We start from the raw sequence: 130,840 nt of genomic DNA, 5'->3' as shown, positions 1-130,840 counted from the left end.
TTGAATACTAAAGTGGCCCTCCAATGAGAATACAGTGCCAGCAGTGGGCCACAGCTCTATTAAGTTTGAGACCCCTGTTTTAGAGCCACAAGTTTGTATGACATCTTACTACTTCACTCATTGTCCTAAAATGAAACAGTCTTTAACTGATGGAGGTTGCTTTTTCCATTGAATTTGTAAGCATAAATCTTCCATAACTTTAAAGCAGTTGTAATACCCGCAGGTGTAGGTGGGTGGCAGGCGGAGTTGTGGACCCAGAAACACAAGATCAAAATGAAACAGGAAGTACAAATGCTGAGACTAAGACACATGGGCTTGACACAAGGACCGGAGAGAAAAACAGACAAACATGGGTACATGACTGGAAAGGCTAAAAGACTAGCTTGGCAAAAATTAAATTTAGAGACGTGTATAGACACATAGTGAGTAAAAAAGGTGACTGAAGAAGAAATACTCAGTGCATCATGGGAATCCTCGAGCAGCCTAGACCTAATGCAGCATAACTAAGGGGGGGATTTAGGGTTATCCGATCCAGCCCTAACTATATGCTTTATCAAAAAGGAAAGTTTTAAGACTAATCTTAAAAGTAGAGATGGTGTCTGTCTTCTAAACTCAAACTCTGAGCTGTTTCCAGAAGGCCCTATAAGCTGAAGGTTTGTTACTCCCACTCTACTTTTAAATACTCTAGGATCCATAAGTAAGCCAGCAGTCTGTGGGTGAAGTGCTCCAATTGGGTTTATGTGCTCTTTAAGATAAAATGAGGCCTAATTATTCAAGACCTTGTATGTGAGGAGAAGGATTTTGAATTTGATCCTGGATTTAACAGGGAGCCAACAAAGATAAGCCAGTATGGGAGAAATATGCTCTCTCTTTCTAGTGACTGTCAGTATTCTCACTGCAGCATTTTGGATCAACTGAAGACTTTTCAGGCAGTTTTTAAGACATCCTGATAACAATGAATTACAGTAGTCCAAGACAGAAGTAAATGCATGAACTAGTTTTTCAGCATCACTGAGATATTGTGCAATTGGAAGAAAGCAGTCCTACATATTTGTTTAATATGTACATTGAAGGCCATATCCTGGTCAAAAATTATTCTTCACAGTGTTACTGTGCATCAGTAATGCCATCCAGTAAGTATCCAGTTAGACACCATGTTTCTCTGATTTTTATTGGTGAGTACAATAACCACAGTTTTATTTGAATTTAGAAGCAGGAGATTAGAGGCCATCCAGGTCTTTATGTCTCTTATCTAGCTTCATGGACAGATAAAGGTGGGTATCATGTGCATAGCAATAAAAACCAAATAGGTATAATTCAAACCACTGCAGCACAGTACCTTTAATCCCTACAGCATGCTCTAATCGCTCAATCAACAGTATTGAACGCAGCCCTGATGTCTAGCAGGACAAGCACAGAGATAAGTCCATTGTTAGAGGCCAAAGAACATTGTTTTCAACCTTCATTAATTCTGTTTCTGTGCTGTGATGAGCTCTGAAACCTGATTGAAACTCTTTAAATAAACCACTGGAACTGCAGATGATCTGTTAGCTGTTTTACAGCTACTCTTTCAAGAAATTTTTGAGATTAGAGGAAGGTTGGAGACCTGTCAGTCAGTAGTATTAGTATATAGTATATAGTAAAGAAACAGCTTGTGCTTTGCTTCTCTGCCGTGTTGTTCTCAGGACTATGGTAGTAATTGTCTCTCTCATGTTCAGAACTAGTTTTTGCTTTGTGCCCTGTTTAACCTTGCTCTCTTATCTGTCTTCAATGATTCATTCAGTGAAACAATGCTTGACACTTCTTTTTTGTCATTGTTGGATTGCTGTGGACAGGTCTGAGTACAAACCCACTTCAACCTATTATCACAAGACAGCAACCAATTACCTAAGGAATACTCACCTGCAATATGCCTGCCCACTGTTCACCACTCTCTCAGTCCATTCAAACATGTAGGAACAAGCAGTTAATGCAGATGAGGAGTATGGAGCTAGTTCGGGAGCAGCAGGCAACAATAGTAAAAAAGACCGAGTTCACAATATCAGACAATATTCTTCAGGCCTAGGACAATGGAAGGCTTAAGGCTCCACTGGAGAAAAAGAAATTGCATGGAAAGACCAAAGATTAAAGGCCTTTCAACACCAGTTTGACCTACTTTAACCAGAGGCCCAGCTCCAACCCTTTGCAGGCTTGAGACATTTATTATAATAGAGGCTTCAAGAGTACATTGATTAAGATGGATCTTTACAAGAAACTACAACCAAATGATTTGGGGGGTTTTTGTTTGTTGTTTGGGGTTTTTTTTTTTTTTTGGCAAAACTCAAGTGAAGATTTAGATTTGTAGTGGCGGTAGCTGAGGAGTTAGAGCTCATCTACTAATCAGAAGGTTTGTGGTAAAATCCCTGGCTGCATGCCTAAGGATCCTTTGACAAGGTACTGAACCATAAGCTGGTCTCCGATGCATTCACTGGAGTGTGAATGTTGGATACAAAGTATGTAGAAAAATGTGCTTGTGTGAATGGGTGAATTAGGCATGTTGTATAAAGCGTTTTGAGTACTCAAGTAGAGTAGTAGTAGTATTTCTTTTTCTCTTTTATTTACAGTAAGCTTTAAGTGTGATATACCTTCTATACTAGGGGAGTGTTTTTTATACAACCAACTTAAGCCATAAGTTGTACCTTACTAAAACCACTGAATGAAGCTCAACATTAAAGTTTCAGCAACACGAGCTGTATGGGATTGCTATGGGAAATAATTAAAAATGACATGATATTTAAAAATAAAAGCCTTGCCCTGCCTCAGCTATGAGCAGCAGATGGTGCTGATATACAGCTGAAGTTCAGACACTCCAGGCCAGTGCAGAGTCTTTCAGGTCAAAGCCCAACCTGGTGTCAGATAGCTTTGTTACCACATCTCTAATCTCTCTAACGTATCTCTCTTACCTTATCTTCTTAAATTTGAGAGATTGTCTTTTAGTCTCAAGATGCTCACCACATGTCAAACCACTTATGTTGATAGAATTGTCATGTAAATGTAAAACATAAAACATTAGTCAGCTGGTTATGAAATCAGTATGTGCTGTGAGAGGACTGCTGATCAGTTTCCATGGTAACCATTAGACTCACTGCCCTCATTTGGATAGAAAAGAAAACGCCAACGCTGCATCGTTTTGCACGTCCTCTAACGTGAAAATAACAAATAACAAAGTTTTACAGATTACAGTTTAGAGTAAAATGTCTATCATATATATTTAATCTCTGTAATATTCTGAATATTTATATTTTATATTTATATTGAGCTTTTTGTATATATTAGAGCTATTTCTTATATTTTGTAACTTTGTAATATATTGTAATATTTAATGTTGTTGATTCTGTAACTGTTCTTATTGTCTTGGAGCAACTGTAACCACATAATTTCCTTAGGGATTAATAAAGTCTTAAAGTCTGGACTGATGTGGTGAGCTGGAATAGATGAGGGAATATGGTGGCATGTTGGGTCCAGTAATTTAGAGGGTCATCTCCTCTTAGTAGATATGAGGCTGAGAGATAGTGCTGAACCTTAACTGTAGCACCATCAGTGACACTCTGCCCTTGGTTGGTTTCACCTACCCTGCTGTCAAAAACATCCCTCTTCATCATGTTCACTGGCGTCTTGCACTGTGGTGGCTGATGTTGATGGTGCACAAGGTTGTGAGTCTTACAGTCAGGTCCACTAGTGCCTAATCGAGTTCTTTTTTGCCTTCCTGTCCGGGAACAAAAGTAACAAATACTGAGTAAAGAAGAATGTCACCTGCAACTTTTGCAGGTGACATTCTCTTGATACAGACCTCGAATTAAATGTTCCATGTAGATTCGTGGTAGGGACCATACCTTGTGCACCAGTGTGCAATCATGTTGGAACAGGAAGGAGCCATCGTGTTCCCACAAACTGTTCCCACAAACTGTTCCCACAAACTGTTCCCACAAAGTTGGAAGCATGAAATAGTCTAATATGTCTTGATATGTAGAAACATTAAGAGTTTCTCTCACTGGAACTAAGGGGCCAAGACAACTCCTGACTGTACTGTACTACCACCATCATCAAGTACCCCCATGGTCACACGGCGAGTGGTTTTATGTACACAATGAGGTGGTGCAGTCAGACCAGGGAGGAGCCACACAGATATATCACCTCAAACTCCTCAAAACATGGAGAAAAAATGATACTGCTTCTCTGGTGAGTATGGTGAAGGACAGGTGGGGCAGGTGATGCCAAATTCCACCATTGCCACCTCCCTTGTGATGATCATCTCACGAAGGCCCAGAGAGTGGATGTTGCTGGACTGCATTTGCATTTTCCAGATATGTTCTCCCCCTTGCCCGGTTGTACCACTCTAACAGAGCCTTGGGTGACGTTGCATTCATGCCCCTATAAATTGCTTGAACATAAAAGACAAATTGTGTGGAAGGAACTGGCTGGGATGCTGAAAATGTGAGTAATATAAGAGTCACACAGTGCGTGGTGCAGCCCCATAGTTCTCGTGGTAAAGATAGATGTGGTCTATACAGTTATATGTTGACTAACACAAGGTGAATGAGGGTCACAGTTTGACACTTATCCCATGCCCCAGGTCAATGAGCTCCTGGACCTGTTAGGCACGACTTGTTTTTTCATGACACTGGATTTAACCAAGGGCTACTAGCAGATTCCCTTGTCCCTAGAGTCTACAGAGAAAGCGACTTTCTCCACTCCATACGGTTTGTACCAATTCGTCACACTTCCATTTGGCTTGTTTGGAGCCCAAACCTACATTTGCTGCCACCTGCTTGGATGATGTTATCATCCATAGTGACACCTGGGTGGAGTATATGTGGTGGCTGGCTATTACCGGCGGTATATGCCAAACTTTGCGGAGCTGACCAGCCCCTTGACCAACCTCACCTGTAAGGGTGCCCTAAATCTGGCCTGGTGGACGGAGCCGTACCAGACAGCCTTCCTGCTGGTTTAGAACGCTCTCTGTGGGGAGCCTCCTAATTTTTCCCTGGCTGGGGCCATTTTGTCCAACCAGGTAAAGGGGAAGGGACAGTGTGCCAAGGTGCTGGGAAAAAAAAGAGTTCATCTGTTAGTCAAACCTCAGATAGAGGCCGAACAATGCAGTTTTTGTCCTGGTTGTTGAACACTGAACCCGCTCTTTGGTGGCCTTAGTATCTCATCTGTTTTTTGCAGGTGATGGGATCCTGGATCATCAACAAAGCATATACGAGATTAAAGCCGTGGGAATAAGAATCATCACCTCCAAGTGTGATGGCATAGTCCTTAGCCAGTCCTCAACCATGCCTACCTTGGATATGAGCGATAGAGAGATAACTGAAGCCTAGATTAACAAGGTCCATGTCAGGTGTTGAGGAACCAGGACACACTGATGAGAAGTGGGCTAGTGGAGCAAGGAGGCAAAAGTGGGCAAGAGATGGGAACAGGGCACTGTTGGAATTCTACTACGCAAGTAACCCCAGCAGAAAGGGTTACATGAAGAGGATAGACAGGTGGCTCCAGCAGATCTCAGGAACAACATCAGAGATTTCTGTCCAGAAGAGCACAGTCCTAGAAACAGCAAAGATAATGCGCAGGACCCTCAAGCTCCCAGACCTCTAGTAGAGGAACCAAGGTTAGAGGATATGGAAAAAAGATTTATGGCCTGCATCTCTTATGTAGTCCTTTCTATGCAGATGGAGACCTGTTCAAATAAAGCCTTGGCCGTTTAGAGTAGAACGGATTATTTCATTCCAAATGCATTTGGAATACAAAACTGAAAAATAACATACATTTATCTGTCCAGATGACTGTGGCATCTGTGCAGGCACACTCATGGAGTGTGTGACTGTAGTTTATGCACATTCAGCTGAAACATTTTAGGGACTCTGTTGATTAATGTGTTTCTCTTCACTCCATCTGGTGTTTTTCATATTGTGTGTCCTGATGGGCCTCCAAGACCTCTCACCTCCAAGTGATGTTGTGTAATAAGCGAGGACAAGAGTTCTGCTGTGTCTTGTCATTTTAATCTCCTGTTCCGTTGGTATTTCCTGTCAGAGCAAAATGAAAATGGGGCTCCTTTGTATTCCTGACCTGGAGCATCTTAAGCAGTATTTTTAAACAATTTTTTTAGTTGTTCAGTTTCAGTATATATCATTTCCAACCCCTGAACTCTGGGCTATTATTCACCCTCAGAGTTCTATTTCAGCTCACAAGTGTGTTAAATGAATACACGGATCAGTGGACACATCAGTGAGCTTATTAAGATAATTTTTTTAAAAACAATCTATGAAAGATATTTCAGTTACAGTACAGTACAATTACAGTACTTTCTCCAGGCTGCTGACTTGAAAAATACATTTATTAAGACACAAATGTTAATATTTCAATTTGAATTGTATAGTTTGAAATAACAAACCTACTTTCAGAAACAAATTATGATTATGCCATGGCCCCCTGTCCTCGCTGGTTGACTCACCGTTCTTTCGCTTCTCTGACATGTGTGTGGGTGTGTGTGGGGGGTGGGGGGGGGATTTCTTGTAAACTTTCCATTTCACTCTTACTGCTATCCTTCTGTTACAAATCTCAGTTTGTACATGATTTAATTATTGATAAACATATTGATTTATTCTGTCTTGCAGCAGGATGATTATGTTATGTTATGCTAACTGTCCGAATGCCAGTACACATAACCAATGTCATAATTTTTTGGCAGTGGTGGTGAAGATATTTGCTATTAAGTGAAAATAGTATTTTAGATAGTATTTTGAATAAATATATTTTTAATTTTTATAGTATCCTATTTATTTTGTATGTGTGGTGTACCTTTACTGAGCAAAGTGCACTTCTGCTGCCCTCCATGTTAGCTGTAGCTGTTCTCTGTTGTTTTCTCATTTCTTAAGCTTCAGTTTTCACCACACCGGCTTGTTTCTGCAGTTGCATATTAGTCCGTGTTGTTAATTCACCTCTGTTTGCTTAAGAGCAACATGTTGAAAGCTAAAGAGATGGCATTATCATCTTCCCAGAGAGTCTGCATACAGATCAGTATTTAAGGTCTGACTCTCATCATCCACAGGAGTGGGTTTTTTTCATGCCTTCAATCTCTTCTTAAAGCCTTCACATGGAAACTGTAATATGTCAGCCTTCCAAATTTCCATTTATCATAGAGATCTATGCAATGATGTTGACAGCGCCTTAAAATAGTAAATAGAACTAGAGAAGCACAGACTGTTATAGAGCCTGACTCGAAACTGGTCCAAATACTTGGACTCCCCTCTTCACACCTCACTTCTGAAACCTTCCTGTTTCTATGACAACGACGCATAGAGGACCCAGTTAGCTTCACACTGAAAACAAAAGCCAACAGAACTCTTTTAATTTATCCTTCCAGTTTGTTGGACTCTTCCATGATTAGGCACATCCTGCTGCTTCCTGATAAAAACTGCTTTTAATGTGGTTTTGTGGTTTTCTTGGTTTAGACCTTTCAACAACACTATGTAGATTTTCACTGGGCACTAAGTCTCTAAGGCTTAGTCATTAAACCTTTAGGTTTAAATGACCTCTTGGCCTCCTTGCTCTCCCAGAAATCAGGATAAACATTTATACTTTCTCTGAATCTGAAGGGAACTTTATTGATAGGAAACTTTACAGTGTCCTCTTGCTCATCTGACACATGACTTGAGTCCAAAGGTGGATTATGACAAACAAGGCTAAGGTTGCATATAGGAGAAATACTCAAAGACTAGAAGAATGTATTATAAAGCTTTTTTTTTTGTATATTTATGCAGTGTTTAATTTTGGCAGTAGTTTTCTGTGCGTCTTCGGGTCAGTTTGCCTTTTTGGTCGTTTTCTTTGTTGTTGTTGTGGTTTTATATCTGTCTTTAGTTGCTTTGTAGTTTGTGTGTGCAGGAGTTTGGTGAGAATTTCTTTCTTGGCCAGATCTTTCTTGTGAATGAGCAGTAAGGAAAGAGAAAAACAGAGTGTTTTATTTAATTTTGGGTTTAAAGGCTGGTGAGCTGAAATGACTGAAATGGAGCTTAGCCGTCACCATGGTGATAGCTGAGTCAATGCCAAGGATTCCAGTAAACACCGAATGTAACAGAAATAAAAGCGAAAGGTCGCCACTTACAGGGAATTCCCGGGAAAATCCTGCACAATGAAATTTCAAAAAGCCCGTGGTAAGAAATAAAGACATAAATATCTTTATTGAAAGCAAGCAAAAAGAAACTGTACACATATTTACATATCATCTCTTATAACTCAGCAGATAATTCCACATCACACCAAGCGTGCAGCAGTACCACGGCGAGAGTTCGGAGGAAAGTGAAGACTTTCTGGAAGAGTTCAGCCATATGGTGTCAGTCAGAAAGTCTCTGTTAACAAGTTGAGCAACATCTTTGCTTTCCACAAATCTTTAAGCTGAGTAGTTCTCACTGAAGGAATGTTCACAGTCACTGAAAAGTCACTATCATAGCTGACCGTGGTAAGAATATAAAATGCTGCTGAAAGCTGACAGTGAACATTATTGCATTTAAGATTATTGAGCCATAGGTAGTGTTTATTTTTCAATAATCACATGTTGATTAGTGCTATGGATGTTAGTAACTTGCTGGAAGAACAGCCACATTTTAAAATTTGGCAGCCATGAACTTGGGAGTGTTAGCTGGATTTCTGGGTAGTTTTGTCACATGTTGGACAAAATTAGCTTTATGTGTGAACAGTTAGCAAGCCACATGTTGAAATATTTAAACTGTATATCAGGAGGTAGAATTCCCATATCCAAGGATAAGATATGATAGGATATGACAGGATAGGATAGGGTTTGATATTATCACATGCCGTGATACATGCCTGCTTTTGGCAAGTGGAAGATAGCTGTATGGCAATTCCTGTTGGGATATGAGGGTGTATTGGGAGGCTTAGACCATGTTGGGATTGTGAGAAGTGGTAGTAAAACATTAAGAGGTAGTAGTCACATTTTAGGAAATGCTAGCTATAGGTCAAGATGCGGTAACCACATAATTGGAGATGGTTAGCACACAACGCCTTATTAGAAGTGGTGGCCACATATCAGCATGTCTAATTCACATGGTATACATAACCACATGTGATAAAGCAGTAGCCATACACTGGGATGTGATTGGGCCATGAACTGTAAAACGCATCTGCAGAGGTGGCAGTTACATGTGACATGTAGCCATGTGATGGAACGTGTTAACCACACAGAAGCCACATGTTCCTGGATACTGAAAATCATTATGTCATTTGTTAGCCGCTTATTGCTGGGACAACATGGTCACACCTATGAATATCAAAGCCATGTGTTTAAAAGCACAAAGCACATGTTGAAATAAAAGCTATCGGTCATATTGAGATATTGTCCTGCAGCAGCCACATGGCACATGGTAGTCACATTTAAAAGAATCTGACAGCCATAGATTCAGATGTGTTGACGCTACACACTTGGTAGCTGCATGAACCAGGGGCCTTTTAGGCCGGGGTTGGCCTCAGGCTGAAGGTGGAGCAGACTGGGGTAGTTGATAAAAGCCTTTCTTCCTGGATCTCCTCACGTAGTCGAGGAACAGAGCAGAAGCTGCTAGCACAGTGGCGATGCAGACGGCTGGGATGATGATGACGCTGAAACTGGGTGGAAGCTTGGTACTTCTCTCTGCACAAGAAAATAGGCCAGTTTTGTGAAACTGTTTACAGAGCTGCTGTGGGTAACATATGTTCAAGTCAAACTTAAAAATCCAAACTAATTTACAGACCTCTGACACTGATGCTGAAGATTTTGACTTGGTACCCAAGGTCATTGGTCACGTTGACCTGGTATAACCCAGAGTCTTTGGCTGTGAGATTGACCAGTAGGAAAGTTCCATTGGTAGAATATAGCTCGGTGCCATTGGTCATTTTCTTAAGAATCACAGCTGACGGTGGGAAACTGATGGTTTGGCAGCAGACAGTGACATTTTGCCCCTCCTGGACCACTGTTGACGGCAGGATGTGGACTGTGGTGTTCCTCGGGGGAGCTGGATAAGGAAACAGATTAAAATTAGATCTTCCTTTTTGTTGTTGTTGTCATTGTACAACTACTTTTGCAGGAAATGTGAAAAGACCCAACTGAGAAACTTGTCATTTTGGATAAGTTAGCTTTGTTCTAACTAATATATTGTGTTCACACAATATATATTACAGTTTACAAATTACTACTAATATCGCTGTACTGATGGGACTTTTTGATTTTGTGGTCTGGTTTGCCACTAACTGTAGCAACGCCCTTGGTAAGATGCACATCCAGCTATAGCAAGGTATATTTGCATAGTACTTTCCCAGTCTTACTGTCCAATCAAAGCACTTTAGACCACAAGCAACTTATATACTCATATACTCAGAATGCACTTTATCCTATAAACTCTAAGAACACTATCTACATCAAATCCCCATGCAACTCAGCACCTATAGCTAAAGGTACAGTACTATCTTTGACGCAGTGCTAAAATCATGCTTTGCAGCATAAACCACAGTACACTGGGGTTACACTGTGTTGCTGGTTCTTGTAGTGTATTCTTCTGGTTTACAGGGTATTTTGCTGATTTTACAGTACATTCTGTAGACGCCGCTGCAAGTTCATTTTCTGTTGATCTTCCAGGCTTTAAATTCAAGAAACATTTCAGTCATAGTTTGACCAATTCAATTTTCAATTCAATTTTACTATTTAGCATCAAATCACAGCAACAATTGCCTCATATCTGTTTAAACTAACCCCCTCCCCTTTTAACATAAGGACGTGTAACCTAAATCTCAGTGGAAAGAGGGTCATACAGTGAACGTGAAAAGCGTGTGAAAGCAGCTCAGCTGAACCTGCTGACCTTCTGTCACACCTCTAACCAACACATCATCACCTGATAGTGGAGAGCCCTGCCACAGGAAAAACGAGCAGGTTTGCATGCCAGTTTGATACTAAACATTCTTTCACATTTTGCTTCTTTGCTTCTCTTTGTGTTTCATCATTTAGTAGGTCATCTACTCCTCACTGTTTCACTTACAGCTCATGGGGCCTTTCTATAAATATGATTATTTTTAACCAGTTGGGTTTAGAAGGCCCACAGACATAAATCTATTTTTATACCTGCCGCAACCTGGATCAGCTCTGAAGCAAGAGGAGACAGAGAAGTTTTGAATGTTTGGTAAAGAAGTGATCAGAATGTTTGCTTTCATAAGATTCCCTTTTGTGTTATTCAATGTATTTCAATCTCTTTCACTTGATGGCACTCTTAGGAAAACCGCAGCAGCAAAACGCTTTAACTTATACTGAGTTTTCATCCTTGACTGCATGGCTGCACTGAGCCTGGCAGCTGAAGTTCTGAACTAATAACTCCACTGTAATGCCGGGAGTTTGCTTTTTTCTCTGACAGCTGTAATCAGAAGCCAGAGACAGAAACAAAAACAAAAGGGAAACAAAGGGCTGATGAAGGTAGAGCGTGATTTAAAATATGGATGGATAAAATTTAAATTAGCTGATATAATAAGTTGATATAAACCACACTAAGGTGTGAATGTGAGTGTGAATGTTTGTCTCTTTCCCTGTCTCTCCCGCCTGGACATCTGTCCTTCCTCTCGCCCTCTCATGCTCCACAATTCCTCCACAATTAGATGGATGGATGGATGATTTTTTTGAAGTCTACAACATGTCATTCCCTCCTTTAAAAGCATATAAAAGAAGCCTGTTATAATTATTATTAATGATCTGACCTTTGACAGTGATGGAGTGAGAAGCCACTTCAGATCCATACTTGTTGGATGCTTCACACCGGTAAAGGTCAGAGTGTTCCAGCAGGATGGGGGAGAAGGTGAAGGTCAGTGGTGATGAGGTGGCTGGTTTGATTCTTCGAAGCTCCATCCCATTTCTGCTCAGCACCAGTGCTGGGGCCGGAGCTCCATCTGAGTGACAGCTAAAGGTCACGTGACGACCCTCCACCAGCTCCTCGCCTGGCCTAATTGACAGTGATGTATTCCTCGGAGGATCTGAAAAAGAATTCGATCCAGCTTTTAATAAAGCTGGATCTGAAAAAAAACAAGAGCTGCAGAAAAAACATAAAAACAAACACTTACAGTGGACCTGCAGATGGATGCTGTTCCTCTTGGACTTCCACAATTCTCCGCCTTCTTGCAGTAGGTCTGCGCTGCAGGTCAGCACCTGATGATCCTCGTCAACCCGGTGATGAAGACTAAAAGAGACGTTCTGTAAAAAACTGGAGAAACTGAACGACTTTTCCGCCACCATTTTGTTTCCCAAAAGCCACTGAATCCTCAGCTGGTTAACCCAGAAGACATTAATGACATCACAGCGGAAGACTGCTTCTTCACCCAGCAGGACAGGGCCAGGATTCTCCAGTACGGGTTCAATTGGAAACGCTGGAGAGAGAGAGAGAAGTAAGTAGGATTCAGGAGTGTGAAAGTATATAAATTGTGCCAATAAGAATCAGCTTCCAAAGATTTAAACATCAATTCATGGCTAATTACACATACGAATCATTTTACATCAAAGTCATCAGACATCAAAAATAAAGTTTTTTAAGCTTTTCTGATATTTTGGAATTTAAAACGGTGAATCATAGTTGGGATTCATGATCTGAAATTTTTAGATTCAAACTATCCACAGACCTCTAAGACCATGTGAAAAACCTGCAAAATGTCAGTACTGATTCCAGCCGATTCAAGGACCCTGAATCCTAGCCAAGACCCTTTCCTTCAAAATATACAAAGCTTTTTAAAGAAACTGTTAAAAAAAATTTGACTGCTAATCTAATACAATTTCAACCAATAAAATATGTTCATCTAAAACCTCCTCACTCATCTCATCAAGAGCTCTTCAGCCCAGCAGAGTGCCAAACTTCCTTAATATCCTATAAACCCACAGATCCCATTTCAAACCTTTGAAATGGGATCACTGAAATCTCAAATGGTCCACCTTCCAAAGCTTTAAAAACTCTTCAAATAATACTAGATTCCCCTGAAAGACCTCAAAAACCTCCTTAAATTAATTTCTGAAACCTAAATGAGTCTTTTTATGATTCTCAAAAACAATTTTGGTTCCACTGAATCGTTTTCAACACCTCTAAAAGCAGGGAACGTGGTTAAGGAACACTGTAAACTCTGAAAATACAACAACCAGTGGACTCTAAACTATGGAAGAGGATTAGGGCCACTGGGGGGGAAAAAGTGGGCACACCTTTTTTGTTTCTTTTCCAGATTTCTGAGATCAAAGTAAGAATTCTGACTTTAAAAACTTAGTAACAAAGTATAAAAATATTTGGAACACACGAGGCATGCAACAAACAACTGCATCTCTAAAATCTTTTTTCATTAAAAAGCAAGTTTAACAACTAGAATGTAAAAGTCTGTGAATGAAGAGCTGAGCAACCTTAAGTGACTTGGAAGACTTTTAGCAACTTGATCAGGATTGTGAAGTTATGGTCATTTTCCTGCTTCTTGTCCAGTGCCGTAACGAGGTCATGCACTCTAACAGATATCCCAAGTGTGGATGTAACTATCAGAAACACAGTCCTCGACTCCTTTCTGTGTGGGAGGATTTTGCATGTTTTCAGTCTTTGTTGAAGTGGTTGGGGGGTAAAGATGAGTGCATGGGCGAGTGTTTGGCTTCTTTCCCCCATGTTGTCATTTCCTGACAGAGCGTTGGAGTTCATCTTCTTCAGCTCAGATCTGACGGTCAACAAACCTTTTAAAATGAGCCTCTGTTTGTGGCTCTCAGATCACGAGCGTGTTAGTAATTGTTAGTCACTGCAGTTTTCCTAGGAGCTGCTTTTAGCTCTGATGAAGGGAACATGTGATCCGGTGAAACAGAGTCATTTTTTTTATAAAAACACACTGGCTTTGGAGAAAAATCTAGAAAGCCGGATCTAGGTTATCTGATCAGTCATGAAAACGGCGATGTTTGTCAGGGCATGCTCTGCTCTCTGTAACGCCAAACCAGTGAAAGCAGTGGTGTGCAGCTCTACCCCCACACTGATGAGCAGCTCGGCGTCAGGACATCTGTGCAAACATTACTAAGCCTCGTGTCTGTTATGAGCAGTTCGTCTTTAGATTGCACCTCTGAGATTATCGAATCTCTGACTCCTGTTGTGTGAGACTGCTGGGAATAAGACTGACAAACGTTGCATTTTCTTATGTTTTAGAACTTTTTTCCTGCTTGTGCTGTTCTGCTTCACTTGTAAGGGTTTCGTTTGAGTTTTTAGTACATAAAACTATTAAAATACGAGGACACAAGTCAGACACAACACAGTGTAAAGAAAACACCCAAAAACAACAACAAATCCTTTTCATTTATCTTTAAATTCCTTTAACTTCCTCTTTTAATTAATAATAATTAACAATTATTAAACAGTCTTTATCATATATTTTGCAGTACAATTCCTACTGTCAGTGACCCGGGGTTTATGTTTTTGGATGGTTCTGTTTTTCGGTGCAATAGGATATTCTCCTCAGAGATTAGATTCTCTGAGGGGTTTATGTTTAGTTTGCCTGTACTTTAGTGTTCTTATTAGATCCTCTGGTTTCTGTTTAGTATCTAGATCTTCCTCCCCTAAGGGTCTGATCTCCTCCTGTGGTTAGTTTGTCTTGTCTTCCCAGTCACCATGTCAAGCTTGCGTGTCTTGAGTCGGGGTGTCTATCAGAGTGTTCCTGTTTCTTTTTGATAGTCCTTGTCCTCTGTTCAGTTTACACATTAGGTCCAACTGTGTCTCCCGCCAGTTGCGCTTCCCTCGTTACCCTCCGTGTACATATTGTGTGTATTGTTCCTCGTCGAGTTGTCTGTGTGGCAAGCGTCAAGTCAGGTATTTCATGTTTAGGTTTTCCTGGTCGAAGTTTTCACGTCCCTGTTCGTGTTTCATGCCTTAGGTTCCCATTTCATCCTGTTTTCAGAGTCATGTACTCAGGTTTTAGTTGCTTTTCCCAGTTGAGGTTTTGTTGGGTTAGTCGTTGTGTCCCATTTGTTTGTTGCTCAGTTTTTCAGCTATCATAAAGGCTCGCTTTTAGTTTAAGCTTAGTTCTGTCTCTGGTGTCTTCATTTGGGTTCACTCCCCACTCGACACCTACTGCAATCTCTAAATGGTTTGAGAGGATTCTACTTAATAGGTTTAATAGGTGTGATTTGAAACAAATAAAGTGGCAGTGCGGGACTATAGCTGCTATCAGGTGTGTCAGACTCACAATAGACATGGACTTGAATGTTTCTGCTCCTGCTGACGGTCTCGCACTGAGCCTGGCAGCTATATTCACCCCGATCCTGGAGATCCAGGTCCTGCAGATGGAGCACAGAGAGTCCGTCCTGCGGCCAGGTTGTCTGGAGGATAGTCTGGTCTTTCCTCGACCAGGTGAGGAGGATGGGGGTGTGCAGACAGCCAGAGGCTTTGCAGCTCAGACTCAGAGCTGAACCTCTCGCTGCAGAGACCTGAGGACTCGCCTCGACCTGTAGAGGGTGAGCTGGAGGAACACAGACATCTTACCGATCCTGCATGTTCACACTGAAAGCATTTATTCTAATCTTGTCTGTAAAGGCTCTTTTAACAGGAGAGACTTTTTTACCCTTACACCATTAACTTGAATAGTTTTTCTCTCACTTTAAACATGGATCCAAACTAATCTGCAAAGAGGTTAAACTGGGTCTGGTGAATTGTAGCTTAATCATTAATTATAGCTAAGCCTCCTCTTTACTACAGAGGTTTGCACTCTGAAGTTCTCTTTACACAAGCATCCTTTTCTCTGTGGCTGCAGGGCTATGAGATCAAACTCAACAAATGTTTTGATAGGAATGTAACACTTCTCATTACTGTTCCTACTACTACTCCCTCATGTTGGAGGAACGACACACTTGACCTGCACCTGAAAAATTATAAATGAAATTGATGACTGTATTACTGGTATTGTTATATCAATTGTATTGCAAGCTAGATAGTGTGATATAATCTGTATCTATGATGCTTTATGTCTGCAATAATCTGGTGTGACATCTGAGGAAGAATATTCACAGCAGGTTGAAGGATCAGGAAATGGGATTAGAGACGTCCATCACAACACATGATGGTCACTTAGGAGTACCTTCACATGAGTTACTTTCATTAATTTCATTTCATATTAAAATTTGAGAGTTGTTGTGAGATCACGTTGTAAGATACAAACTGGAGGAAAGACTACCTCTGACAGTGATGGAGCTGGAGGCCTGCTGGGATCCGTACAGATTAGAGGCAACACACTGGTAGACATCGGAGTGTTCGAGCAGGGCGTAAGGCAGGTCGAAGATCATTGTGGAAGCTCTGTCAACGCTTTGAAGTTCTCTCCCATTCCTGCTCAGCACCAGTCTGGGGAGCGGAGCACCCTCTGAGCTACAGACAAAAGTCACCTGCTGACCCTCCACCACCTCCTCACCCGGAATTACAGAGAGGGAGGTGTTAGTGGGTGGACCTGTTTGGGAGACACAAGGGACACAACTGACTCATTGAAACTAAAGGGAGTGCACAGACTGAGAGTGAAACAGGACCATCACTCACTGTGAACCGTGATGTCCACGGTGCTACTGTTTGTTCCTTCCGTGTTTCGCGCATCACACTCGTACCGACCAGCCTCAGACAGTTCCACTGCTGTGAAGTTGAGCTGACTGCCTTGACCGCGTTGCAGAGTTCGGCCATCTGCTGTCCTGAAACTCCAGGTGATGGTCGGCTCAGGATTTCCCTCTGCCAAACAGGTGAGAGTGAGCGGAGAGCTGGCCATCACTTCCTTAGACTCCAACGTCTTCACAACAGGAGCATCTGGAGAGAGAGAAGGTTTTATCTTTATGAGGACACAGACAACAAGACTCAGACGTGAGGACTCAGAACCAAACCCAGACTCACATAAGACATTTATTGGCACTGTGCTTTCTCTGGTCCTCTTGTCATCTGGCAGGTCCTTCAGCTTCAGTGTGACCCTACAGGTGATATTCCTTCCCTGATCCATGTTTTCAGCTGTGAAGCTGTAGACAGACTGTACTGCCCCGGATTCGGTATCTTCCACTGTGGTCTGCAGGATAGCGTTCCCACTGTGCCAAGTGATGTTCACCTCCTCATCAGGATATATGTTAAATGCCTTGCAGGTCAGAGTGGAATTTACCCCCAGTTTGACATTGTCCTGGCCTGTGATGACAGGGTCCGATGGGAAGGCTAGAACAGCAGAGGCACAGAGGGCAGGTATTAATTCTTATAACAACAACAGTCTAATAGTAAATAAAAACGGTGCAATTCTACTTCTAGCACCTTAAGTTTGGTTCCAATGTGGTTTTTGTGTCTGGATAATTCCCCCTTCATAAGCACACAGTTTTTTAATGCTAACTTCTCTGCGTGGATGCTGGTGAGGCATGAAGGTACACCGACACAGACAGACAGCTGGTGACTGCTAGCACTACGGCTTTTGAAGCATTTTTAACGAAATTGCCAGACAAATAATATGACCAGCCAAATTCATCACCATCCTATTTGTTGCTTTTTTTGTATAACTGCTAATCCTTGAAATCGTGAGTTTACCCGTTTTAGTTGGCAAGTCAGATTAATAAACAAATTTAAATAAATTGCTTTGATTAGGCTGATTCTGGTGTCCATAATGATTCAGAGTGAGGCAGATTACATTGTACTTGCTACAGTGGATTTTTGTTTGTTGTAGTAGAATTAAAGTGATGCACTAGAAAAGCACATTGCTGGGAGTCTTTTACAGGACTTTAAAGCCAAGATTTGTTCGCCTTTTCGCTTGATTTTGGTAAGCAAAACTGCTCGGTATAGTGCGGAAAGGATCATGGTTTGGATTAAAATGGACCCCTTCACAAATCTAACTACGTATCACAAGGTCAAACTTCTTCTTCTTCCTCTGTGATGTGAGCCTTGGGAGGGTCGGAAGTAATCTAATGGATTACCCTGCACATTGAAAAATTATCCTAAGGTGACAGCAAGTGTTTTAAAGTAAAGTAAACGTGGTTATGAAAAATGAAGGCGTAGTATATTAGAGCAAGGAAACAGTATTTGGTGATGCAAGGGTCTTAGATATACTTAGACCTCTATTTCTCAGTGACTGCAAAAGGTTTTCATCCAAATTTCTGTGATTCCTAATCCAAATCTGCACTTCAATCTCATCTTGATCTTAGATTTAAAATCTACTTTATGTGTACAGAGGCAAAATTACAAAAATGCACTAAACTCACTTTGTTTTAAATAGAGCAATAATAAAATATATAACATAACATTTCAAATGTATGCTGCATTTTAGTGGTAACTCACAGTAAACCTGCACCTTGCGGCTCCCTTTTGTCTCGTTTCCATTGCAGCTGACTGCACACTGTATCCTTCCATCATGCTCCATCTTTACAGGCTCAAAGGTCAACACAGAACAAGTTTGGTTGGTGCTGATGGACCCGCTCAGAGGCCGGTCCCCCAGAAAGGACCAGGACACACTTGGCATTGTGGTACAGCCCTGAAACAAGCAGACCAGCTGCTGACGCTCACCCAGACCGAACAGAGCTGTTTCAGGAGTTATGTCCACCCGCAGAGCCAAAATGTGCTTCGATGACATCAGGAGCACAGCTGTGGACAGAAATAACAAAAATTATACAAAGCAACAACAAAGCTGGGCCAGATTCCACAAAAAACAGGTTTAGTGAAAAGTTAGAGTTTGTTAATCTTGAGTTGAACCTCAGGTAAACTTTGCCTCAAATACAGATGATGTACGATTGAGGCTGATGAATGGTTGCTCTTTTGATGCTTCCATCAGGATTCTGTTTCAGTTCAGTTTTATTTATATAGCGCCAAATCACAATAACAGTTGCCTCAAGGTGCTTTATATTGTAAGGTAAAGGTGCTGCAATAATACAAAAAAAGGAGAAAAAAAACCCCTCAATAATTAGACGACCTTTGGGGAGGAAGAGAGGACAAAAGACATTCTAAGAGAGCCAGAGATTTATAATAACTAATGATTAAATGCAAAAAGGTGTATAAACACACTGTGAGTGAAAAAAAGGTGACCGAAGAAGAAATATCATGGGAAGCTCCCAGCAAGCCTAGACCTATTGCATCATAACTAAGGGAGAATTCAGAATCACCAGAATTCTTAAGACTAATCTTAAAAGTAGAGTGAGGGCCTGTCTCCCGAGTCAAAACTGGGAGTTTGTTCCATAGAAGAGGGGCCTGAAAGCTGAAGGCTCTGCCTCCCATTCTACTTTTAATTTACTCTGGGAACCACAAGTAAGCCTGCAGTGTGAGAACAAAGTGCTCTAATGTGATATGGTACTATAAGGTCATTAAGATAAGATGGGGCCTGATTATTTAAGAGCTTGTATGTGAGGAGCAGGATTTTAAATTCAATTCTGGATTTAACAGGGAGCCAATGAAGGGAAGCCAATATAGGAGAAATATGCTCTCTCTTTCTAGTCCCTGTCAGTACTTTTGTTGCAGCATTTTGGATCAACTGAAAGCTCTTCAGGAAGTTTTAGAACATTCCAATAAGAAGGAATTACAGTAGTTCCAGCTAAAAGTAATAAATTCACAAACTAGTTTTTCAGCAACACTCTGAGACAGGTTGTTTCTAATTTTAGAGATGTTGCACAAATGGAAGAAAGCAGTCTTACATATTTGATTAATATGTGCATTGAAGGACATGTCCTGGTCAAAAATGACTCCAAGATTCCTCACAGTGTTACTGGAGGTCAAAGTAACCCCATCCAGAGTAAGAATCTGGTTGGGACCATATTTCTAAAATTTTAGGGCGAAGCACAATAACCTCAGTTTTATCTGAACTTAGAAGCAGAAAATTAGAGGTCATCCAGGTCTTTCTGTTATGTTTTTCCTGCAGTTTAACTAATTAGTGTGTGTAATCTGGCTTCATGGACAGATAAAGTTGAGTGTCATCTGCATAGCAGTGAAAATGTTATTGCTATGCTCTCTAATGATACTGCCTAAAGGAAGCATGTATAACAAAACTGGTCCTAGCACAGAACCCTGTGGAACTCCGGAATTAACCTCAGTGTGTGAAGAGGACTCTCCATTTACATGAAAATATGGAGTCTATTAGATAGATATGAGTCAAAACCTTTAACAACTACAGCATGCTCTAATCGCTGTAATAAAATATTATGGTCAACAGTATCGAACTCTGCACTGAGGTTTAGCAGGACAAGCACAGAGGTGAGTCCACTGTGAGAGGCCATCAGAAGTTATGATGGTTGTGTGTCTACCAAGCAATAACCTGTGGGACTAAAACAATTTAGCCAGTGTAGAAGAGGCAAAAACTGCAGTTCGTCTGTGCTTCCATGTTCAAATGTCCACGTTTACAACATTAAAAAGCATATTTACAGTTTGGTACAAATAAACAGTTTTGGTTTCTGTTGAGCTTCCACCTTCATAAAAACTTTATGATAGCTCATGTTTTTAGAACTCATTCATTTGGATACTGGCCAGACTTAAATTACGGGTGTGGTTGCTTTGATTGCTAGGGCTTGCAGCCTCGCCTTGTAAACTGTGCTGGACCTCTCCATCGTTTCTGTGGTACATTTTGGAATATCTTAATGGAGTGTGCGATAAAAATGACAAAATAGTCAATAAAAATGAGAGCCCAAATTCAGTAAGTAGAATGAGAAGAGAACTGAGGTGGCCAGGTGTCAGCCCTTCTGTCAGTTCAAGCAGCCACGGCCTGCCCCCACTATCAGTGCAGTTGTTATGAAGGGGAAACTTTCCACAGGCCAAAAGCTTTATTTGTACCATACTGCAAACACACTTTTTAATTCTGTGAAGCTGTGCATTTTAACCTGAGACTGACCCACTTTTAGAACCATCCTCGAGTGGCCATTACAGGAATTGGAGTTTCTGGCATTTTTGTGTTGTCACTCGGTCTCCAAATGTTTTTTTGTTTGTTTGTTGTTGGGGGTTTTTTGTTTGGTTTTTTTGATTGAGTTACACCAAAACATATAAGAGTTCACTGTAAATTGCAAAGGAAATGAAACATTTATTTTCATGAAGTTGAATGTGGCTTTTAGTGTGAGTTTTTGAATTTTCCTCATATTTTTACGCATGTTTCTACTTTTTATTCTTTATTTGCGCTATACTAACCACATGCACAAAAGCTGGTGAAAAAAACAAGAAAATGACGAACGAAATCTCAAATGAAAATCCAGAGGTTACAATAACCCCCACCCCCCCAAAAAATCTCTCTACGTTTAAAAGACATCACATAACAACCAGATTTATCAGAAGGAAGGACATTTACCTGAGATGAGCTGAACAAAGAGCCTGCGGACACACAGAAGATCCATCTTCTCCGCTGAGGCCACAAATACGCCGATGGATGGATGGATGGACGGATGATGGGCGGATGGATGGGTTCGTGAACAAACAGAGCAGCGTCTCGTTTCTCGGAGTTTCGGGATCTGAAGCAGAAAATCCGGCGATGATGAATCACAGAGGGTCTCTGAAGCCCTAAACAGGGCTGATGAAGCAAACGCCCCCTCCCGTCATCCAGCTCCAAGTGTGTGTCTGTGCACGCGCGGGCAACAGCGCCCTCTGCGGGACACGCGATGAGCGGGAAAACTTCACCGTCGCTTTGTGCTCCGTTTAGGGCCCCTCGGTCTTTCCTTCCGTTCTCTTTTCTGCATTCTGTCGCCTTTTCTTTCTCCTCGTGTCTGTGCACTACACGTTTCCATCTTTTTCTCATGCTTCTGTTAAATTTAGTTCTTCTCTACATGTGATATTCCTCGTTTCACACCTGGGTTATTTTCCTCTCACCTTTAGTTTCTCTTTTTATGCGAATCTGATGTTTTTTCAACGATCTTTTTCAGTGACATTAAATCAGCCACAAGACAGAAGTGTCACAGGCAGTGGTTATAGTAAGAAGGACAAATCAGCATTTTTATGAACATGAATTCACTCCAATGCTGCCTTCTCACTTAGATACATTTAGTCAAATATTTCCTTTTGCTGTCAGTGAACTGATGAAACAGCAGCAGAAATGCTGAATCACATTAAGGAGTAAATGAGCTGAATACAGTGAAGCTCTCACTATGGGGCCTCTGCCTGACTGATTGAATGATCTGGAAACTGAGTGATAACAGCCTGAGTGATTTACAGCCTCTGTGATTTAGCATTGATTAGTTTGATGAGGATTCAGACTAATCAATCCTTTTCCTGATGAAGTCAGAGAAAGTCTGGACACCCCTCCACCCCAGGCCCTGAGATATCTGACCTCTGATTTACTGAATCATCACTTCTGTTACTTGTGTTGCACTTTTCCTTTCTTTGTTCGTTCATCCCACACTAGTCTTGGACTTGGGACAGCTTCTTCTATGCTGGATTTGGCTTTTGTTTGTGTATGTGTGTGTGTTTTACACTTGGACTAATGTTGTAGAGAATCAGGTTGGTCATGTCCAGAAAAGTTTATTCTCAAATGGGGAGCACACGTGCGAGCACTGCAGGACGTTTTTGTCCCTGAACTTAAAAAACATCTTTGCACTCAGGAGTTGGCACTTCAGAGCCTTAACATCTTACATGCAAATCCACTGGGAGAGAGCCACAAAACTTAAGGGTTAAATGAAGCCTTAAGACTGGTTCGATTTGGGGTCTGAACTGGACTTGTCCTGTTCCAGACTTTTTTTCAAACCACACTCTGGTAGCATCAAAAGATCAAAAACAAACTCAGAGTCAGAGGAATTGTTTTATTTCCTGTTATTGCTCATACAGAAACTCTGCTAAAAGAAAAAAGAAACTACAACGTTTTTTAAACATTCCCTCAGTAAAACACTTGAGTAAGACATTAAATACACATCAGACATCCATTTCCACTTCTTCATAACAGCAACAAGTTGTGCAAAAATAAAAACCTATGCATTGCTCATATTTGCAGTGCTTAACAAATGTATTAGACCACCATCTAGTGTACGTTTTGTCACAGTTGACCTAACTCTGACCAAGTGTTTCAGTGGCTGAAACGTTCGATTCACAGTCCACTGTCCTGGATCAACTTTGGGTATGAAAACTTCAGGAAATTCAGTAATTTTTAGTTTTAAACAAGTTTGTGAAATACTTCTGAAATATTTGTTCTCGTGTAAAACCGGTGGTCTCATAAATTTGTTCAGAACTGTACGTGACTTTCATCCAAACGATTATTTCTGAGATATTTAAGGCACTTCACGTCAGTTTAGTTAAACCATCATGTGACCGAGGGACATCACCATCGAATAAAGATTTCAGAACGAGTGATCTCTCTGGGTTGGTAGCTGGAGCTTTTATTTTATTTGCCCACGAGTATGTTAAAAACCCTGGAATCTGCCACGAATGACATATAAACTCATTTCTTACACACACCATGAGTGCAAAGGAAAACAACACTGTGCTGATGTCATCATCAAGCGCGTTTAAAGCTTCAGGAAAGTTACACAGGGCATTGTTTTATCCAGCGCAGCGTGATCTGTATTTCACAGCAGGCTAAAAGCAGCAGTAAGGTGAAGCACATTAGTCAGCTGATGTGGTCTCACGTTCAGTCCTCTGCACACAGATAGAAATGACATGGTGCAATGACACCTTCTCATTCCTGTCTGGCTTAAGTTGTCCAAATTCCAAAGAAGACACAGTTAGGACTCTGGAAATGTAAATAAAGACTAAATGCAGTGATTTGCAGTGCTGAGCAGCTATAACCCTCTGTCAGACAAGAAAGGCACAACATTCCTCTCCCGGAGGTCCAGCTGCAGCTCTGCTTAGCTCCCAGATGTTCACAGACTGCTGTTGGAAGCAGAGGGAATGCTGCACTGTGGGAAATGTGAAAGTGTCCCACTCTTTCTGACACTGCTCATATTTTTCTTGAATGGCACATTTTCTCAGTTCATGTTCTCAGATATGTTTTCTGTGTTATAATGAGAATAAAATATGTTTACCACATTTGCAAATCCTTGTATTGTATTTATTTACATTTTACACAGGAGTCCAAATTTTGGGTTTTTGCAGGTTTAAATTAAAATAAAATCCTGAGGTGCTAGAAAAGGTTCTATGTTTCTAAAGTTCATAAACCTTTAGAAAGGTAAAAGGTGTTCTAATCTGGAGGCTCATTCTTGGAGGACGTTCCAGCAGAGAAAGTAAGTGTAACTTCCTGTTTCCTAGAGAAAGTTCCTGTGGCGATAACCTTTAGAATAATACAGAGCACTTATTTTCCACATAAAACAACACAGAAGATCACAGTCATTCCTAAAAAGAGGACTCTGCGGGCCACATAAACACACTAATCCATGCTCAGACTGACACCGTTAGCTAAACACAGAGCTTCCTGATGCTACTGACAGCAACAAGTGCTTCTAGTGTAAAGAGCATGCCTGCTGATGTCTGCTGTCCACATGGCTAAAACTAACCCTGATCCCACAGTTTAAACTCATTACTATACAACCACATGCTTCACTGCCTGCTAATCATTTTCCATTTACTGTTCACCTCCTTTAAATTGTTTCCCTTCCAGCTCTACTGGTTAGACTGTATAGAAAAGATGGCAGCCAAAATATCAGAAATCTTGCCTTGAATTAACTTCTTGTTGTTCTAAACTGTACTGAAGTGGAAGTGGTGCCTTGTTACCAAACTTTTAATTCAGTCTGACAAATTCATTCAGAGAGGTGAGGTTTCATTTTACAATCATGACGCTAAAAAACTAAACTGGTTCTTTAAGGTACAGTGAGTGACAACACACACATTCACACCCATTCTCACTTTAATACCCTGAGCTTAGTTAATGACATTCTGTTTTTGGGTCCCTTATTCTTCTGCTATTAATAATGGTATTCCTTTAGATTAAATTAGACACACAAACACAAAAAAAGAGGGCTGATCGTCACATCAACCAAACAATATGCTGGTTAACCTATCAGAAGCCGGACGGAAATACTGTAACCATGATGACAGAGCAAATTGTCATCAGCTGATCCCTCACTTTACTAAAAAGTTACATTGATCATTAAAACAAAAATACAACTTTCTGTCACAAATATAAAATATATATTTTCCATGTAAATATATCTTCATCTGTGCGGACTATTTATTTACAGACAGCTCATTTACACAGTCTGACGAACAAGCAGCCATCACCTCACGGGAGATTCAGTCCTGACAGAGAAAACATCTGAAGGTTCCCTCTGAACATCCAATTTAGGAGCCGGGTTGTGGAGAGAAAAAAGGAAAAAAAAAGAAAAATGTCTTCAGGTCAGTGGGTACTTTTAGTACTGGATGTACTCGGACTGAAGAGACTGAAAGAGAAAACAAACAGTGTGCTTAACTTTAGGGCAAATGTGATCCCTGCATTTCCTATGGGGGGCTTTAACAGAGCTGTGGGAGGACGATGTGGGAAAAGGAAATTCCAGATGAACTGACATTCATGAAATCAACTACAACAACCAGGGCTTATCTAAAACTTTTGCCCCATGCATGGTTGTTCATCATGATATTTACAATCTATATTGGTCATAGACATCATGGCCACCTTAAAAGTCTGTACAATAAAATTCAGAGTTCTTTCTAAAGTCATAGCTGAAAACATGAAAAGCTCTGCAGTACTCTGTGGAGCTGGTTCATGTCACCAGCACCAATATAAATTTAGCTGGGAATGACGTAACAACATGAAAGGGATTTTCTGAGTGTGTAAAACTAAAATAAGCACACCGGTGTCTAAACAGAGTTGTATCTACAATGTCTTTGTGTGTTGCTCCCTGCAGTCCATTTGCACTGTGCCTCTGCAGACATGCCCACATTTTTACAGTAGACACTGCTGCTCAGTTTTTCATTATTCCGAAAGCTCATTTTACATAATTGGCAACATTTTTCATCAGAAATATATGACTGTGTGCTTGATAACAACATTTCTCTGTGCTGTGGCTAACATATATAGTCTCTGTCACAGTAGCATTGCATTTATTCCATATCACTGGTCCTTGTCCATGTATGCCTACATGTATGCTAAAGCACTCACAAATACCTTGACTAAGCAGCAATTTTATGAACCGTTCAGAAACCAAGCTGTACGCACAGTGCATGCTGCAAAAAACTAAGTGAACCCTTAAATTTATTAACTCGTACAACCCCTGTTAGCATCTCCATCAGATGCTTCCTGTAGCTGATTATAGTGCTTGCAGTCATGAGGAGGAATTCTGGGCCATTTCCTGCTACTTCCTACAACTGTTTGAGTTCATCAATATTTTGCAATGTCTTGATTAGTAAGCCTTCTTAGGACTCAACAAGTAGGAGGTCAGCACTGTGACCTGACACTGCTCCAAAACATTCATTTTTGCTGGTTCAACCGTTCTTAATTTCCCTAACATGCTGAATGTTAGGGAAATTAGCTTGTAAACTGCTGACTTGGCATTTTCCCCTAAAATTCCTCAACCCAGTTTTAAATGACTTGTTCCCTCAGGCTCTGAGGTAACAAATGCTTTACAGGAGGGACAAGGTTTTGTGTTTTATGTGCAGAGCCTTGGGAGTTTGTGATCACACCTCATGAGGTCACATCTCTATTTGCTGATGGATCTTTTCCATCTAGACTTTGTAAGCCTTAATCACAGAAGTGGTTCTCAAACAATGCTTGACTTGGGAAATGAAGTATACCATGTCACACTTCTATTTTCATCTTTAACACCTGAGAAACATCTGAGACCTTTGGATTCAGCCCAGAGGTTCACTTCTTTTTTTTCTAACCTGCACTTTGAGTGATTAGCTGCATATTTGGTAATAACATTGTGGTTTAGATGAGGATCATATCACACTTTAAGGTGATCAATCACATTTCTGGTATTTCACCAACTTTTTCCTGGAACTGTGGAAGACACAGTAGGTGAAATAATTATTGAACGTGTCACCAATCTTCTAACTAAGTATATTTCTAAAGGTACTATTGAAGTGAAATTCTCTCCAGATGTTGGTAACAACCCATCGAATCCATACATGCAAAGAAATGAAACCATAGGTGTTCTTAAATTAAGTTATATGTAATAATGAGAAGGACACAGGGAAAAGTATTGAATACGCTTACTGAAATGTATTTAATACTTTGTACAAAACCCTGTATGGTGAAACTAGGCAGGTGCACTGATTGGGTGTGATTTTGGCCCATTCTGACGGCCCCTACTATGATCTTTTAGCTTTAGTTCTTTCCATACATTTTAAATCAGATTCATGTCAGCTGACTGGCTGCGCCATTCAAGCAGCTTTATTTTCTTCTCTGAAACCAGCTCAGAGTTTTGTTGCCTGTGTGTTTGGGATCGCTGTCTTGCTGAAATGTCCACCATCGTTTCATCTCCATCATCCTGGTAGATGGCAGCAGATTTTTATCAAAAATGTCTTGGTACATTTTTCCATTCATTCTTCCTTCAAAACTGCCACTGCCGTATACTTAAAAGCCCCACACCATGATGTCCCCACCTTCAAACTTCACTGTTGTCCTTGGGGTGATATGCAGTGGCTTTTGGTCCCCAAACATGGTGTGTGTTATGGCATTCAAAGAGTTCAGTTTTGGTCTCATCTGACCAGAATATATTATCCCAGTATTTCACAGGGCTCTTGGACAACACTTCAGAATTTTTTTTTTCACTCCTCTGTCTGAAATCTTGCACAGGCTACCCGGTCGTGGTTGGTTTATGTAGTAATGATGTTCTTTCCACTTCTGGATTATGGCGCAGCAGTGCTCACTGGAACTCACTGGAGCACTGTAAAAATTCTAATGTAACCAATGCCATCAGTATGTTTTACCAAATCTTGAGATGTTTCTTTGTATGAGACACCTTTTCATAGGCCATCAGTTGGCACTGAACCAGCTGATATTAGTTTGCACTAAGTGGTAGGATTGCTTTCTAATTACTGACAGATTTCAGCTGCTGGCATGACTTTTCATGCCTGTTTGCACCTCCCTTTCTTAATCAGTTCAATACTTTTTCCTTTATCATTTCTTATTATTACACATAATTTATGGACATCTACAGTTTCTTGAAGAAGTTTCACCTCTCATCTGAGAAGCTTCTTCAGTTCTGTGTGTGTGCGTTTCCCTGTAAGTCAACAAACACAGACCAGCATCTACTCTGTGACTCACACCACTCATCACAAACTTGGGAGTAATCAGGAGCCTGCAGCACCGAGCAGAAAACATTCCCTCTAAAGCAGAAGGGAAAGAAAAGGAACACACCCATGTAAAGAAAGCTCTTAAAACACGTGGTTATCTCAACTGGGCTTTCATCAAATCAGGAAAGATGCACAGTAAACAAAGGTCAAATGACAAACAGAACAACATGGTCATCCCTATGTAGCAGGTTTATAAGAGAAACTCAGGAGAATTTTGTATAAGCATGAGCTCCCAGCCGCACCCTCAGACAAAAACGAGTTCATCCCAAGGACAAAACTCCCAAACACAAACTAACCCACTTCATAAAGGTATGGCACAACATAGAAGAGCCACCTCGACAAGACAAGACTCAGTTGTACACCTGCAACTAAATGTTAAAGGTCACTCTTTCGAGGATGCCAATGTTCACACTTTGGACAGAGGAGACAGACAGTTTGAAAAAGGAGTTAAAGAAGCCATCTATGCCCACTGTTAACGACCATCCTTGAACACAGGGGGTGGTTTAGGACCCCAACTGTCTGCCACATACAATGCAGTTTTGAGATCCTTTCCCAGGTGCCTTAACACCCACTCACATCTTGCATCAGGTGTCAATAGTTTACATGATAGGGTGAGCTATCACAATGGTTTCACCTGAAACCTCTGCTAATAATAACCCACATCCTTTTTGACACCTTGGCTCATGTGATGACAGACATGGCGCACAGTGTGACGTCAAAAAAGGCGCACACCTTTGACGCTGCGTTTTCTCCATTTTCCTCGTCCACACGTAAATGCAAAAACTGAGTTTTCGAAAATCTCCACCCTGGCAGGCGTTTTTAAAAATCTCTGTTTTCAGTGACCGAAAACGCCGTTTACGTGTGGACGAAAGGTGCAAACGCATAGAAAAATCTCCGTTTTCAAAAATACCCGGGTACATGTAGACGTAGCCTTAAAGTCCAGTCATTTCTCTTTCTCTACATATGTAGTTGGATTTCTTTGCATGTGTGGATTGAATGTGTTGTTACTGACATTGGTTGAGAGTTCTCAAGAACACCTTCAGAAATATATCTACTTAGAAAATTGGTGACATGTTCAATGATTCAATGATCATTTTACCTGCTGTATCCAGTTGTTAAACCTCTAAAAAAAATTGGATCGTTGAATTTAGATTTGTCATCAAGCGCAGAAGACTACCTGTTATTGGACATGTTTACACACGTACATATCCAAGTAACACCTACAACTCACTCTCAAATGTGTTATATTCAAACTTTAGTTACAATAAGTTAACTCTTTTTAGGGATTGAAATCTGAGCAGGTTCCTCAGCTCAGCAGCAGCTTTGTGTTAAGTGTGAGTGACGTTAACATGACTGAGAGAAACATAAGGAGCGAAACGCCACCGAAATACACTGATTCATACCTCCATTAACTAAACAACATCTTTAAAAACTGAGATTCACCAGGTTCATCATGATATTAAAAAGAAACAAGAGGATCATTATCATCCCATTTATAAACCCCCAAATTAAAACATTTTAAAGGAAGAATGCTTTGATTAAAACAAACAAAAAAGAGTTCTAATGACAAGGTGTTTTTCAACCTGCAAATACTGGGTATTGTATTTATAGTTGTAAATCTTTGTCAATAATATGTACAAAATATTAAATCTTTAGGAGAACATAAACACAATAAGGCATATAAATGCATTTATTAGAATGGTTGTCAATTACTTAGTTGTCTGTTAACAGATAAGTGAGTTATTTACAGGCTTTGAGGCTTCTGTCACAGCAGCTCATCCTATACCGTGTTGCTTTTTGTTTTGGTTTTATTTTGAAGTGGTGACACCTTATCATTGGATCCCTTGTTCTTGTTGTTACTGTCCAGTCAGAACACTGATCAGTTCAGAAACACCAGAGAAGGAAACGGAAAACAGCAGAGGTCATGGATCAGAAACACACTGGAAACATCAGCTATTAACAAGCTGTGTTTTTACTGGCTGAGAGTCAAAATGTTCCAGAGCAACCACTGTACATTATTAACACACTTCCAAAAAAAAAAAAAAAACCAGAAGCCACAGATACAAGATTGAACTCTGTTTTCATATTTTGCTGTTGTAAACTTGCAGACTGTATGTAAAAGTATGTATCCATGTGGTGTCACTCATCTCAGAATTTGTTTTTTGGCCCTTTCTTGAGCCAGCATGCATACACTATGCACAGACATATTGAGTAGTCAGTACTAAATAATCCACAAAAACTATGGAAAGGAGCTATTCTGTGACTACAGGTAATTTGTACACCTGCCAATCAAATAAGCCAGGTTTCAGATTCAACTGAGCGACTCATCTTAAAAATAAATAAATCACCCACCCTGTTTAGCAGGTATCCAGGGTAAAATCAGTAAAGACCAAAACTATTTTGTGTAGCAGGTCATTAACCTGGTTATGTCATGGCTGAAGTTCACCAATCAAAGTCTAAGAGTTACTGCTCAAGTGCCTTAAAAAAATCTGCTGTTGCATCCAGTGTGTTAGTGACATGAAAACAGAGAGCCAAGCAACACAGAGGGAGGGGCCAAGCTGCTGCTGTGTCAGAGGACTTACAGGTATAGAGCGGCTCAGGTAGCGTCCTGAGGGGCCCTTTATTGCGCTGTAGGGCCCAGGGCCCCTGTAGGGCCTGAAGTCCTGAGGTCCTGGTTGAACCAGGCCTTTTCCTGTTGGGGGTACTGCAGGGCTGCTGTATAGACTGACGTTGTTGTTGACTTCATGCTGTATGCTGCGAGGTCCATTACCATAGCGAGAGACAGATGGTGGAGTAAAAGATGATGACGGGGAGCTTAGAGAGAGAGAAGACGAAGACGAGGACGGGGGAGGAAGAGAGGAGTACAGAGTCTTCCTGTCCTTCTCGGTGTCAGCAGCGTACAGATCACTGAGAGAGCTGGCCAATCGAGAGCTCAGATTTGAGCTGAAGTCAGCAGGCATACAACACACAAACAAATGATTACAACATACAATACAGCTAATATAATGCAACACGTCTGCTCCATCTGAATTCAAGTCAGTGTAAAGGTGACAACACTGGTTTAAAGCGGATTCCTGTTACTTTTGCTTAAATCCGTTTAAATCCAGTTTAAACCTGAATCAGGTTCAATCAGCCATTGTTAAAACACAAGTTGAAAATCAGCCAAGTGCTTTTACTAAATGGTAAATGGACTTGTTCTTGTATAGTGCATTTCTACTCTGAGTACTCTTTTTGTAACTTCCCTCAATCACCCTTTCACACACACTTTCTATCCAACATTCACACACGCTCATACTTCACTGCATCATCCAACCCTAGGAGTTGCTGCTCAAGTGCCTTAAAGAAATCTGATGTTGCATGGGTTAGTATCTGGCATGCAGACTGGGGCAGATGGGACTGAACCACTAACTCTCTGATTAGTAGGTGACCTGCTCTACCACCTGAGCTACAGCCACTAGTACTTCTGACAGGTACTACATGTAGTGTGTTAGTACTACAGAGCGAGAAAGTAGGAGAGTACTGAGTTCAGAAGAAAAGGAGTAGGTTATAAAGGAGGTGATGTGATGTAGGTGAGAAGGGTGTGATAAAGGAGGTCTTTGGGATCACTGACCTCCTGATGTTTGACATTGTTGATGACGGACTCTTCCCGATCCTCTTGGCTGCAGCAGAACTGGAGGATGTCGGGTACTTGGTGGACTTGAATGGGGAAGTGGCGCCCATCGACAGTCTGGACACAAACACACAAACTGTGATCAAAAGTCACGATTCCTTTGTCATCATGTGCACTGAGGAAAGCTTTCATGTTTGGCTGTGAAGAATTGTACCTGAGTGGTTGTGAGGATGATCTACTGTGCACATTTAACTCCTCCACTCTGAAAAATGACAATGCAGGCTCAGAACAAAACTTAAGAGAAGACAAACTACATGCTGGTGCATAAAAAAAAAATCAGCCTGCCACGTTTCAGCAGGGGAAGAAGGAGGAATTTTTCCCAATCCTGAAAAATTGCTTAGCACTGAACTAAAAATATTTTTTATAAAACACGACTTTCTCGTGACTTTATAAAATTTGAGGAAACCGGACATTGTGAAGAACAAATGAAGTGGTGGCACGCCTAAGAACCATTAACAGCAGATGAACGGTATATAAAAGTCATTTCTTTAAGAAACAGAAAAAAAACAGCAAAGACCTGACACAGAACCTGAAAGTTCAGCTGATCGCGCCATTGTAAGATGATGAAAGTGGTTCCCTTAGCTTGAGAATTGGTCGTTCCCTTTTCAAGTAAATGGCCTGCTTGACTCCTTACCCATCTTTCACCATCTTACAATGCTGTGATTGCAGCCATTCCCCAAACCTTTGTGAATGGTACTCATGGCCATTGACCAGTGGTCATGTCATCAGACTGACCTCACAGCCCATTAGTTAGTCAGTGTTGCTAGTTTCAGCCATTATGCAAATGTACCGCTTATAAGTTGTGCAGTCAGCTGAGTTTGAAGAGATCACATTTTTCCCACTGAAAAGTTTCAGCTGTAATGGGCGGTACTGATTTGGTTTTAGTACCTCAGGGCACTAGTAGTGGCTGGACGGGGGGAGCGTCGGCTCTTTAAGGCTCTCAGTTTGTCTCCCTGAGTCAGGCCCAGCCCAGTGTCTGTTTGCTCACCCTGAAACATAAAACAAAAATACCGTATGACAGCTGACATGTTGTACTTAACAATGAGAATAAACTCACAATAAATAAATAAATTACGCTATTAACAATAATAATGACATAATAATCATAATGATGTAAAAGAAAAACTAACGGTAAGTAATCAACAGCTGATCCTGACCGATCAGCAGTCAAAGACAAAGCTCCTGTTTCCAACTTAATCCTATCATCAAGAAAAGCCTAAGACTAAATAGTCATGCAAAAACTAAACACCAATTCAATCTTTAAAGCTCAATACACTTAAATAAAAGCAGTCCAGCTTTAAATTTTTAATTGTGCAATATTTTGGGAGTTTGTTGAATTACCTCACAGAAAATTCACTTCTTTGAAATATTGTAATGTGTTAAGAAACACAAAGAGGAAACAAGACATTTTTTTGATAAACATCACATAATGTGTTTTGAGGATACTGATTATGATGGCTGAAGTTTGAGGGTAAGGACAATTTCAGGTGATATACACAAAGCTTCTTCAATGTGCCTGTTCTCTGTGTGTGTGTGTGTGTGTGTGTGTGTGTCCTACCTCCTGTAGTTGGTCGGAGCTCTGCGATCTGGACAAGTTGCCGTTAGGGTTTGTGTTGATGTGTGTAGGGTTTAATGTGAGCTCCTCCATACTGGTGATGAGATGAGGCACAGCCCTCTCCTCCTGCTTGGCTTTTTGGGAATGCTGATTGTCTCCGAGTGACCACAGCGCTGCCTGCTTCCTGTTAATGCAAACACACATATTTTAACTCTCACTGTTAATGCTACAACTGGCTTTCTTTAAAGATCCTGCTTCAAAGTTGCTTAAATTTTGTCTCATGCAAATAGAAAACTTATGTGGATTAATGTTTTCGTAGGATCAAGCCAGACCCTGGATCTTTTTGTTCTTTGAAGCTGTTGCTTGACTGATTGATATAGCAACCAAACCTTAAACCCATTTGGTTAATCTTAATTCTCTTGTGGATTTGAAGGCTTATTGGATTGAAGAACCAAATAAACAGGATCAATATAACTAGCAAACTGAGCCTTGTTTTAACTAACTTACAGACAACAGGACCCTGAATTGCAAACTGCTATATCCCAACAAAACATTAATTTGTCACACTGGATAAAAAATTGTTTTTGAAGTGATAGATCACAAATTAAAAACTTAAGCAATTAAAAGTTTCAGCTGTTTGTTGAGTAGCTAAAGCGCTCCGACTCAAACCACTATGTGCTGATATGACTGAAATCTTCACCACGTTCAAACATGTGTTCACAGAAACTGGCTTAATGACAAAACAAACTGAGCTGCTCTATACTAGCCTGCAGTAACGTGGTAATCTGATTACAGGTTTTAAGAGCAAAACTGGATGGTCACACATTAAAGTAGTTTCTGCACTGTTTCAGATGCAGGATGAATACAGGATGAGGCTATTTTGAGGCACTATAAAATAAACTTTATTTTCAGCAGTCACCAAAACATAGAAACGGAATATATAGAAGTCACCAGTTAAATCTTCTATAAACTAAATTTAAAAGTCGACTGCCCTGTAAGGTTTTTGTTTTTTTTAAATGATATTACCATCACAATATTTTCTGTTTCATTTCTTTTGGTTTCTTTCTGGGAGTCAGTGCTGGTGGTCATAAGTATCACACCTTCCATTTACTTTCATGTGTTTCTCACATTTACTAGAATACCCGTGATCCAGGATCATTTCCTCTCTTTCATGTAGACAGGAGAGAATGAATGTTACATTAATTTGTTGCACCATCATGTGGTACAAACTGGCATTACACAAAACTATGGTTCAGGTTTTTTGTTTGTTTGTTTGTTTTTTTACACTGCACCTGTAGTAGATACAGTTGTGGTCAGAGCTTTACTTTCACAAATCACAAGCATGGATGGCAAGGTATTTTTGGATGGTGGAATAATACAGACATCATTTATGACTGTATTATTACTGTATTATAATTTTGGTGCACAAGTTTGAATTTATTTTGGATTTTCTTTAATTTTTCTTTAACACAGAATCAAAATAATACATAGAGGCTCCTCCAAAATTTCTTTAGGACGTTTTAGATGTCACAAGCCTTTGGTTACTTTCAATAATTTACACCCATCTCTACTCTGGCTGTGTCGCAGAATACTTAAAGACAGCCTCTTTACAACCATCATCAAAAAATATGGTTTTGATCCCACTGACCAATCTCAAAGTTACTTTTTATAGTGACATTTTTGGAAAGGCTCTCTACACCTACGTCAGAGCAACGTCTTTGAAAAAAAACTTTCAGGTTCACAGCACTGAGGCTGTGCTTATTATGGTAACATGACATTGTAAGTGGTATTATCTTATATTAGGGAATGGATGTGTGTAATTAAAAAAAATGAACTCATACTGTATAAAACAGTTAAAACTCGTTTAGATAAACTTCCTCCAAGCATCAAGTCCTTCATTTGTCCTTTATCAGTTTATGCAAAATCAGCTGTCAGTAACCTGGGAGTGATATTCAATTCTAATTTCATCTTTGTGAAACATGAACAAGATCACCAGGTCCTGCTACTACCAAGAAATATCACAAGGACAGGATCATCTGAGAAGCAGAATTGTAGATTTACACAAGTTGGGAAGATATTTTTCCGGACCACTTTCTAAAGAACCGTTCTTCCCTTTTATGGTCAGATGAGAAAATGCCTGAGCTGTTTAGCCAAAATGACAGGAGATATGTTTGGAGGAGTAAAGGTGAGGGTTTCAAACCTAAGAACACTGTACCAACTGTCAAGCATGGTGCTGCTCATGCATCATGCTCTGGGGCTGTTTTCCTGCCAGTGGTACTGGTGCACTGCATAAAGAGGATATAATGAAGAAGAACAACAACTACCTCAAAATTATTCAGCTTCAGCCGAACTCAACAGCTAGATGGTTAAAACCTGTGCCCCCAATCTTTTTTTTGTTTGTTTTAAATACTTAAAGATGAATGGCTATATAATCATTCCACCCTGCAAAAAGAACAGCTAAAAAAATAATTAAAAGCCCAGAATTTCAGTAACATTAATGCCCCATGATGACTATGTGTAAACTTGACCAAAAATATAGATGTTTTTTGGCCAAAATATGAGTAAATTTTGGAAGCAAGTTAGTTTGATGCATGATACAACTGATTACTGTTTATCTTTACATCTTAAGAATTTGTTTGTTGTTCTTTCTCAAAGATGAAAACAGCACAAAAATAAAAGGCAGAGATACAATCAAACAAATAATGAGAGACCCACTCCTCCAAGAAGTTCTGCTGGGGTCCAATCACAGAGCCCGGTCTGCAGATCCGTATCCATGCGATGGCCTCACCTGCCGTGAAGCGGTAATGTTTCATCAGGTAACAGCCAATTAGAGTTCCCGTCCTGCCCAGACCAGCTGACAGAAAGACCAAGAAGTGAACCAGTGAGTCAGCAGAGAAGTATTAAAGTGGACTTCAAACAGCCTTCTTGTTTGTTTCTATCATAAACTCTGTGGATAAACACCACTGACTCACTGCACTAACTACAGATCAGCACCAAATGCTAAATGACAATAGACGGGTCATTCCCGTTAAACTTCTAAAGCCTGCCTGAAGGGTCTAGGGCTGGGGTGTCCAAATCCAGGCCTCGAGGGCCGGTGTCCTGCAGGTTTTAGATGTGTCCTTGGCCCAATACAGCTGATTCAAAAGGCTAAATTACCTCCTCAACATGTCTTGAAGTTCTCCAGAGGCCTGGTAATGAACTAATCATTTGATTCAGGTGTGCTGACCCAGGGTGAGATCTAAAACCTGCAGGACACCGGCCCTTAAGGCCTGGATTTGGACACCCCTGGTCTAGGGATTTGGAAAAATCCCCTCGCCTGCTCCAAAATGCCCAGCCGGGCATCAAGGCAGGATGAATCATCCTATTTCACATATAACCATACCTGCAGCAAACAGGGGTGAGTCTAAAGGGGGGCATGGGGTGTACTAGATCATATTTATTTCAAGGTATTCATAACACTTTTTCAGGTTCAAAGTGAAATAATATAAAATACTGTGTTAATTAAATTGTGTCAATATTTTTTAAAGTTTTTCTCTTTTTTTTTTACAAGCTAATAAAAATGTACATGAGTAAAACTGTGAGCCACTGACCAGGGGGATTTTAGGTTGGACACTGAATTATTATTAATATTAATTAACTTCTACACCATCAGAACTAGATAGAGGACCTACCCTTGCAGTGGACGGCCACAGCACCATCTGTATTCTCACAGATGTGCAGAAAGCGCCGTGCGATGATGTCATTGGGTGTGGTGCCATCTGGGAAGAAAAGGTCGTAGTGGTTGAAGCCTGCATCAGTGAAGCGTTTGGCGTCGTAGATCTTCTTGTTAAGACGGATGATAGTAGTCACATTGTGTTTTCTGAAGTATGGGAAGTAAGCCTCAGGAGCATGCAGAGGGTAACCTGCAGTAGGCAGAATGACAACAGATGTCACTTACATCCTTTAATGCTTTTGTTTCATTGGGAGACTAAATAGGCCTGACTTTGGTCAATGTAGTCACACCTGGTTAAGCTCTTTTCACATCATCTAAGGAGAACAGAGGTGATGAAAAAAACAGTCTGTAATACTACAAAAAAAACAAAAGAAAAAGTTTACTGCTCTATTGCTTCCTTTACCCAGAAAGGTACAACCTAACCCGGGTCCAGATAGGTGAGTGTATAAACTATTGCACTAATATGACACCATTAAAGACACATACTCCTTGGGGTTGCATGAAAAAGCTCAGCAGACTTTTACGCCGGATCCCCAATCTGCTGTGGTGGCCTGTTTGAATAAGAACTAATATCACTGGGTGACAAACAATCTACCCAAGATTTTAATGAATATTCCCCTGGCAGGAAATTTTAACTGATCAACTTCTGTGTGGGGCAGTTTTGAATAGATATGTCATTCAGTTCCTCCCCAAAAATTAATTAATAGCCCAACTCATCCCAGGAAAATAATCATTTACCAACTTTTTTCTTTTTTTATTAGCACTCCACATAAATATTCCTAAATGTAAGTTTTTATAAATTACATCCTTCAACTTGACTCAACTCTACTGTTTCCGTTGTTTTGCGCTCAGGCACCCTCCCTGTGCCTGGCTCGAGGGCGGGGCCCTAGTAAGCCTATCCCAGGCAGGGTGAACTATTCCCTGGATCTTCTGCTCTTAGGGGTTTTTGAATCATTCAATTTGCCATGGGAGACCCTACCAGGGGGCAAAAACATTTCACATTTCCAATGCCTAACTAACATCTACTCTTACCAGTAACAGTTTATAACGACACAAAATGAATACTGAGCAGACTGAGTTTATCTTATTGGCGCGGACCTCATAGTTTGTGTAAATTAAATGCTCACCCCTGCTATACCCCTGCTGGGGTAATGGTATTTGACCTTCTGATGATTTAACTGGAGGTGTTCTAACCCTAAACCCACTCCACCCCTCATTTCCCCAACCAACCAAATTGATAACAGACAAGAAAATTATAATATATGCTAAAACAACACACACACCCGACTGCCTTGCTATTGCAGAAAAGACAGGCTGCAGCCTGAACACGTTCACTCACCGTTCTCCACTTTAGTTTTAGGATGAGGACCACTGAAGGCCAAAAACTTTCCTGGTACAATCCAGTTCAGATCTCCATTCTCCACACGCTACCGACGAAAAAACAACAACAACAACAAAATGTTTTAGAAGATGTAGTCAAAATTCCATTAAGATCAAAAGCAAGCACACACATCAGGTTAAAGCTAATTACAAGACTATCAGTTATTTTGATCATGAATGAATGCTTGCAGTCACTACGCCAGAAATGATGATGAAAATTCTGAAAATTTGTCAGTCAAGATTTAACTAATAATGCCCTGAGAGTTGTACTTAATCAAATTACGAAAATTGCAAATAGGAGTGGTAGATGCTGTTTATGTAAACAAGGGGAACTCCCTGTATATTTATGTGTATTTCCATCAATATTTGATATAGATAAGAAGCGACAGGGGTCTAAGATGTACCTGTGTGCCAAGTTTGCTTGCTCAACTCATGATTTTGTGCATTAAAGTAAGATTCTTTCCATTCTGCAAGAGTGCTTTTGTCTACATAATGTGAGAATAGTAAACATCCTTTCAGTCTGCAAAACAAACACGCTGAATTTTGTATTCATTTTCTTTAAAACAAATCTTAATTCATTACAAATGCAGACAGAATTCAGTTTCTCTTTGTGTTTTGCTTTGATGTCTAAAGTTATATGACTGTCAACCAGGCTCAGATTATTGTTTTTTTTGTCTTTCTAAACCTTTCCCTTCTCCTAACTGAATTTTAAAGACTGACTTAATGAAGTAAACACAGGCAGCGGTTGGTAACTAATGATGTGAGTATTCATACCTCATAGTGTTCGTACTCGTCTACATCAAAGGCTTCAAAGTTGAAGAAGCCATGCTGCAGAGCCTGAAACACAGAACAGCTGACACTGTAAACAACTGAACAAAACTAAGGGCAGAAAGATCCGCAACAAAGCTGCAAGATGGCTGCAGTAATCGTCCAGCAGAGCAATAAAATATAAAGATATAAAAGATATAACAAAAATGTTAAAAATGTAGAACTCGGTACATTACAAGAGTAATTTGGACTATGTAAATGTAATGTGTGTAAACTCTACTAAAGACACAAAAAGAAACAGAAAATGTAATAATGCCCACACAAAAAAGGTAGTGTGGAACATCTACTGTGGAAAATAAATGTCATTAATCCAATGAACTAAGATTTTAAATTCAAGTCCTCAGCAGACGGCACATTGACCTCACCTTCCTGATGCCCAGCAAGCAGTCCAACACAGTCAGGTTGAAGGTGCAATTCCCAAAAGAAGCATCCCTGCAGAGATACATATTGTGAAGACACCATACAGCAGCTTAGCCCATATACTAGGAAGCTAATAGACATTACACAATTCAAAAACTCCATTTAACACAACACCAACAAAGCACCCTGTCCATTGACAGTGTGGCATTTGTGAGTAGTCCTGTGTAGTCTTTATGTAGGGTGCACGCCTCCTGGAAGAACAAGTCTCACTAGGAAAGTTTTAGGAGAGCAAAACAGGTTGTCTAACAGTTTTGGCATGCTAGCAGGATAAGCCTTTAAAGCTGCAGAGACTGGCTTTGAAGCCAATATTTTAGCTGGCCTGCCTGCTTGGTTTGTCCAACGACTATTTATTGAAGGTTATTTAAATAAGACAGCTGCAGCTTTTCTTGTCGGATGTATTTTAGACGTAAGATTGAAAAGGTCAGTCTTACAATGGATCATTACTGACATATTATTTGTTTAAGATCCATATTTTACACACTGTTTTCCCAGCTGTACTGAAAATGTACCCCAGCCCGAATAAACTGAACCGTTCCACTCTTCACTCCACTTTTCAGCAAAGGTCTTTGAAAAAGCCATCCACTGGCAGACTCTTCTTCTACGTCCTGAAGAGTGTCCCAGAAAGTTGACTCTGTTCATCCGGACGTAGCATTTTCAGTGGGAGAAACATTTCATCAATCATTCAAGTGACTTCTTCAGTCTCAGCTGACTACCGGTTTTCCCAACCAGTCACTTTCATGTTCATTAATGACCATTGATCAAAGGCCATGAGTACCATTCAGAGAGTTGGGGAATGGCTGCAGTCACAACATTGCAGATGGTGAAACATGTGTCCCTTAGGCCCCCTCCTCGATTCAGAGATGGTCTTTCCCTTTTCGCATAAATGGCCTCCTTGACTTGCCGCCCAAACCAACGTTCCTCCCTACCACATCCTAATCATTGAAAGAGTGTCCCCTGGCCTGAAGGTGTTTATAGACCGCATAGTCCTGGCCTGATGAGTTAGCTTTTATGTGTTGCGCTTCACCAGAGGTCGTTTGGTTTCCCCGATGTATAAATCATGGCAATCCTCCTGGCATTTCACAGCATACACTATAGTACTCTGTGTTGGGGGACCCGATCCTTGGGGTGGACCAATTTTTGGCGCAGCGTGTTTTGGGGTTTAAAAGCCACAGAGACGCAGTGTTTAGAGAAAATGTATCTCAACTGTTCCAACTCCTGACACATAAGGGATCGCTAAAGGTTTTCCCTTACGCAGCAGTTTTCCTTCTTCTCTCCTGGATCACCTGTAGCATTCCTGAGGTGCCTTCCCAGTTTTGACAAACATGCAGCTGGGATAACCACATTTACTCAGGGCCTCCTTGTTCGCTCTGTGTTGTAGCATCCTGATGACACCCAGTTTCACCCAGTCAACCCTTAAATACTGATCCGCATGTGTTGGTTTATGGTACACATCAACTTCTAAATGTCCCCCATTCCTGAAGCAAATCTCCCAGTCTAAGAAGGCTAGTCTGTTATTTTTCATATCCTCCTTGGTAAACTTGATGCGTTTGTCCACCAAGTTAATGTGATCAGTGAATTGTACGTACGAGATTTTGTTTTTTCCTCACCCAGCTGAAAACCTACACAAACCTTCATTCAGCTGATACTGAAGAAGTCACTGAAATGAGTGACGAAACGTTTCTCCCACTGAAAACTTCTACATCCACATGAACAGAATGAAATTCCTGGGATTTGCCTACCTGGATGATCTTTCCATGCTCCAAATTAACTCGTTATCAACAGGATTCTGCTGTTAGTAAGGTTTTTGAATTAAAAAAAAAAAAAAAGAGACTTGTTTTGCTTCATTTGTTGGTGGACATCAGGCAGCTCCTCCACATGGTGACAAGAAGCCATGTGATGTAAAGATAACACGTTACCCAGGGACATAAGTATATTTGCGAGACATGGCAAGTTTTTATATACAAATGATGCCAAACCGGTGACATAGGAGGAATATTTACGTACCAAATGTACTAATCTGCTAGAAGTCAGATTCCATCAGCATCTTAGCTGTTTACAACCTTCGCTTTACTAACTCCACAACCCACATGTGACATTATCCTGTCTGTTGAAACATTTTATTCCTTCAATTCTGAGAATGCCAGTTAATGCCCATAACATGTATTTGTATCCACATATACTGTGATTAAGTGGAAGGTAACTGCTGTCAGATGCAGCAGGTCCAAGATCAGCAGCAGTGTTTTCAGTGGTGCTCAATCTCAACATGTGTTGCTGGACATCCTTATTAAATTATGCTCTCCTGCAGTGCTGCCGGCTCTACACAAAGTAAAATGACAAACTTAGCTATGTGAAACACAAAGCACCAAAACTGCTGGGTGGCAAAGGTCTGACACTTAACACATGGCTCTGTAGCACTCAGACGTCCCCATGTACCAATCCTTCACCCATATGTAACCACATATAGACCTACAATACAAATGTATCTAGGAGCACACATGTGAATAAAAAGTATGACAACATTAAGCCCACAGAACCTTTTCAAAAGACTGACAACACAACAATTAGAGCTGACTAACGATTATTTTGATAGTCAATCTGCCTCATTCTTCTTCAATTAGTCAACAATTCCTGTGTGCAAACCTCCCATAGCTTCCTGTAGTGTATTGCAGTTACAAAAACACATTTACATGGTTTTAGAATATGACGTGTGAAGAATAAAACTTTGTATCAACAAATTTTTTTAGACGACGTCATCAATTATGGCGACGAATTGTTGTAGCCCTACACAACATTTTCAGATTTAAAGTGAAATAAAATAATGCATTAACAAAAAAAAAAAACTGTATTAATATTTATAAATATAACATTTAAAGCTTCTTGTCCATAGAGCAATAAAATGTACATGGGCCAGTAAAACTCAGCCACTGAATTATTAAATTATTAATATGTATATAATCCAAGTTTTAGGTGACCATGTCCAGGGGGGTATTCCAGGAAGTAGGTTTAGCTATCAACTCTGAGTTTATTAACCCTGAGATGAGGGAAACTCTGGCTTTCTGTTCCAGAAAGAGCATCAACTTCAATCCTGAATCAGTTACCAGGGTAACACACACCTGCTTGCTGGCAGGTTTTCTTCAACAAACTGAGTTTCCCTGACTCCTCCCCTCCTGCTGCACCTGAACCAGCTGACAGACATCAATTCGTTTCATCATTCATGAAGTTGCTATCAGGGTGCATAGCTGAGTCAATTAATTTCCAGAAGTTTATATTTGAAACATAAACTAAAATCCCAGATTTACAGTAGTTTGCCATTTTGTGTACTTAACATGAACACTTTTACAGACATTCTGTCATCATTTATTTATATACAGAGATTTATAATCATCTCAGAATAAAATATAAGTAGTCTCCGTCTTGAATTTTGGCTCTTGGCGAAGGCGGTCGCACTTTTCTCCTCTCCCTTCCCTTATCTTCCCTGCTTAGCTTCTTGTGTCCTTGTCTAGTCTCGTCTATTTTGACACACACACACACATACAAATACACTGATCATTCCCCCTCCCTTTCCAAACGCCTTCGATGCTTGTCCCCTCCCGGGGAAGATGGCGGTCGACTGGACTAGCGCAGATATGCTGCAGGACCGGATGCGCTGTCTACACTGGCTCTCTCTTACCCTTTTACCCGCCCCTGTTGCTTGTCTTGTGTTTCTATGGTGTATTGATAGTCATGTGCTTTTTGTGCTGAGGTGTTTTTTTTCTGTTATCAAACTGTTCTCCCATTAGGAGCTCAGTCTGAGTGGAGTTTTTTTTTCTCCTCCTCTCACCTCATGTTATGTATTTTTGTTGTCTTTTCCCATCAGCCTACCTCTCTGACATGTCTTCCCAATGTGTTGTTTGTGTAAAGTTTGGTCAGAAGGTTCCTTTGTAAGTGCGCATGCGCCATTAGCGTGTTGCCTGCTGTAACCCATAATTTCCTTCGGGATTAATAAAGTATTCTGATTCTGATTTAATTGTGACTGTGTGGATATGAATGCACCTGTCAACCTGTTTTTTAGTTAAATGTGAAACGGTGACCATCAGGGACCTTATCATCCGTTAATGAAGGGTGATATTAGATTAAATTATAAATGCTTACACTGGGAGTTTGTCTTTAAGCATTTTTCTCCAATAATGGCAGAAATGATGGAATTCTCTATTGCTATAATTGGAATTGTTCATAAGCATCAAGCGGTATTATTTATTTATTTTTAATAAAACAGACTTGAGGGCAGAGCCACTCTGGGTAACTAATACCTGAGGTTCATCAGTAAACTGTGTTGGATCCATTTTTCCACAATCAGATCTTTAGTTTCTGTTTTCACACGTTTTATCTCTCTCTGGTTACAGCTGAATAATTACATTTAAAATCAAATGTAAAATTAGTATTTAGTTTTATCTAATGAAAATTCTTGTTGGCCTAAATCATGAAAGCAGAGCTGTTGCAATTTAAATACTATATAACGAACTATGAATGAAATGAAAAATATGTTTTGGCTGTGATGATGACAGAGTAGCCCAAACTGATTAAAATGACTCTTCTTCCCTCCTGTTTTTATGGATAAATATCTTGGTCAGCACTGACGTGTTCATATTCCTCGGTTCACTGGATTAAAATTGAGGCTCTGCACTTTATTTACCCGTTGCCATGGTGACTTGTAGAGTCGGGGCTCCGTGATGACGGCTTTCTTTCTCTGCCAGCTCTGTTAACTCAGGGTGAACCTAGCCCATTGATTGGACGGACTCTGATCAGCTGTTCTGGAACAGGAAACTCAGAGTTGCTGATCTCAGAGTTGGTTTTTAACTTCAGACTTTGATGAACATGGTTCCCGGAGTACCTCCGGTCTGGATAAATGAATATATTCCACACAGCTGCAGAGTTTATCACTTGTTTTGGTAAGAGGTGGTTTCAGGTCCTCGGTGTGCAAGCTTCACTTTAACAGCACTCTGACTGAACTCGTCCACACCATGAATAACAGTGCCATTACTGCTTAATGCGTCGCTTGTGTTACGCACCATCACATCAAGGCCACAGTTACCTGCTGTAACAGCGTTCCACAGAAACCTTCATTTATACCCACTGTTGGAGTGAGGTCGCTGCTGCAGTATTCTCCTGAACAACAGGTGTCGCCACGCAGGGAATATATCGCCACATAAACACTGATAGGAGGAGCAGAACTCATAACCAAAAGCCAAGACCTGGACGACTGAATTTTTTTCCGAAGTTTTTTGGGGGGAAAAAAAAAAACAAACACAAAAACAAAAACAAAAAACTGCTCCAACATCTGCCTCTGTATCTGTATGTCTGAGCTTCTGTGATGGAATCTTATTAAAATGACAGTAAAACTGACACATTTGTCACATGACTGACATATCAAACTATTGAAGAGTCCTCCTGCCTCCTAAAATGAATTAAGAATTAAAACTGGTGTGGCAAAAACAGACATGTCAGTTTTATTTTAAACATTCTTATTTCTGTTGAGACCCAGACACCCAAGCTCCACCTCCAACAGATGGCCTCGGTCTTTAGGAGTGGTGTTTGCAACAGCTGCTTCAGGGCTCTGAATCCTTTATAGCTACAACTTAAAGGAGCTGTGATCAGACACTGAATGTTTCACTACTAACCCTCGCTGGAAAGGTGGGCCCTGCCCATCATGTTTAATCCATTAGCAGCCAGATGAGACCTCAAAGCTTCTCATGAGGCCACCAGAAAAACAGAGTCCTCCTCCATTCAACAGCACGCTCAGCTGTTATGTAACAATTCAGTGAGCGACAACAAAAAGTCCTTTATTGTGAGCACGCACACTTACACAGAGCTCATCTGCTCTGGGTCGGTCTCTCACTGACTGTTAGCTGTGGTATACAAACTGCTAACACCCTTCACTTAAACGATAGCTGCATCCCTAAACTTATTTTAGTAAGAATGACTTTGGTTTTATTAATTAGAAATATTAAATATTAATATTTCATATTAAATATTAATATTTAATATTAATAATATAAAGGAGAAAAACCACAGGTCTTTTAGAATAAAAGATAAAATAAAATAAGATATACACACACACACACACACACACACACACACACACACACACACACACACACAATCTAAACTAAGGAATAAAAATGTACCTTACTCTATTTTCTTGGAAAGCTTTCCGACATCAATAGGAGGAAATTTTTGTGCTGCTGAAAAGACACATTATGGTAGTGTAGCCATTAATTGTTAAAAATAATATATCGGTGTTGAGGTTTTCTGGGGTTTTTTAGGTTTGTTTTTTTGTTTTTGTTTTGGTTTTTTTAAATCCTATTACTCAAATAGTCGCAGCCCTTTTTAAGTTTAAAGTTTTATTAATGACAACTGTAAAAAATAAAAAATAAAAAAAAATATAAATTAATCACTTTAAAAAAAACAAAACAAAACACTGGCTCAGGGTTAGTAGACATGTTTGTTGACATGACAAGAATAAAGTGGTAAAAATGAGATTTTGGGTTTTTTGGGCAAACACTACCTTTCTACTTTTGGGTATTCAACATTGTAACCATACAGCTTTGGTTTAATGCCACAAAATAAGATAATCCTGTCACAATAAAGAAATTTGCATCTCAATACTTATACCAGAGAAGTTGTCTGAAAATATTTTATTTTATTAAAACTTCCACAAAGATAATAATGCATTCAAATTATTATAAACAAACAGTGCTACAGTAGAAAGCCAAAGTGTATAACCAACATATGCTTTCTACTAGCCAAGAGCATTGTAAGGTAGGGGTGGTTAGGTCGCCACACAAACACTAAATACTATTATTTTTTTAGACAAGTCACCATTTAATGTTGGAAATGCAGCACACAAATGGAATATTATTTTTTTTTTTTTTTTTTTTTTTTTTTTTTTTTTTTTTTTAAAATCAACCTTGTCATTTGTTTTATTTATTTGTTTTTTTAATCTCCAACTTGAACAGTGTTGGTACAGATGTCTGGTATGGTACTTGCTGCAGTAATACTACTGTTGAGAGACTCACCTGAAAGGCAGGTAGGCAGCATTTGAGCCTGAGATCAAAGCTCTGTAGGCTTCTTCTGGGGTCTTCTTCAAGTAAATCACCTGAGAGAGGACAGATATTAATAAAGAATGCATTTAAAAAATGCTGAATGTTTTTAGTTGAATTGCAATAAAAATATTTTAAGCTGCTAAAAATTTATACCAAAACATAGTTTTGTAAAACTTTAGCTATAAAACAGATCAGAATGATGATGGAAGAAGCTGAAGATTTAACAATGTGTTTCAGTGTTTATTTCATTGTAGTGACAAGATAACGTGCACAGAAATCACAGACTGATTAAATGAGGTGAGGGAACTGAAATGTGGACAATCCAGCAGCATCGCTCACTGAGTCATGAGAGCGTCTCATTCATGAAAATCAAAACCACCTTTTTTGAAACCTGGAAATGACAGAAATGACTACAAAAAATAAATAAATTAAATAAATAAATAAAAAAAAATAAAAAAAATATGCAGTGGTCCACAGTGCACCTATTAATGGCCCCACCCTCCACTGTGTGTGTGTGTGTGTGTGTGTGTGTGTGTGTGTGTGTGTGTGTGTGTGTGTGTGTGTGTGTGTCAATGTCACACGACTGACAAATTAGTTCAAAACACTGCAACGATGATCAAAACCAAAACAGATGTCATTTGTTCTTCTTTCCTTAACTTTTTGTTTGTGTTTGTTAACTTCACCTCTCCTATGAAAAGCTCTGATTTACACACAAAGATGGATAAGCAGCAGAGATGTACTCACAGCATAGCCACCAATCAGCACAGCCGCGTTCGATCTCTTCCTTTGATCGAAGCTGGTGTAATGAACAATTCGTTTCCTGGTCAGTGTGAATGACTGCCAACAACAAGAAAGAACCCAAGGTTAAACAAAGTGGACATGAAACACCAAATGTATAAAAGACTAATTTACACCGTGGAGCCCTGCTCTCAAAAACTGACATACATATAACTGAAGCTTGAATTAAGAAATAAGAGCTTAAAGTTGAGTTTTAAAAACATGTTTAGTGCCATCTTCTGTTAGTATGGAACGTTAAGTCATCAGGTCGGTTGGTTGGCTGCAGTCAGACTTACATGGGTTATGTTAGATAAGTAGTAACAGAACCAAAAACTCATGGGTCACTTTTGTGCAGCCCCAGCTGTAAAAATGAGTTTTATGTTATAACTAACTGAGGATATACTGTCCACTTTCACTCTTGCTCTTTAAGCAGTAAGTGCTTCTTCATTGATTGGGTAGCTGCACCGAAATGGTTAAGTACACCTGTTAGCCATAATGTTTAGTTTTGTAAAGCACCTTAAAAATGAGGACCGTTTGGTTTTTGCTTGCACGTCTGTAGGGTAAGTCCTGGAAAAGTTTGAGGCTGCAGTGCACAAGTGAAAGCATATTTCACAGGCTCAGGACCACTAAACCTGCTCCCTTTCTGTCAGATCAGTTTCTGCAATTACCACTGTCAGCAGAAGACGTGCTGCCTGGTGTGGTATGAACACATAGCACAGATCAGTATTTATATGGGTGTTTTGAGAATGAACATGGGCTGTGGATCCAGATCGTCCAGTCAGCTGGACGTCATGACAAATGACAAGAAGAATGTAATCACTGTGGCAACGTGCAAACAAAAAACAGAGTTTTGGAGTCATAAGGAGGAGCGGAAATAGGATGACACAATCTCACAGCAGGTTCACTCATTACCACAGAGTGATCCTGCTGTGAGATTGTGTCATCCTGCATCTGTCCTTTTGCATTCTGGGCATTCCTGCACAGGGTGAGCCAGCAGTAGAAACTCACCTTGAGCTTCTTGTTGAGCTTGCAGCAGTATCGGTACAACATGGCCAGGTTCAGAGGCCCAAAGTCTGCGTAGAAGCTGCAGACACAAAGGACAGAGCATACAGTCAGTCAGACACACAGAAGTCAGACTCCTGCTGGCTGAAAAGGAAAGTGATACAGAGAGTGAAAGTCTCCATTTAAATTCCTCAAGTATTTCTCCTGTAAAGGGGTCACACTTCTCATTCGGCTCTGGACTAATTTCAACTGTCCGAGCAGGACTAACTTCTTTTAATGTTCAGTCAGGCCTCTAAAATGTCCAATCACTGGCATTCAGAAAAGCACTCAGTTTACTTTATTAAAAAGAATAAGTAAATAAATAAATATTACACTGTTGAATGCATCTCACTTCTTTCACCTACTATGTGTGTGCCAGGTTGCACATGCACAGCTCAAATCCTTGGTACACTCTTCAAATGCAACATTAAACACACTTGTTGACAAAGCTGGTTACAAATGCCTGGCTTTGCAAGTTGTATATAAAACACACATAGCCAGAATGCAGTGCAGCAGGTGCGATATAATACATTTTATTTGAAAGCGCCTTTCAAAACACTCAAGGTCACTGTACACAGCAGAGTAAAAAGCAACATAAAAGCAAAGAATTTACACAATCATAAAACATAAACAAAGTTAAAATAGCCGAATGAAGAGGTTATGTGGGATAAGCTATTTTGAACAAGTGGGTTTTGAGTTGGGACTTAAAGAGAGAGAAGGTAGAGATATACTTACTTTTCATACACAAACTCGTCATCAGTGCAGAAGTAGTGCGTGTTGGCTGTGCTTTTGGGTTTACTGCGTAACGTGGCGAAATACAGGCGCTCTGTTAGAGACAGATATGAAAGGCAGTTAGATTTGCTGATTGTGGAAATCACTGCCTTTCCATCGTATACCACAACTTGCTGATAAGTTTGGAACCTTCAACGTTTACTGATAAACACACAGGTCAACTATGGGCATTCTGCTTCTTCTGCTTTTATGTTGTGCTGTTCCTGTATGTGTACAACTCTGAAATGAGGGTTCAGGAAGCTGCTCTATGTAAAGAGCTTAGCTTTATTTTATTTTTTTTAAACCCACGAGAACATGGTAGTGCAACACAGTCTGGACTGATTATTGCTACAGTTTGATCTTCTGGAATTCTGAATTTAACTTCAGAGATTATTATTATTATTAAGCCTAATAAAGGCAGCAGGAACAGGAAAAAAAAAATGGGGCAGAGTGAGCAACATTTTAACTCCAAGCATCTCATTCATTTCTGAAATCCAAACCTTAGTGATGAAGCATATTTTTCACCCTCTCATCCTTGTTTATACACTAGTATGAGACACAGACACACGCTCATAAAAGATGGTATTGGTTTTGTTGCTTTGTTTTCACCAGCTCTTTCGCTCTGCTCATCGGCTCTGAGTGATCCACTGAGTTATTTAGTTACACACAGTAAGCACAAAGGATTTCAGAAAATTAGATTTTTTTAACTTTAATTTCTAGCAAAGCTGATCAGTGTAACTGGAGAGGGAATACAGTGTAGAACTCTGCGAAAAACGTTTTTATGTAATGCCTGCCTCTCCACGGTGACCTTTCTGTGTGCACGATGAATCTACTCATATACGGCAAACGACAAGCTGCCATCTCTAAAACACGGAGCTGGCAGCCCTGGGTTCCTCCAAGCACTTACCGCATAAACAGTGGTGAGGATAAGGAACTAATCCAAGGCTAATTCTACAGAATGCTACTGCTAGGTGTACAGCACTGTTACCCTCTTTAGAAGCATGGATGACTGATCAAATCTGAGAGGATGCCACAATCTCTATTCCAGTTCAGTAGGCGCTAAGCAAAGTTATCCATCAACATCACTTTATATCAAACCAGTCACCAATGGAAACAATCACTAACCTGCTGTGTAATGGCAATAAAGTTGATTTTCTACTTATCATTTTAACGTTTATAGGATTTTACATTATTTTAAAAACTCGACAACTCCCAGTTTATAGTTTAACAAGTATGTATTGAGCTTCTTTGTCCCCTTGTTAACTCTGTAACAATACTATTAAAGTTACCTTTGATAAACTCTACGGCTCCCAGCAGCTCAGAGTCCTGGCTCATCCTGAACAAGGCAGACAGGATCGGCGACTGTTTTGCACCCGCCACCGTCACGGATCCGTCTAACGCCTGACCTGTCTCGGCTCCGCCTGCTGTCTCCGCAAACTTTTTTGAACTGCTAGCAGTTCAATAAGCTGTTAGCGGGCTAGCAGGCAGCTAAACAGAGTTTTAACTAAAGTTATAAACTTTCACATGAGTCTCACACTGGTCTTTTCAGCTTCTCCCCTCTCAATGCAAACTTTTCCACTCATTGCTTTCTGTTTTAAAACGACAAGTACTCTCAGCCTTCATATTAGCATGTTAGCACCACTCGACGACGATCCGACACTAAAACTCTGATTGCCTAAATCCCTCCTTAAGACACGTTACTGTAGCAACGGGAGCCGCTCCCATAGCAACGACAGCCAATCACCAAACAGAACATGCTGCCTTTCTGCGTTGCTTTCAAGTTCCACTGGGAAACAAAAAACGAGGCCTTCACTCACTCGGTCTACTCGACTCTCTGTAGTATTTGATAAGCTGGAAAAAGAAAAAAGAAAAAACTAGTTGGTTAAAAAAATGATGTAAATAAAACAGAGCAACGATTTGCAAAGCCAAAAACTTCATATTTTATTCACAAAAGAACACAAATTATATGTGTTAAAAATGAGTCAATCAGAGGGACAGTTCAGACTGAGCAGCTTGGAGACAAAGTGAGAGAGACAAGGTTGCGATGGTTTGGACATGTGCAGAGGAGGGAAAGTGGATATATCAGATAAAGGATGAGAGGCCGGAGGAAACGAGGAAGACCTTAGGGGATTCAATGGATGTAATGAGCACTAATAGAGGGTTGGTGTGACTGTCAGATTTATTATTCTTATTGAATGTGCCAATACAAAAACAATAGCAATTACTTATCAGTTTTCTTCTTCTTCTTTTTTCCTTTAAAAATTTGATGTGTCAGTTGTCTTTCAGATTTGACAGATCTCCCGCAAACGTTATTTCAGGACAGGCAACTCAGTCAGCAATTGTGTGCTATCACTTTTGGTAGCAAATTGAAATGTGTACATGGTAACTTTCACAAAAATGTGCAGATTTTTTGCCCTTTTATTTTGATGGGAGAGTGTCTTTAAAAGTGGCAAATCAAGAGCAATCTCAGGCACACTTTATCAAAGAAACACCATTCAAAGGTTGTGAGTCACAAGGCTTTGAACTTTTCAGTGTTTTTATACCTTTTACATTTTTTTTACACAGTAGCAGTTTAAGGTTTTATGATGCATTTGAATATTTTCAAGAGATTTTTCTCTTGCAGTGTGATAACATCTATAACTATAAAAGTGAGCCTGGAAAATGATCGGGAAAAAATGTATGTTTTTTTTTTTCAACTTATTTTTTAATAAATAAGTAAATAATGATTGATTTATGGTTCTCTCAGACATCCAACAACCTTGGCCATTAAAAGCATTTACAAAACATAATATGACTTGTTGGTATTACTATGTCGCTATCTCTCTCTCAATCTAAATCATTATGGCTGATCTTGTGGGTGTGTATGGCAGTCAGCATGTGACATTTCTATCTGGATCATTCAAACAGCAGCTTAAAACCCCTTTAAAGTAAAACCGCACCTATATTGATGTCACTTATCTGAGCTGATAAAATGTGCACATTACATGAGTACTACTGTTTAAACAGAAGGTGTTTCAATGTGCTTGCCTTACAAAATAAAACCAGTTAACAGTAAAATGACATTTTAAAATGTTTCCAGCTGCCTTTATCACTCTCAGACCTTTACGGGCTGAAAAATAATCTCTACATGTTGTTTCAGCTTTCAAATGATTTTAGCCATATTATAAAAGAACTTAAAAATCAAAGATGATTTCTTTATAATATAAAATAAGTGTGTTGAAGTACAGACACTTGTGCCAAAAAAAATACTCTGATAAAAACTGAAGTATTGACTTAACTGATTCAAGTAAAAGTGAAAAAGTATGGGCTCTGAAATGTACTCAAAGTAAAAAAATAAAAAGTAGCTCTTTGGAAGATATTTGTACCAGCCATTTATGTGCAAAGCTAACTGAACTATATTGATAAACTAATAAAACTATGATATTACATTGGAATACAAACTTTTTAATCTAAATTCTAATTCTAATAAAACATAGAAAAAGAAAGGGAATTATTTTTTTTAAAACAGTTCTATTTGCTGTTGCCTACGTTGTAGATGGTGAGTCTTCCTCAACACCTAAACAAAAAAATGAGTATGGGGTTAAAGTGGGTGAATGTTAAGAACAACTGTAGTGGCTCAGCGTGGGGGCAAATATCACAATACAAAATGATTTCTAATGTGGGTTCCAGTATATTTTCTTTGTGTTCAGGCTGTGATCGGTTGACCCGTGCTGCTGAGGCTGCTCACAGGTTTACTGCTCTTTGTGGATTTACACAACTGAACGGAACAAGATGCGAGCAACGTGCTTCGGGACTTTCTGAACCAGTTAATCTTTGTCTTCCTAAATGACATACTCATCATCTCGAAGAACTTTATAGACCACCACGACCCTGTTTTCCAGGTACAAAGACAGCTAGAAAACAGACTGTGTGTTAACATGAGACAGGTGAGTTTTCTTGGATTCATTATCAAAAGTGGGCAGGTGAAGGCAGACCTAGCCAAGGTTTGTGCAGTTGTGGATTGCCCAATTCCTACAACCTGCAAACAGCTGCTGTGATTTTGGGGATTTGCCTACTGATGCTTCATTCATGATTTCAGTAAGATAGCTTTGCCACTCACCAACCTTTCGTCTTTCAATCGACCACCGTTGCTCAGCAACCATTTGACGCTCCGCAGAGATGGTTTTCTTTGACACCTCTACTCAGGTTTACGGTTTAGAAGCAGTGCTCTTGCAACAACGGAAAAGCAAAATGCATCCGTGTTGCTTTTTCCGGTCTGTTTTATTTGTGCCCAAAATAAATCTTCAAGTTCTCCACCTGCAGGATTACTTAGACCTGTACTCCACCTGTATATGGATTGTCCCTGGATTTTGTCAGTGGGTTGCCTCTGCTATCACTTAACAACGTCATTGGTGAATCGAACTCCAAGCTGCTCATTTCATTGCTCTACTCTAGCTCACTACAGCACTACAAATGAATCAACTACCGATTGACCATGTGATCCGCCTCCACGGGATACTTGTTGTCATCATCTCAGACAGTGGCCCTCAAGTCACCTTGAGAGTCTGGAAAGAGTTCTGCATTGCCATTGGTCCAAATGGTAGACTCTCATCTGGTTTCCAGCTGCAGACTAATGGCCAAATCGAAAGAGCCAACCAGGAGCAGGAAGCAGCCTTTGGTGTGTGGTATCAACCAACCAGTCCCGCTGAAACTCTCAACTCAGCTGTGTCGACTAAGCCCATTGCCACAGGTCTCACCCTATTTGAGGCATCTCTTGGTGACCACCCACCTTTGTTGCTGTCTGAACAAGGTAAGCTTACAACACCATCTTTGCTGCTGTCTCCAAATTACAGTGGTCCATTTTAAATTTAGGCCATTATCAAATCTGTTTCTATCCTCTGTTTTCAGCCTTTGAAAATTACTCCAAGAGCACATTGATGACTCATCCAGGCCACAAAAGAACCCAGAACATCTAAAGAACTGCAGACTTCACTTGGCTCAGTTAAGGTCAGAGTTTATAATTCAACAATAAGAAAGAGACTGGGCAAAAGTGGCATCCATGAGTTTCAAGAAGAAACCTGCTGCTGACCAATAAGAACACAACAGTTCATCTCACATTGGCCACAAAACATCTTGATGATCCCCAAGACTGTTGGCAAAATGTTCTGTGACTGATGAGACAAAAGTTGAACTTTTTTAAGGTTTGACTGCTGTTACATCTGCCATAAAACTAACACAGCATTTCATAAGAAGCACATTGCAGCAACAGTTAAACATGGTGGTGGCAGTGTGATGGTCTGTGGATGCTTTGCTGCTTCAGGAACTGGATCACTTGCTATAATCGGTGGAACAATTGTGCAACAGTGGGCCAAAATCTAGCGCCACGATGTGAAAGACTCGTTGCAGTTGTTGCTGCCAAGGGTGGCCCAAGTTTTTAGGTTAAGGCAGCGATTACTCTCTCACACAGGTTTGGGTAGCTTTTATCTTTGTCTAATATCAAAATTTGTTTAATATGTGAAACATGTAAGTGCATGTATTTGCATTCTTTATAATAGTCCAACAGCCAAATCCCAGACATCAGCATTTCTGGATAAACAAAGGTAACAAAGGTCAAGGTGCTTCACAGTTTTGAGTCTAGTATCTGTAAACTAATGGCAAATTCTCAAGCAGATAACCAAGAGACGTGCTTGTTATGGGGCTTAGGCCTCATTTAGTAAATAAAAAAATCATATTTATAGATAAATATGAAAAAGAATAAGTCATTAAAGTTACAATAATGAGTCATTTTTCTTTTGTTCTTTTGTTTTTCCTATGTCCTTCTTAAGCCAATCAAATAGTTTCTAGAAAATTCAGTAAGCCATTTCTGTGTGGAATGTAGGTGAAATAATCCTTCCTTAGACTGAGTTTGTGTTAAAGTTTACTGCTGTATTTGTATTACAGAGTAGTCCTTTAACGTCCATTGAGCATCTGTATGTATCCCAATGACGACTTCAAACTCACCTGCGATCAATGAGATCCACACACAGTTTGGAGCTGATCCTGATCCCAGTCCCGGCCCCGGTACCGGTCCTTGTCCAGGTCTGGGTCCTGGCTGGAGTATCAGAGGGTTGACCTGGTGGGTCCTCCAGGACCCGGTGTCTGCCATGCTGCAGGGGAACAAACAGACTGTAAGGGTACAGCTGAAGGAAAGCGGTGTCAGGTGCCCTGGATTAGGTTACCCCTGGTTCCAGAGGGGACAGAGGTGTGAGTTTACAGCCTCCTCAGGTTTCAACACACATTCTGAGCTGGACTTCCTGCTATGCACACTGTACATCATGTCACCTACCGAGTTAGAGGGGCAACCAACACAATAACTAATGACATCACGGAAACAGGACCACAGGACACAGGAAGTCCAGGTCTATATCTAGAACCAGGTCTAGAATAGTCAGGAGCCATTTAATCCGCAGGCATAGGCACACCTGGATCCCGGAGAGCCAATCGCTTCTGTCTTGCTGCTACTTGTTATCATACAAAACCAAGAATTCAGTTCTTACATCAAAATCAACGTTGATGCTATTTGGGAAGAAACTGCATGGGGTAGAAAAGCTACAAAAATATTTTAAAAGTCCTGCCAATACCTAACCATTCAACCACCCACACAATACACAGTGAGTAACATAAGTTTGGAACACGTCACCAATTGTCTAAGTAAAAATATTTCTGAAGGTGCTATTGATATAAAATTTTCACCAGTTTTTCAGTGAAATTTTCAGTACCAACCCATCCAATCCACACATGGAGAGAAATCAAACCATAGATGTCCATAATTTAAGTTATGTGCAATAATGAGAAATGACACAGGGATAAAGTAGTGAAAACGTGAAGAAAGGGAGATGCAAACAGGCATGGAAAGTCATAACATACTATTACCATTAACCCTATAACCATCCCCAACTCTTCACGAAAGTTTGGCCTTTTTTTCTCACATGCAGAGAGTTATTTGTTCTTCCTCCTCGCTTGCTCTTGCTGTCATATAATAGAAGTAGTCTGTGTACTGTTTTCCTGCTCAGCTTCCATTAGCCAGGGAAATGCTGCAATTCTTTTTTTTCTTTCTTCTGGTTTATGTATGTTTTTTCCTGTTCCTTTACATACTAATGTGATACTGACAACGCGCTCCTAATTGCTAATATGTGCTGCAACATTTTACAGCTATGCATGTAATACCACCACTTGTTTCTTTCCCTGTGACCTGAGGGCCAGGGAGCTGGGCAATGTGGATGTGGAGCACTCTGTGGACCCTGAGGAACAGGTGGCGTGCAGAGTTAGGGTCATCCCCTCCTGCCAGTTCTGGGGGTGACATAAAACTTAAATAACTAGAACAACACCACAGCCCACAACACAAGATAAAAAAAAATTCTAAAGATTTGCTGAACACAGAATAAAAAAACACTGCTGATTTGGCCAATGTGGACCCCTCGGACAGCTGTAAATGCTCCTATTAACAACTTCACCAGTGCCCGTAACAGTACCTCACTCCATAGACATGTACAGCTCTGATGTACTGATAGAACTTTGTTTTTCTTTTTGGTGGACTTATTTTGTATCAATTTATACACTGGATCTGCACACATCCACACAGGAGTCCCTCAAAACATGCAGTAAACACAAACACACTTTTATTTCCTATTGTTTCAGTGTCTTCTCCTGGTGTATGTCCTGTGTTTGTGTGTATTAACTGGTTAAGTCATCAGTCCAAAATTAAAGTAGTTACATATGGACGGCAATTCTTGAGCCTAAATCTTGCAACCATGCAAACAGTAGGAGTGTGTGGTCAAATATCTATAAACCTCCACTTGAAGCTCATACACAACAACATAAAGCCACAGCACAGGGCCAATGGGGAATGGATTGGCTCTTTAATAGCACTTAATACAACATCACATTCACACACATGCACTCTACATCAAAGTGCTTCCTACTATTCACATGAATACAACAGGATCAAACTACCAATCCTGTCATTAGTCGGTAACTTGCTCTACAACCACCCCAACTGAGAACTTCCTCCTTTCTAATCCCCATGTCTGTATTAAGCTTCTATTTGCCATATTTCAGATCTCCTGCAGGTGGGACCAGTAAACTGGGAACGTCGTACATTTGCTGAATGAATTTTATTTTGGTTCAGGAAGCACAGCAGTCATCTCTTCCCAGTCAGCCTGTACGCTGATCTGTAGAGGCCCGATACATCAGTTCATAGTGGGCAATGGGCATGCTTCCAATAAATGTAGATTCTGAGCAAAAACCATTGCTTTTAAGAAATCATACTGAAGGTTACTCTGGAGTTGAATTGCAATCAGTTTTATGACGAGCTTGAGCAAAGCATGCATAAAAAAAATAGAACTGGAAGACAGTTTATTCATTTTATTGGTCAGGTTATGATTACAACTCAAAAATTCATATGTAGTGATCATTGTTAGACAATCAGCAATGCTGATTTCTAAACCGGACTGAAAAAGCCTCTCAAAAGTCTAACTACTATACTAGCATAAGTGTTAAATAGTCCTGATCCTTTAATCGCAAAGACCCTTCTTTGCTGAGGGTTCAATTCTCATGTCAAAAGCCAAAATCTCACTTAAGGCTGTGGATATATGAAAATTTTCCAAACTCTGAACAAAGAAAACTCAAATTTGACAAAGCAGGATACTGACCAAAAAGCATATTCCAAATCTGCTTTCAGTCAGAGACATAAACTAACAACCAAAGAACCAGGAAAGTGAAGTGCACATGGGGAAATACTGGAAATCTTTCCTTGGAACAGTTAAAAACAGGCAGAAACATGTGAACACAAGGAGGAGATTTATTTATTTATTACAGTATTTATGGAAAAACCCTGAGAGACAGAAACTAAGAGGGTCGGCCATGTTAGGAGCAGCTACCGAGCGTGGGGTCAGTGTGTGCACAGCGTGTTCTGCTACAGGTTGGGGTTCACCGCTCCTGATCCTTGACATTCGATGATGTAGGTGATGTTTCTGCTCAGCTCGTCCTCGCACTTTGTTATTGTGAACTTTGCCTGCAAATACAACGGCACACAAGGTTAATGACTGATCAGCTCGACTCAGACAGACCCGAGGGTGACCTGAGGCGCTGCGTCAGAGACCAGGACAAGATAAAGAAGCAATATTAAAACTGGAACTGTGACTCGTGAACAGAAAAGGCACCATTGGGCGAGTCTTGTGCTGTAAGAGTTTCTGACCTGAGTCAGCTGCTCTGCGATGTGAATTGCTGTCTGTGTGTGTAGTGTCACAGCACCAGTTCGAATCCGAGACGTTCCCTTTGCCAGCGCCATGAAGATAATGAGCTGCATAGGAGAGTCAGAGTAAGGTCAGAGTAAGGTCACAGAGTGTGTGCGTGTGTCTCTCTCTCTCCCTCTCTCTCACACTCACCTGGTCCTGCAGGAATTCGTCCACGCAGCCATTGTGTCTGATGTTTTTCAGCAACATCTCAGCAGCTTCAATACCCACTTTATCTGCATACACACCTGAAAAACAAAGATCCCATGTACTTGAACATCTGCACTGTCAAAGAAAAGTCTCACACCGTTTCAGAACATTAGCCCAACAAGCATTCAAAGCATGTTTGTTTTCAAAGAGGGGCATGGGAAAGTCGACTTCATAGAAATTACATTTCTCAATAAGCCGTCAGCATTTATCGCGTTATTGGAGCATTGCTGCCACCTGCTGGTTCGTGTGACTCCTCACCTTTCTTTCCCAGTGCTGAACCAGCAAATATGCAACCTGTAGAGGACTCCGCGATGATTCTGAAAAAGAGGTGGGAAAGCAGTCAGGGAGCCGATCCTTTGGGAAGCATTCACAGTTTTAAACCAAGAGCTTCATAGTGTACGGCCTCTTAGACCAGGTTTCACAAAGCTATAACTCCCCTTCATACTCATGATTTTAAATGACAACATTTTTTTCCTCCTTGCATGCCAACGGTGAATGCATCATATGTTCAGAGCTTACATTATTCCATTTCCATTCCCGCAGGCCTTTTCCTTCTCTTGCTGTGGCTGGATGTTGATGTAAAGTTCTTTGATTTCCTTCCTGATGGTTCGAACAGCAGCAGCTGACATGTCTTTAGCCAACTGAAGAAAAAAAACTACAGTCAGCTCAATAAAGAAAAGCATAACTGACATTTTCACATTTAGTTTTACAATAACAGGCTACGCAGCACCGGACAGTACATTTCATTTGAAAGTTCCTCAACTAAGATTAAGAAAGTGAAATCCTCCACAGTTTTCTTCTTTAATGTCATGTGCCATCACATGCAGCTACCTAAACTTTATTTCCACAGAAACCTTAACTGTGTACAAACTTGGATACAGTGGCTCTTCTTAAACAGAAGGCAACAAATCAGAGAGGTTTGATTTTCTCTGTATGTTCCCGGCACAACTTGTCCTGGCATCACATGTTGCCCATATCTTTATGCCATATTTAGAATGTCATCTTGGCATGTACCGTTTGAAAGGGCAGCATCTCCTAAAGCAACCAGACACTCATCCAGTGTGCTGTTTGCACTTGAGATATAGATGAGAGGCTGGCACTCCACATACTCCAAAACTCTCTGATCACTGCTAATTTGTCTTGTATCACGATTGTCAAAGTGATTCCCCCATAACAACACGGAAAATTTCTGGAGTCACATGATGGTCTGAAAAATTGTCTGACTAGAATCTGCATCCCATAAACTGCTGGTAGATTCATTTCTGGTTATTTGCACAGTACAAGGGTAATAGCACACTCTTCATCACAATGTTCATCAGGAATTCAGTGCATTTGTGGAAGACGATACTCCAAGGCCAATTCTAAGGCATTTGCACATGTAACAATTAAGTGCTAACTATACTGTTATGCACTGTACATACTGCTGTTCTGCATAGGACTCAAACCTAAGGCCAATTCATCACAGAGAGTGGATATGTTTATATATTCAGGAGTGGAGTGCACTCCTTGACCAGGTGGAGACCGAACAACCAAGTCCAACACTAGGCTGTTGGGTCTCCAGCTGTACGCGTCCGCAACAGACTTAATTTAAGGCTTAACGTCACTATCTTGGACTCTAGCTAGTGATGTCAGTCCTTATCCTGTTCTGAAGCCTCGGTGAGCTTTGTGTAGCTCAATGTAAACAAAGTGAAAGACAGTATAAAAGATGGACGTAGCAAGGTCATCACAATAGAGAGTTAAAAAAAAAAAAAAAACTGACGTAAGTAGGAGGTCTCACTGTGAAACTGCTTATTCACTGGCTAACCATTTTTGACTGACAAGTTATTAGCCAACCAGCTAATAATGAGCACAAATAATCCTTTCTGAAACATAGCATGTGGCTAAGACTAGTTAATTAGCAGTGACTGTATTTTCAAAAAAATAACAAAGAGAAAATTGTGTACCGGCAAATTAATGAAAGACTGGAAAAATAATCCAGTACACAAGAAAAACAAAACCAAAAACACAACAGTCGACGCAGCAAAAACCATAAAATGAGTAATGTGAGTGAGTGTGAACTTTACTTTGAAAGGTAGAACTCCAGCAACATATGCTCTACCATAGATCTTTGTGATGTTTCCTCTCTCAGTCATTGTGACAGGCGTCAGCTCTTTGATTGGATTCACCGTCGCCTTCACCTCACCTCCACCTTTAGGGTAGAAACCCCTGATACACAAATACACAGTACACGGTCAGATACACACAAGTACTCCAGTAACATTTCAACTCTGTAGATGTTGGTACACTGACCTCATTCTGATGTCACAGTCAAAATGGACTCCAAACTTCTCCACAATGGGTTTGAATACCTGAAGATAATAAAAATACAATCAAATGTGATATAAAAACAAACGCTATAAACACACTTAAAGTTCTCTGCTTTCACTTTCACTGGAAGTGCATTAAGTTAAACACTAACTGAAGCTCTGAGTCAGTTACCAGGGTAACAGACTGTGGTAACCCGGAGTTTCTCTCTGGTTGACTAATATAACAGGCCCATCAGTCAGCTCTGTCTTATCCCTTGCTACACACTTGATCTGAACTTCCTGTCTCATAGGCCACATCAGGTTACTGCTGAATAACTAGATTTAAAAGTCAAACAGAACTCTAGCAACATCTAATGAATATTAGACTTTAATACGGTCTATGATGATCACAGAGTGGTCCAAGCAAATTAAAGTGACTCTTTACACTCTAAATGTAAACATCATGGTTCATACTGACACAATGTGTGACAGTGAGTTGGATTAAAATGGAGACTGTGTTCTTGGTATTGGGGTTCCATTGATGATTGCTTTGTCTGTTATAGGGCCGGGGTGCGTCTGTCGATTACCTTGACAGTGTAGTCAATCTGAGGAGCCATCTCTGCGTTGGTTCCTCCCTTCAGACACAGCTGTGAGGCAGCATCGGCATAAAGAGCACAAGGCAGAGCAACCTGCAGCAGGAGACACACACTCCTGACACACACACACAAGGAGAGATTATATATAGATGTTTAATGTTTAAAACAAAAACAAAAACAATCAAAAGCTTTTGTATTACTGCCAGATAGCAGCTGGTTACTTAGTAAGCGATGCAGTCAGTGGGTCAGACTTACCCTGCAGTCTGCGTGTCAGCCGTGTAGTTCCCAGCCCGGGTTTTACCAGGAGTCAGACTGATGTCAGTGGAGCCAATGCTGGCTCCTTGAAGACTGCCAGAACACAGATCTGAGACCAGCTGCAGGCCGGTCAGGTGCTGTGGTCTGCACACAATTGATCAAAATGTTACTATTTGAAATTTCAGAACTCTGTTCTTTTACTGGGACTTTGAGGGGGCTTGTGCCTCCAACTTTTTCAGAACGAAACAGAAATGCATACAAAAACGTCGCAAATAAAATGCACCGAACAGTAATCAATAAAATCTAATTAAGATAATTGATTAAAAGCCGAGGACGTTGTGCGGCACAGAGTCGTGAAGGTTTCTGCTGAAGCTGCTAAAAGTCGTGCTGTGCAGACTGAAGCTGACAGATGGTCTTCTTTTCGCACAGAAGCTGCGTTTTTAAATCAGCTGAGTGTCTCAACAAAAGCACGCAGACAAACCGGGAGGTGCTTAACTCATCAATGTTCACACGGTAGAGCAAATAACACCAATGTAAATAAATCGGAAAATTGGTTGGTTTTGTTAGTACCTTGATTAAGTTAACCGATGCATCAACTTTAATGAATAGGCTAACATTAGCCTGCTAGCACTGAGCTAGTAACTCACCTCAGACCCGGCGTGCTTCTGCCGGCTCGGATTTTAGTGATTTTGATGGAGGACCCGGTGATGCAGCTGAGCGCCGCCGAGACTCTCAGGATCTGTCCGCCCTGCACAGAGCAAATGAAGGGGAAACAGAAGCGACATCAGCGAGCTAAAAACCGCCTGCTGTCCGCCGCGCTAGCACTGTGCTAGCACATTAGCGGCGGGGAAAGCCGGCAGCTTTTCATGTAATCACCTGCCCAACATAAAGTGAGTACTCACTCCTTCCATCACGCTGCCGTCTATCTCCACAGCCTCAGAGTCCATCTTCATTCAAAACAAAGAGATTTTTTACTCGGATGCTGCAGCTCAACTCCAGCTTCACGTACTTTTCCCTTGTGTTTGTTCTTCTTCGTCTTCTTCTTCTTGGTTTTTATCGGCGGTTGACAAACGACGAATCGGTGCATTACCGCCTCCAACTTGTATGGAGTGGGAACCAGAATGACACTTCAGGATTAGATCCTATTATACAAATGGGTTTGTCTAAGATAACTAATTATGACCTGATAACTTTTACTTCCTGGGTTATTTCTAAGTAAATCGATGTAATCTAGTTTCAGTTTGATTCTATTTGGGTTTTGAATCAGTTGTCTTCTTTCTTCCTTATACTGACAGTATAATATTACATGCTCTATTCTCAGCACCTCCACAGTACTTACATTTTTTATAGCAATGTCTCCCTAAAATGAATAGTGTATAATTTAGCCCAGTGCGCCTTAATATGAGACGTGTTCTCCTCTATCTGCTCTATGGGTGCATTCCAAAAGCCTCCATCTCGTTTTCCTAACCTCTTCTCTTTGACCTCAATGAAAATATAATTAAGGTCAAGGAGAAGTTGGTAGTACTACTGATAAGTACTTAGGAAAAGAGTAGTGTACCAAGAATATGAAAAACCTCACAGCGCTGTCCTTAACAATGTGAGATCAGATGTCTGCTGTGCTGAAAGTACAATGTATAGAAGATAGACAATAAAATGTGCATCATAATTCACCACAATGTGTTCGATCCCTGTTGTTTTATGCAGGTCATTTAAACAAGAATATCCTGTGAAAAATTTCTTCATTCCAAACGAAAAGGAACATTTTGGGCCGGATTCTAAGGACACGAAAAAGGGATTGAAGTACTTTTGGCTATGTAAATATTGATTTAAGCATTTTATTTTATTTTTGCTGTTTCTATGCATATGCTGTGTCCCATTTACTTTACAAATGCAGACAAGGTTAATCCACTTAATGAGCAGCCCCAGGGAAAGATGGAGAGAGTGGGCATATGAGATGGCCCAAAATGAATCCTGGGATGGGGTGGGCCACAAGGGATACACACAAGCCATCCTTCAAATCTGGGCATTTGGAGGAGCCTTGGAATTTGGACGGTCTTTGTTGAAATGCCATACCTCTGTGATTTTAGCTACTTTGTAACCTTTTTCTAAAGCTAAAGTAAATGCAGGAATGGGCCACACCCCAGTCAGAGCTCTTTGCTCATTACCAAGATTACATTCCCCCTCCTGGGAGTTAATCGCAGAGCATGTTCTACAGAGTGTAAACACTAATTTCCCTGACTTTATATGGTAAAACAGGAAAATATAAAACCGTAGGAGGATATAAAAGTGCTCTAATTAAACAAATAATTTTGGGCATCCCGGAAATCACGAAAAATTATTTTAGGATGACCTATGGACAAATGCTGCAGGCAGATGCTGCTGACGTAGGGGTATAACGATGTGATGTCAACATAAGTCAGACCTGAAGGAATGAGGAGGGGGGGCTTAAAACTGTTTGAGAGGCCCACGGCTTTGGGAACAGCAGCTACAGGGGCATCAGTAAAAGACTGATTACAGTCAGGGTCAGTAAAGCTGATCACCTTTGATCCATGCATGATTAATTAGGAGTTTAAACCCTGCTTTACCATAACTGAAAATAACACAAGTGTCAAAACCCTTTGAATTATGAGTGTTAAATAAGAGGTTCAAAGGTAAGCTAAAATTGTTATCACCACAGGCAGCATCCGGTCACAATGCAAAGAAAACAGCCATTAATTCGCTGCTGGTTTATTTCACTTTAATCATTGGTAACTTAAAGAAGACACACATGGACTGCTGAACTCTGAAGGAGAGAACAAGGTTGGACTTTAAGTCATTAACTTAAACATAAAGGTTTAAACTCACAGGGCCAAATCAAACGCACTTCAGCTGCTGCCCACATGGGGGTGAAAGTGAGTGCAGTCCTTATATAAAGTGTGCCAGGTGAGTTCAATCAAGGGACAGAAACTCAAGAGGAAACGAGGAGAAAAGGTAAACAGAGTAAGAATCTTTACTACAAAGAGCAGTAAAAACTGATCCCTTACAGAGAGGTCGTCTGACATGAATAAAAAGACTTGTCAGCTGGCATTTGTGTGGCTTACGCTTTACTGGTATGTAATACAAGTGAGAGCAGTGTGCACATTTCTTGTAAACTTTACAATTACTAACCACCCTGTCAGACCTCTGCATGGGTTTCTTATGATTTTCCAAACACCTCTGAGAGCGATATGTCTGGTTGCAGTCAGGGCAGACAGGCTTGGCAGGTTCATGACTGTAAGATGACTGCAGCGGACGGAACAATGACCTGCACAGAAATGACCTAAGTCATTTTCATAACTCAAACCCTGGAGGCGGTCTGACGATTTGAGCTGCGACTTCAGCGAAGCGTTGCACATTACAGACCAGTCAGACTGTACAGATTCAGACAGACTATAAATCATGTAAACAATATTTTGCAGCTCATGACCTCGCAATTCCAGTTGAATCACCAGGACGCACTTAAAATCTCACTTGTTATCTCACCTGCACTTCCCATAACACCTTCATGACATTCTGCATAACTGGGAGAATTATCTGGAAGTGGCCATGTAGATTTGTGTCTAATTCTATGTTATTAAATTTATTTCTCAAAACTACAGTAGGATGTGATGAATTGCTGTTAACTCTTATTCTTGTCTGCATTTCCACCTTGTCGTTCCGATGCATTGTCTGATACTTCTACGGTTTTTTGAGATAAGGTATATGAGGGTTGGCAGCGACAAGCATTTATGCAGGTTTCAGAAATTTCATGTAGTCTGTTTATTTCACTGAAGAGCTCATCTGGTATTTGAATCTCAGCTTCTAATGACACTAAGTCTTCAGTAGCCTCGAGAGTGTCAGCGAAAATGTTTTGTAAGAAGGTGGTTTCAGACTCATTGATATCGAAGTACACTTCTATCTCTATATCCGAACACTGAAGGTTATTTTGTGAGACATGGTTTTCAGATTGTGCTAATGAGGCAAGGTCTAAATTGAGGCTCTCCAGAGGGTCAAGTATACCCTGCTGGAGCTAAATTTATTGCTAAAAGCGGACTGTCATGATGAATATGTGGCTGATTGTTACTCTCCCTCTTTATGCTTTTTTTTTTTTTTTAAATCAAATACAAAACATTAACTTTCAGTGCATGGGTGATGTCCTATGATATGAAAACATTTTACTACAAAAGATCTTCAATGTATTACTAAAACATGACAAATTGACAATAAAGTAAACAAACACTAATAAACTGCGACTGAAAGTACCTTAAGTCGGTTGGCTGAGGCAGCAGCAGGGAAGCTCAGACCTCCCTCTAACCACCCCCTCCTCCAGGGAGCCATCGAGCTGTTCCCGGGTCTACACCGGGCCCTTCTGATGGACATGCCTGGCGATGGCCTCCTTAGATGTGGAGGAGTAGCAGCTCTACCAGTCGGTTAGTGGACTAAGAAATTAGTGGCCAGAAACATCCCAGGTCTGACTGATTCTAAACATCAAACCCCTTCCTCAGAAAACCCTAAAACTGGCTGCGTTTCTTATTGGTCAGGGCAAAGCTGTCATCCCGGCTCGCCAAGGAGCTCAAAGTCCCGCTCGTAGACTCGAGAGGCTTTTGCTGTAGCTCAAAGTCAGGCAAACGAGAGCTCTCTCGACTCTGGCTTCAGGTGAGGGGGTGTCACAGCTACACTGCACGTGTTTCTGTCCCGCGCTCTCATTGGTCGAAGCAAGGGCCTGCCTCTCTTTTAATGACTGTATTGGTCATAAATGTTCTTGTGTTTAAGGGTAGGGCCACCTCTAATTTAACTTAGTTTATTGACGTTCATGGAAGAGTTCCAGGTCACTCCAACCGTCAGCCAAGGATCTGACGAGTGTCGGCCGACTCAGAGCTGGAAAATATGGAAGTTTTACTCTGAATATGACTTTTTTTTTTTTTGCATCTTTCCTTCAAATTTTTGATATTTGTGTCACCTCAAGTTAATAAATGCTAACATCAGGTTAAAATGACATTGTTGTATAACTAATGCCTTCAATGACATGTCTCATAACATTTGTAAGCAGATTGTTGAGCAGTGGGAGCACAGACTCAACCCATGTTATTTGTAAAATCATTCTAATTAAGTGGCATTTTTTAATTGGGACTAGCCTGGACTCTGCAGTGTCTGGCAGATAAACAGCAGCAGTAACTGTCACAAGTTCCTCAAAGGCCATTAATTTGACTTTTTTACTGAGGAGCTCTCAAATGATGTCTGTGCAAGGCGTTCTTTATAGACACGCCTCACCCCACTTACATTAATGATTTGTATGCACATAGAAGACTCTTGATACCAAATACATATGTGTAAAACATTTATTAAGTGTACAAAAGTAGCTTGACAGAAAATCATAGATAAAACAGACAATACATGCCATAACCCCTACATGAATAATAGCATTTCTCCGTTTCTTCGGACTTCTGTTGTCATCAATGTTGGTTACTTTTCATTTACTAGTAAAGCAGTTGGTGCTTTCTCCCAAAAGAAATCAAAAATATTTGTTCGTATCAAGTGAAGCCTTTTGACTTTTTAGTGGAACACTACATGAATAGTGTTTGGGTAATATTTTTACATGGACCCTGAAATATAAAGTCGAGTTTCCCAGTTTCATTAAGTCACAAAAACCCTACCAGAGCCAATCTAAGAATTGTACACACATTTAAAAACAAAAACAAAAAACGGATTACATAAGAACTAGTAAATCACACAACACAAACACGCCAGAGAGCCATTTCCACAATAACACACAGCAGGTATGAGAAACACTCATACAGTGTGCTCAAGTCAGGAACAGAGTACAGACGGAGACCGTGTACTCGAAATATCACGTCAGACCTGCAAGAGTCTGAGGAAACGGGAATCTTACTTTCATCATTTATCCCACACACTTCAAACATTTTGTCAGTTTTAGGTTTCGGATTGAGAAAGCTTTAACTTTAATTTGACCATCTAATCTAATCCAAGTGACACTACACTGTTCAAAGAAGAACAAACCCAGGCAAAAAAAAAAAAACTGGCCGCTGCATGGTAAATGTTCCTAAACCCTAAAGCCTCAGCTCCACTCTGCAGATCCATGTGCTTATTAACAGCACGGCACGTTGGTCAGATGAGTCCAGTATCCTGTCTGTCTGCACACATACGTCCTGTTTCTGGGATGAGTGTTTTGGCTCAGAGACGCAACATTTAGCAAGTCTGAGAAGCACCAATTGGTTCTCCAGCTTTGTTGAGTGAAAACTGAAAACGGCAACAAGAGGCAGAACAGCAGACTGTAAGAAGACGCCACCCGCCCTACAATGTCAGCACTTGTAATAAGTGTTCTATTATTGTTCTGAAGTTTAGTTTCATTGGTTCTCTGGAGGCATCGGTCAGTTTTTGTTACAAGTGCAGATTTCTTCCTCTGCAGACTACACACGGGCAGCATAGACACGCACCTGTTAACAGAAGTGTTGTCAGGCAAAATGAACCACTAGTGTTTTTTTGGTCAAAAAAAAGTGCTGGCCTCACTAAGAAAATCTCTACAAAAAACTATTAGCAACAAATAAAGCCAGTCTAGGCAACAAGTTGCAGTGTAATTCAAAAAAAATAAGAACATTCAAATACTGTAATGGAGCAGTGTGAGGGCCCTGGACTTCCTCTGGGTCTGCTGTCAGGGTTTACACAGCTGCTTTGGAGCACTCGCAGCTCTTAGGAGGACAGGACCGAGTTCAACAAAGCACATTTACCCCGGGAAAGCAGGGTTCACATGCATCACATAATTCTGACTATGCTAGTCTTGTTGAGGGTCGTAAGAATGCAGACGGGAGGGCTGCATGATTTTAGGTTTGGTAGTTGTGTTTTTTCCTGGCTTTACGGATTTCTATCTGCAGCTTAACTGGGAGCCACATTTAACAGAAAACGGAGGCTGCTTTTAGTTTTCACAAATCTAAGAACGTTTTATCTTCGCTTTGAAGAAATAAGGAAGAGAAAAGTACGGAGCATAGTGACAAAGAGCTCTGGGTTGTGACCAGAAGGTCAAGTAACAACCGAGTGTACCTCAAAAGTCAGAGGTGGTTAGATTGAGCCCAAAGTAGAAGAACTGGATCCAGTCAATTTGCAAACCACCTTTTGAATAGGGAAATCCAAGGTAACTGAGCAAGAATGTATCGTTTCATTTGCATTTGGATGCAAGTGAAAGGAAGACTTCAAAAAAATACTAAGAAAACATGCAGCAGACAAACATGAGTATCCACGCAGTACATGTTAAAGTTAGAAACACATTCAGAAAGGCCCTGATGTCACAGGAAAAGGGTTTGATAACAGATGCATTTTACTCAGTACACACCCAGTATACAGCGGGTGTACATAGCATATATACTATATATGGTATATATATTCTATATACCATATATAGTGTCTATATTCCATGTTCTGCTGTGCTTAGAAGTTGGGATCCATCATGTCTAATCCATCGTTGCTGGTGTCTGCCTAATATTTATTGACTCATTAAAGTAGGTTCAGAAATATGGAAAGCTATAAAAACCAAGTCCATTATACAAAAAATTATCTTGAATAGTAAAAACATCAAATAATGAGGCGATGGACAGGATCATATCTGAATGGCTCTAGAAGAAAAAAGTAGTATATAAAGGGTAAAAGCCATCTATTTATGAGGAAGGCTTCACATGATGGCACACTCTCTGGACGACACTTTGCCCTGTAGGAGAAACAAAAAGGTTTGTTATTGGGAGACTTCCATGTGTAGCTGTACAGATGTACAAGTTCCAAAGACTGACTCCATCCAACAGGTGCTGACTGAGACAGACCATGTGTTCTACACCGTTTAAACTCAGTAAGTGAACATGTTATGAAAGCTGAGCTCATTTTGAATGTGATCGCAGCCACAAGTCATAAATAAGTTGGCGCGGGGTCACGTGCAGCACTGTGTAGCGTCCCGTCTTCTTCTAACAACAACCCACAAATGTGTGGGACTTGAGGAGAGCAGCTGTTGGACTTGTGGAAGAGGAATGTGTCCCATTCTTCTCTGTTAGAGGATTCCAGCTGCTCAGCAGTTCTGGCCCTGCTTTGTCCTGTTTTTTTGGTGCAAACTGCCACTTCCATAGGCACTGATTTTGGTTAGTATGACCTCAGCAGTTTTCCACTTTGATTAGTCTATTTTAAACTAGCTTTGGTCCAGAGAAGACAGCGGTGTCTATGGATCACGCTCCGATGTGGCTGCCTCTTTGCATGACAGAGCTCTAACCTGCATCTGTGGAGGGCACGCTGAGCTGTGTTCACACTGATCCTGAGCCCATGCACTGATTTCCACCGCACAATCATGCCTGTTTTGAGGGCCTGGTGATACGGACGTCCAACAATGATGATATTATGAACTACAGATGATGAATTACTCAAAGTCTTCACATGTTTACATTTAGAAACATTCTGAAAAACAATTTGTAGATGCAGTTTTCTGCAGATTGGTGAACCTCTGCCTCTCTAAGATGCTCTTTTTAGACCAGTGATGTGACTCACATGTTGCCAATTAACCTAAGTGGCTGCTAAATGTTCCTCCAGCCCTTTCTTTTTAGTACCACTTACTTTATCAGCCTTTTATTGACCTCGTCCAACTGTTCTGACACCTGCTGCTGCCATCGAGTCAAAATGAGCTCACAGTTTTCTTAACATCTAATCTAACTGCAGCAACAGCCCTGCTCCTTTACACTGAGCCAAACAGAAAGTTTTACCAAAAAGGTAAAGAAAAAAAAAGAAAAAATTGTGAGTCAAGTGTACCGTTTGTACCACTTTCTCCTCCTCGTCATCAACATCTTCTACCTCCACCTGAGTGTTGGTTACAGTCCTCCTGGCCACCTCCTGTGAGACAAACACCGCATGACTCAAAAAATAGAAACCACGTACGAATCTCAAGCAAAGGAAACTGGTTTAGTTAGCTATGCAAGGACGTCTTTACCTCGCCATCAGCATTGACCAAAGAGGTAACTATGTCATTTCCTCTGCCCCAGGAAGCCTGACTTTTCCACAGCAAGTCAGCTGGAGGACTGTGAGCCATACCAGCATCGGCAGACCACACCTAGGTGCAGGTAAACAACACAAAAGGCCATTTACAACATACAGCTACAAAACTTCACATATTAAATTATTACAATCAATATTGTACATTATGATCATCACGGTATAGTCTGTTAAACTTGAGAGATATCAGTCTGCCCAGGTAGGAAGTCTGAGCCACTGGGAATCCATTTCACCTGCACAGGTGCACATCAATGACAACAGGTGCAGTGGAGAGACAACAAGTCAATGCCGGTTTATCAGTTGGAGGCCACAAACCTTCGTTCCCTCCTCATCCCTCACAGCTGATTTTTCTCCTGCCGTCCTCGTCACCTACTAGCAGCATATTCAGCACAGAGGGAGAGGGAGGATGGCTGCTACAGGCCAAATGATCTTTGCTGGTGGGCTCTTTATCAGTGATCCTGTCTCACCTCCACTATATGTGCGTCTATACGTGTCTGATTGTTTAGGCTGATGCTACCATACACAATCTTCTACTCACCGTGACAGACTGTCCAGCTTTCAGGACGTATTTTGGCGAGAACTTGTAGATGATCTCTTCCCCATTGTCAACCTGTCTTTTCAATCTCCAGTTGCCCAGAGGCTGGTCCTGCAAGACATGAGGAGCCTTAATACAGAAGTGCACTTTGTTCAGAAAAGGAGACACAACATAAAACTTCACCTAACACACCTGCTCAGTATCGTTGGTGAGTGTGACTGCGTTTCCATCCATGTCAGTCGGTGAGATGGTGACTGCTCCAGTAGCCGTAGCCTCTTCTGACACCAGCAACTGCTCCTCTCCTCTTCCAATCTCGGGCATCTCCCTAGCCTCTGCTTCCGCTCTCTTCCTCTTAGAGGAGCGGGAGGATGAAGATCCTGTTAATCTGGACACTGTGACTCGGGAAGATGGGCTGGGGGACAGCTTCAGTCTAAAACAGGAGGAGAAAATGATGCTGTTGGAATCAATACTGTTGCAACGATCCCAACAGTCTAATCTGATCCAAGTATCACTTTCCACTCGCTACACATACTACCCATGGTGCCTACAGTAAGTACTGGCTCTGATGGCATCCTCATGATAAAGTACTTGATAAAAATACTTCTACTGCGGAAAAACACTCAGTATCAGCAGATACCACACATACAGATACCTTAGCTTCAGGTACAGATGAGATTATGACTTCCATTTTTTTTTTTTTTTTTTTTTAGCCCAATCAGTCTCATTCAACTCCACAAGGACTGAAACAGTTCAATCATCTGAGAACATAGGCCAGTATGAAACTGGACTTTGACACATTTATCACTTTGATTCAGTTTATAAAGCACGCCACAAACATGTGCACCTGTGTTCCTCTCCCTCCAGCAGTTTCCTGTATGCATTGATCTCCATATCCAGAGCGAGCTTCACATCCAGCAGCTCCTGGTATTCACTGAGCTGAGCGTTCATCCGGTCTCTCAGTTCACCCATTTCTTGTTCTTTTGCTTCGATGGCACGGCGGTGCTTGTCTCGCTCCGACGACAGAATTTCTTCCAACTCTCTGATACGATCTTCTGAGGCAGTCACCTACAAAAGCAAACATGCAGACACCAGACCATTAAAACCAAACAGGAAACCACCAGAAATCCTGAACTGTTTAAGTGATTCAAAGTGTGGAAGCTGTAGGAGAGGTCTCCATTTGGGTGTACTGGTGACCCTAAAGCCATACCTGTTTTTGCAGGGCGCTGAGCTGGTACCCAAGGCTCTCTATTCTGGTACGAGACTCCTGCAGCTCCTCTCTGGCTGAGCTCATTGCCTTGTCATTAATCTCAGAGGACACTTTGGCATTATCCAACTGCAGACAGAACGAGACAGACAGAATATTTGAGCACAAGGAGCATAAAATTAAAGGAAAGAAAGGGGGAAAAGACAAACGTGTCTCTCACCTTGGCCTGAAACGTATGCTCCAGTTCTTCTTTATAAAGAGAGACTTGCTCATCATGTTGCCTCCGCAGGTCCTGGTTGGGATCACACAACTCTGATTAACACTCATTCTCAACAGAAAGCCTGCTTTCAACACAAACACAGTACAGACCTGGCCTTTATATTCTCTAGTGGTAAATATCTCATGATATAATATACTTGCCAAAATGGTTACAGAGAAAATTAAGAAGTCCTAGCACGCAAGGTGAAATTGTGCAGACTTTTATTCTGAAATAACGGCAATACAGTCAGAGCCAACCAGTGTGCTCCTGTCCACGTGCGCACAATTTTCAGAAACAACTAGAATTGGTGTTTCCAACACAAGATGTATCAAGGAATAACAAAGTGAACTCATAGTGACCTCAGCAGATTCGTGCTTTCACAGTGTGACATTCTGGGTCAGTGGAGCTGCTGCTACCAAAAGATATTAGGGTTAGCTGCTGATGGCAACCTGCCCAGGTGTACGGGTACTTACAGAAACGTTTGATAACCGAAGTCTGAGAAACACAGTACTGGTTTTCTTTTAGTGCCACAGGCAAAAAAGAACTAAAAACTGACTGATACGAAAAATGGCTTTATTATTTGTATGATAACATTTGTCTTTCAATGACACAACTGTACCTGTAAATATACTGGGTTGTAACAGCCACAGACATGGGGACATCAGAAATGAAATCATACCTGTAAAGCTTGTGCCAGTTTGAACTCATAGTCCTGTCTGACTCCAGAGTCCACCTCCACTATTCTCTGCTCATGTCGACGGCGAGACTCGCGCACCTCCTGAGCACAAGAAGTGAGTGAAGTGTAACAGAGAAACATCACCCAAAGAAAACCCAAGAACTTTGCCATGTTAAATAGAGAGGAAAATAATTTTGATTATGCAAATGAGACTTTATGGCAGTCTTGTGCACATGCACAGTATTTACGACACGACCCTTACCTCTTCAAACATAGTCTTCCTGAACTCCAGCTCTTCACTCAGTGACTGACAGCGGTTCTCCAAGTCTACACGCATCAGCGTCTCTGCCTCCAGCTGGCGTTTACCAACAGCATGGCTGTCCTCTGCCTACACATCATAAGACCAGACCATTTATTAGCACATGGACAACATTAGGCTGATTGGCTGGCTCTTCATGACCAAGCAGAGAAAATCTGTCATGTTAGTCTGGCATACAAAAAGTAAATGAACCATTTACTTTTGGGGACATAATACCCAAATGAAGAGGTAAACACAATAAACCAGAATATATCCCAAGCATATCACAAGGATTGTAATATCAATCACGATTAAAGTATTGTGGGGATCATATATTATCATTTCTAATTATTCAACCATTTCTAGATATTTTTTTCTGGCTTCATTTTTTACTAAACATCTTGCATCTTTCCCACCTTAGCCAGCAGGTTCTTGACATCAGCTAGCTCAGAGCTCAGAGCAGCATTTTGGCTTAGAGCTGTTGAAAGAGCGGCTTCATTCTTATTCAGCTGGGCTTCCAAAGCACTGGCCCTGGACATTGCTGCAGCAAGATCACCATCCTTTTTCTTTATACTGGAACAAATAGACAAGGAGGCAGAACACAATTATTATCTTTAAGTGGTCACTTAATGGCCCTTACAAGCAAACATGTTCCCAAATGTTTAGCCACGTTAACACGATTTCAAATAAAAAAAGTATTTGATAAGGCGTTACCTGCGTGTAGCTTCTTCCAGGTCAGACTGAGCCTTGCCCAGATCTATCTGGAGCCTGGCTCTCTCTTTAGCAGTTTCATCCAAAACTCGCCGAGCATCAGCCAACTCTGCCTCATACAGAGACTTTAGGCCTGTTACCTAAAGAGAAGGATGCAAAACACATTACCCGGTGGCTTGGCCTGGTGAAGAAAACAAACATTACTGACTGCTGCAGGATGGAACGTCTTCTGAGTGGTTGCATACTACAACAGAAGGACATGTTTCTAAAGTTCACCTTACAAAAAATTAAAAAATAAATTAAAAAAAAAAAATCCCAACTCCCCCCCTCCCCTTTTTCTTTTCTTCTTTTTTTCCTTTTAATCAGGCAGAGCATTATTACGGGAACATACACTGTGGCTCCATTATTATGTCTTAAATTAGAATTTAAATTTAATCTGAATAAATAATGAATTGAAAAAAAAAATAAAATAAAAACTCTTTCAGTCAAGCATTGGGAGCAGTGTTAAATTCAACAGTCAGAGTAGCTGTTTCAAGCTGACCTACTAATTTCATTCAGTATCAATTATTCTGAATGAATGGATCCAACTAGCACAACTACACACACTCCGTGACGTTTTCAGTAACTATATATAATGTTAGGATGTACCAAAAGTAATTACTGTCTGAAAATAGTTTTAAAGCTTTCTTTCACTGCTGCCACCACATTGGACTTTCCCAGTCTAAATAAGATTCAATTAACAGCAAAGAGGAAGTGCATTAGCATTTGAGCAAAAAAAAAAATACCACTTAAGCACTTCATGGGCATCTATAAAACCTATAGAAACCAGCCATCGCATGTTGCTTCACCAGTGGCAAAAAAGGTGAAGAGAAAGAGAAGACAGAACAAAGCGAGGAAGACCGGTACAACCATTTACACAATGGAGAAAGGTCTGGGATTTAAGACTTTCCAAAAATGTCAGCAAGCAGGTCACACTTCTACTCGATCCAGAATTTTTTTTTTAAAAACTGCCTGCTTATGATCTAATTTACGTTTTTTATATTACCTTAGTGTCACTGGAATTTAAAAGGACATTTTTAGAATTTATATTATGTAAAATAGCAATGCTGTCAGTGTTAGCCACATTGGTAACTACTCTCTGCTACCTGCAGTAGTCCAGAAATGACTCATGATCTTAAAAACAAACAAACAAACAAAAAACAGCAGAAAACAGTCACAAATGCAGGTTTGTTAATTCAGTTAGCACTAGGCATGCCAACCAATAAAATCATAAGGCTAGTGTGCAGAAAAAAGGTAGCCCTGAGTGATCCACTTAGTGATTGCTAATATAAAAGAACACGTTTAGGTGATCTCGTTTCCTCTTTGTAAAAGAAGGAACTTTGGAACATAGTATATGAAAGTATATAAAAAGGGCGGACAAGGCCAATTTTTCAAATGTGGTTATTGCGTGCGTTCATCGCTGTGTTGATCGGGGTTGCTGGGTTACAAGAAAAACAGGAAAATGATGCTGCTAAGGGCAACAATGTGTCTTTGCAACACCACCTGCTATAACTCCAGTAGAAACACTACAAGACCAAAATTTATCTGTTGTAGGTCAAGTGCCAAAATAGTGGTTCCTTTAAGTAGCATTTCCATTACAGGGTTGCTACCTGAGCGCATACAATGACTCACAGCATGAAGAAATAAAGGATCTGGCACCATTACAAGATCTACCATTACTCAAATATGTTGGGTTTCTGTGTTTGTTTTTTTGATGAAGCAGAAATCATACATCATACAAGGTCACATATATAAAAAAAAAAAAATAGAAACCACGCGCAAGTTCAAATTTTAACTTTAAAGCAACAACTATTCAAGATTACAACAAACACCTTTTTCCCATGATAGGTTCTATTGATGTTTATCCGATTTAGTCCAAAAACAGACAGTCTGAAACAGCACAAACTCAGCTTTTAACTTGGGATTATTTAAATGTTTTCTGTTAATTCGAGAATACATTAAAAGTGAAATGAAGCGCAAAATTGTCTTGATATAATCATCCAGGTAAGGAAATCAATCATTCTGGTAAAGAAATCCCCCAAAAATGGATTCTGTAGTTTTTTGGGGGTTTTTTGTTTTTGTTTTTCTTTGGGGTGGGGGCGCAAAGTCAAATGAAGTGACAGATTCACAAATACAAATAAATACATTAAATTTCAAAAAAATAAAAATAAATAAATAAATAAATAAAAAATCACTGGGCAGAGATTGGCGCGCAGACCCACCCGCTCAGTGCTTCCGGTCCGGTCACATTTGAATACAGATGCAGTATGGGTCATTACGGCAAACAATGCAAAGCCAACGGCACCAGTGAAGCTGAGTTTACCGTATCTGAGCGCACTGTTAGTTTCACATTTTACGCCGCATAATTAAAGTAACTTATAATGAACGATTTTCCCTATCATTCAAGACTAGATATCTGCGCGCACGTGCCTTTTTTCAGTTGCACATTTTTACGACAGGGATCACGTGCTGATATTACATTTGCAGAAATATTTTCATTTACTAACCTCTCTCGTAGTCACCTCTTCTTTTTCCGACACTTTGACCATTAGCCGGTCATTCTCCAATTCCAGCGCCCGCACGCGATCAATGTACACGGCCAGCCTGTCGTTCAGATGCTGCAACTCCTGTTTCTCCTGTAAACGAGAAATCCGAGTCGGGGAGAGAGGAGTGGAGGCCGCTGACCGGCCAGCTTCACGGCTTGGGGTAGCGCTTGCAGTCGCCATAGCGGTTCCTTCAAAATTCTACCTGAGTTTTCCTCAGCACTTAGCGAGCAAAAGAAAATAAATGATTGTATCTACTGGCTTTGTTAGATCGGGATGCAAAACAGCTCCTCTCAATAGTTAGCGCCAGGATATCGCAATCAATGAGCCGGAGGACCACGCAGTGTCTCGAACGCTTGCTTTGCACAGTGATGTGATTCCAAGATGGCTGCGGTCAGGACCGCGCCAAAAGCAGAGGACGCTTCCTGTTCGCAATGGCTGATGGGAAAGTGGATTGAGCAGAGGTACGGGAAGGGCGTAACGTAAAGCATAACCTCCTGTCTACACAAAAGCACCTTTAGAGGGTTTTTTTCGAAAATGTCCCGTGACTTTAACATTATGAAGGACAGCTTCCCCACCAAAACTCACAAAAAATTACCAGAAAGAACCGTTCACACTTGATAGCATTAGGAAAGGGTTACACAGGTGCATAAAGACTGTGACGTCAGGCCATAAAACCAAACTAAACCTTTCCTCTGTGCTTAGAAATAGAAGCAGTTCAATTCTTGTAAATGAGAGTATATTTATCTTTCATGTGAATAATGCCAAACATAGTGTGTGTGTGTATGTTTCATTGTTCTGGTAACAGTGACAATAAAGATCTATCTTATCTTATCTTATCTTATCTTTTTATACAGTATGTCAGCATTCAAAGACAACCGCTACAACTATAAAACATTCTATTACATAATTATCCCACTTGTAAGCAGTGTTGCTCAAGTTACTTGAAAATAGCAATTATTTGCTAATTACTGATTACTCCCCCAAGAAAGTAATCCTGTTACTTTCTTGAATACTTATTTTCAAAAGTAATTAGTTACTTATTACTTAGTTACTTTTTAAAAACATGATACTCAACATAATTCTATTGTTTGAGCATAATCCATCATATAAAACTGAAGTCTCTTTTAAAAACTTGTTTTATTAATTTTAATCTTTTAACTTTATGTACATTGCAATTAAATTATATGCAACAGTGTTTGACTTGAAGAAATTTGTTAACATTTAAACCTATTTCCTGTATATTCCAGCATATAAAATAAAAGGGTTTTTGTGTTTACACTCACTCTTTCAAATATATGAAAGTAAAACACTGCAAAAAAATAAATAAAATCAAAGATTCAGCGGCACTAAGTCCTGTCGTTCTTAAATGTATTTTCACCTGTTTAGCAGGAGTGGCGCCGGTGGAGGTTTGCCCAGTGCCTCAGCAGTCATGTCAATGGGGGGATCCAGGGGTTTGCTCAGATTTGAAGTTTAATTTTTCACTGTAGAAAGAGGTTTTCTTCCCACGCAAAGTGTACAGCAGACACTAATGTTTTTGTCACTTTTTTCAGAATCAAACTCAAAGTAATGTCAGTACTTCCAAGCTTTAAACACTGCATGGTCGTACTCTCTCCAGCAACACACGTCTGTTGCTGCCACAGATGTCCCACGCTCGTACGTCATTGTTATGAGACATTCTCACAAACAAAATCACAGTTTAGTAATACAGTGTACTTACGAGAAGTACACTGTATTACACCTGAACTGTTCCATTGCTGAAGTTGGACCTGCGGTTGGCCCTCTGAACATTTTGTGTTGGACTTTGCCCCTTTTGTTGTCTTGGGGGATTGGTTTGCCTTGGACTATGCTAATAGTAAACAGCTAATGTTACCATATGTGTCGGCCAGGTTAACATTCATGAAGACTGTTTAATACTTTATTGAAAACAGGAGCTTTGCTGACCTCTGAACTTTCTCCTTAAGTCTTGTTAAGTGTTATTAGCATTGGCTACTCCAGCTGTTAGTAAGGAGGAACTGTGTGTCTGTCTGTGTGAAGTTGTGTGTCAGCTGGAGGAGGTAAAGACAGCATTGTTGGTATGGATGTTGTTCCAAATCAATATCTTAATTCAGTGTTAAATTTACTATTGATTAATATCTGAGTTGTTGTGGTTTTTTTTACTTTTTTTCTTTTTTTCTTTTTTTTACAACAAAGGAGTGGCTAAAGAAGAAGCACATTAAAGTCATGGAGTGGCCTAGCCAGTCTCCAGACCCCAGTCCAGATGTGGAGTGAGCAGTTCCTAACCAGCAGCCAAGAAACCTAAAGGATTTATTGGTTCACATTTCCACCAACTACAAGAAACATCTCACTGTACTCACCAACAATGGTTTCTGGGGGAATAATTATTTCCTTCAATGTATATAGAAAACATTTTTAAAAAATGAACAAAATATGGCAGTGATTTTGACATTTAGGGCAAGAAGAATCAAAAGTCTCAGTAACCAACAATTGTCTTTGTATTCTTATGCTCACTTAGAATATTAAGAGCTATGGATTTTATATACTGATGCACCAAACTTGGTGAAGATTAGAAACGCTTTTGCAAAGGATAAAGCTGTGCATCATCACAGCCTCCTCCATCCTCTAACCTCCAACAGCACTTTAGGAATGAAAACGCCCTTTAACATAGTGTACATACATTGATTCCAGAGGACAGAAAGAAATGACAGATTAGTGAAATGAAAAACCCCATTAAAATGAAAAACACTTCCTCTTCCCGGGCAGCAGGGTGCGCTGTCACGGCAGCGTAACAGAAGCGTTTTCCGGGTCAGCTCTTTCATTGTCCCGCTTCGTTCACGCAACAGTCCTTCCGGCCTGACCGCCATCAAAGATAGCAGGTACGATTTTAATGTCGAGAAGTTTTAGCCAAAAGCCGTTTCTAATCTTTGCCATCCGTCGAGTTTTAGAAGATTTGTTGAAACTGCTAGTAACTACTAACGTTACTTTACATCTCAGCTCAATATTGTAGCGCCGTATTTTATGAAGTTGAAGAAAATGTGGCGTCTAGTAGCCGTGTCCGTTTTCATTATGCTCCCGAGTGCGTAGAAATCGGTGCTTCCGAGCACAGACTGAATATTGTCGTCGTCAGAAACTAAAGCAGCGAGCAGACCTGCGGGCACATAGGGAGCTGTCACACAGTCTGGTGGACACTAAAGCTTTACCGGCCCGATGTGACGGATCAGCGCCACTAGGTCGCTTGTGCCCTCAAAATTGGAAATGAAATAGCAGATTGCTCGTGGCTTCCTCGTGTGTCTGTTACATGGCGAGTCCAAGTAAAGAGTTTTTACTGAAGGTGGCTGCAGCAGAGCACATTTTAGTAATCAGCGTTCACCGAGTGTAAATGGTGATGGTTAAGCTTCCACCGACACTGACCTGTTTAGATTGTGGTTGTTAAACGGAGATTTGGAGTCCTGTTAGCACTGTAAAAAAATGTTTTTGAGTCCAAATTATGGTGTTGTTTCAAATGACTCGCTCAAAAGGTCCAGAAGCTCCTGCTAACATTCTTTTTGCACACAGTTATTGTTTAATCTGCAGGTCGCATCCATTGAACGAAAGTAATTGGTCTGTTGTGTGTATATCACACAGTGCTTTGTTTTGTTTATGAGGTCGAATTGAGTCCACTGACCTTACATCTTGCTAGACTTCCTGAGCTACAGCTACCTTTGCAGTAAAGTAAAGCGATGGAGGGCCCCATCCTATTCCTGTTTCACAGACCTTACCATGTCACATCTACACCCTGTTTTATTTGAGCTGTCCTGCTGTCAGATGATCATAACACCACTGAACCCAGTGATGTAGACCACTCAAGTAGGAAAAAAGGCTTTGATAAAACGTTGCCCATGGGTGCAAAGCTGATGTGGTGGCTTACAATAGAGCTGAGACAAGAGCCTGTTGTCAGTGTTGGTCTTCCTGCTATTGCATACCAAAGTACAACGTCTCTTGATCATGTGACATTGCAGCTAGTTAAAAACTCATCATTTGCACTTGTCTTAATGTTTGTGTATTATCCTCCGCAGACATGGCTATTCGTTATCCTATGGCTGTTGGCCTTAACAAAGGCCACCCAGTCACCAAAAATGTAACTGCTCCCAAACACAGCCGCCGGCGCGGGGTGAGTATCTCCTGCTGAGTGACTTTACAGACTTGACTATATTACAAGTGTTAGGATAAATATATTTGCACTTAAGACTGTAGTTTGTGTACATACTCTGTGACTGGATTGACCTGAAGCTTAAGATGAAACATACAGTGTAAATCAGTCCACATAAGCATAATCATCAGGCATCAACATTCCTATATCACATTATGTCCAAATGGAGTGAATGGTGTTAAATGCTTTGACTTACCGTGTACTATGTCTTTACTGCCCAGCGTCTGACCAAACACACAAAGTTTGTGCGGGATATGATCCGTGAAGTGTGTGGGTTTGCTCCGTATGAGAGGAGAGCCATGGAGCTGCTGAAAGTGTCCAAGGACAAGAGAGCCCTCAAGTTCATCAAGAAGAGGGTGAGTTTGTGTTTGTGTCAAAGCACCTGCAGGTGCTCACCAGCCTAAACCACAGTAGTATTTACCCAGTTACAAACCACAAAATTGAGGACAAGTTGTAAAATGTAAATAAAGATAATACAACGTTTGCGTATTTATAAATATTTATTTATAAAACGCATTACATGTTTAAACTGAATAAATGTACCGTGTTAAGAAAACTGAGCTCATTTTGACTCGATGGCAGCAGCAGGTATCAGAACATTCGGACAGGGTCAAGCTGAAAAAGTGGCACTAAAAAAAAAAGAGCTGGAGGAACATTTAGCAGCCACTTAGGTTGACAACATGTGAGTCACATCACTGGTCTAAAAAGGGCATCTTGGAGAGGCAGAGGTTCACCATTCTGCAGAAAACTGCATCTACAAATTGTATTTCAGAATGTTTCTGAATGTAAACACGTGACGACTTTAAGTAATTCATCATCTGTAGTTCATGATATCATCACTGTTGGACGTCCGTATCACCAGGCCCTCAAAACAGGCATGATTGTGCGGTGGGAATCAGTGCATGGGCTAAGGATAAGTGTGTGAACACAGCTCAGTGTGCCCTCCACAGATGCAGGTTAGCACTCTGACATGCAAAGTGGCAGTCACATCGGAGTGTTATCCATAGACACCGCTGTCTTCTCTGGACCAAAGCTAGTTTAAAATAGACTAAGGCAAAGTGGGAAACTGCTGAGGTCATATTAATCGAAATCGGTGCCTTTGGAAGTGGCAGTTTGCACCAAAAACAGGACAAAGCAGGGCCAGAACTGCTGAGCAGCTGAAATCCTCTAACAGAGAAGAAGAATAATCTTCTAACATTTCTCTTCCACAAGTCCCTCAGCTGCTCTGGTGGACTAGTGGGTTGTTGTTAGAAGAAGAGGGATGCTACACAGTGCTGCATGTGACCCTGTGCCAACTTATTTATGATTTGTGGCTGCGATCACATTCAAAATGAGCTCAGCTTTCATAACATGTTCACTTAATGAGGTTAAACAGTGCCATGTTTTGCGATTTGGAGGCTACACTCATTATTTTCCATGTCACACAGCCTTCCAACTGTTAACTATGAGTTGAGATGTGTGCATTCTCACAATTTCAGTGAGGTACTTTTATCATGAGCAATCTGTAGTGTGTTGGCCATTTATAAGGACCTGAGCTTTTTTGTGATTGTATGTTGGATATGATATTATGCACTGACTGGACAACAGAAAAGCTCAGAGCTCTTCTAATATTTCTATACTGTTTTTCCCCTACAGATCGGCACTCACATTCGGGCCAAGAGAAAGAGAGAAGAGCTGAGCAACGTACTGGCTGCCATGAGAAAGGCTGCTGCCAAGAAGGAGTAAAAAGTCATTTAATAAAACGTGAAACTACATTCCAGCCTCGTCTTTCTTTTTTTGCTTTGTCACTATTCATCAGATCTGTTTACGTTGCTGCAACCATCTTAGCCGACAGCACACCTGAAGATGTTTGTAGAAATCTCAAAATTGAGTGATGCTTCAAAATATACACATAACATGCTGCTTGGCTTTAGACCAGACTGTAGATTAGCCTACTGTGGCTAAAGGAATGAATATCACCGAAGAACTTACCACTGCAGCAGAAGTAAAGCAATTACATTTTTGTATAGAAATGTGTACTTTAAGTATAAAACAAATTTTATAATGGTGACTTGTGCCCATTTATTTCTGTTTGAAAGGAGCATGAAGCTTTGGGATGTGTGTGAAAATGCTTAATCAGCTGAGTGTTCTCCAGCACTTTATTCTGTCTCACACACGGTCACACTCAAGCCACTTCCAATTTTTTAATGAGTTCACAAAGTGAAATGGAGAAACATGAGGTGTGGAAGTTCAGTGGTTACCACTGTCGCCTCTCAGTGAGGGGTTTGTGGTTCACACCCCAACTGGGAAGTTCTTTGATGAGCTTGCATGGTTTTGATGTATGGCGTGTAGTCTTACAGAATTTGAGTGATCAATACTACAAAACGCTACACATACACCAGTCGTGCTAAAATTAGCACTCACAGGTGAATTGAATAATGCTGATCATCTCCATCTCTGTTAATTGGCTATGCACCACAGACCTCTGTGGCAGTAGTTAAACAGTTACTTAAAATGCCACTTGACCCAGCTGTATTGGCTAATTATAGGCATTATCTCCAACCTTCCTTTTATCTCAGAAATTCTTGAAAGTGTAGTTGTAAACCACTTACTGATCATGTGCAGAGAAAAATAGTTTATTTGAGGAGTTTCAGTCAATATACAATAATGGCCTTAGTGAAGGTTACAAATGATCTTCTTATTCGGACCTGAGAGATGCATCTCCACCTTCAGCTGATCCATCTACTGTTCACTGAAGCCTCATCAGAAATTGCCTCAGTGGAAGGGTTGCTTACAGGAAGTCATTGTTAAGAAAGGTAAACAAAGAAAAGCCTGAAGTATGCCACATTACACAAGAACTGGACTGAAAATCAGTGGCAACTGGCCCAATGGAGTGATGGATCCAAATTAAAAGATTTTGGTTCAAATAGTTGTCAGTAAGTGTAGAGGAGGTCAGGAAAGATGTAAAACGGTGAACACCTACAGCCTGCATCTGTGAAAAACGGTGGAGGCTCTCTCATGGTTGGGGCTGCATTTCAGCCAGTGGTGTTGGAGATCTTGTTAAAATCGATGGAATTATGAATCCAGATAAGTATCAAAAGATTTAGCATCTGCAAAAATGGTAAATTTTCAGTACTGTTTGGTCCTGGAGAAGGACAGCCCAGTTTGGATTCTGCGTGCAAACCACAGTTTCCAGCCTGGTGAGCCTTGCATTTGGGAGAGTTTGCTCTGTCTTTAACATCTTAAGAAAATTATATTGCACAATTTTCTCATCCAATAAAAGAATATTTACTACATCCGTTTACCTTGTATTTTATTTGAAACCTACAAAAGGATTTTTAGCTGTCACTACGGGATATTGCCCTTCAATATAACTAAAGCTTTCAGACAGCTGTAGGGGTCGCAGTATATAATTATTTGTGAGACAGTCATACAGGTATAAACTAAAAATTAGAACTAAATACCCTGAATTTGAACTGAAATGTAACATTTAGGACAACTGAGTTAAATTCTATCAGTGAGCTATTTTTTTATGTAAGTACAGTATATATAATAAAATATGTATAAGATCTATTATTTTTTGTACCATCAAAATGAAATGAGGATAGTGTCTTGAGCTACACTATAGCTAACTAGTTTACTTGCTAAAGTTAATATTACTGTTGGCTAAAGGGAGTCCGCGCACGGCTGTGGTGTTCTCACATACATTACACGAAACAACACAATTTTGCTCCAATAAAAGTAAAATAAATGACATAAATTAAAGATTTTCTCCATTTCGGACGTCCATCACGGATGCAGCGTCTACTGTCGCGGTTGCTAAGCAACAAGAGCCGAGCATCGTAGGGGGACACGGTCCAGTTTAACAGCCGCTCACTTCCGGTCTTTAAGGGCAGCCCCTGAATTTGAACGCACACCTAGTTTTGCGTTTTAGGAGAGCGAGTGCTTAAATGATAAAAGAAGTAAGCACACAGACAGCGCAATAATGATGTAATACTTTGTGTGTGGCGTTGCCACTGGTGACGCGTCTTTATCCGCTTTAGTCCCGCCCTTGGTCGCTATTCTCCTTGTGATTGGCTGATAGGGGGTCCCTTGCGTTTCACTGGTTAGGCTGTGTGCAGCCCGTTTGCTAGCTGGGTATATTTAGCTGATTGCATTATCGGATCAGATTTAGCCTGCAGTCCAGCAGAGTAGTGAACGTTGTTCCAGGCGAATTCTGACTAGTAGTTAGCCAAGTAGTTAAGCTAACGTGAACAGCAGCCGTCTCTTTTCAGAAAAGTCTAGGTTATCTGTGAGGAACGAAAACAAACCATTTCGGACATGTCTTCAGACGAAGACAGGGCCAAGGAAATTTTGAAGGGCTTCAAACTGTATCCTTTTTCCTGTTTATGTTGCGCGAATGTTAGAAACACAGCAGTGAGCTAAATAGCTAGCTGTCTGGGTAAAGGCATAGGACAGGATGCTGCAGCCACATTAGCAGGATGGATGTTGTTGTACAACAAGCTTAGTTGCTAAAGCTAACCTGCCACAGTCTCTGCTCACGGAGTTGTATAGTTGCTGTGTTCCAGTGTCTGAACGGACACAACAGCAGCTCATTGAATGACGACCTGTGGGCTCACATGAGCTTCCACACGAGGGTGAATTTGCCTGCAGTTGTAGTACCTGTGGCACATGAAGAGGATGAGATTTTGCTCAGGTAGCTGAGAAGTAACTGTTGTGCCTCCTGTAACTATTATTAAGCGCCTCACAGGTATGTGACTCGCGTTGAGCATAGTCTGACTGCTGTATGGTTCCGTAATGCTGGAAGTTGAAACCCAGGTGCGCCTCTTTGTGTGATGATGGCAGACTTGATTCCACTCAGGTATTCTGGATTTGTATGCTAATCACCAGAGCAACATTGGAGATTGCAGTATGACCTGTTAAATGTGTAGTCATGTAGTGAGTCAATTTTATTCCTCTTTGGTGTGCCTGTTAGCGCTCATCCAACACATGTCTGAGAAAGTGACCGAGCAACAGATTTGTGAAGATTGGAGAATAGGAGATGCTGTTCATCATCAGCTTTTAAAACGTTGACTTGGCATCTCTAACGATCCAGTCACACTGTACAAATGGATCAAAATCTTTGTTGTTCTGCACAGGTGCACTGAACGCAGGACTGCAAGGAAAATCCACTGCTCTCAAAAGAGAACACTGCTGCCCATCTGTGGCTTAGTAAAGATCACATCACTAAGCCAGAAGTAATTAAACATTTCTTAGGAAAGATGAGACCCAAGAGGAACTTTCTGATTAATCAGAAACGGGGTACTGTCCCACATCCTGATAAAAGACACGCAGAAATCAATTTTGTTGCCTGAATCTGTATATTTGATGTGAGTTCCAACAGACTAAGAGATTGTGCAGTAGATTAGTCATGTATAACAACATTTATACATTTTTGTAATTTGCCAGTTTAATACATGGACATTCCTGTGACAGTACAGCTTAACAGCTGCAAATATAAAACATATTCCCCCAGCAGGGAATCTATAATGCACTTAAAAATGGTGCTTCCAGTGGATTTTGAAGAAAAACTCTGAACGTAACCCGCTTCCACGCAGGATAAGTGTTCAGTCATTTAGGTAGGTAAAGAGAGTCACTTTAAGCTTGATGCAGCTCATCATGTCATTGATTCATTAATTCTGAGTTGTAGCATCCAGTTTAAAACAAATGTCAGAACATCAGTCTGTAAACTAAACATGAAGCTTGTTTTGTTTTGTTTGTTTGTTTTTTAACCAAGGGAAACAAGGAAAAAAAAAAAGACAAAGCGATTTAAGTCATGCAGTAAAAGTGCAGTAGAGTAGTATCATAATAGTCTCTTATGTGTAGGTTATCATTGTAGACTTATTTTTAGGGGTTACGCCTTGTCTACACAAGCTGTAACATAAGCATGAAGCAGAAGCTAAGGAGGTGTTTCAAGCACACATGTGATGTTTAGGTTGCCTATATTTTATAAGAACTCAGTGCTGAGTCAATTCACAGTCATTAAAATACAAGGACATGCCTAGAAGCTCTGAAATATGCACTCAAACACAGGAGTAAAACTATGTTATAACCTGTGTCACACAGAATTAAACAAATACGCTTCATTTCTGATGCTCAGAAAACCTAAAAACTGAAAAGCATGTCCAGATTAGAAATCGTACTATGGGAAAAAGTCTACAGAAAAGAAAGGGGTGGGGGTAGGGGGGGTGATTGTGTACTTAATGGTTAGGTCTGTGCCAGTGTCACCCTTTCATGTAAATTAGCTTGAAGATACACTAGGACTCCCTGGGTTAACTTGACCAGTTAACCAGCTTCATGTGGGCACTTTTTACTGCAGGCTTGATTCATACATTCACACACATTTCTACAGCACTTTTACTGCATGCCTTTAACCGTTTGGTCAGACCTCTTGATGCACTGTGGTAATGCTTAAATCCATGATTTAATGGAACGGGGCTTTACTGCCTTCTGTCCTTATTGAAATGGGGTGAATATCATTTTCTTTTTCCCTCCTTTACTGTAACGGTAACACATATACAGTCCAATATGACAACAGCCCTGTTTAACTTCCATAATACTAAAGTAGTGTTTGTGAAGTTATTTCACTTCGTCCCATACTGAGTAGTCATCAGATTTGTAAATGGTGAAATGTGATGATTTTAAATGGTCACGATGTTCTTACGAAACCCCTTCAGACATCTTGGAACTGGAAGGAAGTAGGGCTGCCACGATTAGTTGACTAGTCACGATTACGTCGACTATTAAAATCGTTGACGACTAATTTAATAGTCGACACGTCGTTTGAAGCTTCGTAAGATCCCAAAGACGCAGGAATAAGTAGTAGGATTTAAGAGTGTAATAACGGACTGAAACAGAAGATGGCAGCACTGCATGTGTAAGGATGCCAGCTGCCGTTAAACCCCGAAGAAGAAGAAGCTGTGTCCCAGAATTCATAGCGCGGACCTGCTTGGCTCAGTTTTCAACAATGGCGGCAGCTAGTTAGTTTTAATATCACTCTTGTTATTCTTTCTGGGTCACAAAATAAACGTTTAACATATTTTCAGGCGAGAATGTAGCTGTGTAAACCTCAAATATCTGCTCAGTTTATCAAGACATCACATATTTTCAAAAGCGCTCCGACGTTTTCGGAGACGTCTGTTACCCACCAACTCGATAGCTAGCCGGTGTTCAAGGCTCACTAGAGCCGGTGAGAACACCGGACTCCCGGCAAATCGTTTTCAAACCCACCGCCGTCTTTCGCTACTCAGGTTAAACATGATATATAAGTCACTTAGATAACTTAAAAATGATATTGTTTGGCTTTTTTTTAGTATTTTATTTGTTCCTGAGTAAATCGGTTTGGCTGAGATTAAAGTTATAGTTTTTACACAGCTGAATAAATGTCAAGCAGACAACTGATTATCAGAAGCGTGAGATGCTCTAGAATATACTCCGGTGTCCTGTTATATTTTAGATAGCAAGGAGCAGACGGCTGAGTTTATTAAACTCCACCGAAACAATCTGCAAATGTCATTAAAATTTAATAAACTATCATCTTGTCCTTATTTTTGGTTAGCACATACCTTAAACACTTCAAGCTGTAAGCTAATGAGAGTTATATAAGAGCAGATGCATGCTGGTGAAATAAGCTATACGTTTTACGTCCAATGGATGCATGATCTGATTAGTCGAATAATCGCAAAAATAATCGGTGACTAGTCGACTATCAAAATAATTGTTTGTGGCAGCCCTAGAAGGAAGTCTTCTAGAAGGATTAGTCAGATTTCAGCAAGCTACTATGAGAGACTGACAACTAAAAGAGCTACACAACGGTCTTTGTGCTAAAGCAGACAGCTCTAATGTTTGGTACTTCAGTGTTTCCAGCTGACTTTTCAATCTTTTGATATCTTTCTAGATATCAAAAAAGTTAAATAATGACCTTTGTTTTAACTGTATGCTAGCTCAAAACACTATTCTTCTCCTTTTTAGGGTTTACTAGTTGTAAATTAAAGGCAAAATATAAGCAGCTAATGTAATTGATGGTAAAACCTCAAGCGAAGAGAAAAGTTCCCTCAGTTTCCTAAAATTGCAGTTATGTGCTGTGAGCATTGCCTCAAAATAAATGTACATCAAAATTGTATTCCTTGTTTATCCTAACATGTAATACTATAAAAACTATTTCGGCAGCTCCACAATCAAATCTTATTGAATTCTTGTGTAAATGGCTTAAAGGTCAGTAGTTGTATAAATGTTGGGCTTAGAAAGTTGCCTATACTTGGAGACATTAACATGTCTTTAAAAAATAAATGCAGACTAAAATGTGACAGCGGCTTTTCACTGGGGGCTCATTAACGATGTTCTGACGGGTCTGTGCAGGCACCCTGGTGATTTACACACACACACACACACACACACACACACACACACACACACCCTGCAGCAGACCCACAGGAGGCTATGGTATCATTTTGTATGATGTTATTGGAGCTGAAATGTGTATAGATTTTAAACTGTGAGAAAGTGATTGGAAGTAAATTGAATAAGGGCATACATTATTAGGTGTAAAGCATTTGTGGAGCTGATGGTTTTTATTTTCTGAGCCTTTTTTTTTGGTAGCGTGTAAAGAGGATTCTTCTGGATGGTGTAGATCTGGTTATACTTGAAGGGATTAGTGAAACTGTTCAACTCAGCATACTTTACTAGAAAGCCAGAGGAAGGGGGAGGGGATAGTAGAGGTAATGGAGTTGTGCTGTCAGTGGGATCTGACCCATACGGCTGGGATTATACTCCCTTGCAGACTCAGCCACGGACAGCTGTCGACTGCAGACACTTAGCTTGGAGGAGGTATGTACATTTGGTGCCCTTCACGTGGAGTGGCTGTGGAGACAACTGTGCACAGACCCAACCAAAGGGAGGGTGTGTGAAAGTCCACTCAGTCTCTTATATACACTGTTTGGACAAAAGCCACACAGCGACCATGTACAGTGCTCAACAGATAACACAAATATTTTACAAATGTGCCAAAGACTTTTTTCCAAACTATAAATAACTGAATTCACTGTAGTGAAGGTTCAGTGGACTTCTCTGGGAGGTCAGAAATGAATTACTAATCACATAAACATGTGACCACTAAAACGACTTTTTCAGTTCAAGAATGCAATTAAATAACTAATTTGCATCTTAATCAAAAATAATAACATGTTGTACTTATTTCCAATAAATTTGAAAATTATAATAGCAATTATGATATTTTAGAATAAAAAAAGTATAATTTTGAAAAGCGCTTGTGCACAGTGATGCATTCATCATTACAGAAGCATAAAAAGTAACTTCGGCAAGGACATCTGTGACATAAAGCTTACACATTTGTTAAGCACTGTATGTGTTCTTCAAGAAAACTAGAAAATAGTATAAGAAGTCCCATAATAATCCCATAATATGACGACTTTCATTGCTCCGGGGGGTTGGCCAACAGGCTGCTGGTGGAAACTGTGCTACTGTTGGCTGAAGATAAAGACGGAGGAGAAGGGGAAGGTGTTTTAAGCATTGGTAAGAGAGAAGGAAAGGCATGAATGCGGAGGTGTGAGTAGGAACTCTACATGTGGGGACTACGACTGGTAAAAGGAGAGAGCTGGCTGATACGGAGAGAAGGAAGGTTAATATATTGTGTGTGCAGGAGGCAGCAGCTTTTCACTGGGGGCTCATTAACAAGCAAGGGAAGCACTCAAGGTGGATTCAAACTATTCTACCATGGTTTAGATTGGAAGTGAAGCGGCGTGGGGGTAATCTTTAAATAAGAGGATGTGAACAGTGTTATGGAGGTGAAGACGGAGTGAGGTGGGGTCATGAGTTTGATGACGGAAATTGAAGGTGTGACGTTAAATGTTGTCAGTGGAGAGTGTCCCTATGGCCGGTGGGGGTTGTTAATTTCAGTGTAATGTAGGCTAAGGGAACAGAGGTGATGAGGTGTTGGGTAGGTATGGTTTTAAGGAGAGAAATGTGGAAAATCATGTGGCAGTGGATTTTGCAAAAAGGATGGAAAGGACTGTGGCAAACACATACAAGAAAAGAGAGGAACATAGGGTGGCATAAGGTCACCCTATGTTCACCCTGAGCGCAGTCTGAAAGACATATGAGACTCCAGGGTGGTGTCAGGGGAGAGTGTAGCTAAGCAGCATCTGATGGTAGTTGGTAGGATGATTTTAGAAATTAAGAAGAGGAAGCGAGTGAAGGATTAAATGGTGAAAGCTGAAGAAGGAAGCATGTTGCTCAGAGTTCAGGAAGGAGTTGGGACAGGCTGTGGGGTTAGTTGGAAAGTTATCAGATGACTGGGAATGTACAGCTGAAGTGGTGAGAGAACCTGTCAAGAAGGTGTTTGACATATCCCTTGTATTTAAGAAAGAGGATAAGGATACTTGGTAATGGAATGAGGAAGTACATGAAAATATTCAAAAAATGAGGTTAGCAAAGAAAAAGTGGGATAGTCACAGAGATGAAGAAAATAGGTTTACAGCAAAGAAAGAGGTGGCAAAGGCTCATAGTGAGTTTGAGAAGATGGAGACTAAGGAAGGACAAAAGGACTTGCAGAGAGATTATGCTGAAAAGATTGTGCAGCAGCTTTTCCATCTCTAAACATAAAGATGGAAATCGAGTAATGAGTGAAAAGAGTGTTGAGAAGATGGAGGAGAAACAGGACTATGGATGGAAGACAGGTAGTGAATCAGGAAGTGCAGAGGATTAGTAAAGAGGATGTCAGGGCAGCTATAAAGAGTGGACATGTGGTTAGCCAGATAACATACCTGTGGAGGTATGGAGATGTCTAAGAGAGAGGGCAGTGGACTTTTTAACCTAATGTGTGAAACAAACATGGCAGTATCATGTGTGTAGTGCTAAAGGGAATTAAGTGTCTGGAGCTCATCTGCTGCGACCGGTTGGCGTGAGGGGAGGAAGACGGGATAAAAGACATGCTGTGGAAGAGAGCCAGAGATTAATAATGAATATAATTCAATGCAGAGAGGTCTACTAACACATAGTGAGTGAGAAAAGCGACTGAAGAAGAAATACTCAATGCATCATGGGAATCCCCCAGCAGTCTATGCCTATTGCAGCATAACTAAGGGAGGATTCAGGGTCACCTGATCCAGCCCTAACTATATGCTTTAGCAAAAAGGAAAGTTTTAAGCCTAATCTTAAACATAGAGGTAGTGTCTGTCTCCCGAATCCAAACTGGAAGCTGGTTCCATAGAAGAGGGGCCTGAGAACTGAAGGCTCTCCCTCCCATTCTACTTTTAAATACTCTAGGGACAACAAGTAAGCCTGCAGTGCAAGAGAGAAGTGTCTGATGTGGTGATATGGTAGTATAGGGTCATTAAGATAAGATGCGGCCTGATTATTCAACGCCTTGAATGAAATTCAATTCTGGATTTAACAGGGAGCCAATGAAGGGAAGCCAATACAGGAGAAATATCTCTCTTTCTAGTCCCTGTCAGTACTCTTGCTGCAGCATTTTGGATCAACTGAAGACTTTTCATGGAGTTTTTAGGACATCCTGATAATAATGAATTACAGTAGTCCAGCCTAGAAGTAATAAATGCACAAACTAGATTTTCAGCGTCACTCTGAGACAGGATGTTTCTAATTTTAGAGATATTGCACAAATGGAAGAAAGCAGTCCTACGTATTTGTTTAGTGAGTGCACTGAAGGACATGTCCTGGTCAAAAGTGACTCCAGGATTCTATTAGTTAGGTTACATATAAAATTATTTCTTTTTGTTCATCATCAATTTATCCATCCATCCTCTTCTGATTATTGTGGGGGTGGGGTTTAATTGTAGCTATCATGGGTTGAAAGTGCATTATGAGTAAATTTTCAAAGGTCATATTACAGTGTATGATGGACGACTGTTCAGAAATAGTAGTAGCGTATTAAAGGTCTCCTTTTTACCTGTGTTGTGATACACTGTCAAAGAATGTTGTACCGTCATCATTTGTAATACTTGTTCCAGGGTACCATGCTTTGGTGTTAATGGCAGCCACAGACTGACCAGTGTTAAGCTGTAGTACTGCTGTTGTCGCAGTAATATTGTTGAGCTGATCAGAGGTTATGTTTCTTCACCAGATATCCTGCCAGTTTTTATTTTGCTTTGATTGGCTGGAACTAAGTGAGGTCATGGGGCTGTCTTGGTGCATTAAGAACGGCTTCAGTTCCTTCACATAAGCTTCTACTGGTTTTTGGCTGATTTCTCCAGTGTAGCATGTCCCTTTTGAAAACACTAGTTGTAGAAGTATCCAGATCCATAATGTTACTTCGGAGTACATGCTGTTTGTTGGGAAAAGATCCTCTTTAATTGGAAATGATAAGAATAGAACATTTTGAATATTTTGAATTTGGCAGCAAACACTTGAAAAAGTTGGCAATGAGGCAACACGACAGGAAAAGAGTCTGAAAATATACATGTTGAAAAGTCTCACTGCGCTGACCCGACATGTAGGGACATTACAGGGAGGTGCAGGTCAGGTACACACTAGGGCTGCCACAAACGATTATTTTGATAGTCGACTAGTCACCGATTATTTTTGCGATTAGTCGACTAATCAGATCATGCATCCATTGGACGTAAAATGTACACCTGAAAATATGTTAAACGTTTATTTTGTGACCCAGAAAGAATAATAATTGTAATATTAAAACTAACTAGCTGCCGCCATTGTTGACAACTGCGCTGGGCCGCGCTATGAATTCTGGAACACAGTTTCTTCTTCTTCGGGGTTTAACGGCAGCTGGCATCCTTGTACATGCAGTGCTGCCATCTTCTGTTTCAGTCCGTTATTACACTCTTAAATACTACTACTTATTCCTGCGTCTTTTGCGATCTTACAAAGCTTCAAACGACGCGTCGACTATTAAATTAGTCGTCGACGATTTTAATAGTCGACGTAATCGTGACTAGTCGACTAATCGTGGCAGCCCTAGTACACACTAGGTTACAGCGTATGAGCCCGAGGGGTTACAGCATAGCTACGTTGTAGATCTCCCACTGCAGAAAAAATCCCCAGTAAGTCTGCCGGTGTGTGTATTTGAGTGGTGCGTTCACTTTGGTTAGGTCACTGTTACTTAACCGTTTCCTGGTAGAAACTGGATGAATCTTCGGGATGCAGAGACGGGCAAAGTGCTGTGGCAGGGGACGGAGGACCTCTCTGTACCGGGAGTAGAGCACGAAGGTATGTCTGCACTTTTGACACTCAAGTCATATCTGTTGTGACAGAACAACTAAATACAAGTCTTCAAATCATTTTTATGAGACCTGTTTATCAGATGGTTTACCCACTAATTTATAATAAAACCCAGTCATCTTATAAGCCAACACTGCATTCTGTGTGAGTTGATACTGATGGTTCTATATATGCAGTATCCTTCTTTCTGTTTATTTAGAGGCTGTATATTTAGACACACTCATTTTTTCATATCATTTTAAGTTTTAAAGTTATAATGTTCAAGAGGCGTTTGTGAGGGCCACTCAAAAAACACCAGATTGGCCTTTTAATGTTACCAAAGTGATTTTGCGGTTTTCAATCATCCTGTTGTAGAAACCAGCCTCTAGTTAACATTGGAAGAAATTGGTTTCACTCTTCCAGTGAAAATTGTGTGCAGCACAAAAAACAAATGTGTTCTTTTGTAAATGACAGATAAGGTCGGAAATGACTGTTTATCAGGATTGACTGTTGCAGGTGAACAGGAGTGGAGTCATCACATCCATCATGAAATGTTTTGTGGCATTGTGCCTTCAAATAATGTATATACGGAAGAAGATTAGGGACACTGGGGGAAAAAAAAAGAAAAAGTGGGCAGGTCTTTTTTTTCTTCTTTTCCAGAATTCTGAGAAAAAAGTCAGAATTCTGACTTTTTTCTCAGAATTCTAAGATAAGATTCATTATTCTTCACTCTCTCCCTTCCCCATCATATCCCTCCATCATTTTTAAACCATAGTAATCACACCTTCCTCTCTTTCTCACTCTGTTCTTGGGCCTGCGGTCTCTCCTCCTGCACTTCTCCACAGCAAGTGCGAGCAGCAGCAGCCTCCTGTGACTGCGATGGCTGGTTACTAGTTGTTGCTAGGACTACAGCTGTCAGTGTAGCAGCAGCCCTAACAACTAACATGTTGCTTAATTTCACACAGTTTGCTGCATCCATTTCTTATATCAGAGTGGCTATAGCTCAGGAGCTAGAGCGGGTCGTACTAAGTGGAAGGTTGGTGGTTCAATCCCAGGCTGCTTTGGTTTCGATGCCATAGGTTTGGATGGGCAAGATACTAACCATCTGTCGGAGTGTGAATGTTGGATGGAAGCACATAAGCATAGAAAACGTGCTTGTATGAATGGATGTGAACAAATGAATGAGGCATGTTGTATAAAGTGCTTTGAGTGCAGCAGTAGAGTAGAAAAGAGAACCAGTCCATTTACCATTTGCGCTTTTTTTTTTCTGTCTTAGCTTTTCAGTTCCACTTTACCGTTTTTGTTTGCTTTGTTCCATCTTTATCAGCCACTTCTTCCACGCTACGCTCTGTTCTACAAGGTGCATGAGTGCACAGGGAAGGCAGAGGAGGGGTCAGTTGCGTTGACAGATTTGATCGGATCCTACAAGCTGACCTGTAGCCTGTATAATTATATCTACAAAAGGAAAAAAATGGACCCACTGGGCAAAAGCCAGATTGCCAGTTCAGGGCTTTTAGGTGCCCAAATTTTTGCAGATGCCACTGTCTGTTTGCTGCATGAGTTTATTCATTTAGCTTTGGCGTAAAAAAAAAAAAAGAAAGAAAGAAAAGTAGTTGTTACACATATACTACAACATGCGCTCACTGGCTACTTCGTTAGTTAGACCTTGGTATTACTGGGTTTACTCCCTTTAGCCTTCATTATTTTTGACAGAGATTCAACAAGATGCTGGAAACAAAATAGCATCAAACTGTTGTTTTAGATTTGTTTGCTAAATTGAGATCACTAAATTTTTGCAAACTCATATTTAAGTTTTAATTCTTAGGTCCTGGGCCCACAAATGAAAACATCGAATGCTTGTGTTAAATACCTAGCTGTTGTAAGCAGAGTTAATTATATAATTTCATATCTGTCTCTTCAGCTCGTGTCCCAAAGAAGATCCTGAAGTGTAAAGCAGTGTCCAGAGAGCTCAACTTTTCTTCCTCAGAGAAACTGGAGAAGTTCAGACTGGAGCAGAAAGTTTTCTTCAAAGGACAGTGTTTAGAAGGTAATATGTGAAAACTGACACATCAGTGTTCGTTTCCACATGAATGGAGCCCTGCATGTTCCCGTCTGGTTCTACAGACATCTTATCCACATGTGGTACAGGGACCAGTAGCTAACTGAACATGTTAAAAACTGAGTCGACTAGGTGCTACTGGAAAAGTGCTATATGTTATCCATATCTTATCTGTATCATATAATATAGTCAGTGTAAGATTAAACCTATTTTACTCCAAATTATGTGAAGTTTATTACAATATGTTTAAAATTTGTTAAAAAAAAAAAACAAAGAACAAAATGAATATATACAAAATAAAATAGTATTCCCTTAAAAGTGAATACTGTCCACAGAGTAAGCACTTAAATGCTATTTGAAGATGTTAACGTGTTTGAAGTAAACCTCCCTTTCACATAGCATCATCTCAGCCGTGTCACTTAACCTTGACCCCTCAGCTGTAATCGGCTGACGGGGTCATGTCGTCACCACGGTGGGCGGGTGGGTGGTCACCAAGCTTTGCATTGATACCATAGCTGTGTCTACTAAAAATCTGAGACGAGTTCAAACCTCAATGACTTGGACTTAAATAGGGCTGCCACGATTAGTCGACTAGTCACGATTACGTCGACGATTTGATTTAATAGTCGACGCGTCGTTTGAAGCTTTGTAAGATCGCAAAAGACGCAGGAATAAGTAGTAGTATGTAAGAGTGTAATAACGGACTGAAACAGAAGATGGCAGCACTGCATGTACAAGGATGCCAGCTGCCGTTAAACCCCGAAGAAGAAGAAGCTGTGTCCCAGAATTCACAGCGCGGCTCTGCTCATTTGTCAACAGTGGCGGTAGCTAGCTAGTTAGTTTTAATGTCACTCTTATTATTCTTTTTGGGTCACAAAATAAAGTTTAACATATTTAGAGGCGAGAATGTAACTGTGTAAACCTCAAATATCTGCTCAGTTTATCAAGACACCGCATATTTTCAAAAGCGCTCTGACGTTTTCGGAAACGTCTGTTACCCACTAGCTCGATAACTAGCCGGGGGCAAGGCTCACTAGAGCCGGTGAGAACACCGGACTCCCGGCAAATCATTTTCAAACCCACCACTGTCTTTCGCTACTCAGGTTAAACATGTAATATAAGTCACTTAGATAACTTAAAAATTATATTGTTTGGCTTTTTTTTTTTTTTTTTTTTTTTTTTTTTTAGTATTTTATTTGTTCCTGAGTAAATCGGTTTGGCTGAGAAATAAAGTTGTAGTTTTTACACAGCTGAATAAACGTCAAGCAGAAAACTGATTATCAGAAGTGTGAGATGCTCGAGAATATACTCCGGTGTCCTGTTATATTTTAGATAGCAAGGAGCAGAGGGCTGAGTTTATTAAACTTCACTGAAACAACCTGCAGATTTCATTAAAATTTAATAAACTATCATCTTGTCTTTATTTTTAGTTAGCACATACCTTAAACACTTCAAGCTGTAAGCTAATGATAGTTAAATAAGAGCAGATGCATGCTGGTGCAATAAGCTGTACGTTTTACGTCCAATGGATGCATGATCTGATTAGTCGACTAATCGCAAAAATAATCGGTGACTAGTCGACTATCAAAATAATCGTTTGTGGCAGCCCTAGACTTAAAAAGTAAGTGGTCAGTTTTTTTGAAAATTTTGTGAACATGAGAACTTGAGAACAAGGCAATGCAGGTTTCTGAAATTGATACTATAGGTGCGTTTACTAGGAGGCTAACGGCTTTTTGTTGTTTTGACCATGTGAAGGGACAAATGAAGGCCTGTTAGTCTTAGGAAGGTTAAACAATGAATACAATTGCTACATAGTGTTATGATTATTATTGTGTTGTGTCTTTTGGTCATTAGTTACAGTTTTCCAAACCAAAAATGATAAAATGCTCAGAATTACAATTAAATAAAAATGTATTTTTGTGAATTTATTAGCAAGTTAATTATAACATTCTATGATCAAGCAAGCTGAAATCTGAAAGAAGGAAAACCTGTGCAGGGTTACTAGAAGGCCGTTTGAGAAGAACAGACAGCTCACAGCCCTGGAACCTGTTGTACATTGTCGTCACTTCCCTGTTTGACTGTGTTTGTAGTACAGTAATCCCCCTGACACCCTGCTGCACAGAGTTAAGGTTCCAGAGAGAAAACACACAATCCACACCCACATAACATGTTTGTGCTGCTGTTTTCCACCTGAGAAGAGAAATGTCTGTGAACTAATATTTAGGCCAAGTAATAGCAATGATAGTGTATGCTAGAGCAGCAGCATTGAGCCCTCTGTCTGTGTCTCTCTGTCCAGAGTGGTTCTTTGAGTTTGGTTTCGTTATCCCCAACTCCACCAACACATGGCAGTCTCTGATAGAAGCGGCTCCAGAGTCCCAGATGATGCCAGCCAATGTTTTAACGTGAGTCCTGCTCAGATGTTTCCTCTGTGCTTTGTTTTGTGTTTCTGCACTTAGACCGTCTCTGTTTTAATGCCATAGAGCTGCGATAGGCTTTTATCTGGCCTTGAGCTACATCAGGCGTGCTTCCATAGCGATACAAAGTGTACATCAGCACACAAGTGGTCTTATGTTCTTGGCTGAAATATTAGTACATACATGTATTTTATTGTGATGATCTGAACATTTGCACGTAGTCGCCCTGTGGATTTTCAGCGACGGAATCATAAAAGACCCAGTTGCTGAGCTTCAAACCACACAAAGTGTCGTTCAGCAGTCCTACATTCTTCTTTCAGTGCGCTGGGAGGTTATCTTTAAACAGATTACTTGGGAAGCGCAGGCTAATCATAATTAAAGTCAACTGCCACATTTAGTTTCCTTTTATTCTACCAGTCACAGCTGTACAAAGTTGCGCAGCATTCATGTAACTTTTGCCCTGTTGTAGTGAATTTTCCGTTATGTTTCACTTTTACTAAAGGCTGACACTTGTCTTTGTTTTCTAGTGGTAATGTTATCATAGAGACCAAGTTCTTCGACGATGACCTGCATGTCAGTACTTCCAGGGTACGGCTTTTCTACGTCTGACATTTACCCCCCGAGTCTATCTTCCTGAATGCTGACACCCTGCCAAGGTCTGTAAATTCCCAAGGTTAGCTACAATTCGCAGCAGTAAAGAGCTCATTGCTGACGTGGGATCAGCATGTTGGGGTGAACCCAGCTGTGGCGCCACAATCAGTCAAGTGAGCTCGTGTTCTCTAGTTTTGTGTCGACTTGAAAACCTCTGGACCTTGGAAGAAGAGGGAAGAGGAGGAGAGAGAGAACTCGATCGCTTCCCCTGTTCCAGGATCACCTCTCTCTCTGTTTTCCCCTTCAGACTGTTTCACTGTAAACACGTGATCACTGATCTCAAGTCAGCTAGGGAAGCCCTCTGAAATGACCCGATTTGTGTTTTTTCTTTTTTGTAGTGCTGCCCTATCTCACTCCCAGGTAGCATTTACTCAGGAACAGAACAGATGTGTAACCTTCTGTGGATAGATATCATGTTTTCTAATCTCCATGTATCATGTCATGTGTAGGGGAACTCTAGGCCTCAGGGGCTGGTGTCCTGCAGGTTTTAGATATCAGCCTAGGTCAACACACCTGAATAAAATGATTAGTTCACTACCTCTGGAGTGGCCTCTGGAGAACTTCAAGACATGTTGAGGAGGTAATTTAGCCATTTAAATCAGCTGTGTTGGATCAAGGATACATCTAAAACCTGCAGGACACCGGCCCTTGAGGCCTGGAGTTCCCCCACCCCTGCACTAGAGGGACGGGGATAAGATGAAAGCTCTTATTGTCATTTTAGGTGCTACAACAAAATTTTATTGGCAACTCAGATAAAATGTATAAACCTGTTACAATAAACACTGCATATTTTACATAATTCAAATATAAAGTAGTATAGCCTTGAGGTGACTGTTTTTGTAATCTGGCGCTATATAAATAAAATTGAATTGAATTGAGCTCATTTCCTCTGGCTGTGTCCCGTTTCAGAGGCTGTCTGTGAGCTCCACATTTCTCACATTGTATGTGAGAAAGTAAGGGTGACATTCCAGAGCAGGTGAAATGCAGCCTCCTTCCTGCATTTGAGCAACAGGAGGAGCGCAACCTGTGCACGCTTCTTCTCCTCAGATGGTCAATGTTTTTTTTTTTTTCTAGTCATTGATTAGAATTGCTTGGTTTTTATTGGAGAAATGGAAGAAATATACATTTGTGGATATATTTATCTTTACACATTAACCCATTCGTAATGTTTCACTTTGATGAGTTGATGAGGCCCGGCTAACAGTGCAGTGCTCATCCCCTGATAGTTTTCTAAAGCACTAACCTTAGCACGCTGACTCGTGACTGGGACACACCAGCTTAACGTAATGTTTGCAACAGTGGTTTCAATGTAGTCTGATAGAGGGCTACACATGTTTGTTTTTTTACTCTCCTCCATGAATTGTTAAAATGAAACCTTCACAGTTCTGACATAATTAAAAACTGTTGTTATTCATTGGTAGAACAAAACAAGCTTTTATTCCATTAATTTATGTTTTGACCTTCACATGACTTAATTCTGATATTTCACTTTGAATAAAGTCATTATCAGGGTGAAACCAAAACATGCGTCATTTTATCTTAGCTAGATCCAGATGTTAACAGCAGCTTAAATTCTTTTACAACATCTTTGCTTTGCATATTCTCACTAGATTTTTTGCTTTGGCTTCCTATGTAGTTCACACATTCACCTCGTTATGTGTTTTTCTTAGCTCCTATCTGGGCTTTGTAAAATAGATTTGTGTTGTAATATAATGGGAGGTGTGGATTAAAGTTACATGATGTTGGAATAACATGATGCCTGCTGTTTATTTGATTAATTAATGTTTTCCCCGACCTGGTTGGGGAAACAATTTCTCCAATTTCAAATGATGCATGTAGAGTTGTTGGAAAAATTCCCATGCACCCTGAAGTATCTTATCACAGGTAAAGACTTGATATGCTCTTCTATGGCTAGGCCAAAAAACAGGTGGAGTCTCCTCTTTAGTACTGGGGCAAAGACTTCCACAGGGAGGCGAGGGAATGTCATTCCCCTAGTTACCTGTGGGACCACCATCCCAGTTTGCCAATCCAGATGGGACTGTCCCCGACCTCCACACAATGCAGCAGAGATTTGTCAACCAAGACATCCCCACAGCATCTACTAAACTGCAGATACTGGTCAGCTGGCTCCAGAATCCAACAAACAAACCAAGATTGGTACAACTGTCCTTCAACTGACTGCTCCCTTCACTTTTGGTGTCCACCATTGAGACAGGTACCAGCAACTTTACAGCCAGAAATAGAGGAGTGGCACACGACTAATTTGGATTCAATGTCCTGAGCATTCGTTGGAATTCTACCAAAGATCTATCAGAATGGAGGGGTAAAGATCTCTTGGAGCAGGCATTCTGCCGGATGGTTCCTGTACATCCACACTGGACATTTGATTGTGTCCAGCAGCTTCCCACACCACCTTGACAGTTGACAGCTCAGCTTCTCTCTTCGCCCGAGTGTCAACAACCCACCACCTAGGGCAGGGGTCGGCAACCCGCGGCTCCGGAGCCGCATGCGGCTCTTTAGTCCTTATAGTGCGGCTCCGCGTGGTTTGGGAAAATAAATTAGAAGTATTTCGCTGAAGTGTATTTTATTTATGTTAGTTCTTTTAAACTTGTAGTTCTAAATTGGAAGATTATTGTGATATTGAAATATAAATATAAAATTATATTCTATTATTTTTTCCTCGCTCAATATAAGCGTCACACTCGCGGAAGCCGGTATTCCCCCCGAAACACCGTGCATTTATCGAGACTTTCAACCCCAGGTAGGCCAATTATGGATCTTCGGATCCACATTATGTCAGCAGCTGCACCGTGAACTATGTTAAAGACAAACACTGCTCACGCCTCACAGACGACAGATGACAGCTTACAGTCCTGCGTAAACTGACTTCGCACAGCACCGATTAGCAGACGCTGTGCGCAGAGGTTCAGGAGCAGAAGTCCCATTGTAAACATACCACGGCAGACCCGATGATGTTTGCATGAACGCGCTTTTCACACGCGGTTGCTGTACGCATACAGCCGGCTGTAGCTTCGCAGCTCACAGCCCGACACACACCACCAACACAACAGCACAGATAGCGCAGACTTTAAGGCGGTGAGGCGTGATTGCGGGTGCCGCTCAGGTGCGTCCGCCTTCCCTGCAGCGGCGCTGCAGACCACGCCCCCGCCGCACGCATTAACCAGGTAAAATACATATTTAGGCAGAATTTTGCAAATATCTATTTTCAATTTTTCAGCAGCATAGAGCTTTTTTACCAATTATTTTTTAAAAGTCAGGTCAAGGCTCCAAAAGCCCAAAGGAGATATAAGGGAGGCGGCTCACAACAGTTTTTGTTTGCTACATGGATCATTTTAGTTCAGCTGGGTGTCTTTGCTTTTGTTATATTTCTTTAAGAGTTCAAAATGTGTTGATTACATAAATAAAATGTAATTTTCTCTGTAGCACTTCATGGATTTCATAAGCAGCACACCTTAGTTGTTCACACAAAGGTAAAAAAAACAATATATATACAGTGTTATCTTCATTTTAGATGTCAAAAAGTATTTGCGGCTCCCAGTGTTTTCTTTTGCGTGGAAACCGGGTCCAAGTGGCTCTTTGGGTGTAAAAGGTTGCAGACCCCTGACCTAGGGTGTCCAGGTGTTAAGTGCACTGACGATGTGGAAATCTCTTCAGTTTCATGCAGATTAAACTGAAATTAATTTGATTGGTTGAACAATTATTCTTGGTGTTTCCTCTGTTCTGGTAGCTGCGCTTCCAGCAGAGTAAAGCTGAGACGTGCAGTTTGAGCTTCATTCAGCAGTTTTAGTAAGGTTCTGTTTTACAAGCTGCACATATGAAACCTATTCACCCAGCGGAGAATCTATAATGTACTTAAAACCTGCTGTAAATAAAAGAATCAGTGAAATGTGGCGCTCTGAACACAACCTGCTGCTGACAGTTGGAGATTCTCTGAGCTGCAGAGTCAGAGGTGTTTAAGAGTTTGAGAGCAAAGCTTAAGTATAAAAACAGAAGTCAATCTTATAAAAAATGATGCATTAACTGTTTCTATACAATCCTCCATTTTCAGAGGCTCAAAATTAAAATTTAAAACCATATTTCATGCATATATATTATTGTGATTTGGTTAGGTGAAACGGGGCACCAGATCAGTGGTGCACCTGATCTTTACCCCTCCATAACCGTGTTTTACCATATGCTGACTTTTTTTTTTTTTTTTTTTTAAATTTTCACAGCAATTTTACAAATATTTATGTATCTTTTAAAAACCTCTTTAAAAAAGATTGCCATAGCAATTTTGGTGTGATCGTATGTCCTGTAATTAAATGAAGGAGCACAGAAAATCTACCACTCCTAATTTTAAAAAACATAAGTTTTTATGGTTTGAACAATTATGTTTAGAAATGTACTTAATATACTGTAGGTCGTCTTCAGTGTTTATTTGTGACAGAGGGATAGCAGCAAGAGAGAAAGGGAAGGATTACAAGATGGTAGTGAGACCTGCTATGATGTATGGTTTGGAGACAGCGGCACTGAAACAAAGACGGAAAGCAGAGCTGAAGATGTTCAGATCTTCATTATGAGTGAGCAGGAGGGACAGGGTTAGAACCGAGTCCTTTAGAGGGGCGGCTCAGGCTGAGCAGTTTGGAGAAAAAGTGAGAGAGACGAGGTTGAGATGGTTTGGACATGTGCAGAGGAGGGAGAGTGGATTAATCAGAAAAAGGATGATGAAGATGGAGCTGAGAGGCAGGAAAAGAGGAAAAAGCACATGCTAGGGACAGGGTGAGATGATCCACTGTGGGATAAAAGAAAGAAATGATCACATAGCAAGCAGAAGAAACTCAAACGTTGTTTGGGTAAATGATAAATGACGGCTGGATTTTCTAACTGAGACCTCCAGGGGGCAGCAGTACTTCTGTAAGAGTGCTTTTATGACGTGAATGCCGAAGAAAAAGGGGACTACATGTCCCAGTGTAGTTTGCGGCCCACGCGGAGGGGTTCCATCTGTGTCGACCTTGGGCTTTGACGTTTAAAACATGGCGAATAAGGAGCCGAATGTAAGTGTTTTAAATGTGACTGGTTTTGAATGAAGACAGCATGATCTTTATTTTTGTGCGACGTGTTTATCTGGCACTAATGTGACTGGTTAGCATGCTCCATCAGATTGAGCTGCTTTGCTAGTTTCGTTGTAGTTCACTAACAGCACGGTTAGCAGCGACAACTGCTGTATGTGATCTAGTAGGCTTTACACGATACAGGTGAGGGCAGGAGATAGTGGGACAGGGCGACTTTCCGCGGTGAGGCAGATGTTTCACACTGTAGGCAATATCATGAGATTACATGTAGCTGACCTTCTGTTAGTAGGGTAACCTGAGCTGGCCTATACAGGCAAACCTGCCCACAAGCTACTGTTAGACCTTGTTTCTGCTTAAGGATAGCGGGTTTCTTCTCTACTACCACATATGGTTTTCAAGCATTCATCGTTTTTCTTAACTACCTAAACATGCCAATGTCAGCTAACAGTGGGCGGAAGGCTGTGATCCACCGTGGACAGGTCCCACATCCATCACAGAGCTAACACAGACACAGCCAATATTCATGTCCACATCCATGTGTATAAAAACCCGGCTGGCATGCATGTGTTTAGGCTGTGGGAGGAGAACATGCGGACTCCACGCACAGAGCCTTACGTTCAAATCCACAACCTTTGTGCTGCGAGGTGATGGTGCTAACCAGTGCACCATCATAGCTTCATCAGCTAAATGATAAATGAGAAAAATCAAGCTTGGCACTGATATTACACCTGACATAAACATAAACCGCACCAAGATACTGATTGTATTTTTGTTGTTGCACTCTCGCCACCACATACAAACACAAACTGCAGCGGTTCATCCAGCACCTGAGGGATCTGGCTGGTCGGATGTCCTCATCTGGTGGCAGAGGGGCCGGATTAGGACTGAAACTGCTGCTTGGAGCTGGTGCATTGGCATATGGCATTAAAGAAGCCACCTACACAGGTAAACACACATGTGGGGTTTTTACACCATGCTTTAAATATGTGGCGGCCTGAGTAATGCGATGGTGATTTATAGAAATAGATCTGAAGACCTGTTTAGAAACCTTACTTTAATGATGAATTACATGCTGTGTACTAGAACTGTACTACTGTACTTATTGATCGAGTGAAAGATGGTGACAAGGCAAGGTTTCAAAACTTCAGTCATGCTAATATAATATTGCTTGTGTGTGTGTGTGTGTTTGTGAGAGCAGTGGAGGGTGGTCACAGAGCCATCATCTTCAACAGGATCGGAGGGGTGCAGATGGACACGGTTCTGGCTGAAGGGCTACATTTCAGGTAGAGTTACAGCTACTGTCGAGGCATAATAAATTGACTAATGATACAGATTTTGCACTCAGCACAATTAAATTAATTCTCCCTAAATATTCCCTGAGAATCCAACTCTTAGTTCATTAAAAAAGCCCAACTTTTTACTATTATTTTTGTGAGTCACTTTGCCTGATCACACCCAAAGCAGTTTCCAAACTACTTTTATGTTTGTTTGAGAGTTGCATGACTAGGCAGAGTGAAGGATTCTGGGTGTGCAACTTACACAGATGTCCTTGTATGCAGTCCTCCAAAAAACCAACAGCTCGTATCCCAGCAGCATTTGCTATGCATAGGTTAAATGCTGATTGATTGACAAGTGTGCCTTAAAAGGAACGGACACCAGCTTTGACTGTAAAGGGGAGAAGTGCAGGAAAAAATGTGAAGAAGATGAGAAGCACACTCGGTTCCACTTTAGCGCTTTAGGTTTGGACTTTGCTCTTCTTGGCTGGTTCTACAGATTTTTGATGCTGCCCCCTGGTGACAGTAAATAGTTAGAGCATGTGACTACAAAGCTCTGTGTAGGCTCATGGCCCAGCTGTACTGATGCCTTTAGGTCTTTGGTTTAAAGAACTACAAGAAAACCATTGGCTTTAGTACTGCAGCAGTGCAGGAGAGGAGCCACAGTTTAAAAAAAAAAAAAACATGGTGGGAACTGGGCAGGTGGCCACAAATCAGCATGCTGTGTTGGCTCCTATGGTGTGTATGTTGTTTCTCAACCTCAGCCACTCATCTAATCAAATAACATAATATAAAATAATATAATAAAGACATAAAATGGGCTGTGAGCTCTGTGCTAAGGTCAAGACATTACCTTTAAAAAAAAAGGTTATGAATTAAGAATATTAAAGGTGATCACAGCACATGATATCTAAGTCATTAATAACTTAAATGTGAGTATGCTTCGAAATCTTGATCAGCTTTGCTATGACTTTCAAATCTTTTGTAGGATCCCCTGGTTCCAGTACCCTATCGTCTATGATATCAGAGCTAAACCCAGAAAAATCTCCTCTTTGACTGGAAGCAAAGGTAACAAACGTGGGGGCTTTCTCACTCTCTCTCTGTCACACACTCTCTATCCTTTTTTTGTTATTTGTAGTAGTGATCTAGCTTGTGCTTGAGACAGCTGCTGATGAATGTATCGATGTGCCAGTATAATAACTGAGGCAAAAGATGTGTTTTAAGTTCAAAGTTACAAAGTCGAATATAACAAAACTTGTTGGAGACTTGTTGGAGGTGGCAAAGAAACCATTCAGTCATTTTGGGTGTGCGCATGTTTGTATGTAGATCTGCAGATGGTGAATATAGGAGTGCGGGTGTTGTCCAGACCCATGGCATCCAACTTGCCAGCCATGTACCAACGGCTGGGGAAGGACTACGATGAGAGAGTCCTCCCGTCGATTGTCAACGAGATCCTCAAGTCTGTGGTAGCAAAGTTTAATGCCTCCCAGCTCATCACACAGAGAGCACAGGTACTGCGGCACCTTCGCACTGATGGGGGGGGAGATTCACTTTTTTCCTGTTGGCCAGTTACTGTAATCAGCATTGATAAGTTGATCCAGAACAGTAAATATAATAATCAGCTGATTCGACTGTAGATTCAGTCGTTCCACTAAGCTGACATACAGTGCAGATCATACTTGTGTTGGTGTGTATCGTTTAGGTGTCTCTGCTGGTGCGCAGGGAGCTATTTGAAAGGGCCAAAGACTTCAACATCATTCTCGATGATGTCGCCATTACTGAGCTGAGTTTCAGTAGCCAATACACTGCTGCTGTGGAAGCTAAGCAAGTTGGTAAGGCTCAGTATACCACACTGTTATCAAACAGTGATTCAGACTGCTCCAGTCTGTCATTAGCATCACTGGAGCAAGAAACAGCAAAAATGCTGTTGCCATAGTTTTCATTATTGTATCTGAAGTAAATGTGGCTGCTTGGGTTGCATTGACCACATCTGTTGTCTTAAAGTGTAACTGTGTGTGTGCGTGTGTGTGTGTGTGTGTGTGTGTGTGTGTGTGTGTGTGTGTGTGTAGCTCAGCAAGAGGCCCAGAGGGCCCAGTTCTATGTGGAGAAAGCCAAACAAGATCAGCGACAGAAGATCATCCAGGCTGAAGGAGAGGCTGAAGCTGCTAAAATGGTAAGCAGACACTGACGTGGTCTCAATGCAGTGTTAGCAGCAGTTATTAGTGCACAACAATATGCTGCTCTACTGTTTTTCTGTTGTTACACGTCAGCCAAGAAATAAAGTTGTTCTCTATTATGCAAGTGTGTTTTCCACGCAAACTGGAAGTAGGGATGTTGTACCTGAAACCTTTACGGTTTCACACATGTATGTAACCTGAATCAGACAGCAAAACAAGTGCTGAGAATGAACTGTGAGAAACGTAAATATCCATAGAGAACAATTAAAAGTAATCATTCTCTACCTCTGCATTATTTCTTGTCATATTGTGTGAATGTCGTTAATAGTCTAAAAACAAACTGTTTCCTTCAGCTCGGCCAAGCAGTGACTAAGAATCCTGGTTACCTGAAGCTGAGGAGAATCAGAGCGGCACAGAACATTGCTAAGACGGTCAGTACGCTCCTTCATTGCCTGTGGCTTAGTTTCTGTTTTGTCTTGATGCTCAGTAAAATCCCTGAAATGCATGCTCTGGCTTTTGAGTAATCAGCAGAATTCCTCCCCGAGGTGAAAATGTAGACTTTAACTCCCAACACTGGGAGGTGACTGATAATTGCTGTGTCTGCTTCCAGGTGGCATCGTCTCAGAACAAGGTGTATCTTAATGCTGACAGTTTGGTCCTAAACCTACAAGACCAGGCACTTTTTAACAAGTAGGTTTACCCACAGTCTCTGTCACTCGCAAACACACAGGCCAACACACAAATGTCTGCATCGCTTCATTGTTTCATTTTATTACTCAGACCATGCACAGATTACCAGTTTTGTACCAGATTTCGCTATCAGCTAATTTCCACCTGCATCACTTCAAAGGACACTGCATCCTCTTTTAGTTTCCACGATTGGAGGCTGAAGCTCAACTCCCACGTTCAGTTTTATTGGTATCTGCACACAATCAGCAGACTGCACATGGCTTAGTAGTTACAAAGCGAAACAACACTTTACATTTCAGTGAGTAAAGCAGCCAGATCCCTGTGAACCTCCGTCTTAATCTACATCACTTTAACAGAAAGTTTATACAGTGTTTCTTGTCCTGTAAAATATCCTGCTGGCATCAACATAAATTCAATCGCAACATTATTGCCTTCACTAAATTCACTTTTATTAGTTTATTAAACAAAGCACAGTCTTTACTTTTTAGCTCATCCAGCTGAAGGACTCGTGGACTCGTGCCATGTTGAGGCGTCCAGTGTCCGTCTGTCCACAGTTCAGCTGCTGCTCTTCGTAGAGTCTTTTTCACATTTTAGCAAAACTTGCATGTGACGATCACCTAATGGTTTCCCCCCAAACTGTGCTCAAAGTTGTTTTACGGGCGCTGACCTATGAATGATGAGGGATTGTGAGCCGGATGAGCTTTTACATTATTAAAGTTCTGGTCTTTATTGTAACTTTTCAAAAACAAACCGTTCTAAACAAAAATCCCTCAAACACACCTCTCCACCAAAGCATGGCACTTTTTACCCCGTCAGCTGTGAAAGGCTGTTGGGGTTATGTTGTCACCAGTGTTGAAAATAGTAATTAGTTACTAATTACTGATTACTCCTCCAAGAGAGTAATCCCATTATTTTACTGATGACTTATTTTCAAAAGTAATTAGTTACTTTATCACTTACTTTTGAAAAACATGATGCGCAACCTGAATATGTAATAAAGCAATAGACCTTTCAGCCCAATTCTATTTTTTTTGCATATTCCATCATATAAAATTAAATAGTTTACACTCACTCTTTCAAATAGATGAAAGTAAAACACAGCAAAAAATGTATAAAATCAAAGATTCGGCGGCACTGAGTCCTGTCCCCTTAAATCTATTGGCACCTGTTTAGCAGGAGTGGGGGCGTCGCAGGTTTGCTGCAGCGGTCTTGTCAGTGGGGGAATACGGGCGTTTCTCTGTTAATTTCACATTCCCGTGACAGCATGCTCGGTGCTTGCTCAGATTTGAAGTTAAATTTTTCGTTGTAGAAAGAAGTTTTCCTCCCACGCAGTGTACAGCGGACACTAATGCTTTTGTCACTTTTTACAGAATCAAACTCAAAGTAATGTCAGTACTTTAAAAGCTTTAAACGCTGCATGGTCGTACTCTCTCCCGCACTCTATATTATCCATCGTTGGTCTACACACGTCTGTTGCTGCCACGGATGTCGCACGCTCATACGTCATTGTCATGAGACACTCTCACAAACAAAATCGCGGTTTAGTAACGCAGCGTGCTTACGGGAAAGTAACAGTAATCTAATTACTTTTTTGCAATAGTAATCCCTTACTTTACTCGCTACTTGAAAAAAGTAATTGGATTACAGTGATGTTACTGCCCATCCCTGGTCGTCACCCAGGCAGGTGGGCAGCATGCACACGGAAGTTTGTAAATGCAATAACACACAATGACCTTGAACTCAGTTCGAGAGGTCAGGACTGGCAGCGGTCATTAGTTTTATATAGTACCAAATAAAAACACAAACTACTTTTATGAACATAAAATGTATGAACACTTTTTAGACTTTTTAAATTTTTTTTATCTTCACTCTTTATTTTGTCCACAACACATAAGCAGGAAAACAGCTAATGGGCTTCACATCTGCATCGTATCTGAAACTTGTGCCTTTTTTTTGTAAATACAGATTTAGTTCAACTAAATTTAATACGTGAAATGTTTAATATTTATTGCCTTTTCATCGCTAAAGGATCTGGTCTCTGCTCTGTGTTGTACTTTTCTTCTGACTCAGCTTTTTCAACAAGGTTGTTAAATTCCATTTCTGTGTTGTACCACTGAGTTTATTTCCACTCCTGATAAGATGAAATTTGAACGGTGTTGTGCTCGACAGCAGAGTTGTGAGTGTGAGTTTAACCGTGTGTAACAGTGTAAGCTGATGTGGTGTTCCCTTGTTTTTCAGTATGACAATGGGTGCAAAGAAGTGATGAAGAGGACACGAGCTCTTGCAAAGGCAGTTGATTTTGCTTTGTGCTACTGGAAAAATCAACGTACATGACTGGAAACTTGATTTCTTTATGGTTTTCTTGTTTTAATTATCTCATGTGTCGGAGTGACTTTCATCAATGAGTTGTCTAGTGATGTACAAAGGGGACGTTATTAAAATCCACATTGAATAAGTCTAACAGATTTGTTGAAGAAAAGATCAAAATCCAGTTTAAATAGAGCCTTTTGTGTTGACGGATTTATGCAACAGTACATATGGATACTTAAGAAGATCAGAGACTTCTGTCAGGAGCTCATTGGCCTGAAACGTCCGAGCCGCTTGTCTAGTTTGGCTGCCGATGTTCGTTTTACACACGTTTTATCAATAAATGTTCCTGTTTCTTCTTACAGCTATGACATGAGAATGTTAGCTCCATCTACACATATTTGGTTATGTGTGTGAGTTAATAATGTAGCCACTGCTGCTGGCAGACCATTTTGTGCGTGAATAAATTTTATTAGAAAAAGTTCTCATTTCTTTTAGTTACACCGCTCTACTGACCAACTGTCAAAGGTTAACTGCAGGGTTAACACAGAGAGGCAGACAACCTCATATTCATACCTGTGGCCAATTTAGGATTGCCAGGAAACGCAACTCATGCATGTGATGGGACTGTGAGAGGAAGTCGGAGAGAACCTACACAAGCGCTGGGACAACATGCAGGCTCCACAGATTTGACTACAACTGTTAAAGAAAAGGAAACTGCAATATCAAACAGCCTACTGGAAGGTTTGTTGTAAGACTGCTTAATATATAATATTATTATATATACCAAAATAACCAAGTGCCAACAGGCTGTCTAGCTAGCGCTGGCTCCAGCCCGACCGCGACCCTGAGAATCCAATCTGGAAATGGATGACGCAATCATATACATACTGCACAGAGCACACTCCTTTCTAGATGGTAATGTGCTCCAGAAGAAGGTTAATGTTGCATTCACTGACCTTTCTTAAACAAAGCTACTCTCTCAGGTTTCCCACACCAGCTGAACAGTATTTGGATCATTTGTTGAACTGCATATAAAGCTAGAGCAGCAAGTGCTTCTGTCCATTTGCCCTCTACTAATACTGTGTGTAGTAGCAGTAGTAGTTAGGTAAACTTCTAGTTAGTTACTTAGTTAAAGTGATAAAGGCGACAAATCTTGGGACCTGTTTGTTCGGCTGTTTGGTACGGTAACTTCTTTATTAGAAGCTTGGTAGGAGCTCTCTGACATTTTTATTTATTCACATTTCTGTCCTGTTTTGTGGGCAGCCAAGGAGCGCAGGCATTATAGTTTTGGTTTCAATCTTGAGAATAGTGTTTCTTTACTTTCTAGTAAGAGTGAGGTTTTGTCGTGGCCTTGGAGACCTTGACATTGAACTGCTTCCGATTTATTTTAATGGTGGAAGTTAATTGTGAATAAATTCCTATGATTTATTTGGAGGCTCAATCTGTGGTTTGCCCTGCTGAAACTTTGTGTTACCTTCATGTGTCCTCCAGACTTTGCAGTAGAGGGAGTTATAACAGCTAGGTTTAGTGCAGGCTAATTTCAGATGGAGCTTTTTAAAGAGCTCAACAACCATCATAAAGTATATCTGTGCAGTTTGTCACAAGTGTATATGCTAGCTCATGGACAGCTGCTGTATTTCCCAGTGACTGAGAAAAATGACACTGAGATGGAGGAAGCTGTAAAATGGATTATTTTCAAAGGTAAGGGCTGCTCAGGAAGTGAAACTTTATCATTTGAAAAAGCAAATCTTACATATAATGTTCTAATTTATTTTAGTTTATATTTGGATATTAGATCTATAAACAATGTGTTGCTGCATTGTTTTTGTGGAAAAACAATTCAAAACTTAATTTTGTGCTATTGAAAGTTTGCATGAAAAAAAAAGTTTTGCAGGCTAAACTAGTTAGTTTGCAGTACTGTGGTGACGTTTTTCAGTGATGCTGTTAACAGGGTGTGTTCACATGTTGGGTTACATCATAGATTGTTACATCAGGTGTTTAAGGTAATGTACTAAACTCTAAATCTTAAACTAGCTTTATGCTAACTGGGATTGGAAATCAACCATATGGCTCATGTAACATCAGCTTTTGTGCTCGACCCTCAAAGACCAGTGAATGTCAGTGAAAGAAAGAAGCTTTAGATTTCATTACATATTATGGTTTTGCTTTTTTTATTTAAAGGGAAAATCCATCCTTATGCTTCACAGTTGTGGGATGGTTGGTTCAACAGACACAGCTGAAGTTGCTGACTCTCAGTAAGTTAACTGTGTTCAAAGCAGTCAGGTCAGTCCAGCTCCGCTTTACACTGCAGCTCCACTCTGGGTTTCCCTGCAGCCTCTGCTGCGCTTCACTTCTCCCTCCCTCCCATGTTCGTCTCATCCGCCATTTCAAATAGGATTACAGAAATCCTGTGATGGTGGAAGAGGGAGAGGAGATTTGAGGAAGGAAGTGGGATGGATCTGAAAATAGGGGCTGGAATTGTGAAGCAGTGATTAATGCGTGCGTTACTAGTTATGATTAAAACTAACATCAATGCAGTCAGCCAATGTAAATGTGTAAGTAGCAAATGCAGAACACTGATACCCATTTTTTACCTTTCAAATTCAAAGTATAATTATATGCAATCAATAAAAAAATATACACAGCCATCCTCTGTGGACCAAAGCTCGTTTAAAGTGGACTGAGGAAAGTGGAAAACTGCTCTAAAGTCAGGAGAATAAAAATAAAATATCTCTAAAAATGTATATCTCTATTTGAGAGAGCAGAGCAGCTACCTGAACGCTACTCCAACAGAGGTCGATTAGCTTTCATAATTTTATGTATGACACTGGATACTGTAGGTCCTGTGAACAATAGAGCCTTAAAATCAGAAGTACTTGACTCCCTGGCAGCTAAATTGTAAGCTGGAGAGAAAATGGCGTATCACAAATTTAGAAGATCATCATTTAGAAATAGTTTGCTGCTTTATAAGAAAGCCCTTCGCAAAGCCAGAACATGTTACTACTCATCACTGATTGAAGAAAATAAGAACAACCCTAAGTTTCTCTCCAGCACTGTAGCCAGGCTGACAAAAAGTCAGAGCTCTGTTTTAGCCAAACATCCCTTTAACATAAACTTGTAATGACTTCATGAACTTCTTCCCAGATAACATTTTCAGAAAAAATTACTCATAACCGTCTCACAGACATAAAATTATGTACAGCTACTTTCAGTAGCATTGATATTCATTTAGACTCTTTTCCTCCAGTTGATCTGAGTTAACTTCAGTAATTACTTCCTCCAAACCATCAATGTGTCTTTCAGACCCCATTCCTACAAGACTGCTCAAAAAAGTCCTACCAATAATGAAGTTTCAGTCCTAAATATGATCAGCCTATCTAATACCGGTAATTGTCTGTGTACCACAGACCTTGAAGCTGGCAGTATTTAAAGCATTACTTAAAAAGCCATCACTTGACCCAGATGTCTTAGCTAATTACTATATGTCAATCTCCAAGCTTCTTTTTATCTCAAAAATCGTTGACAGAGTAATTGTCAAGCAGCTGATCATCTGCAGAGGAATTGCCATGGTCCTGGGTGTGGTGACCCAGTGTTCATGTCTTTTTGAGTTTTGGTTTTCTTTATGGTTTTGTGCTTATGTTCTAGTTTTTAGTCTTTTTAGCCCCCCTGTTAGTTTTTAGCCCCCCTGTTCCCAGCATTAAGGTTGTGTCTTTGTCCACGTCTGAGTATTTGTTGTGCTTCCTGTTTTATTTTGATAGTCCTTGTCCTATGTTCAGGTCACGTCACCTATACCAAGTGTAAGATGCAGACCAGCCCTGCACAATTCAAAACAAAGATACTTATTATGCATCCATCCATTCTCTTATGTTTATCTTTATCAGGATCGCGGGGGGCTGGAGCCTATCCCAGCTACCAGAGTATTCATTTTGGAGAAATCACCGTACAAAGAAAGAAAAATAATGAGACTATTACAGACAGCAATCTGTGACTGTAATGAGCAGTGTGCTCAAGCAAAATTCTCTGTTAACATTCATGTTGCTCACAATAAAGTAGTTTATAAAGTAAGACATACTAAGAAAAGCCTGCTGTGTTTGCTATAATAACCACACTGGTTTACAGCTGCTTTGGGGACTCAACTACATTTTTTGGTCACAGCCATCAAACTTTAGATGTGTTTGGTTGACTTTTAAGCTTTCTAGGAGTCTGTATCATCAGCTTTGTTCTACACACTGTCAAGCAAAGGTAGGAGCTGGGATAGCATGAGGTGTGTAATTAATTTGAAAAGTATAACTTTTAACGAAAGGACTAAATGTGTTTTCCTTTATTTTTAAAGGAAATATTTATCACATTTTCATGGGCTAATTCTAATTCTGACCAATCATAGCAGCCCATTTCAACCATGGTGACCAGTATATTTTTTTAAATTGTCCAGGCTTTTTTTTTTGACAGTATAAATCTATTCCTCATGGTAGCACAATATGTCAGTAATAGGTTATAGATCATGAAGTCAATGTATTCAACAAACAACATTTTTTGTTGAAAGTAGAAAAAACTAGAGACCAGACCGAATCAGAGCTAAAAACCCTCCTGTGTTATTTTTCTTCTTGAAAGCAGAGTTTGTTTTTATTGAGATATTTGAATTATTATACATCACAGTGTGCGACGCTCTCTCTGCTGATGTGAGTAAATGGAGCTCACCCACCAGCCTTGGTCTTTCTCGCTTTCTGTTATCTATATGACAGTAATCATTGTATATTATTTATATAATATGTATTTGATGACATTTTTGTGACTGGATGGTCTATATTAGTCTTCACAATCCACAGCAAATATAATAATAAGAAAGAGGGCATTGTTGTCTTTTACACATGCGCGTGTAATAAGTCAAAGCAGTAGTATCAAAAACATTAATTCAGTAATAACAAGACCCAGTATAAATGACTCTGGTTAATAAAGAAATGGTAATCCTTGCACCTGGCAATGCCTAGAAGCAGCAGGTAAGCCACCTGTTGATGTGTTTCGATTGAGATTGAGGCAGCTACCCTTGAGTTAGAGCGACAAAATAAACTAAGGAGAAATACGACAATACAAGACACCAAGGAGAAATGAGGTGTACAAGGAGCCACAGCACAACCACCCTCAGCCACCTCTGAACAGTGATCTGAAAAGAAAAGATTAAATTCAGACAAGGGGGGAGGAGTGGTTGCCACAAAGAAAAAGCAAGGACAGAGTAATGGACTGGACTGGGAGATTGCTACGTTGATTGAAGGTCTGGAAGCTGATGTGCTTGACATAAAGAAAATGTTTAATGAGACTTCAGAAGCAACAACGTTAAGGTCAAGTATGGACAGTCCGTCCTCTCCATCAGAGGTTGCCAAATGTGCAGAGAGGCCCAGGCTGGTCACGTGTGTAGGCACAGCTTCCACTGTGGTCAGGGGGGCCAGCTTTCCCAAGGCTCATTAATAAGACAAAAGTATTTCTTATCTGATTTCTTGGTTAATCGATGGATTACTCTGTAGCCCTAATTAAAATCAAACATTAATTACTCAAAAAGAAACATCAATTGCATCCTCCTTCATACCACCCACTGGTTAGAATGCTTGGTACCTTTATTGTTTTCTCTGTTTACATGATTGTGACTTGGAGGGGCACTCAGGTGGTCATTAGAAAAGGGTAGGTTGTGGCAGTAAAGACCAGCAACAATGATTTGTTGGTATTTAAAATGATCCAAGAAAACATTGCCCACAGCAGCCAGCCTGATCGGTCATATTTGGAATTTCTTCTCCACCTCCAAGACCTCTGGGATGTCTCTGACGAAACGATATAAAAAGACAAAAGAATTTAACCATGTGTTAAGGGTCTCTCTGTAATGTGTTCAAACATTACCTAACTTTAATTTAAAAGTACGAAATGTGTTGTCTCAGGTTCTTTCATTTGAATTCTGAGGCCTGAGAGCAGCTCAGAAACAGCCCGTCCACCTGCTTCCGGTTCGCTCCTGTCTTTGTCTGCTGCCCGACAGCGCGCACACGTTCATAAGCGGCTCTGCGTGATTGGCAGCTCTGTCAGCCACTCACAGGGCGCAAAGCGTCAGTTTTACGTTTACTCCGGTTCTCTAACCAATCAGGACAAGTGTTAAACATTCAAGACGCAATACGGACTCCAAGACTCGCCATGTTGGTGAGGGAAGCCCCCGAAGCCCTCTGTGGGATTTTTAATACAAGCTATCCTGATTACAGGACGGATTCAGTCAGTGTAGCGTTCAAGTTCTTCTTTACTTTGTAGTTCCAGTATTAACGTCTTACTAGGATTATTTAATATTTCCTTTAATAATAAAGTACTTACTACGCATTATGTAAATGTTATTAGGCAAAAAAATAAAAAATAAATAAAATAAAATAAAATAAAAAATGCAGCCCTGTCCACAGAGAACATTTTCACATTAATATGTTCACACTTTCCTCCTTTGGATCCATAAAGCCCTTCCAATCCTGCTACCAAGCTTCCGTCCTCCCTCCTCTCCCTCCTCTCTATATCTCGCCATCTCTCCAGCCTTTCTCTTTCCCATTCTTATATAGAAGTACTATAACTGGGAACAAGTAGAAGGACAATAGAGACAATACTCAGTTACGAAAAAAACGAACATAAAACGCGATCTTGGCACATCTTGGCACATAGGCTAAGCATATATAGCAACCACTACACATACAATTGATACATATAATACGTAGTACTGAGAGAAACTGATTGCATTATTCCTTTTAAAAAAAAAGTCAAAGAAAATCTTATTGCATGTTCAATTCCGAATAATAATAATAATAATAATAATAATAATAATAATAATAATAATAATAATAATAGAAGTAGTGTAGTATAGCATGATGACAGCTTTTTAAATGACACTGGTTATACTTGAGTACTTTTATTGAAGTAAAATCTAGGTGCCTGCCCATTATGCTGTTGGGATATTTTACCTCAGCATCGCTCCTTTCATTACGCGTAATTAGGCGATGCTTCTTACACAACTGAACAGCAGGTATATGACAGTAGTATTAAGTATAAAGTGCAGGCTCCAGCTTGTGAAATGGTTCAAGTTAAACATGCACTGTGTGTGTGTGTGTGTGTGTGTGTGTCAGCATGTGTGAGGTTTATAGTGTATCTGTGTCTCAATGTCAGTATCGAGGACTCACACACACACTCACAAAGAGGGCTGGGTATTGTTTTCCCCTCGCCAATAGTAGGCTGGACATTGTCAAAGCCAAACCACCAATCACAGTGCGCTTCTGGACACCCGTCTCCTCCCACTGCTATATAAAAAAGGGGGCTCCAGCTGGTGGACACGCAGCTGACAGCGCAACGATTTTCTTAACACAGCAGCTGGAATAATTACAATACGTTCATTTTTATTTTTTGCTATATTCTGACTGGATATCAATAATTTCCTTTTATATATCTAATATGGCAGACAGCCAGGTGGAAAGCAGCGGAGAACTGAGCACCAAGGTAAGGACAATAGAAGGAGACAGGGCACGATGCTTTTTCTAACTCTTGCTTCCATTTATAACTGTAACCTGTTACTAATGTTTCTATTTTAAGCACGGTGCGTATGAAAAAGAAGACTACCAGTTTTCTAGATGATATTCTTTATGATCTGCTTGTATGCACAAAATTCTAATATAAATCTTACATTTGTAATCCATTGACATATGTACTGAAGGATCCGAGTGAATGCATGGAGAATAAAGACAGGCTGATTAAGGTACTAGTTTTGGCACAGGGAACATTTCTAAGCTTCCTCTGTGGGCAGCTTAATACCGCCTCCCAGTTTCATTTAGAGTCAGACATGCAGAGATTGTAGGATGCCTGTCTGTCATTTCACAAACTACATATACGGCCGCTGTACTCGTCAATGCAGGCGTGTGTTCTGTGAGGGCTGTCCCGATCTGTCGCCAAACTCTCGGATAGTTGAGGGAACTGAACCGGCTGAGGCGCGCAGAACTGTTACTTTTACTGTTTGGGGAACGTTTAGAAGTCGAAGCAGTGACCGAAAGCAAATAAAGACCTTCAGGGACGGAGGTAGGATAGCAGAGTGGGTTATCTCCCGCCCAGCACCGAGTGTTTCCATTCACGACCGTGGGACTGTCATAGAGCCACATCTAGTCTTGTTAAACTACTGTTCTGGTTTTGGTTTTAACATAGTAAATATCGGCTTCATTGTTATTGCTTCTGATAGTATTCGTGTAATCATTCACAAAAACAAATGGGAGTTCCGCTGCGGTGAAACGGCGTGAACACGCATGTTTCTAACTGTCCAGCTCTGTGTTCTCTGTAACTCCAGCGACGCGATCGAGCAATAATCTGAGTTTATGCATGTGGAGCTCCACCTCACTGCTACTGTGGCCCTCAGCGGAGCTGGGAGCGCGCACGCTCCTGTGTTTCTCACCAGTGTCGTCACGGTGGAGGCAGGCTGCTGTGCCTGTGCGGACCCTCGCGCCTCTCTTCTTCTTTAACCGAGTTTTCTTTAATGTCTCAGAGTCCTCGCGCCTCGTGCACCCGCTGGTACTGTAGTACTGAGTGATGCCGAGGGGACGCTGGTGATTTCCGCTCAGTTTGTTTCTGAGCAGCTCCTTTTCAAACAAAGGCTAACAGCGAGCGACACGGCGCAGGGTGTTCTACAGGTACACGCTAATGCTCTGCGACTCTAATTCAAACAGCTGGCGCGCGAGCCGTGCCCGTGAAGCTGTGCATGTCTGTCTGCAAGCCGACTCACGCGCTCCATGAGGGGTGGAAGCCTTCCTTTCCTCTAACCAGGTGCCATTCTAGGTTCAAACTCTTAGGGGGGCTCAGCTCCCATTCATAATGTGCTGTTCATAATATGCTGTTTGCAAATGTTATCAGCCCTTCTCACATCAGCAAACCTCAGTTCAATCGAATATCCATTACAGCGTTACCTTCAAAAGCAGCCTAATTAGTTGGATAACCTATGGTAGTGTCTAAGAATAATTCAAAGTAGAAATTTCAATCTAATCCACCCGTTTTAATGTGGAGCCTTTAGTTATCAAACCCTAGGCAAAGGCTCAGTGTTTTAAGAACTATTTATGGCAATCAGATAAGATGAGAGACATGGAGATTATTTCAGTCTCTTAACCACACAGAGGCAGTGTGTGCATACAGACACCGGAAAACCACTCCATAGACCTGGAGTGGCAGGGTGAAAACGCGCTTTTTGTTATGCAAACTCAACACAGAGCATCATGTACCCCAATTTCACGAGTGGAGAATAGATTTGTAGTCCTTCACTTCACATAGCGGCAGCTGTCCTGTTCAGCCATGTTTAGAATGAATCCTGTGAAATGCTGCATTCATGTTAATATGCTCTGTTTAGAATGCCCACTGGCATTTTTCAGTGTGCTACTGGAAAGCAGAGTGAGCGTCCGTGAAAGGCACGGAAAACTACTTTGTGAAAAATAACTTTTGTTTTTCCAGCCAACTATTTGCTCCCTCATTCACCCTGCTCCTGAACAATCTCTCCATCCTCCTCACTCAACTAGAAACTAGAAAATAACAAAATATAATCTTATAACTATTATTATAAGAGCAGGTGGGATATCCACAATCGACAACAGGACAACAGACTGCTTATGTGGAATAATCATCAATGAATGTGGGAAAACAGAAGCTACAGCTTTATTATTTTTGGTGAATTTGACCACAGGTCCACTCGTACCCGTTTCAGACACTAAATAAGTCACAGAAACGTGCCTGTATTTTCAGAACAGTTTGAACTTTTGCTGTCGATTGAGATAAAACTCTGGCCACATTTAAGATTCCAATGAATCATGAAGAATCACATTACCAGCAACATTAAAAAGAAGAATAAATGAACACTTGACTGTTTTTTCCCAATCAATGAATTGATTGAATTAATTAAAGCGTCGAAGCACCGTGTTTCTAAAAGACAACTGGCATCCCATTTCCACAAAGGTGAGGAGGACAGGAGGGAAAACACCGGAGAGGTCTACTGACAAAAAATATTCACTTTTTCCTATTTGTTTTAGGCATAGATAAATAATGATGATGCAGTGATTAGTGTTTTGAATCTTTTGGTTTGTGGTGATGAGAGGCTGGTGCCTTTCTCTGTGGTGTTTCCTCATTATTTTGAGGAAAGCTGAAATGTGGAGATCACAGTTGTTGTTTTGTAGGTTTTGTTTTTTGTTTCTACACAAAAACAAAGAATTATATTGAGAATGTGCGTCTTAGGTCATACAAATGCCTACCAGTTAAAACCATGTGAAATGGTCATTTTATTTTGTTTTAATTCATCATCGCATGACTTTGCAGAGAAATTGCAAAAGGCAGTCTTCCTTCAGTGGAAGGATAAAATGATGTGGTTTAAAAATGCCATGTGGCTGCTTTCCTCCCTCGCACAGATCAGTCCACACTTTCATGGCATGTATGTTTTTTTTTTTTCTGGACTATGATGAGCAAACCTGGATGCAGCTGGAGAAGCTTCAGCTTAAGTGGTTATTGTTGGCATTACTGTGATTCTTATAGGAGGTGCACTGATTTGGTGAGTAAATAATTTACTTTTTCTGCCTTCTTGCAGTGCCAGGTTTATAAACTTGCTAGCCAGTGTTAGCCTAGCCTTGTATCACCCATGCTCTGTGTGCATGCTGCTGCCTCTCGGCTTATGTTGGTTAAAAAAACATAAACCCTGCAGCTTTAATTTATTTATTTTTTTTTTACAATTCTCTCAGTGAAATTAACTGTTTCATTCGAAATGGGAAAAGTGAGCTTAGAAATTATTAGATAAGAGACGAGACGTTTTCGCAGCTGTTAGCGGTGTTGTCATGTTTTCAATTCACACAAACTGTTAGGTGGCAAAATCAACCAGCACAATAATTTACAAGCATGTATTCGAACTCCTGCATTTGTTTTAATGCTTTATGGCTACATCTGCGGCATCTGTGAATGTCAAATCTAGCCATTCTTTATCAACATAAACAAACTGCTTTTACATTTAACTAGCAACATTTTTAAAAAAGTAGTCTTAATACCATTACTTTTTTACTAAAAACTGTATTCGTTTACAAGTTTTGTTGTGAAAGTCAAATTTAAGACATCCATAAGTCAGATTAGAAACATTTTGGGGTAGCCTATGTTAGATATAAACACAGCCGCTGGTCATCTTGCTTATTAGAAACTGTAACAAGAAACTTTAACAAGTAACAACTTTAACAACATTAAGTTCTATGTTGTAAACAACAGAACTTCATGTTGTAAGTTATCTATGGTTGCACAGCCATTAGGAATCAAATCTGCTTCTGAATAATTTGCTGGTTTTTATTCTTGTTGTTTTTTGGTTTTTTTACTTTGTCAGAGATTTCTCAGAGAGTTTGCAGAATTGTCATTAGACTGAAAGAGTTTAATGATTCCCCACATTACACTGAACTCTTGCAAGTCTAGAAAAGGAGCTGCTGGACAGACATCAGCTGAGTGGTAAGTATTTTTGTTTTCCAGTAGATTAGTAATATTCAGTGTCATCTATATTAATCATGCTAAATGTTTAATCATACTTTAGACCAACCTGTTTTACTCCTCTAATTTATTCTTTGGCTTTGGGAAATTGTTTCTTTACCAAGCTTTTTGTGCTTTCTGTTATTAGACCTCAGGTATGACTGCATTATGCTGTTGTCCTCAGAGGCATTAAAGCAGGACTTTGTGTTGACTCCGGTAAATTTTATAAGACATGCTGTGTAAGTAAATACAAACAACAGTTTGGGATGCATTTCTTGAAAGATTATATCTCACAAACTTAGTTTAGAGGTACCACAATGTCTGTACAGTATGTAGTGGAAGTCTGCACGTTTTGTGTGAAGAGATGAGCTGAGCTATCAACTCAACTGAGTTGGATCAGGTGGTGGGGGAGGATGCTGGACAGACCTGTCACACCCAAGCATATAGGCTGCACAGGGGATGCCTGCCAGAAGCCCCAGTTCAGGAGATCTTAATATCCCAGTTCAACAGTTTCAAAGGGAGGGTGGGGACATTGAGTCAAAATGGACAATGTTCTGCACCTCCATAGCTGATGCTGCCGCAGCAAGGAGCTGCGGCCGCTAGGTGGTTGGTGCCTGTCGAGGTGGTAATCTCAGAAGGGAGGCATCAAGCTGAAGGAGGAGTCCTACCAGCCTTGGTTAGCCAGGTGGTGGCCTCCGCCTCGCAATGGAGCAGTTCACGACTGAGTGTGAAGTGGCTGGAATGAGAATCAGCACCTCCAGATCTGTGGCCATGGTCCTCAGCTGGAAAAGGGTGGAGTGTCCACTCTGGCTGAAGGACGAGTTGCTGCCCCAAGTGGAAGAGTTTAGGTATCTCGGGGTCTTGTTCACAAATGAGCGGAGAGAAGAACGAAAGATTGGCAGATGGATTGGGGCCACACCTGAAATCATCCTCAGAGTAGAGCTGCTACTCCACATCGAAAGGAGCCAGTTGAGGTGGTTTGGGCGTGTCCCACTGGGAGGAGGCCCCAGAGCAGACCCAGGACATGTGGTCTGGGGGTTCTCTGCTTAGGCCCCTGCCCCCGCGACCCAGCCACGGATAAGTGGAAGAAAATGGATGGATGGCATAATTGGTTATATCAAATTGACAGTATTTTTTGAAAACAGTGTAATAATGCAACTTGATTGTCTAAAATGCAGAAAAAATGTTTTAAGAGCAAATATAACTTGGTGTTCTAAAGAATGGGCAGCGCGGTGATTAGTTAATTGGTTATTCGAAATTGCAAGTGGGTGTGAATCAGAGCGTAAATGGTTGCCTGTCTCAGTGTGTTAGCCCTGTGACAGACTGGCGTCATGTCCAGGGTGTACCCTGCCTCTTCCCTTATGGTAGCTGGGATAGGCTCCAGGCTCCAGGATAAGCGGAAGAGAATGGATGGGTTCTAAAGAATATGATTGTTTCCTTGCAGAACACAAGGAGAGATGAGTCCTCCATCACAGATGGTGTGGTCAGTGAAGATGGTCACCTGCATCTTCAAGGTCATTGGATCTCCAACCCACATCCACTGCCACTGTACAAGGATGTTGGGATAATGTTAAAGACTTTCTTCAGGCACTTACATTTGGATCATCTAAATCTATGACAGTCATTTAGATAGTAATGCCAGGACTGGGAAACAAACCATCCTTAAAGTATTACAACAAACCAATTATGTGTTTTATATGCAAAACAAATGTGGTGTTTGAGCTACAGACTGCACTGAACATTTTATATTGATTATATCAGTAATATAACTTGCAATACAGTTATGTAATACAAGTTATAGGAAGCTAAACTTTAGTTTCAGCAGAACAGTGTCCAGTGTGTTGGCTGAAATGCTTTTTTGCATTTGAAAATAAAAGTTGGGCTGATTTTAACTGCATTACGAGAAGTGTTTTTAATTATATTTACAGTGTTTATATCTGAGTGTTGTTGAACTAGAAATCTCTTAAACTCAAGGAATATAAAACGTAATGTCATTTTAGTTGCATTCAGTTTGTATGTAAACAAATTAAAAATAGTAACTTACCACAAATTGTTTTTTTAATATAACTGATCTTGAAATGTTTGTCATTGACCAAACATTTACTATTGCTCAGAAAAACCAAGATATTCTTAGTACTGTGTACTCACAGTGAAGAAGCTGTTGGAAGGTGGTGATCTTAAGTTCGCTTATTTCTTTTTTTGAGGCAACGAGTTTGCATATTTTTTTTTATAGTCTGTAAGAACTAATTATGACCAATGTATTCATAATGAATAAGTTGCCCTAACTTGGTTATTTTAAATCAGCTTTTCGTAGGGCTTTTTTTGTTTTGTTCTTTTAGGCAACAAATTTGCATATTTGATTTAATTTTTTTAAGTTTTGTGAACTAATTAGATTTTACAGTCTATCAACTCCAATGTTGAAAAGATGGTGCAGAAAGCTACATCTGGTCAGGGAAGAGTTGGCCAGATTTGTAAAAAAATGAAGTGGCTGCAGTGGACAGGTGCAAGGATATCGATGTAGGTTGTGTCACAAGATGGTCGATCAATTTCTTTCACTAACTCAACTACACAAGACATTTTGTAGGGGGTATAGGAGCTGTGGAAGCTAGCCTGTAAAAAACTGTAATCTGCACAGTTTGTTTAAAAAAACAAAAGAAAACAAAAATACTCCTCCGTACTGTAACGCTCGCCCACATTTGTAACAAAAAATAGACCTGCAATAGAAACGTATTTAGAAGCATGCATGTGAGTAAAAAGTACGACAACATAAAGCCCACGCAGAGCCCAGTGTTTCAACAGAAAGACTGATAACACAACAGAAGCAGTGATGATAATGTCACATGTTAACATGGACAGAGAGATTATGGACCCATTGAGCTCAGCTGGAGTGAAAACTTTTTTCTAGCGTCCGAAACAGCAGCGCTGTTTCTGTAATGACCATTAAAACCTTCACTGGGTAAAGCTGGCAGGAGCCCTTCATCAAAGAACCTGATCAACAAACTCCAATGTAAAGAAAAGCAACTCTGTAGCTGCTCCATCCACGGCTCTTTGTTTTACACAGCAGCAAATCTACACTTAAGCTACAGACGCACGGCTACATTAAGATATGCAGATGAACTGTTCACTTAGTCTGATACCATGTTTAGATTAGGCTGTTGCAGGTGACCTGCAACACCTGCAACTGCGACACCTGAGTCTCAAAGGGACCATGAGGTGTACTAGACAGTATTTATTTGAAACTTTTGTAACATTATTTTTCAGTTTTAAAGTGAAATATTATCAAATATTGTGTTAATGAAATTGTTTTAATATTTAAAAATATAAAATGAAAAGCTTTTTTTCCCCACAGACCAATAAAAATGTTGTGGATCATGAGCCACCTACCTGGGGCTGTTAGGTTGCACCAAATGATTACTGACATTAATTATTAACATGTACAGCATCAGAACGTTTGTGTTCAGCAGGACAAAATCTTCAGAATGTGCATATGCTCACTTTTCTTCACTGCTGCTACCACATGCTCCTTTAGAGGCTTAAAGAAACAAACTCACTCATTCATTTGCACGTGTAAACCTGCAGACACACACACACCTGCACAAAATCACATACTCATGAACACATACCTCATCTATGTCATCCAGCAGATACAACACTGTCAGAACTTTTTCCTCCTGTTAACGTAAGAAAGCCTAACAGACAGAGTATAGGCAGTTTTATTTTGTGTATTAGGTTATGTTGCATATACCTTATTTTATTTGACATTACAGTACTTTAGATCATTTATCTATTTTTGCATTTAAGAAAATGTTTTCTTTAAAAAACTACATTAGTTTTTTTGACAGATGTTGTATTCAGTTAAACTTTAAAACAATGCAATTTATATTGACCTTTTTCTCCTTTTCGCTCAATTTTCTCTTTCTAAACTAAACCATCTTTCCTGATTATTTGTCTGAAACCATAAAGTGAGTCATGCTGAGATCAGACTTGGTCATTAGGTCATCTCGTTTGATCATGTGCTCTTCCTGCATTCATAAAAGTGGGCCAGTATGTCTGAGAATATGTTTGCTTCCAGGAGCTGAAGGAGAAGAAACAGACTGAAGAGACAGAGAATGGAGAAGACTCTGCTGCCAATGGCAAAAATGTAAGAACAGCTCCTCTTAACGTCTCTCACACCTTGTAGGTCATGGATAGTCCTTGTGTGTTACTGGTGACCAACATAAATCTGTCTCACCATGTCAGGACAAGGAAAATGGTGAGGAAGACAATGAGGTAGAGGAGGATGAGGAGGATGTGGGCGACGAAGAGGAGGAGGATAGAGAAGGTAGGCTTCTTTATGCCATGCTGAGCAAAGAGGTGATGAAACAGAACAACAACAAAACATGTCAATCAATATAATGCAGAGGTGAGAGGAAAAAGCACACGTGGCATTGTTTTTAGTGTTGGGGTCATTTTAGGAGTTTGGATTTTTGTAATATATAAAATGCTCATCCTTAGCATATTTGAAGACACCTCCCAACATTACTCCCAACATTTTTGCACAAATATCTGTACTTTCTATTCCTTACATTTTCAAAACAAAATCGTTACTTTAAGTTTTGCCTTTGATATTTCACGTCACTGAGCATCCAAACATGGAACCAATTTGAGCCTAAACGGTGTAAATGGAATAAGAAATCACATAAAAAGTGTTTCTATCAGCTCAACAAACATCAGCAAACACACAGGTGTTTGTGTGCAGCTTGTCTCACAGTGTGTTGCTAGCTAAAGGTCCAGCTGCTGTATTACACAGGGAGAGAAAAGAAAGAGAGCTAACTTCACTCAGAGATGGAGAAAGATGTGAAAGACAGGACAGGAGAGGAAGAAGAAAGGTTAGATTTAAAGGGAAGGACTGCTCAACTGGAAATTTTCAGTCCTCATGTTTGTAAATCAGATATTGGGTCTGTAATTTACTGGTCGATCTATGTACCTACCCTCACCCATGGTCACAAGCTGTAGGTAGTGACCAAAAGAATGAGATCACAGATACAAATGGGGGAAATGAGCTTTCTCTGAAGGGCAGCTGACCTCTCTGTTAGAGATAGGGTGAGGATTCAAGCTTTTCTGTGTCACACAAAGACACGGTGGTTTGAACCAAAGATCTCAAATTTGGACTCATCAGACCAAAGCAGAGATTTTCACTGGTGTAATGGCCATTCCTTCTTGTTTTTGGCCCAAACAAATCTCTTCTGCTGGTTGCTTTTCCTGAGTGGTGATTTCATAGCAGCTATTTGGCCATAAAGGTCTGATTCGTGCAGTTTCTCTATCTGGGGTCTAATCTGAGGTGCTTGCAATTTCTGAGGCTGGTGACTCAGAAATATGTACCCTCAGCAGCAGAGGTGACTCTTGGTCTTCCTTTCCTGGGGAGGTTCTCATGTAAGCCAGTTTCGTCATAGCTCTTGATAGTTTTACGGCTGCACTTGGCGACAGATTCAAAGTTTTAGCAGTTTTTCAGATTGACTGACCTTCAGTTCTTAAAGCAATGATGGACTGTCGTTTCTCTTTACTTAGCTGATTGGTTCATGCCATAATATGAAGTAGTCAAATAGGGCTGTCAGCTGTGTACCAAGCTAACTTCTGCACAACACAATTGATGGTCCCAACCCTTGCCCAAGAAGGCAAGAAATTCCACAAATGAACCCCGACGAGGCACAGCTGTGAGGTGAAAACCATTTCAGGTGACTACATCATGAAGCTTATTGAGAGAAGGCCAAGGGTTTGCTACATATCTAAATTATGAATCATACACATGATGGATAACTACACATAAGCCCAATTATTCATGTAGGTAGATAGAAATTTGTCTGCATTATTTATTGGTAGAGTTTGACAAGACATCTGTTTAGAAGTCACAGCAGTGTGATCCAGGTGGGGTGAAAAATACTGAACTGAAGCCTCGATTTGTTCTACTGTTTCATTCTAACAAGCTTTATCTTTTTGTATTCAGGTGACGAGGAGGATGATGAAGAAGATGACATTGATGGACCGAGGGTGAAGAGGGCAGCTGATGACGATGATGATGACGAGGTAAGGATGTGTCCAACTTACAGGAAGAGCTTTTAGTGCTAAAAACAGCAAGAACAGTTAGTTACGGCAGATCAGTCACACTGAAGGGCTTCAGCCTGCAGCTGCAAAGAGATGTGTCTGTAAACCTTCAACTATTTCGTGAAAGGTGTTATTTATCCTGAACCCATATTTGATGTTCAAAACATCATATATTTGAAAGGTGAGAAAGGATCATCTCTAAAGTCTAACTGAATACTGCATCAGCCAAATCAGGAGAGCAGTGAGTGGACATCGCTGAGTTAGTGACGGCTGGCACAAGGAGTTCCTCAGGGACCATTATCACCTGGGTACCTGTGTTGTGGATATTGGCCCTGTGTGTGACATCAGCTTTGCACTGGCAAAATTTTAAAACACTCTGCCTAAATTAAGAAATGTAAAAGTTGTGTGAGGAAGATTAAAAAACAACACGTATCTGGATGGATGTTATCTTTACCTGAAACGTTTTTTAGTGAGGGATAGAAAAGTTCAGAGCATGTCTTAACCAGCTGACAAACATTCATTTTTACTTGTGAAAAGGGGGATAACAAAACATCAATAGCGGTGTTGTATTTTTGTGCAGCATCACCTCTAACCTTGATCTTCTCGATTTTCAGGATGAGGTTGAAAGCAAGAAGCAGAAGACAGATCAGTAGTGTCTGCAGCGCCCACTCTGCACGGAGGACGACACTATTGAAAGACAGCCAGCAAACCTTCTACACCTCAGTCCTCCTTTCGTAACAAAAATGTGTTTAAAAAGAAAATTTGTTTGTATTTTTATTTACATTTTATATTTTTGTAAATATTGTAAGGAGTTTGGCCATTTTGCAAAAGTGATCTGGGTATACAGTGGTGCTCTGAAGACTTTTAGATCAACATCAACCATCCATACTCTGTCTCAACCACCAGCCTGTCATTCCAACAGTACACACACACGTACTACAACTACCTTTTTTCTGTTTTTCTAAGACGTATAGGATGCTAGAAGTTGTGTGTTGACCTGTAGTTGCATGGGAGTGTTAAAATAACTCAGCTCTTTTCCCAGTGCTGGGGATATATTAGTGGTAGTTTCTATGAGATTCCAAAGTCGTAGTTTCTCTTGTCCATGTGTCTCTATCTGTGTGTCTGTCATGGCCAGATTATAATTTTTTTAAATGTCTGTGCAATTTGGTTGAATAATAAATTCATTTGATTTTGTTTTTAGATTTGGACTGATTCTGCTTTAATTAAAAAAGAAGTTTGGACAACCAGGAAGTCGCAAAACACTCCTTTAGGTTGTGCTCATGACATGAAAGCTGGTATATTAAGTCTTATTATTTTGGTAGTTGATTAATAAGCCAGGTTGCTGAGCATTTAAAAAAGTTTTTTTCAAAGTAGCTAGCCTCAGTAGTCAGGGATCACACCTCCAGGACATCCATCCTTGACTGCTGCCCAACACACGACCCCAATGGGCCTGCAGAAGAAGGGTGGCTGAGCCTCAAAGCAGAGCTGCTGCTCCTCCACATTGAAACAAACCAGTTGAGGTGTTCAGGACATCTGACAAGGATGCTTCCCTGGTTGAAGCCTCAGGATAGACCCAGAGCACTTGGCTGGCCTGAGAACATCTTGGTGTCCCCCAAAACCTGGAGGAGGTGACTGGGGAGAGGGGTGTCTGAGCTTATGTACATGGCCCTGGAAGAAAATAAATGGGTGGATGGATGCATTTTATGCAAACTTACTTTATGCATACTTAGGTTGTCATACTCTTTTTATTTAGTTCACTTCAGTTTTTATAGTGCCATTTATATATAGTGCCAGTTCACTACACTCAGGCAGATCCCCTGTGAGCAAGTAGTGGGTGATGGTGGGGGAGGAAGGAATACCTTTAAAAAGTAAGAGACCTCTAGCGGAGCTGATTGAT

General features: G+C 40.6%; 8 protein-coding genes and 2 long non-coding RNA genes across 12 annotated transcripts; 6 read left to right on the top strand and 4 right to left on the bottom strand.

Moving 5' to 3' along the window:
* Positions 1–8,190: 8,190 nt before the first annotated feature.
* On the bottom strand, positions 8,191–21,580 carry vcam1b (vascular cell adhesion molecule 1b). Its single transcript, XM_005475656.3, has 10 exons — positions 21,307–21,580; positions 18,330–18,632; positions 16,920–17,225; positions 16,578–16,835; positions 16,225–16,491; positions 15,241–15,513; positions 12,124–12,426; positions 11,764–12,036; positions 9,780–10,040; positions 8,191–9,679 (listed from the first exon to the last, which is right to left on the bottom strand). Exons 1-10 carry the CDS (start codon positions 21,350–21,352, stop codon positions 9,519–9,521), a joined length of 2,451 nt encoding a protein of 816 aa, XP_005475713.1. The 5' UTR covers positions 21,353–21,580; the 3' UTR covers positions 8,191–9,518.
* A 1,147-nt stretch (positions 21,581–22,727) lies between these two features.
* Positions 22,728–51,100, bottom strand: cdc14ab (cell division cycle 14Ab). Of its 2 annotated transcripts, XM_005475657.4 has the most exons (16): positions 50,695–51,100; positions 49,370–49,460; positions 48,602–48,677; positions 47,561–47,653; positions 46,790–46,869; positions 39,680–39,746; positions 39,261–39,323; positions 38,446–38,533; positions 37,066–37,296; positions 36,110–36,248; positions 33,398–33,578; positions 32,728–32,828; positions 31,994–32,041; positions 31,780–31,896; positions 30,752–31,112; positions 22,728–25,312 (listed from the first exon to the last, which is right to left on the bottom strand). In XM_005475657.4, the coding sequence occupies exons 1-16, from the start codon at positions 50,738–50,740 to the stop codon at positions 25,283–25,285; spliced, it is 1,812 nt and encodes a 603-aa protein (XP_005475714.1). In that variant the 5' UTR covers positions 50,741–51,100; the 3' UTR covers positions 22,728–25,282. The 2 variants fall into 2 exon arrangements, with proteins under 2 accessions (XP_005475714.1, XP_005475715.1); XM_005475658.4 differs by lacking the exon at positions 30,752–31,112.
* A 6,661-nt stretch (positions 51,101–57,761) lies between these two features.
* Positions 57,762–63,085, bottom strand: rtca (RNA 3'-terminal phosphate cyclase). Its single transcript, XM_003448772.5, has 11 exons — positions 62,905–63,085; positions 62,650–62,750; positions 62,003–62,146; positions 61,739–61,862; positions 61,156–61,214; positions 60,930–61,071; positions 59,386–59,507; positions 59,125–59,183; positions 58,810–58,904; positions 58,620–58,724; positions 57,762–58,436 (listed from the first exon to the last, which is right to left on the bottom strand). Exons 1-11 carry the CDS (start codon positions 62,953–62,955, stop codon positions 58,338–58,340), a joined length of 1,101 nt encoding a protein of 366 aa, XP_003448820.1. The 5' UTR covers positions 62,956–63,085; the 3' UTR covers positions 57,762–58,337.
* Positions 63,086–67,323: 4,238 nt separating this feature from the next.
* lmnb2 (lamin B2) lies at positions 67,324–77,702 on the bottom strand. Its single transcript, XM_003448837.5, has 13 exons — positions 77,262–77,702; positions 74,719–74,855; positions 74,421–74,577; positions 73,969–74,094; positions 73,710–73,808; positions 72,992–73,063; positions 72,775–72,900; positions 72,412–72,632; positions 71,760–71,997; positions 71,571–71,678; positions 70,971–71,090; positions 70,793–70,873; positions 67,324–69,716 (listed from the first exon to the last, which is right to left on the bottom strand). Exons 1-13 carry the CDS (start codon positions 77,478–77,480, stop codon positions 69,681–69,683), a joined length of 1,740 nt encoding a protein of 579 aa, XP_003448885.1. The 5' UTR covers positions 77,481–77,702; the 3' UTR covers positions 67,324–69,680.
* A 2,336-nt stretch (positions 77,703–80,038) lies between these two features.
* On the top strand, positions 80,039–83,240 carry rpl36 (ribosomal protein L36). The gene is made up of 4 exons (XM_003448771.3): positions 80,039–80,173; positions 81,353–81,447; positions 81,708–81,842; positions 83,122–83,240. Exons 2-4 carry the CDS (start codon positions 81,355–81,357, stop codon positions 83,209–83,211), a joined length of 318 nt encoding a protein of 105 aa, XP_003448819.1. The 5' UTR covers positions 80,039–80,173; positions 81,353–81,354; the 3' UTR covers positions 83,212–83,240.
* A 2,309-nt stretch (positions 83,241–85,549) lies between these two features.
* On the top strand, positions 85,550–101,575 carry pde6d (phosphodiesterase 6D, cGMP-specific, rod, delta). Of its 2 annotated transcripts, XM_003448770.5 has the most exons (6): positions 85,550–85,835; positions 94,619–94,707; positions 96,620–96,745; positions 99,054–99,159; positions 99,699–99,827; positions 100,732–101,575. In XM_003448770.5, exons 1-5 carry the CDS (start codon positions 85,786–85,788, stop codon positions 99,778–99,780), a joined length of 453 nt encoding a protein of 150 aa, XP_003448818.1. In that variant the 5' UTR covers positions 85,550–85,785; the 3' UTR covers positions 99,781–99,827; positions 100,732–101,575. The 2 variants fall into 2 exon arrangements, with proteins under 2 accessions (XP_003448818.1, XP_019202502.1); XM_019346957.2 differs by having other exon boundaries at positions 85,551–85,835; positions 99,699–101,575.
* Positions 101,576–104,743: 3,168 nt separating this feature from the next.
* Positions 104,744–111,995, top strand: LOC100690566 (prohibitin-2). The gene is made up of 10 exons (XM_003448769.5): positions 104,744–104,879; positions 105,710–105,842; positions 106,096–106,180; positions 107,160–107,239; positions 107,498–107,682; positions 107,874–108,003; positions 108,241–108,344; positions 108,702–108,779; positions 108,959–109,038; positions 111,277–111,995. Exons 1-10 carry the CDS (start codon positions 104,859–104,861, stop codon positions 111,299–111,301), a joined length of 921 nt encoding a protein of 306 aa, XP_003448817.2. The 5' UTR covers positions 104,744–104,858; the 3' UTR covers positions 111,302–111,995.
* Positions 111,996–112,099: 104 nt separating this feature from the next.
* LOC106098483 (uncharacterized) lies at positions 112,100–116,944 on the top strand. Its single transcript, XR_001224726.3, has 3 exons — positions 112,100–112,527; positions 112,993–113,049; positions 115,230–116,944. It is a non-coding gene; the product is annotated as an uncharacterized LOC106098483 (long non-coding RNA).
* A 1,719-nt stretch (positions 116,945–118,663) lies between these two features.
* Positions 118,664–130,143, top strand: ptmaa (prothymosin alpha a). Its single transcript, XM_003448836.5, has 5 exons — positions 118,664–118,848; positions 126,935–127,003; positions 127,102–127,183; positions 128,846–128,925; positions 129,558–130,143. Exons 1-5 carry the CDS (start codon positions 118,804–118,806, stop codon positions 129,594–129,596), a joined length of 315 nt encoding a protein of 104 aa, XP_003448884.1. The 5' UTR covers positions 118,664–118,803; the 3' UTR covers positions 129,597–130,143.
* LOC112842627 (uncharacterized) lies at positions 120,356–124,759 on the top strand. The gene is made up of 2 exons (XR_003214487.1): positions 120,356–121,915; positions 122,726–124,759. It is a non-coding gene; the product is annotated as an uncharacterized LOC112842627 (long non-coding RNA).
* Positions 130,144–130,840: the final 697 nt, after the last annotated feature.

Source organism: Oreochromis niloticus, linkage group LG17 (assembly GCF_001858045.2).
Source record: "Oreochromis niloticus isolate F11D_XX linkage group LG17, O_niloticus_UMD_NMBU, whole genome shotgun sequence".
Classification (NCBI taxonomy): domain Eukaryota; kingdom Metazoa; phylum Chordata; class Actinopteri; order Cichliformes; family Cichlidae; genus Oreochromis; species Oreochromis niloticus.
Note: the sequence above shows the minus strand (reverse complement) of the source record. Positions and strands in the feature narration are given on the sequence as shown.

Bases quoted from the DNA above. Each gene is read 5' to 3' on its own strand.
- vcam1b (XM_005475656.3), bottom strand. From the start codon at position 21,352: ATGGATCTTCTGTGTGTCCGCAGGCTCTTTGTTCAGCTCATCTCAG. The intron at 12,037-12,123 runs GTAAGTGTTTGT...ATTCTTTTTCAG, and splicing joins CATCCATCTGCAGGTCCACT to ATCCTCCGAGGAATACATCA. The intron at 9,680-9,779 runs GTCTGTAAATTA...TTTCTTGTGCAG, and splicing joins CTTCAGCATCAGTGTCAGAG to AGAGAAGTACCAAGCTTCCA.
- cdc14ab (XM_005475657.4), bottom strand. From the start codon at position 50,740: ATGAGCCAGGACTCTGAGCTGCTGGGAGCCGTAGAGTTTATCAAAG. The intron at 48,678-49,369 runs GTAAGTATATCT...TTGTGTCTGCAG, and splicing joins GACGAGTTTGTGTATGAAAA to CTTCTACGCAGACTTTGGGC. The intron at 31,113-31,779 runs GTCAGTGATCCC...TGCTGACTTCAG, and splicing joins ACAATGTCAAACATCAGGAG to CTCAAATCTGAGCTCTCGAT.
- rtca (XM_003448772.5), bottom strand. From the start codon at position 62,955: ATGAAGATGGACTCTGAGGCTGTGGAGATAGACGGCAGCGTGATGGAA. The intron at 62,147-62,649 runs GTGAGTTACTAG...AATTGTGTGCAG, and splicing joins AGAAGCACGCCGGGTCTGAG to ACCACAGCACCTGACCGGCC. The intron at 59,184-59,385 runs GTAAGCTCTGAA...CCTCTTTTTCAG, and splicing joins GGGAATGGAAATGGAATAAT to AATCATCGCGGAGTCCTCTA.
- lmnb2 (XM_003448837.5), bottom strand. From the start codon at position 77,480: ATGGCGACTGCAAGCGCTACCCCAAGCCGTGAAGCTGGCCGGTCAGCG. The intron at 74,578-74,718 runs GTAACGCCTTAT...TATTTGTTCCAG, and splicing joins CTGGAAGAAGCTACACGCAG to TATAAAGAAAAAGGATGGTG. The intron at 70,874-70,970 runs GTAAAGACGTCC...TTTGTCTCACAG, and splicing joins TGGTCAATGCTGATGGCGAG to GAGGTGGCCAGGAGGACTGT.
- rpl36 (XM_003448771.3), top strand. From the start codon at position 81,355: ATGGCTATTCGTTATCCTATGGCTGTTGGCCTTAACAAAGGCCACCCA. The intron at 81,448-81,707 runs GTGAGTATCTCC...TTTACTGCCCAG, and splicing joins AACACAGCCGCCGGCGCGGG to CGTCTGACCAAACACACAAA. The intron at 81,843-83,121 runs GTGAGTTTGTGT...TTTCCCCTACAG, and splicing joins TCAAGTTCATCAAGAAGAGG to ATCGGCACTCACATTCGGGC.
- pde6d (XM_003448770.5), top strand. From the start codon at position 85,786: ATGTCTTCAGACGAAGACAGGGCCAAGGAAATTTTGAAGGGCTTCAAA. The intron at 85,836-94,618 runs GTATCCTTTTTC...GTTTCCTGGTAG, and splicing joins ATTTTGAAGGGCTTCAAACT to AAACTGGATGAATCTTCGGG. The intron at 96,746-99,053 runs GTAATATGTGAA...CTCTCTGTCCAG, and splicing joins CAAAGGACAGTGTTTAGAAG to AGTGGTTCTTTGAGTTTGGT.
- LOC100690566 (XM_003448769.5), top strand. From the start codon at position 104,859: ATGGCGAATAAGGAGCCGAAT. The intron at 104,880-105,709 runs GTAAGTGTTTTA...CACAAACTGCAG, and splicing joins TGGCGAATAAGGAGCCGAAT to CGGTTCATCCAGCACCTGAG. The intron at 108,780-108,958 runs GTCAGTACGCTC...GTCTGCTTCCAG, and splicing joins CACAGAACATTGCTAAGACG to GTGGCATCGTCTCAGAACAA.
- ptmaa (XM_003448836.5), top strand. From the start codon at position 118,804: ATGGCAGACAGCCAGGTGGAAAGCAGCGGAGAACTGAGCACCAAG. The intron at 118,849-126,934 runs GTAAGGACAATA...GTTTGCTTCCAG, and splicing joins GCGGAGAACTGAGCACCAAG to GAGCTGAAGGAGAAGAAACA. The intron at 127,004-127,101 runs GTAAGAACAGCT...TCACCATGTCAG, and splicing joins CTGCTGCCAATGGCAAAAAT to GACAAGGAAAATGGTGAGGA.